The 132969-nt window shown below is 36.9% G+C and overlaps 1 protein-coding gene across 1 annotated transcript; it reads left to right on the plus strand.

Moving 5' to 3' along the window:
- The first annotated feature begins 9904 nt into the window (after positions 1-9904).
- LOC114355637 (uncharacterized) lies at positions 9905-107495 on the plus strand. The gene is made up of 8 exons (XM_028308581.1): positions 9905-10582; positions 63492-63703; positions 64658-64793; positions 77843-78051; positions 84423-84558; positions 85378-85511; positions 93972-94173; positions 107218-107495. The coding sequence occupies exons 1-8, from the start codon at positions 10504-10506 to the stop codon at positions 107301-107303; spliced, it is 1194 nt and encodes a 397-aa protein (XP_028164382.1). The 5' UTR covers positions 9905-10503; the 3' UTR covers positions 107304-107495.
- The last annotated feature ends 25474 nt before the right edge of the window (positions 107496-132969 follow it).

Below are 132969 nucleotides of genomic sequence, written 5' to 3' on the forward strand. Positions count from 1 at the left end.
AGTAAATTGCCTGCAAAATGGGCATTCTGTAGCGAAGTCGCTTAAGTAAGTGCTTTGAAACCTATTTGGGGTTTGGATTGCTGCGTTAAGGTTGTTATTTGAATGTAAATTGATTTAATTTGTGTTTACCTAATGATATAAATACATAAGTTGACGAGGGCGTAAAGATTCAAATGTAGAGTTTTTACCTACTTTGAGTGTTACAATGTCTCACAGCAAACTAGATTCAATTTAATCCGTACTAATGGCCTTTTGCAATATTACTAACCAATGCTACGGTCTACAATAATATTTACTTGCATAGGTATACATTGTTGGTAGCAAAGTGAGTTTGTTGGCGAGCAATACCTACTGATCCTCTATTCTACATGAATAGAGGAGCCTTTTCATAGTGTATTAAACCATCGTTTTACAGAAGAAAATCTGCTTATGACATCTCATAAGAAGATTTTATCCTTAATTGATTATATTTCATGTACCTAAGCGCATCAAGAGATATTTTTTCAAGTTCCATGACAACCATTTATGCTATAGACATACAATTAGTTTTCTATAACGAAATCTTCCATCTAACAAACATTCTCAAGCACAGAGGCGAAGTAACTTAACCTAACCCAAGTCTTAGATGCAATTATACGCAAGGTAACCGCTCTGCATAACTAAATTTAGGGTAAACTGTGCCAAAACGCCGCTCTACCGATTAACTAAACAATGTAACTAAGTCAAACCACAAATACTGGCTTTTGGTTTAAACCAGGGATGTTATGGATATCCGTAACCGTAATCGAAACTATCGGATCTCCGAAAAAAAAATATCCGTAACCGAAACCGATTCAAAAGTTTCGAATAGTTTCTGATAAAGGCGGAGTCTAAATCTTAATATTTTTTTGTTACTTGTCTGGCATCCCCTGGCACCATTCTGATATACCCGCCTATTTTAACTTTATAATAGGTACCGTCAAAGTACTGTAGTAGCTAATGTGGGTCGCGCAGCATCTTGCTATTTGAATTTAAGTATTCACCTGGCATTAAGTCCGCCACTGTACAGTTGTATGTGCAAAAGTGTAAATAAATAAATAAATAAAATTTTACCTTTTTAAAATTATAGAATATACGTAACCGAAATTATCCGAAACTTTCGGATAATCCGAAATGATTTACTATCCGTAACCGTAACCGAAACCGGTATAATATTATTCTAATATCCGTAACCGTATCCATAACCGAAACTTCATATCCATAACATCCCTGGTTTAAACCGCCCAAAATTATAGTAGTCTATTACCATTCATTATTTCGGAAAGCGTTAGTTAGCGCTACCCAATTTTAGGGTTAAATTGAAACATCAATTGTGGAGATTTTAGCGTTTGTGTTATTATGGCGAGGATTTAAGATGGTTAATAGAGAAGAAATGTGACTCTCGTAGTCTGTTTCTCCCTTTAATAATAATTGGAACAGTCGATAGCTTATCAGACAATAATATTTTTGTTGCAAATTATCACGAATTACCAAAACATAAGATAGTTATTGCAGTGTTAAGGTCGATGTGTCTTTGTCAGACATCATACGTATGTTACAGCTAAATGACATCCACTGCTAGAAAAAGGCTGGTTCCACAATGACTAGTCTTGCGCTACCCGTATCCAGATACTTTCCGCGACGATCTGGTGACGGCACTAGATCGTCGGTCCACCTTGTGATGGTAGTGCAAGACAAATTATGCAAATATTTTAAGGCACGTCAACACCACCTTGAATAGGATTTGTGATCTCAATCAAGAACAAAGTCACAAAATGTTAGAAAGAAAGAAAGAAAGAAGTTCTTTCCGGAATATGATACAAGCTGAGTAGGAGCCATTTTGGTTCAACAATTTATTTATAATTATTATCCAAATTGTGTAAAATTGCTATGTTTGAACGAAATAAAAAAATGTTCTTTCTTTCTTTCTATTACGATGAACATCACTTAGTTAAGGACAGAGAACGTATACAGAAAAAAGACAGAAATAGCACATAAATATAACAAGGAAATAAAAAGTGAACTGAGCAGTGCTATCCTGTCGCAACAGCGATGCCCATCGCAATGGGACTCCACTCAGCATATTATGCCGTGGGTGGCCCACGGTGGGGAAGGCCACGACCCCGGTTTTCAGTGGGCCCATTAGAACATGTACCCAGCTCCATCCAAATACATTAGGAATGTACTAAAATAGATACGTATGAATATTATATGCGCAAACGTCCATATCTCCAGGCTTAATGCTCATCCCAGTAACATTTGCCGCCGGCAATTTGTATTTATAATAAACTAGCGGCCGCCCGCGACTTCGTACGCGTGGACCCCGTTTTACTCTTAGGGGTGAAGTTTCGAGTTTTTTAGGGTTTACCCAGAAATTATTCAAACTTTTCTCGCTGTAAAAACCATCCTTGGACTTCAACAAACATTTTAAAAAAAGAATTGGTAAAATTGGTCCAGGCGTTGTTGAGTTATGCCCTTACCAACACATTTTGCGATTCATTTTTATATTATAGATGTGTGAGACGAATGGATGACTCCCTGGAGATTGTTTGACACTTGTAATTTTTTTATTAACATTCCTTATTTCAGCCCTTTTCGGTGAACTTAAATACCTTCGAGTAATTTTGTTTGCCGCCACTTGACGTATTCCACTTTCTGCACCGGCCCAAATAGCACCTGCACGAATTATTAGAACCTGCCCTATTCCACTTAGATCCTCTATCAATATTTTGGGCAGGTGCTCTAAATCTTCGAGTCTTTCGTCATCGTAGTGCGCACTCGCTAAAATAATATTTTGTATGCCTATGTTTCTGAAAGTGTTCTGAATGCTTATACTAAAACGTTTATTTTTATTTGTATAGAGAACAACAGTGTCTAGACAAACCTCAAGAGGATTTAAGACACTATTTAAATCAAAGATAAATAATGTAATAATAATTAAATAAATAAATAAATGGAATTAAATTTACTTAGAGCACCTACTACAACAGCATAGTGCTGGCTGTATTTGATAGGGAGGACTTAGTGGTATTCCACTATCCAATAGTGGTCCTCCCTATCAAATATTAGCTATTGGCTAGGTGCTATTTCAACTGGTGCTCAAAGTAGAATACGTTCACCACATAAGGATAGAATAATATCAGCTGTATATTGTTTTAAACTTTCATGGTCACTAACATTACATTAATTATTTTGAACGGGATTTAACAGGATGGCAGTAATCCCGTTAAAATTAATTATTGTAATATTAGCTTTCGATGACAGTATCTTTTATATTTTACTAGCTGACCCGGCGAAATTTGTTCCGCCTTAATGGCAATAAATAACGGGATAAAAAGTATCCTATGTCCTTCTCCTGGCTCTAAACTACCTCCCTGACAATTTTCAGCTAAATCAGTTCAGCCGTTCTTGAGTTATAAGTGGAGTAACTAACACGACTTTCTTTTATATAATAGATAGAAAGATAGATATGAATATTAAAAGTAAGCCACAATTAATGCAAACAAAATATGCTAATTTAACAGTGATAAATACGTTTATCAATTTGTACGAGTGCATAATAATACATATTATAACCCAGACCAAAGTCTTCTTGAAGGTCAGTTAAATAGACTCAACATTGATAAAACATTACCAAAACATATGACATATTAAACAAACTTGTTTATACATGATTTATGCAGATCACAATCAGAATAAATTATATTTCAGAGCTTTGGACCCTGAATCAATATTATTAAAGATGACCCGCTGGCTATCTGTATAAATATTTAGGTTTAATTTTAAGAGGATCTTCGTACAAAGGTAATACATAATTAATTTTATGCAAAAATCTAAAATGGAAGGGTCAAGCGGTTATATTGTGAACCCTATCTTTGAACCGTGGTCAGGGCACTTCTGATTAAAACACGGGCTTAATTATGGTAAAAGTAACTTCCATTTGAATTTAACCACTCACTGGACCGTTTGTCAGGAGTTCAGAAAAGACAAGTATTTTGAATGAATTTGGCAATTTACTAATGATAACTAAAGACACGATTACGAAATTTCAACTGTATCCTGAACACAAATAACTATTACTATAGTAATCGTTTATTAATCGTATTCCTTAGACTACTTTGTTATTCAAACACAAAAAAAAAATAATAATCATACCATAATGAGAACGGTATTTATTCGTGCTCTGGATACTTAAAATAATGTTAAGATCATACTACCCCTCCGTATGTATTGAATGAATCAGATTTTTTTAACTTTATGCCTGTATAAACTCTACAAAGTGAAATTTAAATCATTGAAATCCTCTTAAAATAAGATTACTCATGATACATAAATGTAGTACATTCCCCAAATATGGGACAGATCCAATAAGTTAAAATGGCAAAAAATAAAACCATGTATCATGAGTAGAGTTCTATTTTAAAAGGATGCCCCATTGCCCCTGCCTTGTGATTCCCAAAGTATCCCCTGGGCGTTGCGCTTGAACCGTTGAGGCAGTTGAGGTGTAGGCCGCCGCTGGGACAGCGAAGGGCATGCGATAAGCGATCCTCGATTTCACTAAAAGAGGGACTTGTTGATGGTTAAAAGGTTTTTTGCTTGGGTTCAACGAATAGGAGATTCTAGTATATTTGAAGGGAAAGAAAGAATGAATGAACAGTAGAAACTGTCCCGCGGAACAAAGTTTATCCGTAATTTGTCTTGGGACTGAAAATGTTTGTCAAAATGCCTTGTTTCTTTTTTCAATGAGAATGACGTTAATGGACCTCATGGAGTGTATTTTTGTCAATGAAAAAGGTTTGAAAATAAAAAAAGGGATGAACGTCTATTAATCCTTCAAGGCCCGCGAATCTAGACACAGTAGATAATCAATTGTTATGACATTAATGAATGCCGTCTGGGACTCAAGCCGTTAATGAACTGATAGAAAGTATCTTTTGGGGCATAGTGAAGCTCATCCTACTAATATCCTACTTCCTACTAATATTGCGAAAGTTTGGATGTCTGGATGTTTTTTACTCTATTTTGATGAAACTTTACAGTATTATTGTTTACTAGCTTTCCGCCCGCGGCTTCGCCCGCGTGGAATTTTGTCTGTCACAGAAAAACTTTATCGCGCGCGTCCCTGTTTCAAAAACCGGGATAAAAACTATCCTATGTTCTTTCCCGGGACTCAAACTATCTCTATGCCAAATTTCATCAAAATCGGTTGCGAGGTTTAAGCGGGAAAGCGTAACAGACAGACAGACAGACAGACAGACAGACAGACAGAGTTACTTTCGCATTTATAATATTAGTTGGGATAACCCAGAATAACATAATATCTTCTATATATCTATTATATAAAAGAAAGTCGTGTTAGTTACTCCACTTATAACTCAAGAACGGCTGAACTGATTTAGCTGAAAATTGTCAGGGAGGTAGTTTAGAGCCAGGAGAAGGACATAGGATACTTTTTATCCCGTTATTTATTGCCATTAAGGCGGAACAAAGTTCGCCGGGTCAGCTAGTAAGCTATAATTTATGACGATCTGTGACAAACTAAATTTCACGCGGGTGAATCCGCGGGCAAAAGCTAGTAGCTATAATAAAGTAAAAATACAAAACACCTTCGCACCACCCATCCCAATTCAGACCGCGGCGTCGGTTGCTCAACTACGATGATCACTGGGAAAGCTGCATCATCATCATCATCATTTCAGTCATAGGACGTTCACCGCTCCCTTCATAGATCTTTCACAAAGTAGAAAAGTTGCGTCAACGCTAAGCCAACCTTTAGCAGAACGCGCCAAAATTCCCACCTTTCCAAACGCTCAATTCACTCACTTCACCTAGACTTAACCCAATCGCGGCAGTTTATCAGAAAAGTAAAATCCCAACTATATATATTATATATAATATTATAAATGCGAAAGTAACTCTGTCTGTCTGTCTGTCTGTCTGTCTGTCTGTCTGTCTGTTACGCTTTCCCGCTTAAACCTCGCAACCGATTTTGATGAAATTTGGCATAGAGATAGTTTGAGTCCCGGGAAAGAACATAGGATAGTTTTTATCCCGGTTTTTGAAACAGGGACGCGCGCGATAAAGTTTTTCTGTGACAGACAAAATTCCACGCGGGCGAAGCCGCGGGCGGAAAGCTAGTAATAGAATAATCACAACACCCGGATTGTCAGCTTAGATTACCCGATTAGCCGGATCGGCGCCTTTGTCCCGCTTAATCCTGTTTCAAGCATCTCAATCGCTGGAAGGGTTGAGCTGATTGTGTCAAGAGTTGTGAATAATTCTGATCTGATACAAAAGTGTGACTGTTTTTTCCGGTAATAAACAACTTACAGTTACCGTTGTTGCAATTCAAGAGGCGAGTGAGCTTTACATGTCTGGTGGCTCGCCAGTGTTCGTTTTTAAAAGTTTTGATAGACCCTACACTATCGTTATGTGCATTTACATGTACACACACAAGTAAAGCTCAGTCGCCTTCGTGAGTTGCAAGAACTATACCTCATTTGAAGTAAAATTTTGTATTAATGGGTCTGCGTGAGATAAGTTCGGCATAAACGTGTGTTGGGGAAGTACCTGGATCGCTGCCCGTATCCACTGGTCGTTATGGGATTCCTTCGGGGAGGCCTTTTTACAGCAGTGGATGTCATTGGGCTTAAACGAACGAACGAACGAAAAGTGCACGACAAATCGCCGCACCGAACAATAAAGTATGAACACATAAAGTTATAAGTTCCCGGCGAGGGAACTCCCCCTATTCCTTAAGATAGTATTGATTTTCTTGTAGAATTAAGTATAATTATAAAAGTGTGGAAAAAACTACAATAGGTGCAATGTGCGTGCATCCAAGCCGTTATCTTCTTTATGACACGACATGATTTTTTTTTTTTTTTTATTTTTTTTTTATTTGCAATTAAACATGGTATAAAGATGTTAGGTACAGACAGTGAGAACTATACATGTTTAGCTAAAATTATTAGCATGCAAAAGTTAAATAAAAATTCACAGTACTTACTTACTAAAGTATTATAAATTGTGTGTGCTATTATTTGGTGCATTTACGTGGGGCTGAATAATAAAACATAATTCACGTGAATTTGAATGTTCATTCGTTTCAATTCACAGTAATACAGAATATAATACAATAATATAGAGGCGACTTAGGGTCTTCACATTCAACAAAGAACGGGCAGCAGCGCACTCTGATAAACACTAATCTTTTTAACTGCGATCTCCAACCCGTTTGCCAAGCGTGGAGATTATGGCAAAACACTTAGTGGAGGAGGCTCATAGTCCAGCAGTGGACTGTAAAAGGTTGTTGATGATGATGATGATGACAGAATATTTAATAACTATTAGATTCACAGTCACTGACAATGACACGCCCATTTTAAAAGGTTGGGCTTTTCAGTACGTTTGTCAATTGGCAGCTTAATAAAGTGCCCTTTCATTAAATAAAGGTCTTTGAAAAGGGACAACAAATACAGCCCTAAAAGTGACGCTTGACATACTCAGGGCCTTACTTTGCTAAGTTTGCCAATTACCAAGACAAGTAATTTGTAAATACGGGTCGGAGATTCTTTTGTTGTTAGGGTCCCGTAAAATTTTGATACATTTGAAGTATCAAATGAAAACTATTTCTTTGCAAATTTTTACAAAACCATTTTGGAAAATCCATACAAACGGTTCTGTTCTTTTAAGGAAACCGTGGGTAAACTAAAAAACATCGCAGAACAGAAATTCTCATAGTCTTGGGGAAGATTACAATTATACGCAACAAAAACAAGTTAAATAAGAATGTCAGGATTATTTACAGGTAAGATCACCACTAACTTTCAATTAACATAGGTAGGTACTTAAAAATGTATTTAATCAATTACCTACTCACAATACCCTAGAATTTATTTGCGCTATTTTATTATGAAAATGTACGAAACCTTTAGAACATGAGTCCAACGCACACCAGACTAGTCTTGGTTTTTGTTTCAGACTAAAGATATTGAAGGAGCTGCGGGCTAGGTTTTCATTTGATTATTTGTCTAATTTTAGAAGTTCTGCCTATTTATTAGGTGTACCTTATTATACGTCTACATACATAGTCTCAAAGTTACTTCAAGGTAGATGTCTAAATAACAGACATGTACAGTCACGGAATGAAAAGGTTCGTCAGTTTTCAAATTGATTCCTTCAACGAATCGCGAGCACATATTACCTTTTGAAACTATGTATGTTACAGAATAATCTCGAGTTAGAGAAAATAATCTTTAACTGTTCGTTAGTGAAGTTCAAAATTATTCAGATCAAAGTTGTTTGATTTATCTAGTCAAGAAGATTATTATGATTGATAAACTAAAACTTTCTTGTTGGTTCAACCTGCCATTATTATTTCTTAAGAAATAAAAAAAACTATTGTCAATTGGTCAATGTCATCATTGCATTGCACTGTGGGTCTAGACAAAGTGCAAATTATAATCGCAAACCAGTCGAAAAGTGGTCGAAAAGCCCCTTTTTTGTATGGAGTTTTGACGAATTCGATTTTCGATTCGATCAAAAAGTGCGTTTTGTCTAGGGGGGCTGATGGGATAGAAAACCTTATTCGTTAGCAAACGTCATATTTATTTAAATGTTAGCAGCACTGTTTCTTGCACTGTTATGTTGGCAGGTTTGACTCTTTACAGTACCTAGTGCAAGCGAAAACCGACACTAAGGTGACGAACCTTTTCATTCCGCGACTGTACATTTACCGTCTACTTATTAAATTCAATAAAGAAAAAACTCATAAAACTCATTTATTTATGCAAATAGGCTTTTAAAAAGCACTTTTACACGTCCCAGTATTAACCCTACCACTGCTTCAGGGCAATAAATGGGCCAGTGCTGAGAAGAAGCAGCGCAAGAAACTCAGTCACTATTGTAATGAAAGCAGTGAAATGTATGAGTTTTTACTTATCTTTTTATACCATCTCTCTACTGGGAAAATGTCACTCCCAAACTCTACCACCGATTTCTGTCTATTCATCGCCAATCACTTCCATTTTCATGTCAGTCAGTTTGGTTAAATTTGTCGCACCGTCTTTTCTCTGGCCTATCTCTACCAACTACCAATCGCAACTCTATATTTTTTTAAAGTTCTTACATTTTTTCAAAATTGATAATTTATTTATTTATTACCCCCTTACTACTAAAACTTACACGCTCGTTGAACAGTGTTTTAAAGTGACGTTTAGTATGGAAATGTCATTTTAAAACAGCGTTCAACAACTGTGTAACTTTTTATTAGTAAGGGGGTTTAAGTTTAATTCCATTATCATACCTACATAAGATTACTATTTACATTGGGTAAAGTCCATCTAAAAGGTAAATCTACTTAATGTCTGGTTTAAGTCATCTAAATCTAAGCTTAGTCAAATAAAAGTTCTAGTAGACATTTTTCAGTATTAAGCTCGGATAGCTCCATGAACTCTCGCTTTTCATAGGTCAATATACTCATAACGGCTCTATATCTACTCAGTTGTGTTATAATTTAATGACACGAGTGCTAAAGACAGGCAAAGGTAACTGGTTATTAACTCAAACGCGACATAAACGAGTACCGTAATTGCTAATCAAAATGGAACGCGCAATCTCCCACAATTAAGAGTGTTTATGCGTTTACGGCGGATTAAACACTTATTATCACAGGTGTATGCCCTTAAAGTATCTCTTTCGGATTTAATTGCTTCTTCACACAAGATTTCAGCACGATTCCAACGAATGCGAATCTCTTCCATCCCTCTCGGCTGGGTGCCGCACAACCTGCAACCCTTACGGGGATGTGTTCTGTCCTTGTCGCTCGCCACCCGGCTGGCAAAGGCGATCCCTTATGTAAGCCACGGCTCCAGTGCCGCGAGTCGTCTCCAGCCGAGCAGACGTGCGTGCCCCGGCTACGCTCCTCAACACGAAATGCCGAAAACTGACTACGACAGTGACAGAACGTGTCCAAAAAAACTATGAACCGACAAAGCTGTGTGTGTGTGCTAATCAAATGGGGTGCCAAAGGGAAATTTACCACCGGATTTATGCCAAAAAACAAAACATTTAACTTATTTTAACACCGTGCTCAATATGTTTCTCAAACTAATATTAAGGGTTGCGCTGAAAAAGATTGGGATTACACTTAATGAGACCCCTTAGAAAAGTAAAAATAGACGCGCTAACTAACTTTTAATATATGGGTGTCATTAATTTAAAAGACCAAACTCCGTTGGGTATTTGTCAGCGCGTTAATTACGAAGTAGAATAAATGTTGACAGATTTAGTGGTAACAGGTAGAGTTGTCAAAGTAGATAATTTGTGACAAGATGCTTCAAAGCTATTTAGTAATTAGGAGATAGTAGACTATTTTAGGCAAATAGGAAACGTAAATAAGTGGTGATATTTTAAGTGACGATGAAAAGAAGAAGAGTGTCAAATTAAACAGTAGTTTAATGGTGTTATAGAAGATTAGGAAAAATGGCTGGAAGTTTGAAAATTATGAAGAGGCGTTCTCATGTCTTGAACGCGATTCTGCTGATCGTCTCCATGATTTATGGTGAGTTTCATTTGTTTTTGCTCATTTTCAAATTCATGCAGACTTTTCCTCTGAATGTCAAACAAATGGAATAAATTACATTAATGACGCAAACTTTAAAATTTATCGCTCAAATTATAAAAATAGTCATTTTTCATACTTAATTTCATCCAGTTCATGGTATCAAGTTCTGCAGAGTTCCGTAAAATAATCAGGTACATAATCAGAAACAATAACAATAGCGTACTAAAGCCAAATAATTTAAGAAAGGACAATGTTCGTTCTCCATACATTGTTCGCCTAAAGAACCAACAATTTTGACATATTACTACCCGAAAGCGAAATAATACGATTCTGTGTGTAAGAACAATGATTCCTGATGGACACTTGCCATAAAATTAATGATTAAGAATATTAAATCACAGCGATTTTATAATATGTCGTTTATGACAACATGGCGTCTAATGTATTAAGTGAATGTATGAACACCGATTCGCTAAAAATGTTTTGTATTGTCGTCACGCCGAGTCGCAGCCAAATAGTATAAAATAATAGAACAAGTTTTAGGAATACAACTCGGCATTCCACTTTTATAATATGCCCACATATTGCACGTAAATAAACAACATGAATCGTAGGTTGTTTCCACCCTTGTCATCTGACACATGAAATAAACTCCTATTGTATTATAGATATCGAAGCCGAATCGTATATAATAATAGAATGGGTTTTGGAGATCACTCGGGGTTCCACTTTTATAAAATACCTACATATTATCTAGTCTTCAAAGCAGTTTAATCGATTTATTTTATTTTCAAAATCGATATTTTATTGTCTATGATGGCCGCAGGAACATCACTATACATGGACTCCCAGCAATAAAGTACGGTAATGCCTCGTACAGATTTTATCGGCAAAAATTATGGAACTTGATAGGTTTTAGACCATGCCACGCACCAAAACGTCCGGAAGTTGTAATAGTATTATAGAATAAACGTTAAAAGACTTATTTATTTAATTTTTCAATGCTTAAGTGTCCATTAGAATGAAAGGGTGCTTAATGTATTAAAAAAAATAGAAAATAATTATGATGGGTTAATGTTTTTGGGCGGTTTTTTAGGCGGTTTCTGACAATGTCCTTTGCGAGAATTCAAACTTCCCGGGAATTGCTGGGAATTACCTGTACAAACAATGTTTCGAAGTCCTTCTCAGTACTGGTATTGAAATCCTCAATGAATAGCAAAGTAGATTGTAGACGTTCATCTAACCAAATAACTTACCCAATCTTAGGATGTATGTGCAAAAATACAGGGTGTTTTTTATAATTGATCCATCTAAAAGTTGATTCTACTACTCAAATACAACTACATTATTCATAAAATATAAGATCAATATTTCATTCTCAAAATAATATCCACATAATAAATGACTGATTGTTGATTATAATTTGTATGGAGAGGTATTTTCTTTTTATATTTGAACTTCGGTCACTTATAAAAATGGTCGCATTTCAGTTGTGAAATAAACAATAAAATTTTCGTTTGATCAAGTATACAGACATATAAATAACACACTATATACATTGATACTGCTAAGGTATTATGAAAAGACGCTTGAACCTTATCAAAAAAATATTTAAGATTGATCTAAATATACAAGCTTATAAAATTTATTCTCTAATAAATAGAAAGTTTTAGTCAATTATGTAAGTAAATGATGAAATGGTTTCAAGCTTAAGTCTAAAATTAAATTTGAATCGAGCTTTGAAAGTTCATGTTAATGTGAAACACAGAATATTCCATTTTGCCTCCCATATAACTCAGCTTCCATCTAACTAGCTTCACCAAGTACATCCTAGCTAGTTTCATCCTTACATGTATACTCACCTAGTCTTAAACTAAGCACTGCGCCATCTAGTCTAAATTAGGCAAAACTTGTATCATCAATGGAATAATACTCAAATACTTTTCTATTATATACTTTTAGTTTACCCAGTTCATTAAAAAGTCAAAAAAAAGTCAAAAAAAGTCAAAAGTCAAAATTTCTTTATTTGTTTGGACTAATAAATAGTTCTTACAAATCGTCATTTTGCTCTTAAGGAGCCTCTACATGTCTCATAATCTTTTTACCCTACCAGCGCTTCGAGACCAACATTTGGCAAGTGCTGAGAAGAAGCGCCGCAACAAACTCAGTCACCACTGTCTGCCGGTTAATATAAATAAATAGAAATAGTAGTAGTAGGTACATTCGATTCAGGAGCAGTTCACTGAATTTACCATGCATTCTTGTATGGTGTATCTTATAAGAATGGGTATACAAGATTGCGTGGTATATTAAACAAGGTAGTGACGTGCTAATATCTAGACTTACATATTAAGATACTAGTAGAAATGACTCGCATACATAAATTTGAATAACTTGGATTGACCAGTCCCCGAAAGCAGCGCCTGTTCACAGACATGACGAGTGAACCAGCCATCGCTTCACTCGACCATATTAGAGGGAATGTAACGACCCGCCTCACTACGCCACCACCCCAGAGACATTTTAGTGAGAATGACAATTCCAAGTTATCTCTTTAAAAAAAAAAACTAATAATAAAGCTAAGTAACAGTCCAGATTGAGAAGCATGACACTATAACATTTGAGAAATTATTATTAGTTTATACATTACTTTTCATTTTAATTCTTTTTAGTGCGAGCATGAGAGGACCATAATCCTACTCCCAGGATGACTTATCATTAAGAAAATCTCGAGTTGTATAATAGGCTTTTTTAAGCATGTGATCTTTAACTATATCTTTAAATTTATTATACGGTAGCTCTTTATATTTATCAGGGACTTTGTTATAAAAATGGATACCTTGTCCCATAAAAGTGGCAAACACTTTATTAAGTCTAAAAGCGGGTATAGCCAATTTATTTTTATTTCTAGTGTTAATTTGGTGAATATCACTTTTCTTTTTGAATTCAGTAATATTTTTTTGAATAAATAGAATACAGTTTAAGATGTATTGTGAAGCGGCCGTGAGAATGCCAATTTCTTTAAACAATTCTCTAAGGGATGCTCTTGCTTTCATTTTATACAAGTATCTTATCGCACGTTTTTGCAAAATAAATATTGTTTCAAAATTAGACAGAAATGTACGCAAATGTATGTATCATTCGGGAATCAAACTATCGTATTCTAACATCATAGTCAGTTACGCGGCCGTATTTGTAATCTATAAATATAAAGAGGAAAGATTTGTTTGTTTGTTTGTTACGAAGGAATAGGCTCGATTTGAAGAAAAATTCGTTCACCGCACCGTTAGGTTCCAAATGTTTTTCTCACACATTTACACTCGACAGAAAATAAATCGCACCACCCGCGACGCGAACTTTAAAGATTTTCTTTTGACACAATAATGGTGCCCCAACAATATTGGTGTTATTTGAAAGCCCAAAAAATATCCTTAAAGAAAAACACATTTTATTTCTTAATAAATGATTAACATTACCATAAATGTGACTTGAAAAAAGACCTCACTTTGGGCTCACCTCTGGGATCAATTAGACCAAATTTTATGGTTATAAAACCAAATAATGATCACACGTGTCCTCTTTAACAGATGGATAGCGATTAATCCCAACTTAACAGTTTTATAGCCATAAAAGTTGGCTCAAGCGTAACTATCTATTTTTTGAAGAAGTGACTCTGGATCCTTCTAAAGAAACGTTTTTGGGTTAAAAACCTTTCCTTTAATGAAATTGTCAAATGCTATAGGTTTCAAACAGTATTACGTTCAGAAATTAATACTGCGATTTTATCGATAAATTAAGATATTTTTTTATTAACGGAACGAAGCTCGCCGGGACAGCTCGTAACATTAATTTACTTTCACAAATTTCATAACGCTCGTTCAAATAATGACCAGATTTTAATTATCTTCCATCATCAAGAACTTCTCAATGTCCCAAATAATCCGAACGGCAAGATTTGTTAGGATTGCAATAAAGATCCGGGACATTAATTCGTTCTGTCCAAGTTTATTAACTGTAACTTATATATTTCTGTGTCAGAACAGTTGTTGAAGTTGTGAATGAAATTGTCAAAGTTTCTGAGTACCTATTTCGTAGTTTAAGCTGTTACTAAAGGTGTAAAGCTTTTGTTGCCTTGATTTATGCAACAAATTTCGTTCCCTTTTCTAGGCATTTAGTTTCCGAGGTAAGCTATAAAGTAGTGTTTAGACTTATGTCTATACATTACGGAGATCAACGGAGCAAGGCGTGTAGAACACGAAAATGTTTGAAAAAAATTCCTGCAAGCGACTCAAGAAAAATTAATATCATAGAAACTTTGTATCAAAAAAACTATATTTCGTAGATTGAAGCTTAATCTAATACCTATTCATATTTCTTACTCGAGAAATGATGGATTTCCCAAATCAGAAATTTAGGTTTTGTGATAAAAAGGCTAGTCATAAGTATACGCCAAAATTACAATATTGGCTCGGCGAAAATCACAAAACGATTAGACTTATCGATATTTACCTATAACTTGTAAGTCGGTGGAGAAAAATATTATTTTCTCGTTAATCAATTACATCCCTTAGGTAACGTAGAGTCATGATTACTATAATCATGTATCATCATCATCAGCATTTCAGCCATAAGACGTCCACTGCTGAACATAATCAGCACTAATGGATATATAGAGATTCTTCTGAAGGTATAGGTATTATTGATATGTATATGACAACGTTAAATTGTGAACTCTGTCAGTTTATAATATAACGCGTTAGATTGTAAACTAACAGTGGGTTAGGATAGGTTAGATTGTAATTTAACTACGTCAGATTATAATCTGACGGAATTCACAATTTTACGGTGACAATAAGTGACCTGTAAAGGACCTACATAGGTACTTTTAATTATTCATACATTTTTACTGTGGGATCGTAAATCTTCAATATAGTATGACGGCATCAAGCGTGGCGTCTTGTAGTTATGTGTATGTGTTATTTTGTTTATTAAGTTTTATTATACTGGTGAAGCGGTATGTTACATAATACATTGTACAGTTATTTATAACCAAATACCCTCAGTTCCGCAAACAAAATTATATTAGAACTCCTAATTGCTCCAACTTGAATAGTCCTTACGTAACTCGCTCGTTATTAATTTTGAGTCCTTCCCTTCTGTGTAATGGCTTGTGACGTGTCCGAGAAATATCTGACTTCGAGTCGATTAATCTACATATTTGAGAGATTTTCTATGTTAATCCAAGAGGTTATTGAGAATCCAAGAGGACGTCAAGAGTTTAAAATATAGAACTAGGTAGCTTTTTACCATGAGTTTCTATTGAACGTACTTGTTAGCGAGTGCGTAAAAAATCTATGAAGATTTTAGTTCTTAAAAGTAACCGGCACTGCTCTAGAAGCTCTTAGCTCATACTCTTACGCCCGTATTCACAAACGATGCTTGCATAAGTGAAGCAGCAAATCGAATGCACAGCGTTGAATAGAGCTCTGTGAATGGTTCGTGTCTCACCCTGTGCGTCCACGCACACTATGAGACCTCATAGTAATGTTTGTGAATACGGGCGGTAGATATTGAGATGTGTTCTGAATTTCAAACATTTAACGATGGAAGCTTGGCTGGATGTGCTGACAAAATTTTTGGCAATAGCTCCTAATCAATGCTGGACGTACGCTGACATTTATACACGGCTTCAATAGGAATTTGAAATTCAATGCTCGATACCAAGTTACATTAAGGAAAAGTTATGAATGTAAATAACTAGATTTCCGCCCGCGGCTTCGCCCGCGTGGAATTTTGTCTGTCACAGAAAAACTTTATCGCGCGCGTCCCTGTTTCAAATAAACTATCCTATGACCTTTCCCGGGACTCAAACTATCTCTATGCCAAATTTCATCAAAATCGATTTAGTGGTTTAGGCGTGAAAGCAAGACAGACAGACAGACAGAGTTACTTTCGCATTTATAATATTAGTATAGATTTAAAACCTGCCAAGTGCGGATCGGGCACGTGTAGTGTAGAGTTCACAAAATCTCGTTATAATGACTATTACACGTTTTCACGTCTATTTTTAATGTTTTTACGAAGTTCATGGATTTTTCCTCATTATTTTTTCAAATACGTAGAAAATCACGAAGTAAGCGTAATAGTACCGAGAATTCTCATTAAATCTGTAGGTAAGTAGATTAACTAGACTAAAAAGTAAACATAGTATGTTTCTGTGTTAGTAGAGGAATAATCTAGAAATTATTCGTTTAATTCCGAAAACTCCTTTGGCTTTAGAAAGCTGAAAATACAGCGTAGCCCAATATTATATACCTAATTTATATTAGTAGGTAAAAGGGAGTTATTTTGACATACCTATTTAGAGCTTTATTGGTAGGTACTTGATGCTAGTAGAATATCCTTCAAGTTTAGTTTAATAGAACACAATTAAGTCCAAAGTGAAAGGATTTGAAACAGACTTTTTTCGGCTTCTAATTTGTGAGGAATTGGCCGATACCTACCTACCAAATCGGTGTAATGTGCGTACTTTTATACTAGTTCATACTGACAGAGTAAATAAGAATGAGTAGGTCATCTTCATAGAAACGCACGGGTTTGTATGTGAGGGCGCCAATACGTATGCGGCGCGCACGCACACACTGAAAAAATTTAGCGGGGATTAGCGGGGAGCATACGTATATTGGCGCGCTCACATACAAACCGCGCTCGGTGCGTTTCTATGAAGATGACCTACTCATTTGTATTTACTCTGATACTGATTAATAGTGCGACCAAACTATCAGCCGACTAAAGTTTGTAGTCTGCGGGGAATATAAGATACCGTCAAACTATAGGTCGCTAGCGAGTACATAAAAAAAATATATGAAGGTTTTATTTCTTGAAAGTAGGCGTTAGGGGCGCTGCACTATATGTCATATATTTTAATGTCATTTTTTTTACGCAGTCGCTAGCGAGCACACCGAACGTAAACTCATGGTAAGCACACAGATCTTCTTCAGATTTATATGTACTCCCATGCTATTATGTACGGGTAGTACTCGTACCCAACGATTTTCAGTTGACTCATACGTTTTGGCGCGCTTTTAGCAGCTGACCGAATATCACACGTTGCAATAAAATATGTCAATGTCACTCACCCCTCCCGTGCCTCTCCCTTACCTCAGGCACTGACTAAATAAAGGGATAGATCTTTATATGATAGGTCGGATACTTTTCGGACAGATCAATGCGGGACCATTAATAAGCCAAGCAAAATTAACGCTAAGTACATTTCAGAGTACGTACGTGAAATTGTGATTGATATGGAATACTAATGGCGCCCGATAACGAAGATAACTTAGTCAATCAACTGTTTCCCTAGAGCAGTGGTTCCCAAACTTATTTAGTCTACTGCCCACTTTGAGAATAAATTATTAGCGCCCCCCATTTTTGTAGTCAAGAGTCGAGCTCAGTCGATGTCTAAGAGTCCTCCTAGTAGATGACGCCTCCCAAGCCTCTACACAAAGTCACGATTTTTTTTCTGGGTCTCTTACCGCCCCCCTTTAAGCCTGCAGCGCCCACAAGGGGGCGTTATCGCCCACTTTGGGAAAGACTGCCCTAGAGCGAGAAACACTCAGAGTGTATCCGATGCCACTAATTACTGCTTCTATTGAACTAATTATAAGTAGATATGACTAAATTTGCTCGAGCAGAAAATTATTTGGGAAGTAAATGGTTTCATACGTCTTAAACATCATCATCATTTGTAAAATTATTGTCTCGTGTCATTGGTTTTTTCATTTTGCTCGTAGTAAATTGCGAAAACCCATTCTATTGTTTCAAAACTCAGTAAAAGAAACTTAATAATAACTCAACGTCCAATTAAAAAACATTTATTCTTGTAGGAAAATAGCAGTAAAAAATACGTCTTAAAACTTTTCAAGACTTCCTGAGCTTTGTATGTTGATTACCTAGTACCTACATATTTTCAACTAAGCAGATGGTTTTACCTTTCTTTCGAAAACACTTTTACTAATAATTAAATTAATAAACACACTTAATATTATAACGTCGAAAGTTGGTGAGCATGTGAGTGTGTATGTTTGTTACTTCTTCGTCACGTCTAAACGGCTGGAGCGATTTTAATAAAATGTGGTATGGAGCTAGCTGACACCCTGGATTAACACAATGACTACGTTTTACCGCGGGTAACACCGCGGGGCACAGCTAGTTTGATATATTTTCTCTAAAAAACTGAAAGCTACACAATCAAACTAAAATAAATATCAAACAAAAGAACTCATACTTAGGTCGATTGAACATATTTTTGAAACTGATAATATTATTATGTTTAAACAGATTGAGAGGTACTTATTAATCTTTTAAAAAAAATTCTTGGGATTAATTAAGTTACAGGGCAACACAGAGTTTTCGCGCACTTTTTATGTAATCAAATTACATGCACCAATATGATAAAACTTTTAACATTGTCACAAATACTACGATCAGTCTGAGCATCAAAAAACCTTTCTAGTTCATCATAATAATAAATTAAGCAATCCATTTTGATAGTTAATTACAATTCCGCCAATCACACAGAGGAACTACAATTTCAGCCACGTCAAACACTTCCATTAAATCCATTAAGTGTTGCGCCACGTATTTCCTGGCTAAATGAGCGTCGACATAACCACAAACTCGTCTATGCTGTTACTAGTGACAGTGGATTGTTAATGAAACAAATTAAGACCGAATTCTTTTGACGAAAAATAATTTTGAATTTCAAAATTTGAAAATGCATTCCAACTATTTAGAATGTTTGCGATTTTGTTTTGTTTCTGTGGAAGTTTTTGACAGAGTTTTAAAGCAACAGTGGGTCTAGAAAAAGTGCAAATTATAATCGCAAACCAGTCGAAAAGTGGTCGAAAAGCCCCTTTTTTGTATGGAGTTTTGACGGATTCGATTTTCGATTCGATCAAAAAGTGCGTTTTGTCTAAGGGGGCATGGATTCAAAGTTCTCATTCTATTGATATCGTTGAAGTTACTATGACGTCACTATCTCTGCCTTTCCAGTGTACCGTAATTATAATGTCACTCACACAAATACCTTCTGCCCAGTGACCCTAGTCTAGTGCATCTCCATCAGAATTAGACAGACAGACATTAAACTGATATGATAGAGTGAATAAAAGGTCTTTTCATACAAATTTCGAAGCATTAAAAAGGCGACACAATGCCGAAAATATCTTAAATGTACTTATAGTGGTAATTTCTTTTATCGCTTTTTAGCTGGTATAAAAACTATAGGATTCAACTCGTTTTACGTATTTATCCACATCTGTATTAAATATTTCTTCTACCAGAATTTTTAATTCAGAATGCCACTCCAAAAAATGTACTCACCTACAAACCCAATCCATTCCTGATGAAAAATTCACAAAGACTTTTCGGTAACTGGCTGTCAATAAAGCACTCTGGCGCGAACTAGTTTTCTTGGTAATTTTTTGTATTGCTCGGCGTAAAGCATTGGCTTGACAGATTCCTTTGCGTGGAAAATTAGGCAGCGTTGTTTGGAAACCTTTGCCTGTCATTTGCGTAAATAATTTATAATGCCAAGCTAAGAAAGGCACTTGTAGTTATTTGAGTATTAATATATTTTCTCGATTGAATGGCTTTTTTTGATGTTTGATATTTTTAAGGCAATTAAACTTTGTTTCATTTCATTTCATTTCATATTCATTTTATTCACTTCACAATGTACAAATATTAAAGACAGATGTTAAAAAAATGTTACATTGCTACCTCCCAGAGGTATATGTGATTTGTAAATTACAGACGTCATCCAGATCTATCTCAAAGATTATTATTGTCGCGATAACTAAAAAATTCATCAAGTGAGTAGAAGCAGTTTGAGATCAAATAATCTTGAAGTTTATTACTAAACGGTCTTAATTTATTTTCCAATTTTATGTGTTTCGGTATTTTATTAAAAATTTTTACTGCCATATAAAAAGGACTACAATTGAGCATTTTGATTCTGGAAGGTGGTAAGTATAGCCTATCTTTATGTCTGGTATTAACGTTATGCGTTTCTTTTATTTGTGAGAAAAGATGCTTGTTATTGAATACAAAAATACATATGTCCCTAATATAAATTGAAACTAATGTTAATAATTTAAATTTTACAAAATAAGGTCGGCAGCTTTGTCTATTGTCAATTCGGGCTAGAATTCTAACACATTTTTTTTGTAACATAAATATATCGTTTGCATTTACACTGTTACCCCAGAGAATAACTCCATATTTTAGCCAAGAGTAGGCGTAGGCGTAATAAGTTGAGAGCGCGGTTTTTAAGTTTGTACTTTGGTAGATTTTGTAAAGTGCATAGGTGAATTTTGAAAGTTTGGATTTTATATATTCTATGTGGGATTTCCAATTCAGATGCGTATCTACATTAAGTCCAAGCAATTTATATGATTCTACTGTTTCTATTTGGGTGTTTTTAAAGTGGATATTTGTATCTATGGGTGGTTTGTTGTATGATCGAAATTGTACAAGTTTTGATTTTCCTAAGTTAATTTCCAAATTATGATGTTCCAGCCAATTCGTGATATTTTGGAGTGTATTATGGATAAGAGTTTTTGGATCAGTGTCGCTGTCGCATTTGATTAGTATGGACAGGTCATCGGCAAATAAAATAGGTGTAATTGAATCTCCACGTAAATGCTTCGGAAGCTCATTAATATAAATGAGAAAAAGTGCTAGAGTCTTTTAATATTTAGGCTGAGTTTTAAGAAATTTGTAGTGGCAATAATATTCACCAAACCGAACCTAATTAACGACCCTGAATCCCTTGAGATTGGCACTATTACAGTAGTTATTATAATATCGTAATTGTTAACTGCATACGAGATAAAAATAAATTGTGTCAATTGAGAGGGAGCTGTTTTATTTACATTTTCTAATTTCACACAAGGAACGGTAACTTATATAAATTTCTGCAAGCCGGACAACCTCCTTTTCACGTGCAGACAATTCACCATCTTCACCGTCTGCACCGGTGGCGGTTCAATTCCAGTCACCAAGCCGCCAGGAAAAAATCCTTTCTTGCAAAGGTAACGCCCATATATCAATAGTCCAGGCCCGTATTTACATATGATATACTGTCTTTGATAAATATTTCATGTTTTATTCAAATTTTTGGGGAATTCCAATTCAGTGTCGGGCATGTTGTACATCAAAGTGTTTTATTTACTTGTTTACAAGCTTGCCTTGAATGCTTCTTTCGAATATTCAAAAGTTACATCGACCTTTAGTATTTTATGCTATAAAACATGTTATCCACTTAGGGAGATTACACTCTGAAATTAATTAATTAATTAATGTATCGTTTCAGTTGTTGAATATTACAAACGTACAATGGCACATGAAGCTTATCACTGTGGAATCCCATTCAGTTGTTATAGGTATGATTTTGTAGCCCAAATAGAGCGAAGCTTGTAGTATAAATATCGGACAACGGATAAAAAAATACTTATAAAACTTTTTGTAAATGTATAACTGGAATAAGCTCATGGAATAAACCAAACCAATATTAACATACCTTTATTTTTTGCGAACAAAAAACGTGGCGAAAATTCTCGAAATAAATGATTGTAATCTCACTAATACCCATCAGAAACATTTTTTTCATAGTTTCTGATGGCAAAAAATCCTCACTCACTCAACCTCGTCGATTTTTACAATTATTTTGTTGCAAGAGAAAATATGGCGGGAAACCGCTCGTCGATGATTGATTGGTATGTTAAATTAATGGGAGCACCACCATTTGTTATGTCGTGAGGGCTGCGTTTCATTACGCGGAATGATCGCGTCTAATAGTTGGAATGTTCGAGAAATAATTGTACGAGATCTGGACGGAAATAGAGCATTCACGGAGAATATTTGAGCGAATTTGATCTGCATTTGGTGCGCGAGCATTTGTTGACACAGACATTCTTCCGAACTATCATTCGGAACTATTAGTTTTGCGCACATAAGTAAATATAGTTTTTTAGTCTGTCCATAAAGAGTTGTACCTATTCGCGTGCTTAAAATATTCGATTCGCGACAGAATGTGCTCGCGTAACAAACGCTCATGTGATAAAAGACTACGCCCGTATTCACAAACATTACTAAGAGGTCTCACAGTGCGCGTGGACGCACGGTGTGACACACGAACCAATCACAGAGCTCTATTCAACGCTGTGTATTCGATTTGCTGCTTCACTTAAGCAAGCAACGTTTGTAAATATGGTCGTAACAAAATTTCATAAAAACGAAACTCGTGTGATACGGAAAGGGACACGGAAAAAATAAAGGCTTGAATAATTTGTTTCACTAAAATACAAATATTTGAGAAAATCTTTATCCTGGACTTAAGAAACCACGCAATTTAACGCTGTGAAGGATCATACACCGAGCGTATTGTATTATTAATCAATTTCGAACAACCCAATTAATTACGCATGAGTTTCGTGTTTACCCAGAATTTCAATGAAACAGGATACAAATAATGTCATCTCAAGTCACACAAGAAACGACGGTATGATCTTGAGTAGGTATAGATTTATTATTTTAGATGTAACTCTCATGATAAAGAAAAAACCAGCCAATTATTATTTTTAAGGTACTAAGGGTGGATTCGACAAAACAAGAGTAAATATTAATCTCAGCATAAATCGTCAGTTTGGTGGTGACATAATCCCATACTGAAACTGTCAATGTGTTATACCAGAAGTTAAAGTTATTCTCGGCTAAAAGTTTAAGAGTGGATTCGACCAAACGAGTTAATATTAATCTCAGAATAAATCGTCAGTTTTGACATAATCCCATACTGAAACTGTCAATGTGTTATACCAGAAGTTATTATCGGATGAAAGTTTGGTCAAATCGGGCCTAAAGCACATTTTTGTTGTAGTTCTAAAAAACCCATCTCAAAAGATAAATGAATCTGCTGTCGACTGCACAGAATTGCGTCTTAGTTCGTAAATATGCAAAGTCTTGCTGAAAGTCTTTCACTATACATGATTTCACTCGACAAGTAAGTGAGATTTGCACTAAAGACGCCGAGTCACTATGATACAATTTTCTCTTCCACCTGCCCCGATTATTTGCACGTTGTATAGCATTACTGAGGGTAGGCACGTATTAACACGTCGCTGTAGACAGTATAAGCCGTCTCATGCGAGAACCGCGGAAAGCTCTCTAATTACTGAAAACTAGATCGTTCCTTAGTTTCAGTTGAATTTCAGTTTGTTTCACTATTTTCAAGAGGCGTTTGAAGGAACTCGGTAATGGTTTGTGGTACGATTTTCAATTAATGTAGGTATCATTTTTGCAAAAGGTAAATCTACCAAAAAATCGTATTGTTAGAAAACTGTACTTATGCATAAAACTGTGCTTGTACTGACACAGTCATATCTCTTGAGCATGAAGTGATGTCTAATTTAAATTGTAATATTAAGGCCNTTAAAATTACTTTGAACTTATTAGATACTAGCTTTCCGCCCGCGGCTTTGCCCGCGTGAAAAAAGGGCTATTTTTTAAGCTTTCCCGGAAATTATTCAAATTTTTCTCGCTGTAAAAACCATCCTTGGACTTCAAGGAACATCAAAAAAGAGAATTGGTAAAATTGGTTCAGGCGTTGTTGTTGTACCAACACATTTTGCGATTCATTTTTGTATTATACATTAACATACAAGCTCTATAGAGAAAAATCGCTTCAATATCTTACAAAAATGCCTCAAAAACTAGTCGTTTTATGTAGAGAACCATAAACCCATTCTCACCTAAGCTCTAAAAATTCAAGACAATGCATTAAGTGGGAACTTCCCACTTTAAAATAATTAACAGACCATAGGATTTGCATGCGGAACCCACTAATTGTTATATCTAATGAAACTGCAGGGTTAGTTTCCGACCGACTTCCGGCACCATTGTTCTTCCATCTCATTCCCACATATCGATAACTATCCTCCATCCTTTTCACTCGTGGCACAATTTTCGTACGTAATTTATTTATTTCCGCAAAGGATCCAGTTCGCTGAAAACGTGGGTTTTTGGATTGCTCTTTTAGAATTTATTGCCAGTAAAGCTTGGGTCGAATGAAATTAACTAAAGAATAAGTCTTAGTTTCTTCTACTTAGCAAAACTATAAGGCTGAGTTGCACCATCTTATTTTCAACCGACTTAAAAAAAAGGAGGAGGTTCTTAATTCGACCCGTATGTTTTTTTTTCTATGTTTGTTACGCGATAACTCCGCCAATTATGAACCGATTTGAACAAATCTTTTTTCGGCGTATAGGTAATACCTCAAGGGTGGTCCCATTTAAATTTAATAATAAAAAAAAACAACCCCCAAGGGTGGAAAATTGGGGATGAACTTTTTTATACGCAATATCTCCGCCTATTATAAACCAATATGAACGATTATTTTTTTGTTGAATAGGTATTATCAAAACTTTTGAATGAAACCACCCTTTTGATTCAAAAGGGTGGTTTCATGCGAATTTGAAGAAAATATTTCACCCCCACGGGTGGGAAATTGGGGATGAACTTTTTTATACGCAATATCTCCGCCGATTATGAACCAATTTGAACGATTATTTTTATGTTAAATAGGTATTATTTGTGTTCACGCATTTGAAGACGGTTTTATTTTATTATTAAGTAAAAAATAACCGGTGTTTTTTGTATGGAGTGACAGATTTTTCGCGTTTGTTAAAGTTGAAGTAAGATGGTGCAACTCAGTGTAAGGGTTATTATTTTCATCACCCAGTTTATTATTTACTTACTTTACCAGTTAGTACCTAATCGTACTAAACATTGCGCTAATTTTTTTGTTAAAGTTTTGATTCTTCCCACAAAACTAGTAATAAATTAGTATTTAGTCAATAACCATTTTAATGATAACTTTGTTGTTGTCTACACTAATATTATAAAGAGGAGAACTTTGTTTGTTTGTTTGGTTGTAATGAATAGGCTCAAAAACTACTACACCGTTTTTAAAAATTCTTTCACCATTCGAAAGCTACATTATCCACGAGTAACATAGGCTACATTTTATTTTAGAAAAAAATATGGTTCCGTAAAATATGTAGATAATGTAGTCCACGCGCGCAAAGCCGCACGCAGGCGGAAAGCTAGTTAGAAATAAAAGCATTTCAACTTCAACAAAGTAAGTCGTTATTAATTATTTTATTTATTTCATGAAATATTAATTGATCTAAGATTCCTAACGATGTTAAGCATTTCTCAGAAACTTTGTCTCTATCGTCTTTCCCAGAAAAAGCTTTCTTAGTTTGGCTTAAGAAGACTTAATTAACTGAATCCTTTTAAGACTTTCAGAGCATGTTTCTTTGAAGAACTAGAAATTGGTCTTGTCAGTACTAGGAAGTTTCACTTTAAATAACGATATTAAGTACTTACAGAGTTAGTTTCATAATTAACGACAGTTTTCTATTAAGAATATTGAACTGGATAATGACGTGTCAAAATGATATTTAGGACCCATACACACCACGTATTTTTTTATGGCAAGCCGTCCGATACACATTTTACAATCGCGCGTCTGTTTGTTGTTAAATTGCTTTGCTGTATAGTTACACAACGTGAAAAAATGCGGTGTGCATGAGCTCTTATATGTTTAAAAAAAAAATTAAATAGTTTTTTTAAATTATATTCGTGGCCAATAAGTATTGCCAAACTAAAAGTCCAGAAAACGAAAGCTACGAAAAGTTTCTCCTAGAAATAAATACCTACACGGAAAAAATACCTCGTAGTGATTACTAGAACTCTGGTAAAACCATTTGCTTTGTAACAAATATTAATTCTCGTTTTTCTGAATTGACAAATTGTAATGATAATATGAATGTTTAATACACACTACTAGTTTCTAGTTCGTGGGAATTTTTAGTAAATTACTAAACGTTCTAGTAGTCGCGTAGCTCAAAATTTATTTCAGTGTACATAATCGAACAAGCATTATTGTATCTGCTAGGTACAAAAGCAATACAATATGCTTGCTCGATGATATTTCAAAGCGGTGCACATCGACATATTGTTCGAAATAAATTGCTAGTGGAATCGCCAAAACTAACAGATCGGGCTTGATCAGCGCTACACTCCAGGTGTCTTGGATTTTTGGAAGTTTTCCAATGCTACCGACAAAAGGACAGGAGATTAACAATTTTCCTGTTCAAGAAAGCGGGCAATTGTACAAAACGGACGGGACACTCATTAAGTTGAGAATGCTCTCTTTGGAACACCTGTATGTTTCTAATATTTTATTGGAAATGTTCGGTTGGAATCGGAATAGCTGTTAGGTTTTTGTATTCTGTATCATTAGGATTTAGGGATGTTCTGTAAATTATAATGCTCTTAGGGTGGATTCGACCAAACAAGAGTAAATATTAATCTCAGAATAAATCGTCAGTTATCGACATTTTGACATATTTCCATACTAAAACAGTCAATGTGCCAGTTATACCAGGAGTTATTCTCGGATAAAACTTTGGTAGAATCTGGCTTTAGTGTTATTGCTTCATTATTTTGATTTAAAAAAGCGGAAGTTTGTGTACTTAAATAACGTATGTAATATTCTTAACTCATAAATGATTGCTTGATAGATTAGCGATGTTTTTTTACAGATTCTAGTATCCCTCAAGATGTGTAGGAGATAAAACATAATATAAGCATCACTGAAGAAGTTTATGAAGCTCAACGTATATCCATCACTTGATATTTTTTATTTTTCCATAAAAACGGCACGGTACTTCGTAGACGAAGCAAGTTTCGGGTGTTCCCCGAAGAAACCGCTACGGGCGTCCATGGCCCGCCCGCGATATCATACACTACTACATCGTTTCAAAATAATAATTTCTTTTACTGATTCTAGCATCACTTGCAAAAGCTTCGGTTATTTAGGAGTGAATAGCACCTTAATAATTTGCGTCTATGTTGTGAAATCAAAAATATAACTCAAGATAAATATTCGGACGTTCCCTAAACTATCAATAAAAAGCCTAGTGTCCATAAGACGGCCAGTAGTCAGTATCTCATTCTCATTAAGTACTGTTACGACTTTTCTATCGAGCGGAGGCTGAGTAATATTCCCAGTAGAATTAATGACGTCGTTTCCTTTAGCCTTAACTACTGGTCCACAGACAATTTAGTCGTATAGATGTCACATAAAATGGCTATCGTTCTATCTGAATATCCCATAGTTAGCATCTACGGGATAAGTGGGCATCTTTTGCTACTGTGCCAATTTCCTGCAGACTGCTGGCTGTTCTGTTGATACTCTTTTGTTTTTAGTTAGTCTTCTATTGTTTTTGGGACTACCTCATTGATAAGTAGTTTTTCTACCACCATCCTCAGACGATGCGGTGTGACAGTACGTACGAAAAGGAAACGTGGTACCTTACTATGAGTTTTATATGAAGGATCAACGTCAACCAAATAGCAAATTAATTGCAGTTTAAAAAATTACATTTAATTGACAATAATGAGTTTAAAAAAGACAAAATCAAATCAAATAAAAAATATCTTTATTTGTTTAGACTGATTTAATTTTGTTCTTAAAAATCTAATGCTCTGAAGGAGCCATTACATTTATCTCATTATTTTTATTGCCCCTGTGGTGGACTGCAGTGGACTGTATGCGTTTGTGTGTGTTCGAGAGCGCTGACCGGACGATGATGACTGCCGTTGAGAGCTTGCCCTTACTATGTCAGGCGTAGTAGGTGCTACTTGCAGGAATAAAACCACTATTTCACTTGCTGAGACTTCTCGCGTTTATTATTCGCTTCCTTTTCTCAGTTCTTGCTTCTTCAGATCACTTGTTGCTTGGAGCACTTGTTCTCTGAACTGAACAAAACAATACAATACATGCCAGCTGGAGCGGTCCATTCCGTATTTATGGGGAGCGGCTATCTCCGTCCCGCTTTCACACGCTATTGCTATCCCTGTCTTCGGGAAATCCACAGATTTTGCTAATTTTCTCCAACTGGCAGGTAGGTTTACAATGGTTTCTTATTTTCTACAGATGCGTAATTAAATTATCTACATTATACAAAAAGTTTCATCACAAAATTCCCAAAATTGGCGAAGTTATTGACAAAAAACCTAAAACGGCTCTCTTTACGGTATTGCCTCGCGCAACGGACCATCCGTGCAAGACAAGGACAAAACATATTGCTATCTCACGTTCTAGAATGTTCGAAGCGAGAGGTCCGATATTTCCGTCTCGTTTCTTCTCTATTTTTTCCTGAACATTCTAGATTTTCCAGAAAAGTGTGAAAGAGAAGCTATTTTGTGGAAGTGAGAGATCAGACAATGCAAGAAAGAGGCCTACCGAGTGAGTAAGCGAGAGAGCCTGATGGTTTTCGCTACGGTATTGCCTTTTTGGCGAAAATTTCATGTTCATTTTCTTAACTACGAAACAGATTAATTACTTAATTTCAACTAATTGACATGAAGTTGCTAACATTAATTCTGACTATTCTTTGACGTCGCTAACAGCCCCACAAGCGGTACGTATACAAAAATTATATTTCCCAAAATGGTCTCTACAGCGGGCAGTTATCTATGATCTCTACTTATACTGCAGCGTCATAAAATTGCGTGTGTTGTATATAATTTTATTTTTGCGCTGTTCAGTAATGGACAATAAATTATAGCACTTTTTGCTAAACTAAGCAATTAACTGCATCATCATCATCTCAGCCATAGGACGTCAACTGCTGAACATAGGCCCCCAATGCCCTCCGTGTTGCCTGGTTGTTAGCGGCCTGCGTCCAGCGCCTTCCTGCTACCTTTATGATGTCGCCGGTCCACCTTGTGGGCTTATTTGCTTATTATTAATTGCTTAGGCTGAGTTGCACCACCTAACTTTAACGGTAACTATAACGATAACCGATGCTTTTTGTATGGGGTTTGACAGATTTTTGACGTTTGTCAAAGTTAAAGTAAGATGGTGCAACCCAGCCTTAGTTTAGCAAAAACTAAAAATTAATTGACTCAAAAGTCCATTAAACTTAGTTCCAGATTTAAACTTAAAATAAATCATTAGAAAACATTCCTAAACAAGTCGGCTTGTTATCTATAATAATCCAAAAAACTTTTAGCCGTAAATATTTTTGTTTACGCGACACAAGTTCAAGTTTACTAGACTATAAACACTTTTGATTGTTTATTTATATCAAAACAAAACAAAACAAACACCGAAAGCAAATGAAACTGGTGTTGTAACTGTTTATTTTTATTGGAATCCCAATGAATAACTGATTATGCCCCGCCTTTGAGGTTTCCATCGGGGTTGAAAAGGAAAGCTTTGGGACGAATACCGACGTACGTACACACAGTATCTATGATTCTGTTACAAAATCATCCCTATTGCAAGGACATACAATTTATTGAAAGTTACTTTGATATCCCACTGCCGTTATCCGTACAAGTTAAGTGATCTTATTTTTCTTTGGTCACCAATAAAATAATATATCTGTTACTGTAAAAGCTCGAATTGCAGTAAATCCTAAGATATTCCAGTAAAACCTAAGATCTACCAATGTCTAATGGTAAATGTCCCAAAAGGTTTGCGATTCGAACTCTTACCACCATTTCGTTGGTAAATCTTAGGATTTACATTAATGGCACGGTAAACGTTGAAAAACAAAACATGTCATAACGTGCTCAGCGCATCTCATCATCATCATCATCATCAAAAATTACTTCAATTGGAAAAAAACGAATCTATCTTAACATTGAAGTTGCCCTCTTTGTATTTCTAGTCGCTCACTTAGTAATCGCACGGACAAAATTTTAATATTTAAAATGGATTAAACATAACCCACTTTTTGTAAGCTCGTTCTGCATTTGATTATATTAACCTTTAAAGTCCCAGACGGCATACATTAATGCCATAACAATTGATTATCTATTGTGTCTAGATTCGCGGGCCTTGAAGGATTAATCAATATTCGTCGTTAGTTAAGTTAATTTTTCGCTTACTCAAATTCATACCGTTCAAGTTATTAAAACAGTAAGTATGCCATCATCAGTCGCTAAGTTATTTTTAAGTCGATCGTGTTATAATTTCCCATTAAGAATTACTCGATGTTTTATTCCTAAAACCAATATCTACCAGCCCAGCTGACAGAGGTAAAACCTAGCATCTGAATTTGAATGGTAAAAGCTCGAAAAAATCGTCGTATTTTCAGAAATACTTACATTTACCAACACATGTAGGTAAATCCTAAGACTTACACTTAAATCTTAAGATTAACCGTAGTTCGAGCTTTGACAGTAACATATCCAACAAGAAGATAATTTTTGCCATTAGTATTTTCCGAACAGTTTTTGTAATATAAAGTAAAATGATATCCTAAGAAAAATGTAACCGTTTTTCGTGAATATTTTTATGCGTTTAGTTCTTATTGTTCCTTTTTCGGAAATTAATTTACATGGAAAAAAATCTTCTCTTTTTTGAGCTCTAGATAAAAATCTAATCTTTTTTTTAATTTTTTTAATTGTGTCTGAAAAAATACTAGTGTATCCCCAGCTTTTCATTTTGCAGTAAAAACAACAGATAAGCAACACTCTGGAAAACCAGAACCTTAAGCTTAAGCAGGATTTTATTTTTCGTTCTTTTCCAACACAGCGTTGTAAATCTACTGCATACAAGATGTTTCATTTTTTCTCACAAAGGCTTGCATTAAAATTGTAATAAAAGAACACTGGATAATGAATTACTGTGTTCTAAGGTGTTCTTTTGTGTTTTGAGCGTTGGCCTTAATTTAAGCTTTTATTATCGCCTTCAAATTATAACAGCATCTAGTAATTTTAAAGTGGAATGCAATCCGAAAAGTAGATAAGTATTATGGTAACAAGAGTTGGTATTTTTTCAACAAACAAAATTTTATTTTATTGCAATGATAGTACCTGTCGACTTACATCTACGAACAATTTATTACAAAATAGTAATCAATTCGTGTTCCAAGAATCGAATAGACCTTAAAATAAAAGTAAAATTCTACTGCGAAAATGCATAAGTATTTAAATATTTCAATTTTGTGAATGTTTTCACTTCTTGGAACAATAAAATTTAATTCAGGCCTGTATTATCGTAAATAGGCAATAAAAAATTCGAAGAGTTTCCCTGACAAAAAAATACCGTGTCGTGACAATAGGTCACTAAAACCTACTCGTTGTTATCCAAATCAACTCAGCAGCACGGAAAAAATATTTCGCCACAAGAATTTTCATTCTAGCTCTTATATTTAGTGGGATTCTATACAGGGTGATTTTGAAAACAGTTGCTATTTTTTTAATAAGCTCTAAAGAACAATCGTAATTATTTTTAATCGAGGTATTTTTCGAAAAAACAAAATTGAAGTTGCAATTCGCGGATGGCCATTCTTAAGTTTTAAAGGCTATTATTTTCGCGCACCGTATTATTATTGTCCATTAAGCTTTGCAGTAATTGCAGTTAACTGTGTGTACGTATTTTTCTATGAAGGAATTAAAATATTCACGTGTGCCAATTTTGAAACCGCGCACAGCGGATAAAAAGAATTAAATACTTTTTTTTTTATTTTCTTTATGTAATACGATTATGTTACTGATTCTGAATCGCTCCTAAAAATTTGGCAATTGTTTGCAAAATCACCCTATATTTTTACGCTGGCTCATCCATGAATGCCTGCTCTATTTGCCTTCAGTTGTAAGGAAAGATATTTCGTAATATCGAGGCTTACCCTTTCACGATTCTCACCTATGAGTTGAACTTGGACCCGTTTTTCCCACGTTAGATTCGTATGAATAAATCTACGGATAGTTCCTTTCTTCTTAACTGGGGCAACGTAGATATCGAAGTGAGAGGTAAAAATACAAGCAACTCTTTCAATGTATTTATTCGTCTCTTATAACTGAGTTATTTCCAGTTAAATGTTGAAGAAATATGATAAATATTAATATTGCAGTTCTATGATATGCACAAACAACCAATTAAGATCGTCTTTGGAAGTCTTATGCTCGTTTTTACCATCAATTCCTAATTTTTAAGTGACCCCTGGTAACACATAGCAGGTTTTTTTTTCATAGGGGTCACTTAAAAATTAGGGATTGATGGTGAAAACGGGCATCAGCTGCTGTTTTGTAGGGATGGTATACCTTCAACTGGATTAAAGGTTATTTTGATCTTCATCTTCTTCAGTTCTGCTACTTTTTAATCATTGGTCGAGAGATTTTATACTCCACCACATTCGCTTCCAAAAAGACATACACCCGTATTCACAAACGATGCTTGCTCAAGTGAAGCAGGAACGCTATGCGAAGTCGAACGCACGGCGTTGAATAGACCTCTTTGATTTATTCTTGTGTGGTACTCCGCCTCTTAAGTATTGTCTTTGAATAGGTTTTTGGGACCCTGTGCGTCCATGCGCACTGTGAGACCTCAGTAATGTTTGTGAATACCTCACTCCTTTTCCTACGTCTTCACTTACATTGTCAGTAAACGTTTTTAGCTTCCAGCCTATGTAAGTATATTTATTTAACGCTGGTGTCAAAAGGCGAAACCCGGCCGCTTCGTCGCAACACGTGTCATCTCAAAAAGGTGCTTTAATGAATCTGCTTCGAAAAAATACTGATGTAATTAAGCCCAGATATTCTGCCCGGGCGAGTCCCTAATTTGCTCCCGTTGCCTCTCATTAACGATTTCGCTTATGTTGATTTACTTCTCTCCGCTTTGGCACTTTGATTAATATTACGAGCATTTCAAGGTAAAACTTGGGAAAAAACTGCCAGCGGAGGATTTTTGGAATTTGCATATTTTTATCTAAACGGAACGCGGAATTAAAGTATTTTAGTTCCCTTTTTGGATTCGAAATGAGTTAGAGAGCAGACTTTTTGAGATATATGCAGTGTAGGCTGTATTTTTTGCAACTAAGAATCTGCTTTTTCAGTGAATAGGATTTGTATTAAATATTAGGATGAAACCTTTTTACTGGGTTCAACTAATCAGATTCAGTTTAGTATGGCCCTAGGTGAAACTACTGCTCAGTAAGGTAAACAGATTTCGAAACAATTTCTTGGTACAATTTAAAAAAGGCACGACTTCAAAACTATACTTAATTGCATCTTTTGTCGTTTCTTTGTGAGTACCAAATTCAATCTTGTCTAATAGCAGCCTCTTAAGGATTAAATAAGTTATATTTTGATGGCTACGAATGAAACAAAAATAAGTAAAATGACTTACAGCTAAATTTGTTTTCCAGCCAACTAAAGTATTTCAAAACAGCCTTGCAACGATTTGTACGATCACGGTGACTATTAACAACTCCGTCCGTTAAGAGGGTTTCTCTAAACTTCTTACTCGGTTTCTGCTTCACCGTTACTTGGGTAAAACTTCCCTTAATTGCATTCAGAGAGAGTGAAACTAGTGTTAAGAAACGCCCGTGCGTCGCGGTCGAAGAGTTACAAGTTGTAACACAAATATAGGATGTTTAAAATGATGGCGATCTTTGATTCCCGGCTTATCAGTGTTTCATTAGATGTCAATTAACTTTATTTATTTATTAATTTGATCACCAACAAGGTTACATTGAGGCTTCGCAAAAGTATAAAAATGACACTTGTTAAATGCAAACTTAATTATAGGTGAAAACATCATGCGTTAGAGACGAAAGCAACAGCAATTAGGGGTTAAAAACTGAAAATATTTAATATGGTGTAAAAAAGTCCCTACACTTTAATAAATAAATAAATAATCTTAAAGTATTAGCAAAAACAATCTGGAATTTTATTTAAAAAATACCTAATTGTAACTCTTGAATTTGATGTAAGCGGATATTTCCTAGGACATTATCCGTATTTTTAATAAGGAACAGATGTTTTGCCACCCTCTCCCTCACTCAAAGCGAAATGTCAGCTCTATAGGTACTAGCATCCGTATATTGATTGCCATTACAGCGGAAGCACTTAAAACATAGTCACTCTGCTATTAATCATTAAGGTCTAAAGCACAGCTTCAAAGTTCACTAGAGCTCAAGCTCTACGCTGATATTGCTACGATACGTAGTAGTATGTGGCACTTGCCTTCTACGCCTTTAAAAAAATGTTTATTTAATAAGAAGTCCAAATCAAACATGTCTTTGTGTGTGCTCATATTAAATAAGTATTTACAAATTTTCTCTAAGGAGCCCTTACAATACAAGTATTATGTCTTATGATATTATTATTTGCCCTACCAGCGCTTCCAGTGTAACTTTTGGCTGAGGAGAAGCGCTGCAACAAAGTCAGTCACTATTGTCTGTCGATTTAAAAATAGAAACAGAAATGGCTACAACATTTCAGAAGAAAGTTTCCGTACCGTACCATGCATTCTCCTTGATAGAAAGTAATCACTATTATACCTATCTGTGTTACGAGACCGCGTAGCGATTTTGATTATCTCTTTAGCCATACTAGATTAATTTACAAGAATACAACATTTTGTGTTTTAATTATATAACTATACCTACAAATATAAATACCCGCGACCTTTACCAGATCGTCGGTCCACCTAGTAGGAATGCCCACGCTACGTTTTCCAGCCCTAGGTCGCCACTCGAGAACTTTTCTGCCCCAAAGGCCATCGTCTCTACGAGCTATGTGCCCCGCCCACTTCCATTTAATTTTAGCAATCTTGATGCGGGCAGCGCAGGACCGTGCATTGTGGAAAACCTTGGAGGTCTTTGTCCAGCAGTGGACATCATTTGGGTGAAACGAACGAACGAACGAACAAATATAAATAGAAAGGAAAAATATGTGTGTGTATAAATAGGGCTTTACACCAAACTCGAGGCAGTGATTTAAAACTGCAAGAGACGTACAACCGCAACCAATCGCCGCCGACCACAAGCGCGGGAATTTGATCAGTTATTTACGATTTGGTCGGCGGGTTTATTACGATTGATGCGAAATGAAGCGGGATTCGTGTTCGCGATTGTTCTTTTAATGGGGTTGGTAAATGTAGACAAGCTGATTGAATAATTATAATCTATAATATTATTGTCTTTGGTGCATCATACAAACGTAAAGGTTTTTTTTTATGCTATACAAGGCAGGTATTTGACCGCAATCGCACCTGGTGTTAAGTGATACAGTCTAGGATGGTAAATATCTGCCCTGTAAGTGCCTATTCACTCTCGCCTTGATTGGTCCGGATTATAGTGTTCCTAGTTCAGTTTCAGGTGTAAACTGATAACTTTTTATAATATCGCTAAAAAGTTCACATCAATCCCTAATTTTTAAGTGAACCCTATGTAAACAATATTCCTGTTATTTTTTACCATAGGGGTCACCTAAAATTAGGGATCGACAGTGAAAACGGGCATGAATGTCTTAAGCTCACAAAGTAACTCTAGAGGAGATTAATAACCTCAAATCATGCTCTAGCAAGTCATTAGCAATGTTTATTAAGTACATCTCTCTTCATTAGTAACCACATCGATTCGGCTTACCTTGTAACGCGATGCTCTCTAATCGAGTTCATCATACGTCGATGGATACCAGGAGCTCGATTACTGGATAATCGATTGGACTTGACGTATACTGTCCTAATAAAATTAAGTGCTTCAGACAGTGCAAGCTAAAACTTATTTGATAGCGTTAAATACTCCTCCAAGACAATGTGACATTTTTAGCAGATTCGATTTCGAAATCGAGTGAAGCGATTTCGGAATAAGAACTGTTCTGTCTAAGGCCTCTGATTCATACTTTTTTTTATAAAGAAGTAACTAAAATATACTATTAAAACACATTGAAAATCAGGGCACTCGTGGTAACGAATCGTTACCTACCTAGGTACTCGTGACTCACATTCCGTTACTTCAGAAACCGAACCTCTTAATATTGGACGAAAATTGGTTTTCAGAAAAACATTTTACAAAAAAAATTATAACAATGTCACTCACCCTTGACTTGGGTTCGTTGCAAAATATAAAATCAAAAAGTCTAGTTATTTAAAAACCGAACAAAAATAGCAGCGACCACGTCAAGATATTTCAGTCAACGGAACTACGTGCTTGAAATCTGGAAAGTATTTGTTAGAGTTTATTGAAGTTTATAGTAAAGTCGTATAGACAAGTTTTCCCGAGCGTAGCAGCGGTAAGGTGGCTCAACTTGTTGTGGCTTTAGAGGTTCTATTCTGCGCAGAAGTTCCAATATTTCACTTTTATCCGTCTCTTTCAGTCACATAGAGATTGTGGCTTGAGAGAAAGAGACGGGATAAAGGTTGTAGAAATAGTTTTGTGGAATAAACCCCCAGTCTGGAAGTTGTGGCGATCCCAGTAATCCTATTGACGTGTTTGCGCGGTGGCTTCCATTGAAACTAATAATTCTGGCTCCACATTCATGGATTAATTTAAATTCAAACTCGATTGTGAACTCGACCATAATCAAATAGTGTTGAACTAAACGTACAACTTAATAGAGGAAATACTAAGTAAATACTTTGAATAGTATAAAATTATGTAACTTAATAAGCTGGCAAATGGATAGGTATATTTATTTTATTTTATTTATAGGTATGGAAAAATGCAGCCCAAGAATATTAGTTTTTTTACAAGATAACGCGCTTTAGAGGCTCTTTTTAAATTCTCTTCTCTGCGGTTTTCTGTCTATTAATTGCTTGCCAAAAACATTATTTTGTTAAATTAGACTTACTAACATTGCAAACAATAATCTAACGGTCTACAGAAGTTAGGTATGTTTTTGTTTTGCCAAATTCTAACAATAACAACTATGTAATAACAGCGGTACCCAGGGATATTTCATCATATTACGCTCATAGAGGAAGGTCAAAATATTTCGTACAATTGTTATTTTCCTCCTAGATCTAAAAATAGCTGCACAAATATTAGCTTTGTAGCTGTCAGACAATTTTTGCGGCCGCTATGATATGAGAAGATAAAAAAAATACAGAAATAAACGTAGACGGAGAAAAGCCTGACCTCTACTTTTCAGTCTCAATGGCATATTGGTAGTTCAAGAGGCAATAAGCATAGTCCTGAGTCGGATTATTAAGTTTTCAGTTTTTACTTGTATTGTGTAAGTACCTACTGCATTTTATGGCCGATAGCTTATTATTACTTACTTTTGGTAGTAGTGATAAGGTAGAAAATGGTTGAGCCATATAATTGATGACTGGAGTACTTACCTAAAACAAAAATAATAGTGTGTTAAGACATAAGTACTTTTAAAAATAGTAAAAGGTTTCAAAATTAAATATGCAAAAATATTTTACATCCTGTATTAATAAGGTTTCAATTCAATGTCATAAACAAATTCGGTCGCTTTGTCACTTTCCCCGAAATGTAATCTAATAATCTAATACTCGAACGTTACATGTTGTAAAGAATAAATTACCATGCAGAATATTCCAATATCCGAGGCTTATTCGCGTTGACAGCTCACTTTGGGCAAAGAAACCTAATATTTGGCGAATTTCCAGGTTGGGGAAAAAATATATTCCATCCTAGGCGACTGTCAGCCCGCAAATGCGTCATATTGTCACGCCGATAGAAAAAATATTTGATAAAGCGATACAAAACTCGAAGGTCGGACTACGTTGGTACTTCATAAAATCGAATGAATCGACCAGTGACGGTTGAGCGGTTCACCGTAGTTGACCTTAAAGTCAACTAGGTGCCAAAATAGGTTGACGTTCGCTTCGAAATTTGAATGAATTTACAGGGAGACAACAGAATTCAGTTTATCGAAAAATGCTTTTTGCGAACCCCGTGAGAGGGCACCGAATAAAATAATGGACACGGGCGCTGATGGCCCACCGCGGTTGACTGGTACTCCGAATTGAATTTCGACTCGGTAAATGGTGTGCAGAGCAATCTTGCGTGAAATCCTTACAAAGAGACTAAATGCTACATTTCACCGGCATAAAATCAGGGTGACTTTTATTCGATTGCGCCTATAAATTGGTTAAAATCATCCCTCTGAGTTTTAATGCTGTTATCATTATATTGCAGCGTTGAGGGATTTCGGAACGTTCTTTGTCTCTGAATACGCAAAAATAACCAAAAGGTGAATCAGCTTGAAACTCATTTATGAATACCGTGTGGAATCTGACTTAAAAAAAGTAATGGATATATCGTTATTAAATTAAATTTAGTAATGGAATTATACATTGTATTTCTTTCAGCTTTCAAAATTAATATTATGGTGGCCACTGACACTGACACTGCTACTGCGTATAGTCAGGCCTGGCTCACTCCGCGCGGTACATCCGATAATTACCTACAGCGAAGCGCCCCGCCGGCGGGTATTATATCAGTCGAGTGTCACGCGCGCGCTCGTCAGGACGCTGGCGTGCGTTGTAGTATGATTATAATTCTATGATCGAAGTATTATTTAAAAATGGACATAAAGAGAAAGAAATATTGTGCGGCGTAGTAATCTACCGGATTTATCTTTTTTTGCTGAAAGGTATGTTGGCCATGTAGGTAATCAATAATTCTTAGGATAGTATAGGAACCTAACCTACTATGACTACTGCTCAGAATGCGTTCGTTCGTTTCAGCCAAATGACGTCCACTGCTGGACAAAGGCCTCTCCCAAGGTTTACCATAATGAATGCATATCTACTTACCTACATACGTAGGTCATTACAAATAAGTAGATTAATTATTTTTTCACTAGACAGCAACCCTAACAGCGTAAGAAGATTTCAGAGGCACGCGATAGAAAGAGACAAAACTTGTAGGTGAATAAAATTGTAGGTACGTAGTGCTGTGCGAGCTGAATTCCACTGTATCGCGTCGTAGCAAGACTCGCATTTATTTAAATCGTCTTGCGGAGTAATCCTTCTGTACCTGTACTATTACTTATTCTGTGGTATAGTTTAGATTTATTAATTTAAAAATTACTATTTAACAAACTCAATAGGTAAGTAAGTTAGTTCGTTCGTTCGTTTCAACCGAAAGACGTCCACTGCTGGACAAAGGAGTAAGTAAGTAGGCTTATATCAATAAAATTCAAATATCCTACTAATGTGCTGAATATAGCATACTGTATAACAGTACTTTTAGTAACTCCACTAAACCAGTTCCACGTATGTAATGAACTTAAGTTTGTAGCTGTATATCCAAAACACATTTAAGTTTGCGAAATAAATCACAATCCCTGACAATCCCACCTGCTCCAGAAAGTTCTACATATTTGGGCAGAGAGCGATACTGTGTATCTCCAAGCATGCCTATATTAAATTCCAGAGATTCCAAGCAGACAGGAGGTCTTACTTGGTATTAAGTGAATTCCTTTAGCGAATGATTTGCATGGAAATAAAATCCTTTATTTTAATGCTATATCTGTGGCTGGGGGTCTAAGTGCGTCTTCAAGATTAAGCTTTATAGCTATGGAAAAAGGTTTAACCCGTTTTCCCAAAATATCAACCAAATGATAGTTCGCAAGATTGTTTGTTACGTGGTGAACCCACTCTTAATACAAGCATAATATTTAGCTAACTTGAAGGAGTTAGAGTGGAAATACCCTCGGTTGCACCATCTTACTTTAACTGAAACAAACTTCAAAATACTGTCAAACTCCATACAAAATCACCGGTTATTTTATAGTTACGGTTAAAGTTAATGCAACTCAGCCTTACTAGGTAATTGGTGCAGTGATACTCTTAAATAAAGCAAAGTTCGAATAATAACATCAAAAGTATGAATAATTTTAAGTAAATAATATCGTATTATTTAATAAAATTTGTAGCATGCACGTATAACTGTAGTTATGGCGTGTATTACCGCACTCGCCACCACCATTTTTTGTTTAAAAGACTTTACAGGCTATTTCCATCAAGCTAATTTTGCTCGTCGTTGCCAAATTAATTTTACTATCGTGATAAAATTCAATTTGTGAGGAAATTCAACCAAAAGTTTTTGTTCACAAGCGCTAAATCCTTGCACTAATAAAACTGAATTTCTGGCATTTTGAGTGGTTTCTATGAAATAATTTGTAAAGTAGAACATGGGTGTTTTAATTCCATTGCTTTTCGTGGAGGCATAGGTACTTACCCGCAGCAGTTTTCAAGACGCCATCGGGTTCAAAGCGGGTTGTTCATATGACAACCCATTCGACACTCGATGCGCGCTCAAATTTGAAGTGTTTCAATGTTTTTTTTTTTATATTTTATCACTTCACTGCACTTTAAAACACAAAATAACACCGTGTTTGTACACTTATGTCCATTAAATAATACCTAAATGAAAACTATTAAAGCAGATCGACCATGCTTTCCGTTCAACTACCCTCCACGAATTACGAATATCTGAAACGTAAGGCGTGACTGTAGTGACGTTCTGCTTAGATTGACATCTGTCGTTCTTAAGTTGACAGCCTTGAGCCGAGGCACATTGGCCGCAAATCACTACTAGGTATATTCTTTTTTTTTACTTATTGGTCGTTGCGCTTCTTTTTCCTTTTACAAAATCCACGTGAGTCCAAGCATGTTTTGACGTCTCACAAAAAGTACTTTTTGTTTTACCGATAACAGCAGTTACCTAATATTTTATGTATATTGTAAGAAAAACTTGTTTATCGGATTTTATTACAAAGATCTTCAAAACTTTACTTCCCAGAGTTTTCCCAGTATCGAACCATTTACATCTCATACACATAACAAGTACTTTCTCGATCCATAATTTCTTTATGTTTACATAAATCGTTAGTGAAGATATTTACGTAAACTCCTTTGGTAAACATAATAACCGTATGTAAACAGATTTCCGTATTGAAAATATATTTTCTTATTCGTAATAAATAAAATTTATATACGCTGGGGTTCTGTGAAGAGTTAAAGGATTTGTAATATCTAAGGGTAAACACCTTAACCTTCAAGCGGGCGCGCGGCGTCGAATCGACCGCGCCTAACACATTTTCGTTCATAACTTTTTTTTTACATGTTACACATATTTCTCATTTTTAGTAGCCTGTCGCTTGCTCATTGTGAGCGAAATAAAGAGCTTATCTCAGCTCTCCGCGCTTTTCTCACCCCATGGCTTGCTATTGTTTTAGTCGCGGCGCCGGCGTCGAAAGCACGCCACGCGCCTGTCGTCGAAAAGGTTACGCGCGACTCTCTATGCGATATAACATTTCTTCGGCTATCACCCAATATTATTGAATTAAGCTTGCAATACTGTTTTTTCTTATTAAATAAGTCGTAGACTGCTAGTACAAAGTGAAATAACAGAGGCATTATTACGAAAAGATGAAAAAGAGAGTGAATCGGAGCTCAGAGACCAAGCTGAACTGAGCCAAAATTATAAAATTATGTTTTATCATTATTTTGCCATTTTTATCGTTTTTACCAGGTCTATGAACTATTCTGAGGTATTTTAAAACATTTTGTGTTTAAAAAATAGTTTTTGATCCAAATAATATTTTCGTCATGTTAATTGATTAAATAATTGTTTCTTTAACTTAATTCAAATTACTTAAGACTTAAATACAATCAAAATATATCTGCGTACAAAATAATAAATGATTATTGGAAAATAAGTGCTTTATTTATTTACTAGACCCCATAGGTCTTTTCGTTTACGCGCGACCGCTGCCGTTACAAAAGACCGCGCGCCCGCTTGAAGGTTAAAGGGAAGGAGATCAACAGAGTTTTTATCCTATCCTACTAATATTATATCCTACTAATATTATAAATGCGAAAGTTTGTTACTCTTTCACGCAAAAACTACTGAACGGATTCTGATGAAACTTTACAATATTATTGTTTGTAATCCAGAATAACATATAGGCTATAATTTATGATGATATGTGTCAAACTTAATTTCACGCGGACGAAGCCGCGGGCAAAATCTAGTGTAGGGTAATCTTACTGTAAATCTGACATCTTCTATACTTATAATAAATCTGTAGAGAGGTCAATTCTGTACATGAAATATACAGGGTGGAAACGATAAGTGATCTCACTCGATAATTTGTAAACTATACAAGATATCCAAAAATTGGTTACTGATCCTGAAAGTGCTTCACGAGCTCTATCCAACGGTATCAATGATAGGTTACAAAATAAACTGGATCTATCCGAAAATTCAATGTTTCCAGCCTCCATACATTTAGTACTGCAATAGTCATGGCACTCATGTCTTGATAATATTATAGCAAGTAAAGCCTAAAACCAATGTTTTCCATGAATAATTTTAAATGAGAATGCAATTTACGAGTTCAATTTAAGTGTTTATTATTTAAGAAAAAAAACACTTCTAATATTGTGTGGCTGGCATACATTTAGTATGGAGGCTGAAAGCATTGAATTTTCTGATAGATCCAGTTAATTCTGTAACCTATTACTTATACCGTTGGAAAGAGCTCGTGAAGCACTTTCAGGATCAGTAACCAGTTTTTCGATGTCTTGTACAGTTTAGAAATAATCGCGTGAGATCACTTATCGTTTCCACCCTGTATACTCAACATNGAACTTAAAGCTTAGTTACAACAGGATATTGCAAAATTCCCACGGGAACTGGAATTAGCGGGAAATTCCTTTTGTATGACTGACTCACTGACATACCCACGCACAGCCTAAACGGCTAAACGTAGGCACTTGAAATTTATAAGGGACGTAGCTTAGGAACCGCAGAGGTGCACTAAGAAAGGAATTCCCGAAATTCCCACAGGAGCAGGAATTACCGGGAAAATCCTTTTGTATGAAAAATCTAAACCGCTTAAGTTAGACGCTTTAAATTTGGCATGCAGGTCGCTTAGTAAACTTAAAGCTTAGTTACAACAGGATATTGCGAAATTCCAACGGGAACGGGAGTTAGCGGGAAAAAACATTTGTATGAAAAAATCTAAACCGCGTAAGATAGATGAAGGGGGTAAAACGGGATCCACGCGTACGAAGTCGCGGGCGGCCGCTAGTGACATAATAAAACAATCAAATACTGGTTTTGAATAAAAAATAATAATATCTTTACTAAAATCTGAAAATATTTGAACATTATTATATTTCAGTATTCTCTTTATTTGATTCCCATACATTACACGCATAAATTTATCCTGTGGTCTCATCTACTGAGAATTGGGATTTATGCTCCATAACTATAAATTGATTCCCGTGACGTCATTCGGTTACAAGAGTGGATTCACATTTGTACAATTCCATTTGGGTTTTCAATAGTCTCTTATCTCGAATATAATATTATTAAGACCGGCCATTCCAGTCTGCCATTATGTGTGCTATCTCATTTGTGACAGGAATGAAAAGCTGAATGTTAGTTTTGCCGAAATAGAACGAAATTGCTTGATTTAAGATTTTAATTCAATTTGGAGATATCCCGTTTTTTGCAGGATCCCGTTCAGTAGTGCGATACGCGTTTCAATATTAACAATATCCCGTTTGCAGTGTCCCGCAAAGAACAGAGCCGCTCGAATTTTGAATTCGAATTTGAAACACACACCAGTACGTTCACATAACAATCCAGTTTTACGGGTCCTGCATCACAGGATTTTCTCCTTAGTGTGTGGAAAATAATATACTGAAACGCATCTGCACTCTTGCGTTGTCGTATAATTAAGGTACTCACACATTTCCGTCCTGTAATAGTATGTACTGGAAAATTGAAACCGGAGGCCGAGCTTTTCTTTAACTTACTACATTTTTATTTTTACATAAACATTACTTTGTACAATTAGGCATCTAAAGTATTTATAAGGAAAATCTTATCTTTTTAGTCTTCAATCGTTAATTCCCACTTTATAAGCGAAACGATGGTCTTCAAACTCAAAGTGCCTTAGTTCGCATATTGGGTCGCTCCGAAATAGTTTCGTCAAATTATTCGGGCCCGGTTAACAGCCAAGCGTTTATACTGTAAATCAAATGACTTCAAACCATTCAAAGCGAAATATCTTTTGGCTCTGAATCGAGAATGGCTCTTAGAAAAGTTACTATACAGGAAAATTCAGCCCTAACACAAGTGTTTAAGGTCGGTTTTGGACTGAGGACCGTAAGTACGACAAGGTAATGCTGATCAGTATAAAATGTGGGTCCTAACTATATTCTAGGGGCTAGGTGGAATTCCTTTGTCGGTATTTTAGAGGTTGTTATGAAAAAAGTTTTATGTAGTCCATTACCTCGACGGGTAGAATAAAACTTGTGCTTTATTTACCTCGTATAAGGGTGATATTTCGATGTAGAATGTTTTACACCATTGATTGTAGAAGTTATGCTGCAAATTCATATTGCATAAAAAAAAACTTTTTGTGGGTTTTCCAAATTGACAAGAAAGTTCGATACATTACTATTTAGATAGGTACCTATTACAAAAAATCGAATTAACTCAGTGATGTTTATTAACTAGATGTTTAATTTTCTAACCCCTTAAAATACATAGATCAATATATTTACATTAGGTACTAATTAAGATACATAAATTATGATGAGTCAGTCAATTTCAGTTATTCAACTTATTAAATTGTAGGCTGACTGACCAACGCCATTGTAATCATGAAAGCATAGCTATGGCCATCCACAAAGCAATTCTCCATTTAATTCTACGCTGACATCAATACCATTCAATACTAAAAAGCATCCATGTTCGGGGCTTTCCAGTCAGCAATTCAGGAACGCATGAAAACCCTGCTAATAATCCTGCGGACGCAGGTTATTTGGTCAAAGCATCGTTTGACCGTGCCGTGCGGCCCTCCGATGCGATTCAATGACACTTAGCACGAATTCTGACCCGTGAAATGCCTAAGCGTGGCCCTGTTCACAGAACTGATGCATGTTCAATGCAACTGCATTAGTAAGTAAGTAAGTGTGAATTAAATACTTGCGGAATCCGCATAAATTTCTGCCAGCCTTCATTTGTTTTCAAATGAAGGCGCAAAATAAAGCATTTTACTTTTCAGTCGCACCACAATTAGTATTAACTAGCTTTTGCCCGCGGCTTCACCCGCGTGAAATTTAGTTTGTCACATATCGTCATAAATATTATAGCCTATATGTCATTCTGGGTTATAAACAATATGTGTGAAGTTTCATCAAAATCCGTTCAGTAGTTTTTGCGTGAAAGAGTAACAAACATCCAGACATCCACACAAACTTTCGCATTTATAATATTATTAGTAGGAAGTAGGATTTTAAAAAGGAATGTTTTATGTTCAGAAAATTTAATCACTGAAGGTAATTTACCAGGATCCACGTGGATACATCGAGCGGTGGATTTTCCTGGAATTCGGTTCGGAAATTTAATTTCAAACTTTAATTCCATTTATTAACAGATAATAACATCCTTTGGTGATATCAGCTCTAAATTAAGCCATAGCAATCCGTCATCTTATCCCATTCATGTTACGTGCAGGAAATTAACTATCTCGTACTCGATGGCTCCTACGTATACTGGCGTAAGTGAAAAAAGTAAATTTTACAGGAGAGCCATTTTAGTGGCCAGAACCATATTTTTGGGTCATATCTTCTGACCTAATAAAACGAATTTAATGAAATTTCACATTTAGCCTTAACATGTAATGCTTTTGCTACTGCTGTTATCAATTTTTATATTTTTCTTATATATTTTGAGATTTTACGCATTGCCCTTTTACGTCGGCATATTTCTATAATTTCATGTATATTGTTCAACGTAAAGAGACTTAAATGACAACGTAAATATAATATTTTAAGCGATTACTCTCTTTATTTATGCATGTAATTATTTTAATTGTTATCATGTGCTATATCAATAATAAATCAGTTAGAAAAAGTCGTTTAATGTACCGTTTTACGTTTTATCGCAAATACGCCCATATACTGTGCTCGAGATTTAGTTAGGTCTTTTAACATAATGTGTCATATTTTAAAAAAATATAAATAACTTGAAAAAATCGAATTGCCTAAGGCGGGAATTGAACCCACGATGCCTTAGGCAGTTCGATTTTTTCAAGTTAATTATAATTTTCAAATTAATTTGAGATGCGACTCTTAACGCTAAAAATTAAATAACTATATAATGTGTCATAATTTATAAATAAAACAATTTGCTAAATATTTTCATGGCTTTATTTAAGATTTGGATTATAAAAAATATATGTTTATGTAAGCAACTACTCGTATAGATTGACGAATCGTATGATTGGGCTTTTTACGTGGCGTAGTTTTGCACATACGCCTATTTGCCTAAAATTTTATTTTGTATCTAATGGAAAAAAAAATTTTTTTTCTTACTGATGTTATAGATTAGAGCAAAGTGAAATCATTGCTTAAATAATTGGAAAAAGGCGTAAGCGGCAGTTTCGCCCTTATACGTAGGAGCCATCGCAATACACTGCAACGATACACCGTCCGAGCTGGAACTAATCTCGACACTTGAATTAGCGCACATCACTAGACTTCAAGGCGCCATTGTGCTACCCGGCCAAATTAATTTAGCGGCCGATGAACGAGTAACTCAAGCAAACAAGGCACGTAGGCCTTTGGCATATGGGCCATGGGAAATTGCCGCGAGATGACAATTTAATCCGAGCGGGTTCTCTTCATTGCTCAGATGGAGCTCAAGCATTCCACTATTACGTAACAAGGTGCTGCGACATGCGTGTAATATATTTGAAATTGTAACGGTTGATACTATCAGTAATTTAATGAACAAAGTTAGATAGAATTTGACTATTTTTTCAATAGAGATAAAAGAAAATAACACTGTCGTCATCATCATCAAAATTAAATCTAGGTACAACAGTATATCCAAAAATTTTGCGGGGTCTTAGTAACGGACCATTAGATATCATGATAACCGTAACACCGCCCTCAGTTTTCACGGGATATAATCGAATTTACGCTGTAGTGTATTCTTAATAATGGCAAAAATGAAGCTTAAATACTTTGTGGTCATCGAAACTCACAGTAACTTACAAGTAAATACGCGGAAGCTTAGGCTGAAGGTTTGGCTCTGAAACCGTGGACTATAGTTTTTCACGCAAAAAGACGTTATTTATTTGAAGTCTAACATATACGGTATTAAAATAAGGGTTCCTTGTCAGGACTATGGAACCCTAAAAAGGGACAAAGATCAGCAAAACTTCCTGCTTTATGAAAAGCTTTATATGACATTCATTCATTTAGTTTTATGCTAGTCAACTTACCTACTTCATGGACTCATGTTCATAATGTGTAATTAAGCTGACCAAGCCTTCCGCTAATAATGTTCAAGTTAATATTTGAATTATAGAATCGTTTCGTTTTCAAAGCGAGTTTAAATTGGATACTAAAAATTCTGCACGTGTATTGCCAGCTCGTTACAGTATTCGTTGTTTTCCCAAGCCTTTTCGGTCTCAAACGCGTCTGTTGAAGCAGATTCCATCTTTTCTCTATCGACAGAAGCATAGTTTGAAGTAAAAACTTCTGGTATGCCGGATAAAAAATGTGAAAAACTTTTTACATTTTTAAAAGTTTTGATTAAAGGAAAAACTGCTTGTTTATTGAGTCTTTTAAGTTGCCTTCGATTAATAAAATTAGTTTTACTCTTAGTTCGAAAATATTCTTATCTTAACAAATGTTTTTAGTTTGAGGATAAAAATATAAATTGTTAAAATATTGTTACTTTAATCACTCTATTATTTGCTAATTGGACTAAATAACAACTCTTGTAAATTATTACGAAATCTCCTTCATTGATAGCAAAAATCTTGGTTTTGCTGAAAAAGTGGCATAACTCACTTTATTGTAAAGAGTCGGACGTAATCGTGAAATACCCCGGACGGTGCAAAACCCATTTATCAAGAAGTTAGAGACCGACTTAAGTCTTTCAATTCGAGCAAGATCGTCGACAACAAAAAAACTGTTTAACTTTGACTCGCTGCAGGATCGTGTCCACTGCAAAAAACTGTTTTAGTTTGAGTGGGTGACTTCGCTCTTTCTCAGATGGCTCTTAAAAGTGAGTTTCAGGATTATCGGTGCAAGATGTTGTTGAAGGAAATGATTTAGTGCTAGCTGAGAGTTGGTAAAGTTTTTGTTCGGATTATCGAGAATATGTTTGTTATTCGGAGTAGTATCTAGATCATTGCATCTAGAAGTTTTTCTTCTTCACTACTTTACTTTCTAGTGAAGTCGTTAATAATTATTACTAGACAGTTGTATTAATATTTACGCACAAAATTACGTTTCCAATAAATGTTACCAAAAAATACAATTATGCTTCCAATTCTTCCGTCAAATCTGGAGCTTCACAAGGACGTCCTCCTTGACCACTTTTGTTCGTCCTTAATTAAAACGATGGCATTCCCAATATCTGTCTGCAAAAATCACCTTAAGAAATTTCCCACTGAAATTGGGCTATAAATATTTTCTTTGGCAGACATTCTGAGTACCTATAGTTTATAAATATGGAGTATAATGAAGTGGGTTTATTTTCGAAGATGCCTTTGAGGGTATCACTCAGTTTGTGTTTGTTTATTTCATTCCTTGAAGGGTGCCACCTTTACCATTAGCTGTTCTAATGTGTTTATGTTTATTTTAGGATACTGAGTATTTGGAGCATTGTAGTGCATGAGGAAATGATATTGTGTTTGATTTAAGCGATAAAATGTTTGGTACCGTAATAGAATTTTGATTTACAATCTTGATTTTGTTTGTAAAAGTTCATACAAAGAGACGTACGCGTAAGCATGTAAGAATACTGCCTAATTTGTACTTCTCGTATTTTAAAGTACATCTAGTTTACCATCACAATTGATATTATTATCATTATTTCACAATCTAAAGGAAAGTCAACGGCACACTAGATTTATTGCAAAATCGCACCTACCTATCACAACTACCTTAGGTGCCAAAATGCCTAAGTTCTATTTGTACATAAAACATGTTTTATGTATATTTCCCATTGGACTGATGCTTCTTTACGTGGATCACCAAAAATAGATTGAAGTCGTTCCCCGCTCTCTCAGTGTATTCGAAATATTCGCGCCCACAAATCATATGCCATCTTTTTAAAACCACAAAAGCATTCTGAAAACAAGAAGAAAAAAGTTAGTGAAACGCTAAAAGCATCATCAATGTGAAAGCTGAAGCGGATTGTGCATTGAATGAAGTATTGTGTATTGAATAAGTATTAAAATTACTACACTATATTTTGCTAGCTTGATAAAGACAATAAGACAGTGTTAAATTACAACTGCAAAAAATATAAGATCCTGTAAAGATTGTACAGGAAAAAATGTGAATGACGAGAAAAGAAAGTGGCCTTTTGCAAAAGTGACCTAAATTATTGGCAATTACATTTTGCGAAATGACGTTAAATATGCGTCAAAATCATGTAGTTTCAACAAATTATAGTAGTTTGCTGAGTGTTACTACAATCTCCAAAATGAGGAGATCCGTAGGAGAACCAGAGTGACTGACATAGCCCGCAGAATCGCTAAAATCAAGTGGCAGTGGGCGGGGCACATAGCTCGAAGAGCTGATGGCCGCTGGGGCAGGAAAGTTCTTGAGTGGCGACCACGAGCTGGAAGACGTAGCGTGGGCAGGCCTCCCACTAGGTGGACCGACGATCTGGTGAAGGTCGCGGGAGGTACCTGGATGCAAGCGGCGCAGGACCGGTCTTTGTGGAAATCCTTGGGGGAGGCCTTTGTCCAGCAGTGGACGTCTTTCGGCTGAAACGAACGAACGAACGAACTACAATCTCCGTTCCTAACCGCGTCTTATTTGGACCACACGATAAAAAGGACGCGTTTGAAATACGCCCGTGAATCACAGTAGGAAGCGGGAATGCGTTAATAAGTCCCTAAGGCATTCCTGGATTCTGTGATTGTATGCGCGCATAAAGTTTGAGGAGGCCGCCAGATGAACTCATGCATATTCAGGGGCCTTTTAAATAAATTGGAATTGCTTTAGAGTTGTTATTCGGATTAGATTTGAGCTGACATTTATTTGCGTTAGTAATAAACCTAATGTAAATGATCAATTTGGCAAAATGATATTGTTTGCTGCTCCTTAACTCAATGACGACATAGACAACCAATTGCAAGAGTACAATTGCGAAGATATTGAAATTATTTTAAATTACGACATAGCGTGTCAGTGTTGGAGTCATGTTATTACAGTTGGTAGGCCCACTTTCGGTCTCCATTAAATTTCATTTTCTTTCTGTAAATATAATCAAAGAACTTAAATACCTACATTTTACTTCAATGTTAGCAGGAATGTTCTCTGACTTTGTACAAATCCCCCTCCCCAAATGATGCCATATAATTTACACATAAAATATTTTCAAAATAAATAAATAATCTTTTCGTATAAAACCAAATTGAAAGTACATTGAAGTGGGATCCAATTCCAATAAAATTACATCAATAAAAGAAGATATTCGATATTAATTTAATTGATTTTGCGTTGAAATCCAAACTTTATCTAAGCCCTTAACGTACCAAGCAGTATTGAAGAAAAGTTTATTAAATAACTTAAGAGCCCCAAGTTAGATCTTGAAGAAAATTTCATTTCGTTAAAATTATGAGCCTACTTTAGAAATTCTATATCAACATGATTATAATACTTGAAGGTTTCTACACACCATATTCTTAATAAAATTATTTTTGAATTTACAAGTAAAATAATTTTTGGGGATACGCTCAGTGATCGTTTGATGGATGGGTGACCGTTTCGTCCATATTATTCAGATGATTTCATCGCGTATTTTTTCTTCTTCTCTAGTTTGTGTAAAGTGTGTTATTAGCACCCAATATGAGCTACATATACGGGGATAATGCGTATGCCCAATGGAAGAAAGTGGAGGGCTAACTTTGCTTTTTGACTCAATCAAGACACAGTCATTTTCTGTAAGACAATTGAAGAACATAACTTTCTCTAAATAAGGTATGATAATTACGATGAAAAATGAAAAAAAAAAGAACATGATATTTTAGAACAAATGAACAAAGAAGTAAAAAATAAATCATTTCTGTATACATGGTGTTTGGTAAATGGGTATATGAGCCGACACTAGCCGATGTTAACATGGGCATATAAATGGTATGGTGAAGTCAGAAAATTGATATCTTCATTTTAATTATTTTAATTTTCATACAAATCGGATTTTATAAAATTTATTTTGTATGAAAATTTAAAAAAATATAATGATGATATCAAATTTCTGACTTCACCATACCATTTATATGCCCATGTTCATATGGGCTAGTGTCGGCTCATATACCCATTTACCAATCACCCTGTATAGCATGAACACAAAACGAAAGACAAAATGCGTACTAAATTGTGCGAGCACCGATTTTCACAGTTTTTTACTCAGAGATTTTTCAAGAGGGATTCTTTGCTCCAGCAAATGCCTAATTACGTCTTGTTTGGAGCGCCCCCTATATATCCCGTGTGCCTAATTGCTTCGCACTTTTGAGGGCTCTCCAGAATTGTAAGGTAATGAGAATTGGGCTTGCAAACTTGGAAGTTTATTTAAGTACACTTAGACAAGATTTCTTAGGGCATTCTTACTGAATACCCGTGTTAGGTTTCTGGTTAGGCTAATTGAGTGAATAAGTTTAGTAACTCGAGTTCTGATTTTCTTTTGAATACTTTATTTTTTGCTGACTTCTTTATTATTAAAGCTTGTTTTATTTTCTTGCTGTCTTAATCAAAAATTTCAAGAATGTATTTTTTTCCAAGGCTTTTATTTAGATCGAAAGGTGCATGGTCATTTAAATAATTTTATATTCTCTAATTGTTGAAAATCACGTCGGTTCGTTAGGCGAGGCTCTGGCGACGCGAAACCGACAGCTGAATTTGAATAATTAGATGTAGCGCAACTTTAGCTCTTGTGGTACAGCGGAGCCTCTGGAAATTTCACTCCAATATGAAAATTATAAATAACTTGAAAAAATCGAACTGCCTAAGGCGGAATTGAACCCACTCCAATAATTTGCAGCACGACAAATAAAATGAAGGAAAATAAAGGAATGGAATTCCTTTCAAAATGTTTGGACTGAACGGACCAACGCTTTGCTAACGTTTGTACGTATAATTTACTTTGAGGATCCTGTCTAGGTATATCTTGCGGTTCAGTTGCGAGTTTCTCCGCTTCATCATTGCAATAAATGATTAACATTTACAGAGTTGACTTATAGATGGAGAGACCATTAGAAAAATACGGCACTCAAATATTGTACTTCAAGACTCCAGTACCTACTTAAGTTTGATCAAGTTTACCATTTATAAATCTTTTGTTATGCATTGTAACGAAAAGTTATGACACAAATTGAATAACACCTTGTTGAATTGTATGTAGATATTCTAACAAAATAAAGTGAGCTGATTTTGTCATAATCTTATGCTAGCAGTCTATAGCAGGACTTCTGCTGGACATTGGCTACGCCTAATCATGTGTGAGTAGTTTAATAAATATAGTTTTAATGATAAAAGCGTGGAAAAAAACACTTGCTTTAACCTTAGCCTAACCTTAGAATTAAAACGATGCGTGGCGAGATAATGAAACGGAGAAAACCAATCTAACAAAACCAATCCCGGACATTCCCAAACGTATCCAGCCTAAAACAGGCATCTGTACTTAAATGAAATTACAGCCGGCATTATATTACCGGAGAGGTAAAATCGTAACTCCAAATTGAATTCGGGGAAAGAATGCCGCATTTATCATCCAATTTATAAAATAGACCGAAATGGGGAAGCGCTCGAAATTAATCTGGAATCACTTGGCAACAAGATAGAGACGAACATGATAGGATTACGGACGCTGACGGCAGTAAGCCTGTAGATTTGTGTCTCCCTTTGTTCACAACAATAAATGTGCCTTGTACATGTACCGTTGACAGACAGAGACTAGTGTGCCTACCATGAGTTTACGTTAGGTGAGCTCGCTAGCGAATACGTCAAAAAATTCTATGAAGATTTTATTTCTTGAAAGTAGCCGCTAGGGGCGCTGCACAATATGTCATACATTTAAATGTCATTTTTTTACGCAGTCGCTAGCGAGCACACCTAACGTAAACTCATGGTAGGCACACTGGATGAAATATAGGAAAAGTGGACGTGTTGACAAGTATTACAATTAGTTAATTTTCTGAACGTGGGCAGATTTAAGCACGCGTTTTCAGAAAGAACTTCTTCCAATTTAATTAAATATTTATGTTTAGATGCTCTAAACATTATCTTAACACTACAATTCATTTATTTATTTATTAAACACGCAAAACAGATTGCAATTAAGGTTTCACAAATTGTACATCACGTAAGCTTATGGACTAAATTGTAACCTAACAACATGCATCCTATTGGCTCTGTGCACGATTACAGCGCCAACTAGCGTCCACAACTTTGTGGGCTCTGTCACATTGACATTTAGGTCGTTTATTTGTGAAAAAATATCGAAATGAAAAAATAACATAATAATATATTTTCGACTAATAAATTGTTGTGATACCATGATTTGGGTGGAAAAAAGGTTTTGAAATCATTTTGGTCATTCAATTCAAATGAGGTTAGTCCGAAAAGTGTGTTTAATTTTGATTGTGTCAGGGTTTGTTTACTTCATTTATAGTTGTAGTTTTACAGTAAAACAAAAAGAAAAAGCTACTTTAACGGTTTGATTATATAACAGTAAATATATTTAAATGTTCCTGTATCGCTAGTAATAAATTAAATATCGTTTTCAGATCAAAATGAGTATTGTTTTGAAGACCGGGTTTATGAGTGTTACAATATCAAATTCCAACCACAAACCGTATTTAAAGGAAAGTTGTTGATATTGGCTGGACAAGTCCGAGATGTAGAAGAATTAAGAACGAAACAAGGGCAGAGTTCAATAATTCACGCTCTCATCATAAGGCAAACATCTGTGCACAACAACTACTGTGACTCATTTTTGTACTACCACGTTGTATAGTCTAGTTATTTCCAAATTTTAAACGGCTATTAAACCAGCCCTATCGAAATACAATCACTCTTTTATTTAAGTTCCCAGTAGGACCCTTTTCATGCGATTAATTAATGATATTAAAATGTATTATGTAGAATCGCTTTGCCATTGACAGATACATCTGATGACAGAGCTTACATTATTTCTACTTTTGACCACCATGAGCGCTGCGATAGATTATGTTACCCCCACCTAGTACTTCGCACCCAGCGAATAAACTATAAGTTAATGATGAATGTTACAACAAAACTTCAAAAACTCAGTTAACATTTTATTAATATATTTATTAATATGATGTTTATTAATATAATATTTATGTGTATAATTAAAACCGATGCTCTTGTATCTTGCCAATAATTCGTTCACATTTATTAGTGATCTCCCTTGATTATTTCTAAACTCATACAAAATATCGAAAAACTGGTTACTGATCCTAAAAGTGCTTCATGAGTTCCCATTTCCTAAGGACAGGGAATGTCTCAGTCTGATATTGAATCACACATTTTTCGAGTTGTTTCACTATTACACTTTGAAAATCTTTGACTGACAATGAAAAATGATGGGAAAATAAATTATGAATAAGGATTCTGTTCAATATAAAACTCTCAGGGAAAATAACAGCAGAATGAAAATCGTCAAAGGGTGTTTTCCTCCTACATAAAATGAAAGTGATCATCATATTATACAACTCTTAGCTTTATAATGTATCATTATAAGAACAGGGTAATTTGTCATTGTCAAAAGTTGTACAGCTTGAAAAATATTTCTGCCTCAGTTTATAAATGATACTGGGACGGTTTCGATATTGGCTTCATTGTTTATTTCATTTCTGTTCATATTTTAGAAGTCATGCCTTATAGAAGGTCACATTTTAGAGACAAAGCGTTTAAATTTTGTTTAATAATACCGTTAGAGTCAAGGTGCTTTAAATCTGTATGTTTATTACACTTCATGAATCCTGCTCAAGCAAATGAAATATTTCGAGCAATAATGTACCTTGTTGACAGCAGCAAAACGAACAGAACAATCACACCATATTAATACCAAACGTTGAAGACTGTACGCTACAAAATTTAAGAGCGGGCTGCCTGTAAGTCGCAACAGATACTATGAATATTTAGGAAATCGATGTAATATAACAATTATTATTGATGAAACTGAACATTTTGTATTTCCCACTCATTCAAGAATAACAACCACTTTATTATTGTTCTTTCCAAAAATACCCTTAGATAAAATTCGTGATCTAGGTCTGTATTATTTACTTTACAAATGAAAAACGTATTATCAAGATAGGAAGTTTTTTTGATTTGGTCAGGAACTTCTTTCTGGTTTGATATTATTCGCGGAAAGCTAAATGAAAAATGTAGCAAAAACGGAAAATTATTTAAACAATTGTCACGCGAACGAAGTCGCGGGAACATCTAGTCTTATATTAGGCGTGCCTAGTTCCAAAATCCTACAAACATTTCTAGATAAATAGGCAAAAGCCGTCAATTCCAATTAGAAATTTCTGGAGTGGAAATTTCCAAGTAGGACACATCCCAATATATTGAAACCATAAGAAACAATTAGCACACTTAACAAAGGTATTCCTTTAAGGCAATGTAGTGTAGCATCAATCGAATGTTCTATTAGTTAAAACAAGTATACCTATTGCCAGTCTATGTACATTCCAAACCTAATTTTAGGTTAATCGAGCTACCTAATATACTTAGTTTAGACGATGTATACAATTTACATGTGATTAGGCGGGTGATCTCGGATATTATGTTAACTGACTTGTGTCTGTGAAGCTTGTTCTATTGTAGGTCTCAATACGTGTTCGTGTTTAATACTATACTAATTAGCTCACGTGATAGTTAATAGTAATGCTTCTGTCCATGGGCCCGCTTATGAACAAAAGAAGTATCCATCTCGGGCGACACATCAAGCACCCGGATGAGATAGCAGATATCACGCTCCAAAGAATCTGGAAATTTATAGACTCAACGGGACTAAGCAATGAACTCTAAAGACAAGGGCTGCCACAATAGATCAAACCTGGTCGAGCTGGCGCAAATGAAGGCCCAAAAACCAATAATAATAATAATACTGTTCATGGTTTTTACCTTTTCTTAAAGGCTAACTAAACTTTTGTTTGTCACCTGTCATCCGCCTTGCACTAGCGAGAAGATGATACTTAAATTTGAAATCCTCCTATGTTCTAATTAATTTCGTTGCGGGTCCAATAACTTAACATTCTCCCCGGAACAAACTTGGCCTTCATTGTTCGGGTTTTTATTGGCGGTCAAGCTGTAAATCCTGACTACACAGGAGTTGCAGCGGTAAGAACCAGAGGTGAGAATAGTCTCATGTAGGTACTATTCGTTCGTTAGTTCGTTTCAGCAAAATGAAGTCCACTGCTGGACAAATGCCTCCGCACACTACATTTTCTTGCTCATGGTCGCCACTAGATAACTTTTTTTCCCCGTATACAATAAAATTAGTATTGTCGAAAGCTAAATGGATGGCCTCTGATCCTAAAATGTCCTCGTACCAATTTTGAAAACAACGTTCCAAAAATTACTGTAGATTCGTGGATTACTTTGCCGTGGAGATATAAATAGCAGTACACCAAAGTACACCCAGCCCTGATCCCCAAGAGTCAACAGTTGCCTCAATCAACAAAATTGTGTACAAAATAATTCCTTAATCCTATACACGTGCGCGCCTTCTTTGTGTAAAATAATTTCTGCTTTACATACTTATATGTTAGAGAGTTTTCTGACGTAATTGACAGTCTTAAAAGCGACTTCCTGATTAAGCTTTAAGAGTCGACTTGGCTCAAAGTTTCTGATTTCGTTTCTCAGGTACACTTAGGCAGAGTAGCACCACCCAACTTTAAGAGTAACTTTAACGAAACCTGTGGTTTTTCTATGGAGTTTGACAGATTTTTTAAGTATGTCAAAGTTAAAGTAAGATGGTGCAACCTAGCCTTAGTTTATTGAGAACTAGTTTTCCGCCCTTGGTTTCGCCCGCGTGGAATTTTGTCTGTCACAGAAAAACTTTATCGCGCGCGTCCCTGTTCCAAAAACCGGGATAAAAACTATCATATGTCCTTTCCCGGGACGCAAACTATCTTTATACCAAATTTCATCAAAATCGGTTCATTGGTTTAGGCATGAAAGCAAGACAGACAGACAGAGTTACTTTCGCATTTATATTGTATAGATAGTGCTTTGGAGCCTATTATGATCAGGAAACGTATATAGCGATTCATAAAGTTACTAATGAGTTTATTGTAAGTTCAGTTGTTACAACTCTCGCGCTAGAAAAAGGAGATTGCTTGTCAGTCTTAGAGAAATGTCCATCCAAAGACATCCTTTAATAAGCCTTTAAAATAGCTCCTTTCCTCACTTTGTGATTAGCGTTAAAACAAGAAGACATCGCTAAGATACATGGAGCAGGTGGACGCAGGGCAAATAAGACACGATCGCTCTATATCGGTACGGACTTAGCACGACTCGGATATTTATGGCCATACAAAAGTAAACTGCATTTTGTGATATAATTGGGTACAAAAGGAATGTTGTGAAACTTTCAGATTTGTCTTTGGCTATGTAACTGCCATTTTCAATTCTAGTTTTTCAAAAGAACAAGTTATTTAGGCTAACAATTTGCAGCTACATTATGTTCACTTCGAAATAAAACTAATATCCCATCCTATCAGTTCATATCATATCTGCGACAGTTAAACCTAAACCTAGAAGTATATCGACTGAGTCAAATAATATTTGTGACACAGAACAGTTTTGTTTATTTTACAAAAAATCAAAAAATCAAAACAAATGCTCCCGGGTACAATCTCATATCCTATTCCTATTACGCGTAATCAATATGTCATAACGTCAAATTATTTCCATTGAATAACGACTCCTTTTTCTTCACTTTCATCTCAATTTCATTGCGCCTTCACTTTGATAACTCGAGTTTCCAATCTCTTGAAAGGTGCTTACAGCAGCGATTGAAGCCATTCTACATCAACTGGAGTATATTCGATGGGAGGCCTCGATTCTAAACAAATTCTGTATTTATTGCTATATCTGTCTTCGTCACACACCTTTAGGTGTGATGAGAGAGAGCGACAGACGGACGAAAATATGGAAATATTATTCGGAATACAACCTCTGTCGTAATATACCCAGCTTCGGGGATCCAAAACACCGCAATGTGGCTTAGAAATGTGAATTAAATGATAGGCTTTAGCTTAACAATGGAATATTAATTTTAGCTCCAGCTGATGCTAAATATCTTTGTTACAGTACATGAATTAATATTTAGATATCCCTTTGTTCCTTACTCGTATGCTGCAACTACGTTTTCTCTTAAGGAGGAATTAAGAGAAAACTTAGTTGCAACATTTGTCTGTCAACTTGTCAGTCAATTCTTTGTATTTTTTTCTATAGTGTTGGTTTTAAAAACGAAGATTGGATTTACCTCTTTTTACATGGCTCAATTGGGCCGCACGACGGCTTTGTGAAATCGTCTTTTTACGGACAATAAAATTGATTTTAACTCTCCAATGCTAGGACACTAAAAGGATCAAATATTTACGTAAAACATTGAGCAGAATTGTGTCTATTTACTCTGAGTAGAAAACAATAGATTTACAATGTTAGTAAAATTTGAGTCTAACCAATCTTGACGAAATACACAAAGGAAGTTCTACAAGGCCTTAGAGTTATTCGAGTTGTGCAAACCGCATAACTGGCAAACTGGCAATCGCCTAACGTCTAAAGTGGATATCAATTTTACCGGTCCAAGAAACACTGCTGTCCAAATATTTTGGCACATTCAGTATGTGTTGTCTTAACTCTGGCTACGGACTATTGACATACGTAGATCTAGATGGCGAGAATATGGATCTTAATGGTAGTTATTATTTTTTGGGTTACTCATTTTATGTCTACAATCCATCTTTCAAGAAGAGAGCGTATTTATATATTACTAGCTGTGCCCGCGACTTCGTACGCGTGAAAACCCGTTTTCGCAAAAATTTTTATTGTTGCTCTGCTCCTATTGATTGTAGCGTGATGTTGTATAGCTTATAGCCTTCCTCGATAAATAACACTGAAAGAATTTCTCAAATCGGACCAGCAGTTCCGGAGATTAGTGCGTTCAAGTAAACAAACAAACAAACTCTTCAGCTTTATATTATAGTATAGATAGATCGGCAACGCATTCGTAATGCGGCATGAAAAACTAAAAAAAGTAAATGGAAACGCAGGCATTACTAATGCCTGCATTTCCATTTACCATCAGGTGATCTCTCTATTTGTTTGTCCCATAAAAAATATGTAACTCTATGTTAAGTATAACATTGTTCTAATTTACGCACCGCCTTAATTTATCTGTCTGACCAAAGTTAAACGAAAGCACAGCGTTGAATAGAGCTCTGTAATTGGCTCGTGTGTCACCCTGTGCGTCCACGTGCACTGTGAGACCTCATAGTAATGTTTGTGAATATGTGCGTTAGTGTCGATGTAGTGGATTTACCTTTTTAGGGTTCCGTAGTCCTGACAAGGAATTTTAGATGAAGTAATTGCTTGCTTCTGATATATATTGTGTGAACGACGGACAACTACAGAACCCTACACTGCGCGTGGCACGACACGCACTTGGCCATTTTTTTTATAAAAAGTTGTCCCCTCTAAGTGTTCAATGTCAGAGATCTTTTATTGTATGAATGATTCTAAAAATAACCCACTTCAGAAACTCATTTACAAGATAGAAGTAGCCGAAACGGTCTCAAATACATTTTATAGCGGATTATTCTTAAGGCAGATTACTGTGGGGCGATTCGCTAATGATAGCCCGCTCCAAGTGGCTTTGTTGCCGGGTTTTTGGCGGCGACGTTATTTATTAGCAAGGATTAATACGTTTTTCAGGCCGTCGTCTGCCAAGATAACCGGTTTGATTCCCAAGATATATGTTATTTGCTAGTGGATTTATTCGCGCACTCAATTATTTGCTGTTCATTTTCTTGGTTCTTTCCTTTGGACGATCTATTATTTTTTGGTGATTCCATAATTGATATATTATGATGTATTCGAAGGAATGAGATAAATAATAATTGTAACTATGTCGTGGTTTTACGTAATATATTTTTTGTTTGTGCAAATAAAATTAATGATCATCATAATGTGTTCATTTTGGATAAGGTTTTGATGCCATCATAATATTACTTATTTGAATTTTAGGGGAACTTAAATGTACTAATAGGTATATGGAATTTGAAATAACTTGCTAAAATAATAATAAATAATAATAATAATAAATATCCTTAGACATTTACACTGCGCCGCTAGCTTCAAACTAAGAAAAGCTTGTACCTACTATGGGTGTACTACAACGGATATTAACATACTTACTTAAATATATTTTTTTGTAAATACATACTTAATATACATCTAGAAAACACCTAGTAGTCCAGTAGAATTAGCTTTTAAATCGGAAATAATTCCTACAAAAGATTTTATTGCTTTAATGGCTTCATTGTTTGCCCATTAGGAGAGTCTTTCCTATGTTTTCGACTTCGACGGAGTTGTGCTTAAGTGGTGGGGGCCCCCGAAAGGGGCGCTTTTTCTGTTTTCCAGTTATACCGCGTACAGGACTTACCCTATCGAAAAGTGGTCTTCCTGATGGTTGAAGGGCATTTAATTCTGCATTAAATAAGACCAAATTCATATGTTTTGAACAAACCGTTCTCGTGCAAATGTTTGGCAAAGTAGAAAATATGTGTATAATTAATGACCCTCTCCACGTCCAATGGCTCGTTACCCGCAGGATTCCAAGTCTTGAAAAGGAGCGCCTCAACCAGTGTAACCCTATCAAGGCATACGAGCTGGATTCGCCGATCCTTGTTCGTCCCAGCCGTTCCTTAACTGCGGTTGCTGCACCTCTTCCTGGCACTCACCTGAACGACTCTGTGTTACCTACTGTGGCTGCCCCTTTTCCTTGTATCCTCCTGCACGACTACGTTGCCTAGCCGTATGCCTGGTCTAAGGTTTGACGCCAAAAATCAACAACAACAAGTTCATATTAAAACGCTGAAGAGTTTTTTGATTGTTTGTTTGAACGCGCTAATCTCAAGAGATAGTTTGATTGAAATAATATTTTTTGTGTTGAATAGCTCATAAATTGAGGAAAGCTCTAGGATATATACAATCACTCTACGACTAATAGAGCCGAAGCAGTAAAGAAAAATATTGCAAGCACGGAAAATTGTATTTAAACTATTTTCACGCGTGCGAAGTTGATTTTGTGGCGTCGAACCTTGGACCAGGCATACGGCTAGGCAACGTAGTCGTGCAGGAGGCTGCAAGGAAGAGGAACAACCACAGTATGTAACACAGGGTCATTCAGGAGAGTGTAAGGAAGAGGTGCACCGACCGCAGTTAAGGAACGGCTGGGACGCACAAGGATAGGCGCATCAAGCTCGTAAGCCTTGATAGGGTTACACTGGTTGAGGTGGCCCTTTTCAAGACTTGGAAGCCTGTGGGTAACAAGCCATTGGACGTGGAGAGGGTCTTTAATTATACGTATATTTTCTACTTTTCCGAACTTTAGCGCGGGAACGGTTTGTCCAAAACATTTGAATTTGGTCTTATTCAATGCAGGATTAAGTGCCCTTCAACCGTCATGAAGACCACTTTTCGATAGGGTAAGTCCTTTACGCGGTATAACCGGAAAACCGAAAAGACGCCCCTTTCGGGTCCCCCACCACTTAAGCACAACTCCGTCGAAGTCGAAAACTTAGGAGATTCTTAATGGGCAACCAATGAAGCCATTAAAGCAAAAAAATCTTTTGTAGGAATTATTTCCGATTTAATCAATTTTTGTGTTTAATTCTACTGGCCTATAGACCCGTCACAGAAATTAAAATCCATCATTTCAATTTCTGCCCGACCGGGAAACGAACCCGGGACCTCTCGACATAGAGTCCGTTCTGAACCACTATACCAAAAGGCCGACAAATGATTCTAACCTGATTCCTAGGACACAAAGATTTTCACTTGTATCTAATTAAACCCGTATGCCATTGCAAAAATGAATTGTAACATAATTTTCAATATTTACTTTTATTACCTACCAGTTCAAAATATTTCGATATCAAACAAGCTTACTCAATAATGTTTTTTTCATCTGGGCTACCGTTTGATGCATTCATTTCGCTTCTCGTTAAGGTTCCATATGTGCCCACTTTCATTTTACCCAGTTTTAGTGCAATACAATTTTGGTTTTGCAATTTTGATCGAGTGATATTAACTTCTCTGCTAGCTGAAAATGCTGGATTCTGGAAATTGATGAACAGCTTGTTTGAGTTTTCGATATTGAAAAATAACGGTACGCTTGTGTGGTGAGCTTAGAAGGGAAATAGCTGTGGTAATTTAGTGTTGATATTTTGATTAACTTTCATATTTTTTCGCAAAAGGTAAATTAAAGACAGTAATGTAGGTATTACAATCTGAAATTGCTATCGTAAACTTGTTTTCTTTTATAACCTCCATGATTTGTGTTGGAGAGCTTTCGATCCGCGAGCTTTGGTTAGGTCATGTTATAGAGAAAAAAGCTTATGTAATCAGATCTAGACCCCTCCTCAGTCTTAGGATCTCGAAAAGCACGTTAAGCTATACTCGTAGCAGCATTGATTCCATTTAGCTATGTCTGACGCTAATATAATCTGGCACTAGTTTTCTGTTAAAAGAAAAATACTTTTCTCTGATTCCGAAAACATCTTTTACGAAATAACAAACAGACTGAAGCCTCTAAAAACCGCGTCCAAAATTAACTCACCCAAAATATGCCTTAAAATCAAGATAACCTAATAACCCTTATCAAATAAAGAAATGAACAAAACATTTTTTAAGCGTAACCAAATTAAGCTTCTTCTCATTTGTTCGCAGAAGCGGGCGGCCTCCGTACTGAGCAACTGCAGATCACGCCGCGTGTCGTTCAGAAAGGGAGGAACGTGACTATGGACTGTATATACCAGAACCACCACGATTACGGTGTCTATTCGGTTAAGTGGTACAAGGGCGCGCAGGAGTTCTACAGATACTCGCCGCTGGAATCGCCGTCGACTAGAGTATTTCCTGTTAGTGGAATTAAGATTGATGTAAGTAAACCATTTTATCGTGGTGTTACCCACAAGGTGGACCGACCGCCTGATAAAGGTAGCAGGAAGGCGCTGGATGCAGGCCTCCAACAACCGTGCGATGTGGAAGTCATTGGGGGAGGCCTATGTTCAGCAGTGGACTTCTTGTGAGATAATGATGATGAGATGAGATATCAGTCACAGGACGTCCACTGCTGAACATAGGCCCCGTTAATGCTTTCCATGTCACCCGTTTGGTAGCGGCTAGCGTCCAGCGCCTTCCTGCTACCTTTACGATGTCGTCTGTTCACCTCTCCGCCTTTTATCAGTCAATCGAACCTTAACTTCGAACTCCTCTTATGTTCTATTGATTAATTTCTTTGCGGGTCCAATGACAGTTTAACTTAGTAACTTTCGTAATATACCTACCTACTGAATTACTTGATCGCTTCGCTAGATTGTTTAACGTATTTAATTTGCTCCGTGAAGCGATTGCGAAACTGAATTTGTCACGATTGTCACTTTGTCACTTTGTCTGGCGGTTCGAGCCAAAATCTAAGTAAGCTTAGGTGCAGACCAACGACTTTTAGTTGGCCGATAGTTTAGTTGAACAGTTAATCAGTATGGACATATATGGACGTGCGCACATTACACCGATTTCGATGTCATACAAATTAGATTCGGGCCCAACCATAGGCCGACAAAAAGTCGGTGGTCTGCGCTTAAGCTAATAAAGATTTTTGATTGTCTGTAGCGATAGCGGAGATTGATTGAAGTTTATTAAGTTCCGCTTTTATCATAAAATAATGTTTGTGAAAACAAATTTTACCTTCCTGAAGTATTTAATAGTTGTAAATACTTGGAATAACATTGTTTAAGACAGGCAATCTATTTTTTTTAGGAAAATCGAAGTTGAACGCTTGAGGAAAATCTTGAATTTCTCGAACATCTTACATCATGCCGTCTCTTTCACAGAGGTTAAGATCGAACGAGACGCACGTAATCCTCGTCAGGGTGGGGACCAGTTTGAGTGGGAACTACAGCTGCGAGGTGATACTCAATGCGCCGTCCTACCCTCACTCAATATCTACAGCACGACTAGATGTTGTAGGTAAGTAAATACAAAACTTGTCTATATTATAAGATAAGATTTTAAACTTTCGCGTTCCATTTCAATTAAAATATTAAGACCACGTAAATAAGTTGTGACCACGACAGTAGAAGTTGTAGCAGCCGAAATGTTAAGCCGTGAGTACATAATGTAACTCATTATTACACGTCGCGTTAAGACCCGTGTCTTACTATTTTAGATATTATTTAAGACGCTGACAAAAGTGACTAAATGAAAGTGAAAACAAAATTCCTGTCATTTGTACCATAGGGGTCACTTAAAAATTAGGGATTGATGGTGAAAACGGACATGAGTCTCTTCTAAGAACCAGCCCTTAAGTTATTCCAAAATGGTGGTAAAGCAAGTTATACATACTACATACTAATAAATAATTAGAATTTGATAGGGAAGTATAGAGACTTTATGTCGTTTATGAATTTTGGCACAGAGATACTAAATACAGTTGAGAAAGTATCTGTTTGTCAAAAAACTTACAAGAATGAAATAAGAAAATTTAGTTAGTGCTTTTGGTAAGAAACGTGTTTTTAATAAAGAATGTACGACAAATACTTTTTAGGAATAAACTTGAATCCATACTGCCGAAGCTACGGACTTATTTTGGAGTTGCTATTTTCTCAAAAAATATTAGCATAGTTCATCATTTTATCACAACCTAAACAAAGCACTGCTCTAACTTTATCTCTGTCCCTTTCTCTCCTAAGAACGAAGGGCCCGTAATTAGCGACCACATCAATTAGTACAATGCTGCTTAAGCGTTTTTTATCTTCGCAATTCCGCAGTTTTCTTTGAAATAATAAAGGGGCTGGTGTAATAGATTTGGTTATGTATGTACCAAAGGGTAGGGGTTAACTTTAAGTACGCTTGGCCTTTTTATTAATTTAATTAAGTGATAGACGGTAAGTGATCCCTTTACGCATAAGTCCAGTAATAATAACAATTCCAAGAAGCCCTCGAGCTCGGTTCCCTTCCAGCCTTCATGACTACCGGTGTCACCACCTTGCTCTACAAATCTGGTAGTACCATGGACCCAAAAAACTACAGACCGATTACATGCTTGCCTACCATCTACAAGCTCCTTACATCTATTCTGACCACAAAAATTAATACGCATATTGTCGCGAACAATATCTTGGCCCCTGCTCAGAATGGATGTAAGGTTGGGTCTCGTGGTACTAAAGAGCTCCTCCTCATAGACATGACCATTAGCCAACAAGTTCGACGGAGCAGGAAAGCTCTCTCTGCTGCCTGGATTGACTATAAGAAGGCCTATGATTCGGTGCCTCATTCATGGCTAGAGAGGATTTTAGAGTTGTATAAGGTAAATGCAACTCTGAGATCCTTTTTAAGCTCATGCATGGGGCAGTGGACTACAGTCCTTCGGCAGCCAGGTGGTAGTGAGAGGTCTCCTGATCCATTGAACTTCATAAGGATTGAGCGAGGCATTTTCCAGGGTGACAGTTTGAGTCCCTTATGGTTCTGCCTAGCACTGAATCCTCTTAGCACTCTGTTAAAGGATTCAGGGCTTGGTTATCGGCTTCGAAGAGGGGGTGAGGTCATTAGTCACCTGCTCTACATGGATGATCTCAAGTTGTTCGCACCAAAACGCAGCAACTTGCTCTTCAGTACGGCCTTCTTGAATCTGAGTCGCCATATTACCAGTACCAGCCGGTGCCAGTTCTTGAAAATGGTCATGCATTGCTCTATTGGGATCGGTCTATCATCACAGACAGGACTATTGTCTGTAATAAACCTGATATTGTGGTGGTTGATCGATCCCAACGTCGGGCAGTGCTCGTTGACATCACCATCCCGCATGACGAAAACCTCGTGAAGGCCGAGAAGGAAAAACAAAGCAAATACCTTGACTTGGCCCACGAGGTGACCGCCATGTGGGATGTTGACTCGACGATCATTGTCCCGATAGTTGTCTCGGCGAACGGGCTAATAGCGAAGAGCTTCGACCAACATCTAAAGAAGCTCTCGCTAGATGGTTGGCTCAAGGGTCAGATTCAAAAAGCGGTGATCCTCAGCACGGCACGCATTGTCCGGAGGTTCCTCAGCCTGTGACCCTGACCACCGGTAGCTTGGGCCCTGCTCCGCTACCAGCGGATTGACTATTTTTAAGAATTTTTTTTATAATGTATTTTTAGTTTTTTTATAATTTACATTGTAAAAAAAATATTAAAAATAAGAAGGAAATTGAATAAAGAGATAATAATAATAAAATGTTTTATTTGACAAAAAGGGCGACATCACATTAAAATTTACACAAATTACAAAATTAAAAACATTGTGCCCTGCTGTCAAATAGGAGCCCGCTCAGCATTAATCGGGGCACGCCGTGGGAATGCCTCGACACTGATTTTCAGCGGGTCCCTTGACGTTGCTGCGCCCAACCGCCGAAGGAGAAGCACTCCGTAAAGTGCCTGTCCGTCGGCGGGAACACGCAAATAGGAGGGCAGCAGGGGGGGGGGGGGTGCAGTTCAGTGATAGGTACTTACTATTAATTTTAATTCAATTTTAAAACATTATAATTATGTGTCCTAATGAATGATAAGGCTTTTTTTATTTAAGTACCTAGCTAATATCAAGATTTCGCTCTCTTTCTAAGACAAAGTCATTGTTTAGACTAATTATGATAGGTAACGGAAGAAATGAAACAAAATTAATTATCTTTCTATAATCAACACTTGCTAAATATGCTTACTTCAAAACAATTCATAAAAATTAGCTCTTAAGATGCTATTTAAATGTTTTCTTATCTTTTGGGAAAATTAAGTTAAAATAATGTTTTTATTTATCTTTATTATATTTGCTTTTAGCTAGCCAAAAACCAGGCAAACTGACTAGCTATTGATTACAGTTCCACACAACCAAACGGCCATCCAAAGCAGTTAAACTAAACTAGGTCAATGTTCCTTATAAGGAACTTTCGGGATAGAGTCGAAAGAAATCCAATTAGACATAAATTATTAATGAATCTTGTCCTGTTCTAGTTTGCCTTAATAGAATACGGGACAGGACAGTCAACGGCACAAACTAATTCGAAATAAAGAAAAAGATAAGCGATTTTGAACGTTAATTCATAGTGAAAGGTGAAAAAATCGCTTGCTGCGCCGTCGCCTGTACTTTGGCCGGCTATTTCAAATAAACCCACTGGATTATACGATATTTTCCTAAGAAAATTCTTTAGCAACTTTCTAAGCTAGCAAAGTTGGGTTATTATCGTGAACATGGTTCTGAGATACGATCTATAACTGCAATATTGAGGGAAAAGTCTGCGATAAAATACCAGTTGAAAGTCAGGAACATTATCGAAGTTTACGTCAATCTAGGTGCTTTCTTTGCTGGATAAAAGTAAAGCAAAATAATCTTTGTGATTCTAAAAACAATGTTGAATATCACGATTTTTTCTGATAGAATTACTCTTAATATAGGTACAATCTACTGTACCAAAACAGAAATAGTGCTGTCTGGAGATCAGGCTATTTTTTTGTTGCAATAGAGCACCTTTTAAAACAAAGGCTGGGTTGCCCCATCTTACTTTATCTTTGACAAACGTCAAAAATCTGTGAAACTCCATACAAAAAACACCGGTTATCAAAGTTAGGTGGTGTAACTCAGACTTAGACCGGTGTTTTTTGTATGGAGTTTGACAGATTTTTGAGATTTGTCAAAGTTGAAGTAAGATGGTGCCACCCAGCCTTAATAATATCATGCCACAGTTTTATTTTGATGTGTAGCTGGCGTCCTAGGTAGGCTAGGTGCGTAATTTGTGATATGCTATGTTAGAAGTGGGTCCACCACAATAGTGTACGACTTAGCAAGCGATTTCAGTCACGTGTCAAGTTTCAGTCACGTGTCAAGTGAAGAGTGTCAGTCCGTCAGTCGCTGGCGTCACTCGGTAGAGACACGTCCATCACTATGAATGTGTTCGTTCGTTCGTTCGTTCGTTCGTTTCAGCCGAAAGACGTCCACTGCTGGACAAAGGCCTCCCCCAAGGATTTCCACAAAGACCGGTCCTGCGCCGCTTGCATCCAGGTACTTCCCGCGACCTTCACCAGATCGTCGGTCCACCTAGTGGGAGGCCTGCCCATGAATGTGTTCACGTTGTGGTTAATTGACTCAGGTATTTTGAACAGGCAACTTACTATAAACTAGCGACGCACCCCTGCTTCGCACAGGTACAATGTTACTTAAAAACCTTCCTCTTGAATCACTCTATCTATTAAAAAAATCAAATTCCGTTACGTATTTCTGATCTAAGCATACATGGAAAGACAGACATGAAAGCGACTTTGCTTTATAATAATAACTAGCGGCCGCTCGCGACTTCGTACGCGTGGATCCCGTTTTACCCCCTTAGGGGTGGAGTTCCGTAAAATCCTTTCTTAGCGGATGTCTACGTCATAACATCTACCTGCATGCCTTTCAGCCCGATCCGTCCAGTGGTCTGAGCTGTGCGTTGATATCACTATGTCAGTCAGTCAGTCACCGTTGAGTTATATAATTTAGATTATATAGTAAAGTATTGAATAACACAAATGTTAAAAAAAAACAGTTCATTAAGAAACAAAATATGTTAGGAACCTAAATTGTTTTGTAACTTTTTCCTTTAAATAACTTCGTCTGATGAAGTTACGACGATATCGTTATTCTATCCATTTTATTTTGCCTTTGACATTACTAACTTAGTTAAGAAAACAAAAAGTTTACTAAGTAATGCTTTAGCTAACTTTGACGTATCTATGTATTTGTGTCATTGGGTATTTTTATATAGAACTAGCTGTGCCCGCGACTTTGCTAACATGAAAATAGTTTGAATATTTTCCCCGCTCCTTTGGTCGTAGCATGGTGTTATAAAGCCTAGTTATTAAAAAAATATGTTACTTAAGGCCGGGTAGCAGAGAAAATGGCGAAAATGAGGTTTTCATTAAATTTACCTTACCTAATGTGAGGCAGGTTCCCACACANAGTGTCGGAAAATAGACACGGTGAAGTAAAGTTAATGTTTTTATTAGCTAAAATACTTTTTTTGCTAAAGTTTTTTGTCATAAGTATTTCAAAATAATTTATTATTTAAAAAGTGTAGTTTTTTTTTATTATTTAAATCACTACAGTTAATTATTATTCCTAAATATTACAATTTTTCATTAAAGAAGAATAACAGTGCTGTTGGAACAATAAACCTTGATTGCGACGATGATCGACCGAGCGTGTATAGAAATACGCGTGTGCAAACAGGCGCGTGGCGGCCCGGACTGATTTGCAACTTGAAGTTGTCGCGCGCTGTAGGTAATTATCTCGGCCGGCATAGGCGAGTGACGGAGGCCTGCTAATAGCCCCACTGATCGCGTTCGAAGCACCTTTGCGGCGCTAAACTCGTCACGACATGTCACGGCCTAGCAGCTGGCCGGATATCCGGTATCCGGTATCCGGCCAAACAACTATCCGTTCCATCTCTAGACTTATATTCTATATTTATTCGATTCTAAAATATATTCCCAAAAATTTTGAAAGTTGTTTTAATTTGTATCACTTGGATATGATTTGTATTAGAAAGTGCTGTGAGTGTGACGCTTGAACGGAAGGAAGTCAACCTAACCTAACCAACTGCGTATTTCTAAACTGCGTATTTCTATACTATGTAGCCGCGAGAGCTCTTTGGCGTGCTGTCTTCGGCGAAGTATTGCGCGCGCAGATTTTGACAGCGCGAAATACCTACTTTAGCAGAAATACCAAGCCTTAAATAGCCATCCATAATAAATGAAGTATCAATCCCAAATGGTCTAGTGGTTCCTGAGATTAGCGCATTAAAAACCAAACAAACATAAATAAATTCTTCAGTTTCTCTTCTTTCTAAGTAAATCAAATACCCTCTGAATCAATGTCACACTACTTAGACCTTCTTCAAACATTCAGATAGCATCCATTTATCGCAATGAGGTTCAACATAAAATCGAAGTAACAAAAAACGCCTTAAAGTGAATGATTTTGTTCTCAAAAGAAAATATGGCCGAAGAATTCCATTAAAAGAAGCTCATCCCTAGTAGGGTGACCATTTTATCGGATAATATAAGAATCCAAAATACCTATGACGTTAAAAATTGCTACCATAAACAGGGACTAGCCTTTTAAACGGTAAAACTAATGGTAATTAATACTGTAAAAACATCCTTCGAGATCCTAACTCAGAGGATGTTTTTACAGTATTCATTCTTTTTTTATACTCGGCCCTATGGCGTACCTATTTGAAACGGGCAAACGATGCGCGCTTTTTTCCTACAAAAGTTTTTTCCACAGATTGATTCCAACTTTCGCGTGTAGTGTAGGTATCGCTACAAACGCGCGTCGACGGCGTGCTTAAAAAAACGCCGTGTGCATAGGCTCTTACATATTATTATCGGATCGACGATTCCCACAGTGAGCATACTTTATGTAAAACCACTATGATGCTTCGAAAGGCTTACAGCAATATACTCATATTTTAGATCCATGCTAAACTAGTTGATAAAATTAAGTTAAGTTATCTGCGCTAGAGGCAGGTAAATAAAAATGTCCAAACTCGTGTCCTATAATACCCGGACAGGTGGTAACCCTCGTCCCTAGGGCACAGGTGGCTTCGGATTCACTCCGCTGAAGTATAACGATTTGTTTGTATTTTCAGATGTTAGCTTTGTTTAATTTGCAAAGGTTTTAACGTGAGGCTATAGCGTGGGGACTGTTATTCAACGATTCTTGGAAAAAGAAGTGTGTAGAATATCAATAAGGGACGTCCTACACAGTTTTTGATTCGGAGAATAGTGAAAAAATGTTTGGTTTGTAGCGATTGTACAATCCGACAGCACACTGACTATTATTATTTGTCGCAAAATAGCACTTTTAGCCTAGGTGTAGACCACCGACTTTTAGTTGGCCAATAGTTGGGTCGGCTGTTAAATGGCCATGTACAAGTGCAGATTACACCGATTTGATATCGGCCGATTCTTCAAACAAATTAGAATCGGCCCAACTATCGGCCAACTAAAAGTAGGTGGTCTGCGCCTTGACTAAATAATATTCTTCAGAAATGCTCTCGACAATGCACTTAAATTATTTATTGTCAAAGGTATAATATTCACAATAAATTGTATCTACCTACGTAGTTTGTAATGAGCAAAATTCGATATCGAGTATAACATAAATGAAGCTTACGTAACTATGTTAATAATTAATAACTTTATGTACCTACAAAGTTCATAATTATTATTATATTGATTTTGAATAAAGTTATTTGTTTCTTCCTCATTATACCTATCTAACGTGTACATTTTATATTTTGAAATGATTTCAAATACCTGCGCTGTATAAAATGTAAACCTTTTTTAAAACGTCCGAAATGAACAAAGTTTCAACATTCATTTAAATAACTCCAAACATACATAAATATTCCGACTAGCCTTTGTAACAATTCGTTGAAATTATGAAACAGTTTGTGTACCCGAAAGTTTTTAGTATGTAAATTAAAAGCTCGTACTATTACGGAAAACGTAATCCGACTATGTGATAATCCTTATTGTGTTTTTAATACAAAATGCTTTGGAAGTCATATTAAAATGTGGTTATGCTTATTTGATTCGGAATTCGACAGTGGTTTTTTTCGATTTGACTTAAGGTCCTATGTCCCCTAGATGGAACAAAGGGCGTCCAAAACAGTCCTCCATGGCGTTCGGTCTTGAGCTTCGCGTTTGGTCTCGCTCCAAGTCTTGACAATTTTCTTTGCCTCGTCTGCTACAATGCATCGCCAAGTTTGCTTGGCATCCAACGTGTTCCTGCTACCTTTATCAGGTCGTCGGTTCACCTTGTGGGTGGATGTCCTTAGCTGTGCTGTACGGTATGTGCACATACCGATGCACATGCACACATTGGCTCAATATCTGTTCAAGAATATTAAATGTTAATTAAATTAACTTGAACATTCCCGATGTCTATAATTTTCTTTATTAGCTCTTTACATTAAGGTCACTTACAAAGTGCTTCGTATCACTCTACCTTTTTTATGAATAAAGGTGTAGGTAAGTAAGTGTTCAATGTAGTTCTTGTGAAACAAAAAGTTTAAAATGTCTTTATGATAGAAGTACACTATAATGTGTACTCACCTAAGACCTTCGCTTATTTTCTCCACTCCATTAGGCGCTACCTAAGCGTAATAGGAAACCGGAGGCTATAATATCCTTGGTTACCCTTAGACATTTTACTCCCAATCTAGTCCCAAACTAATCAATTGTGCTATGAGCACTAGATAACTAACTTAAACATATTAAATGCAAAGAGTGCTTTTACACGTCCTTATGTGAAATATTTTGGGACAACAATGTGGGCCAGTTATGAGATTAAGCAGCGCAAGAAATTCAGTCACTATAAGTTTAGCACATAAGTAAAACTGAGTCATTGCTTGAGGTATGAGGGCGGTACGGGATTGTGATTTTCTGACATCAAACGTCAGCGAGACTTCAAATGTGCTTCAGCCCCCCTAGACAAAACGCACTTTTTGATCGAATCGAAAATCGAATCCGTCAAAACTCCATACAAAAAAGGGGCTTTTCGACCACTTTGCGACTGGTTTACGATTATAATTTGCACTTTGTCTAGACCCACAGATTGGTATGTTCTGTCACTTCATAAAATGTCAATACCACATTTCCTGTACCACCCTCATACCTCAAGCAATGATTCAGTTAAGCGCTTGACCTACAGTACAAATACGTTACATAGAAACACATAAATATGGTCATGGATTATACCTATTCTAATCTAATAATAAAAAATGTATCTGAGGTTGCGCAGCCCCTAAGTAGCTACGTAGCTGCTAACGAAAGAAACTCAAACAAAGGGAGTCTTGCCCTTGATAATTCCGTACAAAGTTTCCCCCGGGGATTATTGTTAATATTTTTTATCATTCGGGTTTTGTATATTATGTATAAATGGAGATTTGTGCTTGTGTAAAAGATGAGACCGCTTTATGTGATGACCTTGATATTGTTTGAGGACACTCCAGTTGTCTACAAAAATACTCGTACTTAGTCATTGGGAAGTTCTGCGAACTGTTATGTCATCATCGTGATCATCAATGGACTCTCTGTTTGCTTAGCCTTGGCGCAGACAAAAGTCCGCTTTTAGATGGCCGATAGTTGGGTCGGGCTGTTAATCAGTATGGAGATGTATGAAAGTGCGTACATTACACCGATTGAAAGTTGGTGATCTGCGCCTAGGCTTAATCGATAAGCCAACCACCGAAAATCGCTGTTCTGATACGTCACGACGCCACACGTCAGAAAACACAACCGATTTTAATAATGACCTTAAAAATTGAACTTAACAATTTGTAAAACTATTACTACCTACTTCTAACGTCAGACAAAAAATATAAATACAGCTTTAGTACCGTAATCGGCAAGGCAAAAGTCTTTGCGGACCCAATTTGCTTGTGAAGTTAGCAGCAAGAGGTCACTGCACTTAATCACGGCATCATCCATTTGCGCCCAAACAGTGTCGACCCCGAAACAAAGGCCAGTCCACTGGAATGTAAAAAAATAAGCCGCGCCCGTTTTACAATTAATCCTTATTACAAGGGACAAACGACGTTTCTTTTCCGTTAGGATGGCCATGAAGTCTGTTTAGAGGGAACATTTAGCGCCTTTTTTCTGGTGTTGCGGATTGCGGCACGCGTGCGGATCTGTGACATAATTTACGTATCAAAACTTCAACGATATGCAAGCGATTTGTCACTTTTCGTATTCACGTACCTATTAATCGCCCGATTTTGTTTCGATTTCGTTTTTATCCATAATCGACAGTGCCTCCGCGGTATTCACCTATTACTTATTTTGAAGTTTGGTGCCAGTGATTAAACGTCAAGTGACAAATCGCTGAGTTGCGATCCTATAGAGTAATCGTTCTATCGAAATAACACGTCAATTCAATACGGATGGACTGTTTTTCAATAGGACGACTTCTAAACGTCAACGATATTTTGACTGTTTCAAAATACGTGAATTAGGCCACTGGTCTCTCTAATATGTAGCGTGTATACCTACAAGGTGACTATTAAATCGTCGTTGGCATCTTTTTAAACTAAGACTACTCATGGTATACAGGGTGTTAGGTAAATGGGTATATGAGCCGACACTAGCCCATGTTAACATGGGCATATAAATGGTATGGTGAAGTCTTGATATCATCATTTATTTTTTTTTAATTTTCATACAAAATAAATTTCATAAAATCCCATTTGTTTGAAAATTAAAATAATTAAAATGAAGATATCAATTTTCTGACTTCAACATACCATTTATATGCCCATGTTAACATGGGCTAGTGTCGGCTCATATACCCNATGGTGAAGTCTTGATATCATCATTTATTTTTTTTTAATTTTCATACAAAATAAATTTCATAAAATCCCATTTGTTTGAAAATTAAAATAATTAAAATGAAGATATCAATTTTCTGACTTCAACATACCATTTATATGCCCATGTTAACATGGGCTAGTGTCGGCTCATATACCCATTTACCTAACACCCTGTATAGTAAATTCCATGAACATGTATCATGAGTAGTCTTAGTTTAAAAGGATGCCAACGATTTCAAAGGCTAGTTGCGTGTATGTAGCTGGCGCAATAGATAAAACATGACTTATGAAATAATGAAATCCGGGCAGCCCGCATGCGGACGAAATCCGCATCCCGAGAATCCGAAATCCGCATTGTAAGAAAAAGGCATTTATTAAGACAAAAATGTGCCAGAAACCTCAGCAATTTCAGACAATATGCCTGATTTGCAGGTGAGTGGGGTAAAGCGACAATTTGTGACGCACTGCGAAGTGATGGGATGTGGCTTTCGTGACACAAAAATTAATTGTGACATGTTTGTGTCTCAGACTGACTTGATAATGTAATAACAAAGCATTAAGAAATCAGCCATAAACATGAGATAAACAAATCAACGACGTTCTCTGAACGCGATTCCTGTATTTGTCAACGATCTTCTTGGTCGGGCACTCTTGTCAGAGTGGTCATGGTTGCGCTAACGAGGTACACGGTGGGGTGTCATCTCCGAGGGTAGCTCTCCTGGCGATGTGCTTCCATTTCTGTCAGTTAGAGGCGTCGCGAGTACACTGGACCAATGTGGACTCAGTAGGTAGCTTTTGTGACGGTGATAAGGTTAATTTATTTGTCAACGATAGGTAGCATCCTAACGTGTGGAATATTTTCAGTTGAGTTTCAGCTGATATTTTCGTTGCGTTGCATTTCGCACTACGTTGCATTACGTAAAACAATACCAAAAAACCTTTTCTAAATGTATACTTTGTAATCTCAAGCTTTTTCTTTATTCCCTTATCGTGTGCTATGATGACTAAACAACTCATGGGTCTTATGTCCAATCGTAGAATTCTATGACTCCACGGTCAGACAACGTTTTTATAGCCTTTACTGTGCGGAAGTTTTAACCTTAAAATATGCGAAATATTTCTGCAAATTTCTTCTTCTATATTTATTGTGGGTGAAAAATAATCTCAAAAACTCCTGAAAGAACAAGGCTCGAGCCCAATATTATATTTTATTGAAGGAAAATTTCGATACATAAGTAATTGGATGGTGTATTTTATTATTTTTTTATTTTTAGGCCTAACAATGCCCCAAATACAAAAATGAATATTTCATAATATCTCCCACATTGTGAGCAATTTAATCATTACAACGTACCAAACAAGCAGCGGGAAACGTTTAGGTGTGCGAATAATTTAATTAAACTTTCGAAATCTTGTAAGGCGTCCGAAATTTAGGGCACAATCCTCAAATTTCAGGTCAAGAGGTTTGTTAACTTAGGGTAAGAACTCACGGCAAGATTTTCACCCGCGCCCGCGGCGGTTGCGGGCCCGCAGCTTCTGTAGAATGCAGATACTTAAGTAAAAATTAATGCACAACTCATGAAGCGGTTTGCGCCCGCAGTGTGCGCGGTTGTATGCGGGTCCCGCTGCACAGCATTTGCGGTTTTCGCCCGCGCACTCTGCGATCGGTTGGCGGGCGACCATTTTGTGCCAGTGACTTAACTGTCCGTCTTGCAACCGCAAGTCTTGCAATTATCGCCCGCCACGTTTGCGGGCGATGATCGGCGGCTGCGTAACCGCGCAAATAACCGGTCCCGTGAGTTTTGAAATAAAACCGCAATTCCACAACCGCCGCGGGCGCGGGTGAATATCGCGCCATGAGTTCTTAGCCTTACATCTGCTTCGCGGTCGATGGTTGGGAGGCCACAGAGTTGCGGTTTACAAAGCATTTGCCACATTCTAAAGTGATAACTAGAGTCTGTATTAGACCAAGTAAACACTGTATTAAGAATAAACGTTTAAAATGAAATTCTGGCAATCACAGGTTTGACTTATGTTTGAGTTTGAATCTGGTTACGAGCTTCGTTTTAGGATTAGTGTGAAAAACTGAATTGCATAAAACATAAATTGCATATTACAAAACTGAGGTAAATTTGATTGCAAAATTGATGTTTAAGAGGTATTTTTAAAGAGAGTTAGATAATCCTGAAATGGTCGTACATAATAGCCTTTAAATTAAAGTGGCGTTGTAGTTCGCTTGCAGCACCACTACTAGTTTTTAAATATTTTAAAGAAGCGCAGTTGCAGCGCCATGCACTATCATAAGCGTTTGTTACCGTAGTACGCCTCTAATTTGAAGGCGCCCTAATGCAGAATTCTAAAAAAGTAGAGCTCTACGTTAGCCCATAAATGCACGAAACTATTTAAATCTCTGATTTTTATGTAATTTGGCATATTTAAAGTTTCTTTTATGGGCATCTCAAGAGAACTTGTACCTTTTGGTCGTTTTCGTACCTCTGGGCATATATGGGTTAGAACATCGTTATCAACTTATCATTGATCTTATTTTTGTATTTGCAGCCACGTTCTAAGTCTTAAGATTGTATATTTTTTCCTTATCACTTACTTCCAGATCTCATTCAACCTTCCCTTCCAGGTGTAGGCGGTCTCCGCGCCATAGAGTTGCGGATATCCCCGCCAGTCGTCCAGCGGGGGTCGGACGCAACTCTGGCGTGTCTGTACGAGCTGACGGACGCGCCTCTGTACTCCGTCAAATGGTACAGAGGGCGCCACGAGTTCTACAGATATTCGCCCACTGAGACGCCGGCGACTAAAATATTTCCCTTCGCCGGGATCAATGTTGATGTAAGTGAAACAGTAGTGAAATACTTTATACCAGCTAATTAAGTAAATAGTTTTAGAAAAATTTGGTAATCATAATATCACAAAAAATAGCTGCCACAGTACCAGTTGATAATACGACTAACGTGAACTAAGCAACCATTATCACATGTTCCACGCCCCATATACAAATTAACATTTGATTTCGCCCTGTCTACATCATTTCCTTTAAAGAATAGCTTCTGACTAATTAGGTAATCCGTGCGGACCACGTTGTACTATTATACAGGATACAAAGCCTTTAATAAGGGCTTATACAAATACTACTACTTAGGTATACAAAAATGAAATTGTGACCAAACCAAGCAAGGCCATTTTCTCCGAAAAATCCATTTTCCTAAATCAAAACCTTGCAAACTGCATCCGTAATAAAACTTATCTCCTTCCACTTCCAATTCACCGTTTCTCATTTGTAAAACACGAAACACTCATATTTCAAACGGCCCGAAGATGGATGTACGCACTTTGACAACTCCAATGAATTCCTACGTTCAACGAAACTCCGCATACAGAATGATTTGTCCCCGTTGAAATGTCGTAAACGACTGCTCGCGTCATGTAAATGCATAAAAGGGCGCTGCACACTGAAGGTAGCGGGAAAAGCTATATTTTTTAAGGGCTGGAACGACCAGACCAAAATTACTAGCTGTACCTACATACAGGATGTGGTTTTGTTAAACAACACCCATCTCAGAAGTGGTAGTATACACGACACTGATGCCAAAAAAAATATAAAAAAATACCTTATCATTGAAAAATCCATGACATCAGGAAAATTTTATTATTACGCGGACGAGCTATCGGTCAGTCCCCCCGCTCTCACGGGGCGGCGGCCGAATGTGCTCGGTGGTGTAGCGGGGTATGCGGGGGTGGTGCGAGCGGTGACAAGCACCGTCTCGAAAGTTTTAGGAGACGTTTGAACAAGGTTTCTTACTAATAAAGTAATAGTTAACATTTTATTTATATTTTTCTTGTAATTACTTTCATGTGTATCACCACCCCTGAGATGGGTGTTGTTTAACAAAACCACAACCTGTATGTAGGTACTTGTACTGTAGAGCTTAACTGAGTCAGTGCCTCAGTTATGGGAGTGGCAAGGGAGTGTTTTTGTGACGGTCAAACGTCAGCGAGACTTTAGATCGCCTTCAGATTTGTATGCTCTGTGACGTCATGATATGTCATTGTCTCCCTCTCGTACCGCTCCTACTCAAGCACTGATTGAGTTAAACGCTGTACCTATAATAAACTATTCACTCGCTCAACCTTATGTAAACGCTTCGAATTGCCAAACTGACACACATAGGGGACTACTTTCATTTGAAGACTTTCGCAAAACTTATCGCGTCTTCAGGTAGAGATGTCCAAAGTCATTTGGGAGTGTTAGCGAGAAACACTTATCGCACGGGAGTAATAGTTTCGAGAATCGTTTCCACGTTTATCGATATCTTTATATACCTTCGTGGTATCGATTTAATAGAGCCCCTATTTCATATAATCTACTACTTTGCTATATTGCATTAACTTAGGATTTTGTCTACACAAACTTAGGCTGGCTTGCACCATCTTACTTTAACTTTGACAAACGTCAAAAATCTGTGAATCTCCATACAAAAAAAAACAACGGTTATCGTTATAGTTACGGTCAAAGTAAGATGGTAAAACTCAGCCTTATTTTCACTTGAGGCCTGATTCATATTTTTCATAACTTCCATGTAGTATAAAAGTACCCTTTTGTCAAACATTTTAGCTGAAACTCAACACAGATTTATGTCATCGCATTCGCTTAGCTCCAGCTGCGTTTCATCCGCTGATTCGCTCCACACAATTTATTACAACTGATGTAAAATTCCTTGTTGCGGAAAATATTTTCAGCTAAAATAGAAAAAGAAAAATCCCCGGAGACCGAGCGAATGCTCCACGCTCGTCCGAATTGCTGAAACATGCCGTTATTTTTACCTGTTGATTTCGAGACAATGAACATTATGGGGACGAAATTTGAATAATGAACTGTGAAATTTAGTAGAACGCCCGTAATATGCCAGTCCTGATTTCATGACTGAGGACTTATGAAACTCTTGGAGATTTCTGAAGACGTTCCTATTTCTGTACGAGACTGTTGTTTTGAATTTCCCTTTATTGTTAATTTACTTCGAGTTGTTAGCTTTTAATTAAGTTCTCAGTTCGTGATAAATATTTACGACAAGTTTGCTCTTAAATTAAACAAGTCAAAGTGAAAGACAAACTATATGTATATTATACTATACCTGTATATTTTGTTTATTTTCTTAATTATTTCTAAGTTAATTAAGAATTATATGAGCATTCTTTAAAGCAAAATTTGTATATTTATACTTTGTTGTATGTTTATAAATATCAATACGAAGTCCTAAGTAATTTCAAAGTTATATGAAAGACGTCATGTATACTCGTAGACTGTTTTCACTCTTACAAATAAATTTTCTCCACCCGAATAATAATCAATGAACCGTCTGATATTTTTACATGATTTAGGTATATATGGACCTTTTGTTTTTGGGCCTTTTTTTCAAACCTATGTAGCCTATAAATAATTTAAGCCGCAATATAGCCACAGAATAATAATAAGTACTACGTACAGAAGTTTTACTTCGCGAAGGTATTTAAAAAAATCTATGCTCAATGTCATTAACAATATGGCGTAATTTAGCCTGTCAAGCACCATTTTGTTGACAAACGTCAGTGATCGGCACTACGCCGAAGCTATAGGGCCGACTTCGGTAAAATGATGTGACGTGAGGTGCCAAACTGCGGAAAATGGCGGAGGAAATAGATGATTTAGCATGAATTATCATGAATAATATTAACTACTTATTTACCTCTCAGTGTCTTGAGGCAACTTAAAAAAGTACATTCTGTGTTTTTATTATTATTTAGGCAGTTAAATACCGCACAGTATTTAGTACACCATTTTCTTTATTTTCTTCCATCATACACAAGAATACGCGTGCGTGAGTCAATGTTCGCTCGTATGTGAGGCCTTGTCGAATAGTATCCTGTAGGTGGGCCATCGTACGTGTTTTGTTTTCGATGTAAACTCGCGGAGATGAACAGGCCTGATATAGCTAAGAACGACACAATTCCCAACTAAAATCCGTGACCTTCCCAAAGGACGTTTATTGTCCGAAACTTAGCATCAACTGCCTCAAATTCACTCCCGGGTGCTATAGCAGTAAAAAGGCACAAAATGTGCCATAGTGTTATTATCACGGTAGTGTAAAGCAGTGGTTCCCAACCTGGTACGTGAAACACTGGTGGTCCACAGGGGTCTAAATATCTGGAAGGAATTTAAACTTCGCAAGCAAAGCACGTTCGAGTGTCAGGAGATGGTCTTAGTTCTAGATTTACCGAAATAGTATAGAAAAATGTTAGCTCAAAATCACATTCATTCATTGGTAATTATGTAATTGATTTGGTATTTAACAGTTTCGCTAGCTCTTTTATAATGCAAACAGCTAGGGACTGGAATTCACAGTCTGCTGCTGTCTTTCCCTTTATAAAACAGCATCTTCAAGACGAGAGTGAATAGGCACTAGAGGATGCACATCGTCAGGTTTGATTGAGGTCTAATACCTGCTTTGTGTTGCACAAAAAATAAGTTGCCTTCCATTGAAATAATATTTGAGAGGTTTTGTAATAAGTTTATTTTCGGAATCATTTAATAATATTTTTATATGACATGGTCCTTGCTAACAATGAAGAAATCAAAGTGGTCCATGGTCCAGAAAATGTTGGGAACCCCCGTGTGAGGGAGATAAAGAGTTGTATTTATGGACATATGGCGCTATGGTGACGGGGGGATCGTTGTTCTAAGGAAACGCGGCAACGTGAGGTGTTAGGTAACCATTTCTTAGCTTATCTTGTAATATCAAATAACATATTGAAGAAAAGCATTTATGTGGGATGCCATAAGATGAACAAGGTTTAAAATAAAATTAGTTTAGACTCAATTGATGTAGCTCCATACCTACCTCTACATAGAGCAAGTAAGTAGGTACTAATCTAAAAATTTAATAACAGAATACGTAGGCTGAGTTGCACCACCTTAATGTAACCGTAACAATGACCGGTGCTCTTTGTATGAAGTTTGACAGATTTTTGACGTTTGTCAAAGCTAAAGTAAAATGACGTGTGCAACTCGGTCTTAGTAAATAAAAATCTGTCGCATAATAATAATGTGAGAAAAACTTGAGAACGGTTGAAATAATGACTTTTTTCGAGTAGCTATCACGGTACCTAAGTTCTTATAAACAAATATTGGAAAAGTTTCCGAATACCATTTCATATTCGAGAATAATGGACCGTTCTTGTTCTACGAGGTGTGGATTTCTATATACAATGTGAGTCACGTTAAAGTGTACATATGAAAATAGATGAAACTAGACCTATTTTTATCGACAAAAAAGAGGTCAAAAAATTTTTGAGATTTTTTTTTAATTTTTTATAGAATTTTTTTTCTTCAAATTACTTATTGTAAAGAAAACGTAATAACTTTTAAACNAAAGAAAATGACACTCCTCGTTCCCGGGAGGATCAGCTAGCGCTGCATATAATGAAGCGCACGACGCGACTGCTTCATAAGTAGGTAATCATGAGGGCCGGTAGGAGACGAGNATTTTTCGTTTTACGAAGGTAATATGATAGAGAATAATAAAAAGTAATAAAAACTACCGGTTATAGGGGCATTTTTTGGAGAAATTTATCAAATAACCAAAAAAACACGAATTTTTAAGCGGATTTTTTTCAAAAAGTATATTTTTTTATTATTTGTTGGCCTTTTTTGTATATTTTATGTATTTTTTTAGTATTGCCTGTTATTTAGCATTATTACTGTTTTTATTTTATCAGGATATACCGCTTAGTTTAAAAGTTATTACGTTTTCTTTACAATAAGTAATTTGAAGAAAAAAAATTCTATAAAAAATTAAAAAAAAATCTCAAAAATTTTTTGACCTCTTTTTTGTCGATAAAACTAGGTCTAGTTTCATCTATTTTCATATGTACACTTTAACGTGACTCACACTGTATTTTTAAGGACAAGACGATAGGGTCGGCTAGTTACTCAGTCTTGAGATATATTATCTTTATTCCATCTCCAATAAATACAGGGTGATTTTGTAAGCGATGTCAAAATTTTTAGGAGCGACTCAGAATCAGTAACTTAATCGATTTATGTAAAACAACCAATTTTTTTTTCTTATTATTCTTATCCGCAGCACGCGGTTTCAAAATGGGCACACGAGGATAATTTACTTTGTTCATAGAAAAATACGTACACACAGTTAACTGCAAAGCTTAATAAACATAATAATGCGCGAAAATAAGCCTTAACCTTTAAAAATTAAGATATGGACGCCGCGAAATAGATTTTCAATAATTTTTTTCGCGAAAAATACCACGAATAGAAATAATTAAGATAAAGTTGTATTGTTAAAGTCCTAAGAGCTTATTAAATTGGATACTGATTGCAAAGTCACCCTATATAAATAAAATAATATCTACAGGGCTTAGTACCAGGGCAGATATTAAAGGCTGTTAGCACAGCTGGGTACTTACGTAAGTACACCCTCTTATAAAATGATGCGAAAATAAAACTGGAGCATCGGTTATTATTGCGGGTTGTGTGAAAGCAAAAGATAAAGAGTTGTATTTATGGACAGCCACCGCAGAGGTGACGGGGAAGGATCGCTTGTTCCAGTAAAAAGGGGGGAACTCGGAAAAACTCCGGAAAACTCGGGAAAAATTAAACTAGCGCACCGTCCTTTGAAACGTGGGAATTTCGCAATAATTCTTGTAACATGGGTACAGGCTTTAGTCAGTTCCTGTGTTTGATGTTTGTACTTTACTGGAACACTTTGTAGCTCATGAATCTGGGATTTTGATTTAGTAGGTCAAAAAAAAAAAAAAAAAAAAAAAAAAAAAAAAAGTATGTTAACTAATTAGGTTATGGCAGTGGTTTCGATCGCGTGAGTTTTAGTCTATAACGGAAAGTTTTTGCCAAACGCTACAATGCAGTATTATGTGGCGACTACATTATACTTAGCATCCGTGACGCATTATGCTTCATGTAATGTAAAAATATTAAAATACTGTCAAAACTGTATAATACAGTTCCTTATTCCGGGTCCACATCAGTCTTCCCTGTTCAACCTTCTTCTATAACCACCATTGAATTCAATCTTCGTCTATTCTTTACTCAGCTACCTCACCTATTGACGGTCTACGTATTGAAATACTTAGTCTTTGGTTTTATCTTAGCTCGTATAGGTATCTACTAACTTAGTTTCTCTTGTTCACAGTTGGCGCGGTCGAATCAAAGCCAAGTGGTGCTGACGAGGGTCAGTTTCGGGCTGTCGGGCAACTTCAGCTGCGAGGTCACGGCTGATGCACCCTCCTTCGCCACTTCCATCGTCTCCAATACGATGGAGGTTGTTGGTAAGGCCTAGTTTTGTTCATCATCATCATTTCAGCCATAGGACGTCCACTGCTGAACATAGGCCTCCCCTAATAGTTTTGTTCTAGCTCTACATATTTTAATTAAGCTGACGTCATGAGCATAATTATGGCTTAGGTTACCTTTAGATTAACTTTAGCTATAAAGAACAGCATGTATCCAATGGCCATCAAACAACATCTATTGCGTAAAAATAATGATCAAGATGCTCGGATGGCCAAAGACTGGAGTAAATACTGTGGGTAGGTAGTAAAAATGTTGCAAGATGTCACTTGTTCGCTGAAACATGAAGCATTTTATAGGAGTGACCTATGTCCAGCAGTGGCCCATAGATAATGATGAAATTCAACGATTTCAAACATTTCTTAATCCTTTGAAAGGTTTTATGGGAGAGAAGGTAATAATAATGAGATTCAAGGATCATAATTTAGTAGGTATTCTAAATTAGCAACATAATTTGTAGAGGCTGATATTAATTATAGCAATGAATAATTTACAGTTCTCTTGTGAAATGTTGGGGGAAGTCGGGAGATGTAATACTTTTCCTCTATCAAAGGAAGCCAGATCACTATACAAATAATTGGTCTGAATGGGTTTGAAGCGGAAGTCTCTGTTCAAACTCATTCATTTTACTAAAATGTGGCTGTACGATGCAACATGGTCGCCCAATGTTGATCAAGCTCCTTAAATAAAGATTAAAAAAAATATAGCAATGAAAAACGGCTGTAAACCTTCCAAAAACACGATAAATAAGTCAATACCAATCAGAATAAGTAACATAATTACCTGTCCCTCTCTAGTTCTGCCGCCGTCGTCGCCATCCATCCACACCAGCCAGCACCACTACACGCCGGGTGACGTCATGCGAGCCAACTGCTCGGCCGGACCCAGCCGGCCGCCGGCAGAGCTCGCGATATTCATCAATGACTTGCCTGTAAGTAGAAATGTTACAGTCAGTTATGGAAAAATCAGTCAAAAGTGATATTGACCAAGGGCATCAGTCAAAACCACTTTTGACTGATTTTTTGTTTTGATGTCATGTGTTCATGTCTTCTCATTGTATACATTCAACCTCACGGGTGGGACCTGGAGTCCTGAAATACAGGGCTGCCCTACATTAGGCTCCAGTCACACCATTCTATGTTCCTTCATATTCTAATTGTAACTTTAGATGTAATGTATAAACCCTATAAGGTGTGAAAATAAACAATTTATTTATTTATTTTCCAGTCAAAAGTGGTTTTGACTGATTATGAGTTTTGACTGCAACAGATGCATGGTTTTATTACTATTTCCAAAGTGAGGTTGGTGGCCCATGCGTGTTTATAGCGGGGGCGGGTGGGCCGCGAACACCTGAGAATGGTACCCCATATCATGGCATGTCAGGGGCCAGGACCCCCTCCCAGAAAAATGACCCTAGTGCGCCAATACTGTGGCCTAATTCTATGTGAGATAAACACGTCGTGATTTAAGTAAGGCAATGGTGGCCGGGCAGTAAGCAAATGGGTGACCGGAGATGTTTTCGAATATTTGCAAATTATGTAAGACCTAAGAGCTCCGTTTTTTGCAGGAACTGTTTTTGCACTTGCATTACATTTATGACTATGACTATGACTATGAAAGGCCACTAAATTTACTTACTTATTTAGAAGTCTCATAGCCTACAAATTACTAAAAAACATACTCGTACTTGCTGTTCTTAGGAACTGTTCCTCATTTTTTGACAAACCCAATAGTATGACTAAAATCGTAATAATAATATCAAACCAAGATAGACTGCTTTAAATGTTTACAGCTTCCACGTACGAGAAATGTTCGAGATACACGTACATTGGAAGCATTCCAAGCATCCCTGTAGATGCAATCTCGAGCCAGAATGCTATGCGATGTAGATAGTACGATGTATAATATCAACCAGCTCTGATAGTTTTGTAGAATAGTTCCGATAAACTTGAAATATGTATGTCGATAGAGGCATATTCCTGTCAAAAAATGATTATAATCGTTCAGTTTTCAGCTCGTGGATTTCCTTGGAGATCATATCTAAAGAAAAGCAATACCATGCGTCTCAAAAATCATCTATATTATAAAACTCAAAGGTGACTGACTGACTGACTGACATAGTGATCTATCAGCGCACAGCCCAAACCACTAGACCAGGGGTCGGCAACGTGCGGCTCGCGAGCCACATGCGGCTCTTTGGATGTGAGGCTGCGGCTCTTTAGTTCCATTCGCAAATATTATTTATTTTATAAAAAAAAAAATGTTCTGAAACGATTAACGAGGTTTAGGCATTCTCTCAGCTACTTATACTCGCTTTTCACCGCAGTAGTTTGCTCAATTGTTTGTTGTTGAAGTTCCTACAAGTTAGTGTTGTAAGTAAGTAAATGTTTAATTGTTTTCATTTTTATCTTATTAAGATAAGATAAGATAAGATAAGATAAGATAAGATAAGATAAGAAGCGTTTATTTGTCAGACAGAATACAGGTTATAAAGTTCTTACAAAATTTTTTTAGTTTAAGTTTTCAACCTGCATGCAGGTGTGCAAATACATTTTGTCAAGAATAAATAGATATTTTTCTTATGAATAAATAGATTACTTTTTTTATCAACAAACTTTATGAAAGTATAGAGGCTATTTATTGTTGGCAAGAAAAAATTTTGTGGCTCTTTAAAAACTTGAAATTTTGTAAATAGTAATTTTTGGCTCTTCCGACTCAAAAGGTTGCCGACCCCTGCACTAGACGGATCGGGTTGAAATTTGGCTTGCAGGTAGATGTAATGACGTAGGCATCCGCTAAGAAAGGATATTACGAAACTCCACTCCTAACGGGGTAAAACGAGGTCCACGCGTACGAAGTCGCGGGCGGCCGCTAGTTTTTATACAGGGTGTTAGGTAAATGGGTATATGAGCCGACACTAGCCCATGTTAATATTTACCTAACACCCTGTATAAACTTAACTAATCGTTTTCACTTTACCTAAACTTTTTTTGTATCTTTACAAATCAGCCGAAATCTTGTCCCGAAGTGGTAGTAGAGAACGCTACACTCAGCTCGTCACTTCATAAATCCACAGCTCCATTTTAAGTGTTCATAAATACCGTTATTTAGGTAAAGTCCTTCTCAAAAATCTTAACAAATTCAATGGAACTTGTTCATCACTAGAAGAGATAACATCAAAGCCATAAATATTTTTGATCCGTAAATAAAACCATCCCACTATTTTTTCCCGTTATTTTCATTAAATTAAACGTTGGGAAACTTACTTCATTGTTTGCATTATATTAATAAATAATGTCTTAAATTCTAAAGCAAAGAAGTCACATATTATACAGATAGTATTCGCGTTGGCTTGGCAAACTCGGTCTAACGTAAGCCTTACATGTAGGCTAGTTCACTCCACTGAGCTGGTATATTTGATTTACTGTCTCGGCTTCTAGATTGCCCCAAATCTATCCAACTTAAGACTGTGTTATGAAAAGTATTCTAATTTTCACGAAAATTCTAGATATTTTGATTCTGTAAATTGACGAGAAAAAGTTAATGATATCTGATTCTAAAAATAGCTAAACTTGAATGGAAATTTCTTTTATGAAGTAAAATTAATGAATACCAATTCATTCAGCTGGCATTCATTCATATTTTGTGCTGGTGATTTATGAAACTTTTTCTTAGTACATATTTAGAGTAAGATAGGTAGTAGGCGTAAGATCTTTCGGAGATCTTGGGTTCGATTTCGATGGGAAACAAGAATAGAAAAATCACACTGTAATTACCTAGGCCTTGTATTATTACCAGTTCAGTTAGGTAAGTCATTACACATTAATAGAATCAACATATTATGTCTGCTTTTTAAGAAGGAAGAAGAAATAGATCATAATACTATGAATAGGCACTTACAGGGCAGATATGTACCATCCTAGACTGCATCCCACTTAACACTAAGATGCGCGCTTCGATAAGCGGTTATCACGCCATTTTATCGATTTTGCCCATACATTTTGACGTCGATAAACGTTATCACGGCGCGCATCCTAGGCCTACTGGTGTAATTATGGTAAAATACCTTGGTAAAATCTTGAAATAATAACTTCAATATTATCTATCTTTACTACGATTTTTAATTTACTGACTGTAGTGTAAACCAAAAAAATATTCTCATTAATAGCGTGTGGTTTCGTAAAGTGAGTTTTGCAGCATTTCATCCACTTCAAGTCTATTAAGTTGTTCTTAGAACTAATAAGTTGCCAGCAACTTCATTAAAACTTCACGAGAAACCTTTAATAATCTTAGAGGCGGTGAGCAAAAATGCATTTAGAAATAGCAAAATTATGAAGCCATAAATTGAGTGTGCTCCGCGAAAATACAATTTTACTGATTTTGTGTTAATTTTTTAGGTTTCATACCTCAAGAAGTGTCCGTCTGTAAAAAAAAATTGGAGGAATACTGTGAGATATTTATTTGATGCAAATAGGGCTAGTTTTACTGATTCTTAAAAGTTTCAGATATAGTTATCCGATAAATTACCTACAACAAAACGTTATTTAGAAGTCAATTTTTTTTTATTGAAATGTGGTCTTGATTACTGTAAACAAAACATAAAACGATCAAATACTTTCCCAAATACCGTTATTTTTGTAGCTTTTTAATAATTACTTCATCCCCTAACAAACTATTATTTGCTTCAAAACTCTACCTAACTCTACCATAATTTTCTATTCTCAATCACAACAAGGAAGTACGTCAAAGCCCCAGATGTTAACACGTTTGATGCGGTAACTAAATGTTCGATCGATTTGCCATACTCAGTTTCAGATTTCGCATGATTGCTTTAAGATGAAAGTGAATTTACGCACACAGAGCTATAGGTTAATATTTGTGCGTATAGAAATTACACCATGTATTTTAGAAGCGTTCGAAAACGTCTGAGATTCGTGCAAGCAATAATGCGTAATCGAATTCGTTGATTGATTGTTGAATTGGTGATATTAGAATCACTCCAAAGACAAACTTTGTCCGTAGAGTTCAATACCAACACCAATACGAGTATCAGTTTTATAGCCAAAATAAGAAGTTCTATCTTTTTCTTTTTTGCCCTTTCTTTGGGGACGACTCTTCTCGTTCTGAGGCGCTAAGATAATAATATCGTACCTACCCACATTTTTTAAAGATTATTAGTAATTTGTTATTACACAAAATTACTAATAGTCCCGTTAGCCCCTCGTACTAAGCTAAATATGCTTGTATCACGAGTGAACTCACCACAACAGTCGAGCGGCGGAGGCGCGTTCCCCGGATCACGAGTCGGCCAGTCCGACCCCTTCACCGTTAGGATATCGTGGCTTCATTTTACCCTAGTTGAGACAGATACCTATTTGATAAAGCTTATTTAAACTACGTAAGATGCCACAGTGTTTACGTTGACGTGCTGTCGACTGTACATCGTATATTATTACCTGTACTCTTTTTAAGGCGTTATACATTTTGTCAAGTCCTTATTTCTTGTAGGCTGATTCCCTTTACTCAGGATAATTTAGGCCTTTAAAGAGCAGACGTGTCCTAACTCAGAACGGATCCAAATTATTTCTTTTACAGAACTATTCAAGCGAAGTGATTTTCCGCTATATGTGCCAGATATCTAAAAGGTTCATCCTTATATACGAGTAGATATGTCACTCACTGCCCTACCCAGTTTCAGTTGGGAGCTCAATTCTCCAGATTGTCGTTCTCAATTCTCAATTCTCCAGATTCTCCAGATTGTAGGTCCAATTTCGAGAAGGAGGTCAATCGTCGAATCCAACTCGGCTGGGCAGCGTTCGGGAAACTACGCAACATCTTTTCGTCCAAAATACCTCAATGCCTGAAGACTAGAGTGTATAACCAATGTGTGTTACCAGTGATAACTTATGGCTCGGAAACGTGGCCTCTCACTATAGGCCTTATACAGAAGCTCAAAGTTGCACAGCGTGCTATGGAGAGGGCTATGCTTGGTGTTTCTTTGCGAGATCGAATCAGAAATGAGGAGATCCGTAAACGAACCAAAGTCGCTGACATAGCCCGACGGATTAGCAAGCTGAAGTGGCAATGGGCAGGGCACATAGTACGCAGAACTGACGGCCGATGGGGCAGAAAGGTTCTGGAATGGAGGCCGCGTACCGGAAAACGCAGCGTGGGACGTCCACCTACAAGGTGGACCGACGACATCGTAAAGGTAGCAGGGAAGCGCTGGACGCAGGCCGCTACCAATCGATCAACATGGAAAGCATTGGGGGAGGCCTATGTTCAGCAGTGGACGTCCTGGGCGATTCCACTGCAGCGAGGCGTTAGGCAGGGAGATGTTATATCTCCGAAACTGTTCACCGCTGCATTGGAAGACGCTTTCAAACTCCTGGAATGGAAAGGATTCGGCATAAACATTAATGGCGAGTACATCACTCACCTTCGGTTTGCCGACGATATTGTGGTCATGGCAGAATCGTTGGAAGATCTTGGCACAATGCTCGAAGACCTTAATCGAGTTTCCCAACAGGTAGGCCTGAGGATGAACATGGACAAAACGAAGCTTATGTCGAATGTCCATGTTACGCCCTACCCAGTTTCAGTTGGGAGCTCAATTCTCGAGATTGTCGACAAGTATGTCTACCTCGGACAAACGATCCAGCTAGGTAGGTCCAATTTCGAGAAGGAGGTCAATCGTCGAATCCAACTCGGCTGGGCAGCGTTCGGGAAACTACGCAACATCTTTTCGTCCAAAATACCTCAATGCCTGAAGACTAGAGTGTATAACCAATGTGTGTTACCAGTGATAACTTATGGCTCGGAAACGTGGCCTCTCACTATAGGCCTTATACAGAAGCTCAAAGTTGCACAGCGTGCTATGGAGAGGGCTATGCTTGGTGTTTCTTTGCGAGATCGAATCAGAAATGAGGAGATCCGTAAACGAACCAAAGTCGCTGACATAGCCCGACGGATTAGCAAGCTGAAGTGGCAATGGGCAGGGCACATAGTACGCAGAACTGACGGCCGATGGGGCAGAAAGGTTCTGGAATGGAGGCCGCGTACCGGAAAACGCAGCGTGGGACGTCCACCTACAAGGTGGACCGACGACATCGTAAAGGTAGCAGGGAAGCGCTGGACGCAGACCGCTGCCAATCGATCAACATGGAAAGCATTGGGGGAGGCCTATGTTCAGCAGTGGACGTCTTATGGCTGAAATGATGAAAAAAAATGATGATGTCACTCATAGCCGCCAACTTATACCTTTTAAAATATCGACTTGTAGTTAAAATTATATAAATAGGTATAACAGATTTATTATTTATAGTGTGGAAATAACTCGACTTTCATAACAAAAACACCTGCAGCGAAACATTCATTTTGCTTTTGAACAATACAAACTCAAACCATCTCAAAACTCGGTAATGCAATTAATTTCGTCTGCAAACTCAGTGATACTGAATTTAAATTAATTAACACATCAGGATTTACCTGTGCAAATTAGTTTAACTTAATTTATTTCTATCAACAGACTTGTTCGGCTAACTTACAGCTAACTTTAGATTTAAATACTTTATTAACATGCGAGAAAGCAAACTCCAGTTGGGAATTGGAATAAACCTAGTTCCAACTGGAATTCTATAGTGGCAAGTTTTAATGCCTCCAAAGCCTTCCTTTCTGTGGATATTGCTATGCTTTAGTTTTGTTTGGAACTCGGTCTTAGTATTGTACTAGTTGGATTTTAAATAAACTGTCCCCGGTTTATGTGGCTGCAAAACTATTAAATCTGACTTGTTTGAGAATGCAAAGACTGCCAGTTTTGTAAACTACACCGCTGTAGACTATACTCGTAGTTGCTGTTGTTCGCTGTCATTTGGTTTCTTTTTCTTCTTCTCTTTTTATGGTGTAGGTCACAATCTTATTGTCCAGCTAATGTGCCACTAATGACGTTTGAATAACTTAGTATTTTGTGCATTCCATAACAACGTAAAGACCGTTTGCACCGTTTTGATCACTAATTGACTTACTAACTAAGCAAATTATATTTGTATTGTTTACCATAAATCACACCAACCGTTTTCATTTCATCTTATTTCAAGCTGGTTCTCTCACGTTACGGCCATTTTTACTACCTACATCTTTACCCTTGGACATAAAGTACCTATCATACTCCTTTTGCCCAAAGAGACTTAATCCATAATATGTACATACTTACAAAATATATTTTTTTTTTTTTTTATTTATTTAATAACAATCTTAGCTCTAACATTACAGGTTACCCCAATGCGATAGAGTAGATTAATTAGTACATATTTAACAATTAAGATTGCCGCTATGGCTATAACATAAAATAAATAATGTAACCTTTGTGAATTCAGTCAAAGAACAGCTGAATATGTCAACGGTTCTAGCTACTACATTAAGTGTACGCAACGTTCTGGTAATTGGCGCCTCTTTTAGCATATTGGTTCTTGCATTCGGAATTGCGAATAGAGGAGGCTGCCGGCGCCGCCATACGTACCGGTCCGGCACACAAAGCGTCATCGACTGCAGTACGACCTGGTTGCATACCCGCCCCCGTACTAATTTGAACATATACGTAGCCAGGCTTAGATCCCGTCTAACTTCTAGTTTGTTGTACCCCACCATCCCGAGTACAAATAAAGTTGGATACATGAGTGGATAGAACGGATATACGCCATACAATTTCAGATATAAAAATCTGGTAAACTTGTTTTGAATCCGTTCTATCATAGTCTTATATTTAGCCTCATGGGGTGACCAGACGAATGCATTGCATTCCAGGTGGCTCTTTACTAGTGCTTCGTACAAAGTTCTCACTGCATTCAGATTAGGAAGAGGTGCAGCAACCGCAGTTAAGGAACGGCTGGGATGAACAAGGATAAGCGAATCAAACTCGTGAGCCTTGTTAGGGTTACACTGATTAAGGCGACCCTTTACAAGGCTTGGAAGCATGTGGGTAACAAGCCATTGGACGTGGAGAGGGTCATTAATTATACGTATATTTTCTACTTTGCCGAACTTTAGCGCGAGAACGGTTTGTCCAAAACATATGAATTTGGTCTTATTCAATGCAGGATTAAGTGCCCTTTAACCGTCATGAAGACCACTTTTCGATAGGGTAAGTCCTTTACGCGGTATAACCGGAAAACCGAAAAAACGCCGCTTTCGGGGGCCCCCACCACTTAAGCACAACTCCGTCGAAGTCGAAAACTTAGGAGAGTCTTAATGGGCAACCAATGAAGCCACTAAAGCAAAAAAATCTTTTGTAGGAATTATTTCCGATTTAATCAATTTTTGTGTTTAATTCTACTGGCCTACAAAGAAGATTGAGGAATCAGCCTTATGAAACTAACCCAAAGTTTTCCCACAGGTAACCCCAGGCATGTACCAGGTGCATCCAGCATCTGAAGGGCTATTCAGGTCCGAACTGTACGTGCAAGTGCAGCTATGGCCAGCCCACTACGAGCGGGGCGCGCCTATACTCCGGTGCGAGGCCAAAGTCACGGACTTGTATAGAGACGACTCGGCCGTCGCGCTGTATTCGGCCAACAGTGATCCGAAGATTGAGAGAGGTTGGTATCGTTGTTTTCTATACATTTTCTTTCCACTAGTGTACAATAAATTGAAGAATAAAAGGCTGCAGTGCGGGAGAAATGGCGACGGATTGTGAAGCTTTTTTTTAAATATTAGTCATAAGTCTAGTTTAATCTATGCTAGTTTGCTTGCCACCAAACCAGAGGGGACGACCACGACCACTCTGCCAAGAGTGTAGCGATGACGAAGAGAAGAGTGTATCTCACATACATTTTTTCACATCACAAACCAAANGCAAGTGCTGGAAGTTTCTCGCTAATGTCTACGAGAAAACTTGTAGTCTCCATAATTAATTATAGACATTTATGTACAAGGTTTTAAATATATACCTAAAAAAGAAAAAATAAAGAGTGGTTAGCCCGTTAACCCTTTCACGCATATGGGACACATTTGTCCCCGCATAGTTTTTACGATTTACAGTAATACTAGTTAAGTTAAACCCTTTGTAGTTTAATATTCTTAAATTTTATTATTATCTTTTATGATTATACGCTATAAATAATGAAAAACGCGATTCCTTGTGTAAAAAAATACTGGCACAAAATGTGAAAAAAAAATTCGTTAGACGTCAAAATTAAAAAATATTTTAATATTACTTAGCGGCTGTTTGGCCATTATTTTTCTTCCGATTTGCATTCACTAATAAGTATAATTATCGTTTTATTACATATTTTCCATTTTCTTCGTATTTATAATGAATATTATGTAAAAATCTGTATTGGGACACGGGTGTCCCTATGTGCGTCAAAGGCAACTTGGTTCTTACTAAGGATATTGTTTGCCTCGTTATAATTTGTATGTTTATATTGATGTTTTATTTATAATTCATACATATTTTTTGTAAATAATTTGTCTTCAAATCGACTTGAAGAAATTTCGCTCAGGAAAGACGAATTTTAGAAGTCATGATGACTGAAAATAGTGATAACGAGGATGGTTTCCTCCCTGATGAAAGGGTGTCTACTGCTGGACAGAGGCTTCCCTGAGGATTTTCACAACAATCGTTCCTGTGCTGCTCGTATACATGAATGTACATGAGCAGCACAGGAACATGAGGCCTGCCACACTGCGTCTTCCTATACGTGGGCGCCACTCGAGAAATGTTCTGCCCAAACGGCCATCACTTCTGCGAGCTATGTGCCCTGCCCATTGCCGCGAAAGTTTGGTAATTATGCGAGCTATGTCTGTTACTTTGAGTCTCCTGCGGACTTCCTCATCACCCTTTGGGTGACATTGAGCCTTTTCATAAGGCCCATAGAAAAGGAACACGTCTCCGTTCCGTGCGTCATCGCTGCCAAGCCAACACACATTGGTCAAACACTTTCAGTCAAAGGTCTTGAGACACTGCGGTATTTTGGGTAAAAAGATGTCGCGAAGCCTCTCGGATGTTGTCCCCCCAAGTAAGATTCAACGATTGTAGTCACGGCATGGCTGAGACCTTGGAAGACCTAGAATCAATGCTCTATGGCCTCAGTAAAGGCTTTCAATAAATGGGATTCAAAATAAACATGGACAACACGAAATAATTATGTCAAATATCCGTGTTACACGCACTCCTCTGCACGCTGGAGACTCTACACTCAAAGTTGTTCTTGAAACAAACAGTTTAGTTAGGTAGGTCTAACTTCAAGAAAGAGGTCTATGATGAGATGAGGATCAAATATAAAAATACGTAAGATATGATGCTATCTATTTTAAATTTCTTATTATAAATATTAAAAATAAGCTTATTGATTAATTTTGATGTGCATTTTTAGTGTGATTTGTATTTATTTTGCAATAAAAGCGTCGAAGTATTTTATTTTCAATATATGAGGGAATGTATACCTTAACGCATATAGGGACATATGTGTCCCCGACTGAAAAACACTGAAATACATAGCACTTATATTTTCTGTACTACTTTTATGTTAAATTAGACTAAAATAAATAGATATAACTAAAGAAAAAAGAATTTTATGGTTTGGAATAGTTATAAGCGTGTAAGGGTTAATTTGAAAGCTGACATAATAATTATTCCTAAGACTATCTTTGAATATACTAGAAGGATACAATCTTTAAGTTGCTGGATAATTGATAACCACTACGATTGGTGCGCTAACAGACATCAAAACGAATTATGATCAATAAATTCGAAGAACTAATAACTCGTGGATACTATTCCCCACCAAAAGCTCCTGACCGACCTTCTTCTTCTTCTTGTCGTGTCGACAACAAAACTACACAGTAACAGCCCAAAACTCCGCTACAAGAGTGGCGTTGTCAGTAGCCTTCATTAAACTTCCCGTATGCACCTGAACAGATTGTCCTTACTATGGCCTACCTGCGTCCGAAAAACTTCCAGGTCAGCCAGGGGAGCTCATGTCCAGGTGGAAGACTCTCAGACATATGGACAAAAGGGCAGGGAGGATCAGCTCCCTGGCGGCATAACCTACATCTTTCTTTTGACCGATCGTCATGAAGGAGAGGGGACACACTTTTTACAAAATTGCTTCGGCTTTTCAGCCTTTTATTTAAACCTTTTAAAAAGCTCACTACAAATTTGACCATTGTTCAAACATGAATTCACTCAGAATTTCATAACGCTTCTATGATTTTACCCACCCATCCCATACCCGTAGTTTAAAGGAAAATTTCGCTAACCCACTTTCATTGTGGGCAGCATATTGTCTATTAACTATGATAACCAGCGAAAAGCTTCCGAAATTGAAATTTCCTGCATTTTAAAAGCTAATGTGGTTTCTGAAGTCAACTCGGCGTTCCGATGAACTTTACGGACAGAGACGAGAACCTAAACAACTTTATTAACGTTCTATAACATAAAATGTGTTTACTCGAAATATTTGCTTGTCCTTTTACGGGTCCACAAATTTGGAAACATACGGAATCTTGTTTTATGAAAAGCGTCTTAGGAAACGCGAGTTAAGCTGCAGATGACAACATGGTTGAATGGGAAATTATTTCCCATTCAACTGCTTTCATTGAGACTGAAACAGAATGCCTTTATGTCTCTTAAAGTTGCAATAACATGGGACGCTTGTGTTGACCATTAGGCTCTCTATATTACTTTTATTATTTAGCTTTTGTACGTTGGATAAACTATGTTGGCAATAAATTTTAATCGCAACAAATGAATAGGTACCAAACAAGTTATTTTACGGTGATTTCTGTCAAAAAAGAGTCTGTGTGTTTCCAATGAAGCCAGCGGATAAAATTTTGGGGCAGAAATGTTTGTATTCTACTGTTTATATTTCTAATTTTCTCAAAGAGCGTGGGCGAATCCAAAGGTCCAAATAGTACACTAAATGTACATACAGTAAGCTCAGTACATACGAGATCCTATAGGCTTTGTCAACCAGTAGGGAAACTATTGAATATTGATCGGTTACTCAATACTCAATAGTTTATTGCGTTTGTGGCGATGCATTCGAACTCCACGCTACGCTATGGTGTAGAAGTAGATTATCCAGAAAATGTCTATAATTACACTAAAAGTATCTTATCTATACTATATAAGTTATATTATAAATGCGAAAGTAACTCTGTCTGTCTGTCTGTCTCTCTTTCACGCCTAAACTGAACCGATTTTAATGAAATTTGGCATAGAGATAGTTTGAGTCCCGGAAAAGGACATAGTATAGTTTTTATCCCAGTTTTTGAAACCGGGACGCGCGCGATTAAGTTTTTCTGTGACAGATAAAATTCAACGCGGACGAAGCCGCGGGCGAAAAGCTAGTATATCATATAACTAACGATACCAACGACGACACTCTATTTACGGACGACAGCATATGTGTGACTACATTGTTGCAAAATTGCATCTACTACAATCAGATCAAGAATCCACAGTATTTCTTGAATCTTGGCGTAGGTACTGTCATCTTCCGTCCTGCCACGTGTGTCGCGGCGGTGCGGAGGACACGGCGCACCATACCCTTGCGGTATGTGCGGCGTGGGCTCCGCAGCGCAATACGCTTATCGCGGCGGTAGGCCGGGACCTTGTACTGCCCAGTATATTCAAAGCTATGCTGGACAGCAACGAGGCCTGGGTAGCAATGGCCTCCTTCTGTGAAGACGTGATGTCTCAGTAGGAAGCCGCGGAGCGAGAGCGCGAGGATGATCCAAAGCGGAGGACAATATGATCGCCTCCAGTTTCCTCTCCTCGGTAATGGCCAGCGGGCCGGAGGCGTGAGGGCGCCCCCGCCTGCATTGCACAGGCCACCACCACCGTCGGACGGGAACAGCTGTGTGCTTCCAGCTGCTCCTGTCGCCCCCCGTCCTAGGGTTGTGGTAGAGAAGTCTTTGTCCGGAAACCCACATTTTCCCCCACTTAAGGCGAGTGACGGAGCACCGGGGTCTTTTAGTGGGTATAGAATAGAATACCTTTATTCAGTATTAACATTTATATGCATACATGTACAGAGGTTAAATTAATGACCATGCTGAAAAGGCGCCCGCTCAGCGAAAATCGTGACATGACACAAGTGGTCAAGTCACGAAGCTGGTTTTCAGCGGGTACCAACATGGGGGTTACTATTCGGTATACCTCGTTCTTCTGACTTGGTGAGCCCCACATAATCTACCCTGCCCCGCAGGGTAGGTATGCGATTCAACGCATTTTTTCTCCTTAAAAAAAGGTACTGTAATCTTATCTGTACCATCACAATATTAATAATATCAACCCAGTTGACAGCTACGTTCATTGATCTTTCTCTATAAGCGTTTTTCCATCCAAAAACTGTTTCAATGAAAATCAAAGTAAAATAAAACGGGCAGATACCTATACAACCAGCTTCTTTAGTATTAACGAAGGTATTCCAGTAGACACTTCATAAATAATATTCGGGAATCAAACCTTCATTTAACAAAGCAAGACTCTCGGTATTGTTTCTGAGAACCGCCCACGTTTTCTTTGATTGCTACCTCCGTTGTTTAGTAAGGTATTTTCTTAGAAAAAATTGCTGGAATAACAAGCGTTCAACTACAGTTAACAACTTGTAGCTACAATCATTACATTGTGGTGCCTTGTAAAATGAAAACTTTAACAGTAATACGGATTGAAATTCTTGGGTGTTTTGCATTCAATGTGTTAAATAGTCCACTTGGATAAAAAGGTTTATGTTATTTCCACTTACGTTATCGTAATATCGAATTTCGTATTCTTAAAATTTTTGCAACACCTATTTTCATAATCGAACCATAAAATAACCTATACAATAGTTTTATATCCATAAGACTATAAGATACTACATAAATGATTGTATTTTGCAAAAAAGTTAAGAACTAAGTTTAAGATACTTCTCTAGAAAAGTTGTTATACATATTTAGAACAGCAAAAGCTAGCAAATAATTGACCTCGGACCAGAAACTAAATACATCCCTATATTTATGCGCTGACTTCTCATGTGGTCCAAGATTTGTTCCAATAGTCCAGTAGAATTAGCTTTTAAATCGGAAATAATTCCTACAAAAGATTTTATTGTTTTAATGGCTTCATTGGTTGCCCATTAAGACTCTCCTAAGTTTTCGACTTCGACGGAGTTGTGCTTAAGTGGTGGGGGCCCCTGAAAGAGGCNATTTTTTTTCTAAATTCGTATTAATTCTATACCGCCTACTTTATTCTCAGTTTGGCCCTAAGGTTGACTGGCAGAAAATGCCGAAAGGCATTAAGTCCGCCTTATGTACACCGTTCTATGTGCATATAAGTTTTAAATAAATAAATAAATTTTTAAAAGTAATTTAGACCAGTTAACCCCTGCTAAGTTAATATGATTGTACACGAGTAATTTTACCATAATAGTGAAGTTCGAAACAGCGTTCCTCGGATCTCGGGTCGGTCAGTTAGACACCTTTGACCTTTCACCGTTCGGCTTTCGTCGCTTTTAAAATATCGCCTTATAAATTAGTATTACAGACATCGGTAAACAAACTACATGATCACTTCCTACTACTACTAATAAATGGGTTGTCTCTAGATCCAATCTATGATAGAACGAGTGCTCATAACATAATTATTGTATTCGTGCTTAATATGTTGGGGCTGTGAATGCCTTTCAGACGCAGAGACTATCAAAGATACAGGCATAATTAGTCGCCTAGGTTGATGACGAAGAGATCTCGCTCCTGCTTAATAACTGGGGTCTACAACTTAACCAGTGAAGTTTTAAGTGGATAGTTAGCAAACTCTAACTTAGCCTAGATCATTAACATCAGTCATTACAAACTTTTTATTTATATTGTTCTGAAACAAAATTACCATTAAACTTTATTTTAGACATCTGAAATGCGACACTGATCATACAAAGTTTAAGGAATCTTCTGAGAATAGCACGAAAACAATGTACGTAATGAAATGTGACTATGACGAGCAATATTGCTATCCCATTTTCCAGAGAAACCTATTATTCGGAGTTATGAAAGATTCCGCAGACATCTTGTTAATAATACGTTTTAAGTTTCTCGGCAAGCCACAACATGACTAAAAGCTAGAGAGAAAAAACTAATATAAGTTGTTATGTTGACATGGGTACAATGTGGCATCCGTCAACTTACACCACGAGTATAAGGCAGGGTACTCACCTGCCATGTAGCACGTAACGTAGTATTTAACGTAATCAACCTTCAAGTGAATGCGGCTCGTCTACGGTCATCGCGTATCTGGCTGCGAGCTCCGAATCCTACTGCGAGCCGCCTTTGTGCTCGCAGTGATACCGCCAGTCGGCCGGTCGCTGCGATCTCCCTGCGCACCACGCGCGAGCAGCTCGTAGCGGGCTCGTGCCTATGTACTCCCTTGATACAGTATCTGATACATTACATGCTACACGGCTAGATGAGTACCCTGCTTAACTGTGGCAACTTGCTTGAAGTGATTTATTTACATATGTGTATTCATATTTTGTGGTTATTTTTTGTATGTACATATACGAAATTACACATACAATACGGAATACGGAACGGAAAAGTTGAAATGGTACAATGTAGGCAGTTATTCGTTAGAATAAACAGACCTGAATGTATTAGGTACATACATTATACCAGTAAATGTATACGAAATAATTACTGAATAGGCTTAGGATGGATATCCATTTCGTTTTATAAAGTTTTCACATAGTCAAATCGGATGCAATTGCTCATACGAGTAATATTCGGGCCATTATTTTTTTAATTCGGATCAGAGCAGTGCGTGATCATTCTAAAAGCTTACTCATTCAAACTTTCATCTCCTATTTCTTCTTACAAGATTATTTTTCAAGAAAACACTACAATTTATATTACAGTAGATATCTATACATAATTGCAATGTGTTAATTGTAAGTTTTTGCTTACCCTCTGTAAGCAAAAGCTCTTGTTGGAGGTAAGCTACGAGCGCGGCCCGCAGTCGCTTTGTATTTCGCTCGCAGCACGCTGCGGGTTTCAATTTGTATGTTTGTATTTAAGACTGAAACGCAAACTATGAAATGTTTTTGAAAGGAATGCGTAGTGATGATACAGTTTTGAATTTACGCAAATTCTTAGTTCATAATTTTTCAAGTGATGTGATGGTTCTTGTAAATTATCGTAAAGTACTATGTAAAGGCTTAGTATGAGCAAAACGTAAGATGATACAATATCTATTGGTTTAGCTTCTCAGCATTAGCATCTGCCGTCATCTTCACTACTAGGTCTAGTTAATAAAAGGTACCAAAAAGTTAGGCTGAGTTGCACCACCTAACTTTGACCGTAACTTTAACAATAACCGGTGCCTTTTGTATGGAGTTTGACAGATTTTTGACGTTTGTCAAAGTTGAAGTAAGACCCAGCCTTAATGTTTTAGTGAAAATGAGTGACTGATTTACTGTCAATGAGATGTTAAACACTTGGATGTTTTGGTAAAATGGGGCGTATCGCCCTCTTGTTTTAAAAATAGGAATTTAGGATGTTTGTTACACTAAAGCTATTGCCTTTAATAGATAGGTATTCAATTAATATTACAATCCTAGTTCAGTTGTTATATCGTAGCAATTTCAACATTTTAACCGTTCCTATTTCTATTATAAAACATTCAAGAATGCAGCAATAAAAAATGAAATTGAAATTATTCAGGAATAGCATATAAAAAGTTATCGCCCCGAGCTGCATCACAATAGTGACGTCACGCCATTTGTAGTTAATGACGTAGATTATGATAATTTTACAGCCGAGTGACGGCGAGCCGGTCGGGACTGGAATCAATTTGAATCGGGAATGGTCGTTTAAGGCTAGTCTTTCCGAATGTTCTGATTCTGAAAGAATTGATGTACGAGTATGGTTGTCATTAGAAAAACTTTTCTCGAAAACTTCAGGAGCTTCGGCAGCTTTCTGGGCGGGCGGTGTCAATCGTGCTTTCAGGTTACTCACCCCAATATTTATAAAACATAACACAATGCTATCGTGACACGTTTTGTAACTTTGAGGAGTGATTTATAAACAACAATGATACAATTTTTAACTAATTAATTTTTAACTAAAAATGTTTATTTACCGGTTCGTTCGTTTCAGTTAAATGACGCCTACTGCTGGACAGCCTTTACTGGTATTTCTGTTTAACTTTTAAACCAGCGAGTTACTTTTTTAACAAGTTCAATATAGCAAAAAATATATAAACTTTCTAGAAACGAAAATCACAGCCCAAATCGTGTCACCTCCGTCCGCCGACCTCAAGCCAATATCGCAAATAAATTTCGTTACAAGACATCCCGATCATATCCCGCCATTCCATTTACATTTCAGCCGCTTCCAACTAATAAGATTAGCACCAAAGAGGGCATTGAGGGCGATGAGTTATTACTTCCCGCGTCATTTGCGAAGACAATTTCCTCCGAGGATAACAGAGGCGCTGTACGAGAGTAATAAATTTTGCTTCGGCGCTACAAACAACGGACAGTGAGCCACGTAACCGCGCATCCGTCTTGGTTTCCGCGAACTGTTAGCTTGAAGTATTTTAAACTAAGCTATAAGGAAATTGTAGAAAATTAATTTTTTTTTTATTTTTTTTTTTATTNAATTAGAAGATTTTAGACTTTCGCGTTCCATTTCAACTAAAATAGAAAGACATGGGTCGGCTTGTGACCACGGCTGCAGCATAGTAGCCAAAACGTCAAGCCGTGAATCTTTAAAGGTAGCCTTTCAAACTAAGCGTCACAGACGCAGCGTCTATAACTTTGGTCTTGTGCCACCAACGCCACGTCACTAACTCGCTTCGAAAGGCTACCTTTAAGACCAAAGCTAAAGACGCTGCGTCTGTGACGCTTAGTTCGAAAGGCTACCTTAAGATTCTATGTAAAGATAGCCTTTCGAAGCGAGTGTCTATAGCGTCAGTGGCGCCGCGACTGTGACGCCGCGACAGAGCGACAAATAGATGTTATATGCAAAATGTATGTAATTCTAGGGAACGTCATTCGAACGCAGTGACACTGTAGCGGCGTTAGTGACGTGGCGTTGGTGGCACTAAAGACCAAAGCTAAAGACGCTGCGTCTGTGACGCTTAGTTCGAAAGGCTACCTTATTGTAACTCATTCATAAAAATGTCGCGATAAGACCCGTGTCTTTATTTTAGAAAATTGAAAGGACAACTGAAAGGAAATTCAATCACTCGGTGATTTTGTCAGCTGAAAAACAGTCATTTTGTGCGAAGTATTATTATAATGCGAATTATTTGAAGCGATAATTGCCGACAGTGAACTGATTGACTCAAGATTCGAGTAACACTAGTTCGAACCTCGCCGCCGCTGGACTATTGTGGTAATCCCACTCATAACACAAGCATAATTATTTAGATTACATGAGGGGTTACCGGGACTGTGTGTATTTACACAACAACACGGCAACAACTAATATTCTCTGTATGAACTAATCGCAAAATGTAATTGTCAATCATTGTTTTGTCGGCCGTTTGGTGTAGTGGTTCAGAACGGACTACAATGCCGAGAGGTCCCGGGTTCGATTCCCGGCCGGGCAGAAATTGAAATGATGAATTTTAATTTCTGTGACGGGTCTGGGTGTGACTATATATAATATTTATGTATTTAAAAAAAAGTATATAAGTAGTATATCCGTTAAGCTAGCACCCATAACACAAGCATTAAGTTGCTTACTTTGGGGCTAGCTGGCGCTGTGTGAAATTGTCCAAAGATTTATTTATTTATTTATTATTGTATCTTATTTTTTAAGAAGATAGAATCTCTTTATTCATCTAAAATAGTAAGACACGGGTCCTAACGCGACGTTAAGACCCGTGTCTTACTATTTTATTAGAAATGGAACGCGAAAGTTTAAAATCTTATCTTAATTCATGTCGATATTGCTCACTTGTGCTCATGTGATTACTAACAAAATCAATTTCCTTCAAATAACGAAGCTCTGTTAAAGTTGATTTTCTCCATGCGTAAAATAGCAACGGGTACTGAAGACTACAAGGATTTTGCCGATAGCAAATTCTAACTGAAAATAGCTTTACTTTAGATTAAAATCGACAACTCGTCTTCAGAGAGATTAATTAATTTATTGATCACCTTAAATTAGGTTGAGCATTCGCTTTTCTATTTTGTCGGCTTTATCCTAGTACTCTATCATAATAAATTATTTAACAAGTCAAATATAAATAATTATCTCACTCCATTCAAGTCCCAAGTGATTTCATAGAATTACACGATCCCAAAAACCGTTTAAAATCGTTATTTGGAAGATCTTTTATCAGATAATATTTTTTTATTTCAAGTATCACAGAAAATATTACATTTATTGCCAGCGGAATTTGAACCCACAACTTGTAAGCATTTGGTCCGGTACGCAATTCAATCCAGACGCTCACTGAGCTAGCTTTTTGTAAATTAGGTACGAGTATATGTACTTTCCTCAATTAAAACTAAAGAGAACAAAACTAAATTGAATTGGTTGAGATTATACAGGGAATCGTTTTATCTCCGAGATAAAGAGCTGTAGGTGTAATACATTTGCCGTATCTCGTCGGTGACTTAGATGGGGCCGCCAGATTGGCTCTTAATTATGCTGTATTTGCATAATTCTGATTCTGTTTGATGTTAGGTAGAGTTGTGAGTAAATACGTATATATCGATACAATCGGTAGCGGATAAAAGGGACTATGAAAACACGATAACGATTTTCAAGATGAGCCCCCTTATTAATAAAAAGTTACACCTATGATGAACTCTGGATTAAAATGACATTTCCATACTAAATGACAATTTGAATCAGAGTTTAACTACGGTGTCTTTTATTAAGAAGGGGTAAAGAGTTTATTTACTTCTAAACTTACTCTATCCTGAAGAATTTGTCACACTGGATGGTTAGGTCAATGTGAATGCAGCGCGCATAATGTACTCGTACGATTAAGTACTTTGACATGATATGACTGCAGTGCAAATCCTTTAAAGTAGACATAACTAAAACGATAGCATAACAATAAAGTCAAAGTCAAAGTCAAAATTTCTTTATTTGTTTAGACTAATAAATAGTTCTTACAAATCGTCATTTTGCTCTTAAGGAGCCTCTACATGTCTCATAATCTTTTTACCCTACCAGCGCTTCGAGACCAACATTTGGCAAGTGCTGAGAAGAAGCGCCGCAACAAACTCAGTCACCACTGTCTGCCGGTTAATATAAATAAATAGAAATAGCAGTAGTAGGTACATTCGATTCAGGAGCAGTTCACTGAATTTACCATGCATTCTTGTATAGTGTATCTTATAAGAATGGGTATACAAAATTGCGTGGCATATTAAACAAGGTAGTGACGTGCTAATATCTAGACTTACAGATTACATACTCAAATACTAGTAGAAATGACTCGCATACCTACATAAGTTGGAATAACTTGGATTGACCAGTCCCCGAAAGCAGCGCCTGTTCACAGACATGACGAGTGAACCAGCCATCGCTTCACTCGACCATATTAGAGGGAATGTAACGACCCGCCTCACTATACACACTCAATAAACAACATCATTGGTGTCTATTGCATAGTAGCCGATTTATAGTGTAAAATTAATTAACCAATTAGAAATGAGACTGTTTTATTCTAGTTGTTACGTTAAACTTAAGATTATGTTTAAAACTTATTCCTGAAAAGCCAAACACAAAACCATTATAAGTTCTTTTATACGCAATTTACGCGAGGAATAGCGCCGTTTTGCGAGGAACATCACTCATCGTGATTCACAATGACCACGACCACTCTGACAAGAGTGTACCGACTGAGAAGAAGATACGCATTTTACGATAACGTTATTTCGATAACGATACTTCATGACCGTGTTCCCATTTTGCCAGTTTATCGATAGATCGATTAATCCACGCACGCTTCCACCACTAATCCCGCGTTAATACAGCGTTAGCGCGCCCTTGTGTGCGCTGAGCTTATAAAGCAAATTAAATTACAAAGGCTTTCAAAAGCAGTGAAGACATGACAATGTTAACTGGAAGGAGAGCTTTCATTAATAGTTGCTAATTTCAAGGAACGCTGGAATTAAAGATAGGAAAAATATCTTCTTGTAACGGTGATTAATTGTAAAATACCCATCTTCTTCGAATTTGAATCGGTTATTTTGAATGTTCTCATCGATTCAGTTCAGTAATAATAAAAGGTTTAAATAAAATGTTAGCCAAAATAAATACAATTATGTAAGTTTGTAAGTCGTTCATATGCATTTTCCAAAGAAAAAGGTTTCCTTGAATGAGGGGTCTCAGTCTAGTTTGTTGTGAAAATGTATTTGCATTCCAAATTATTGTCAATGTACTTAAATAGCTATACATCGTCATTATAGAGCAATCGATTCTATTAATAGCTGTTGAGTGTAATTTTTATTATGGTCTTGTACGATACAGCGATGGTACGAATCCCTTCGTGTGCGAATCGAACCGGAAATCGAATCCGGTTTCTTAGATCAAAATCATTTTCACCGTTCTTTAAGTGCTCTGAAAACGGCCCACATAACCAATACATATTTTTAGTTTTTGTGTATGTAATTTGTACTTTTCTTTCACAGTAACCTCCCCCGGGGCCGCGTCTCACCTCCACTTGTGCCAATTCCTGCTCACCGCCACAGTCCTAGTATGGGCCAACAACACCTAATTGTAACATAATGAGTTGTAATACTTGTAACATACGCGTTCTTGTAACATAGTTAAGCTAACTTTATAAATAGATAGATGTATTTGGCGCAATCGTGAATTTAAATATAGTTAACTGTACCTAAACGAGCTGATGATTATACCAAAGATTGTAAAGACTAAGAATATTGTTGATTTAATACAAATATATATGTCGAAGGATTTTATTGTTTTATTACAGTGTAGTCACCTTTTTCACACTTGAAACACAGCAAGTCATGGAATTTGTGATTTTTAATGCTTCAAAGATCTGAAATAATATTCACTTAAAAAGTTCATCATCATCATCATCATCATTTCAGCCATATGACGTTCACTGCTGAACATAGGCCTCCCCCTATGCTTTCCATGTTGATCGATTGGTAGCGGCCTGCGTCCAGCGCTTCCCTGCTACCTTTACAATGTCGTCGGTCCACCTTGTAGGTGGACGTCCCACGCTGCGTTTTCCGGTACGCGGCCTCCATTCCAGAACCTTTCTGCCCCATCGGCCGTCAGTTCTGCGTACTATGTGCCCTGCCCATTGCCACTTCAGCTTGCTAATCCGTCGGGCTATGTCAGCGACTTCGGTTCCTCATTTCTGATTCGATCTCGCAAAGAAACACCAAGCATAGCCCTCTCCATAGCACGCTGTGCAACTTTGAGCTTCTGTATAAGGCCCATAGTGAGAGGCCACGTTTCCGAGCCATAAGTTATCACTGTTAAGTCATAACTTAAAAAGTTATACATTTGTTTACATTAAGTAGAAATTTAATGTGAACTTCTATAAGGTGAAATGTGAAGTTTCGGCAACCCACTTGATAAGTGACCACAAGGAAAGCTACAAATTATATGAGTTCGAGCCTCACCAATCTCATCGAAAATTTAAAATTGATAAGACTGGTATTTTATTTCACACGGAGTAAGTACCTTTTCAGCAATTTCAAAAGTTACAATATACGAGTATTTTCCCCTTCCTTCCCATCAGTTACCTAGTAAATAGCTTCTGAAAAAATTACCTGTTACAGGACGGTCATACAGAAACTCACGCCAGTCTTCAAAGAACAGGTTTTTCAGTTGTCAGTTATCTGAAACAAACAAGAAAAACAGTAAGTATTGCTTTTAGAGAGCAATGAGCACTCACTGAAAAGTGCAATCAGCCCAAATTGAAATACGGCGAGCAACAGAATTAGAGTCTATGTGCTCGGATCCGACCGCATGCGAGTGGCAGCTCGCATTGATCTGGAAGTAATTCCACAAATAGCCAAATAGTGCGCAATCCGTTCATTAGTACAAGCCATTCTAACAGCAAATACGCAAACTGGACCGCAAAGAAAAATGATCGTTTAGAAAATCTAGTTCAGCTAAATTCATAACAGCTATTTGATCAGTCAAAGCATGAAAACCTGAAACACAAACATACTCCTAAAATATAAAGTTGGAATCGCTTAAAAAAGTCTTCAAAACAAAGCATTCTACTAACATCAAAATGTTGCCACACTTTGTCAAAAGCTCCACGATTTTCGTATTCAAACCACCGCGTAAACATTTCATATCTTAACCGCAAATAATGGTGCATGTCAACATTTTTCGCAAATGAGAAGTGTCAGAGCCGAGTCACAACTGGCGGTAAAATAAAAGGAGGAAATGTAATTAAAAAGTTCATTCGGTGTTGCCGCTTTTGAAATGAGTCTGCATCGAGTTTTGACGACTGGTTTAAGGGGTGGACTAAACTATGGCTACTCCTAACGCTGCTACTGTATTTTTGGAACTTTTGTCTCAGTTGATATGCCAAAATCTCGACGCGAGTAAGAGGAATGGAAACATGTGAAAATATGGAGACAAGGTCTGTTTCTTTTTTCAGAAAGGTTTACAGTACAGTTTATGTGTTTCCATTTTCACTCGATGGTGCCAGGTGGCTGGTGTTAAGGTGGACGCGGATCTTCGCAAGCTTGAAACGGGTAATCCAGTGTTTTGTCCACTACCCTTTCGTCCCATTATTGGGAGGAATCACAGAAGCAGGTGACTGACGTGAAACAACACTAGATAGAGATATGGTGACGTCTTCTATCATATGCCAAGATTTTAGTTCGCTGAGCCATCGAAATAAGTAAGTATATTATAAATACCTACCCAAAGTAGTCTACATCGCTACCCAGGCATCGATCTCCAAGGCGTCTCTATGCAAAGAGAAAAATAAAATTTTATCGTATCCGGGTCCACGTAGTGACTTGGATTTTTCCTTAATAATGATTGAATGACTTGCTAAAATAAGGCTGTATATTTTGGACCAAATCGTAAGTATAGGTATCTACTATTTAGTACCTATATAAGGAACAATTTGGTTTAGATATCAGAGTATCTAGGTTATTCTGCCATTGTCTGCAATGCAACTATATATTTTATGTAATAAGCAATTTATTAATGTGAATTATCTAAATAAATTATTTAAGATCGCTATTAGTAGGAACCTCATAAAGGTAGCAGGAAGGCGCTGGCCGCCACAAACCGGCCATTGGTGGAAATCATTGGGGGAGGCCTATGTTTAGCAGTGGACGTCCTGTGGCTGAAATGATGATGATGACAATGATGATTAGTTATTTTTTATTTTTATTCTCCAGCCGTAATTACCGGAGTTTGGTTTTTATAAGGTAATACAATTTAAATATGCAGACAAATTAATGTATATTTTAGAGAGTGCTGGTAGCTTCTCGCCAATGTATACGAGCAAACTTGTAAGCTCCATACTTTACACATATTTATGTACAAGGTTTAAAATTTACAAAATAATTAAGATAATATTTTTACAGTATTTTTTTTTCCTTTTTTGTATAAATATGATGATTAGTAGGAATCAAAATTAAAAATCTAAAATCCCCTCAAGGGAAGTGGGGATGGCTGGAAACCAGCGCCGTCTAAGAAAATATGTCATTGTAGTCCTTGGCAGCACAAGCTGAGCCACCTCCAGTCGCTTCCACCTTTTTAATATAAGTTTTCTTTTGTAATTCCTTTTTTGTAAAGCAATAAACGATTTTTTATTTATTTATTTTATTGTGGTATGTAGCGAAACGATGACGAAATTGAATCTATCACAAATGTTATTTTTATAATTATGTAGATGCTAAAAGTCCATTCTACAAACATTATGATGTTGCACATTATTTAATTAACTAGCTGAGTTTACCTCAGGTTTATTGCTGACTCTATCAAGCTACAGATAATCTAATTCTCGCAATACCTAATTGCAATTAGGTGTTGATTTTGAATCGGCAATAGAACTAATGATTTTGCTTTGCCTGAATACGTTAGATTAAGTCCTTATTAATATTGCACGATATTCTATGAGTGTCAAGTTTCATACTGGAAACAGATTTGGAAGGTATATACAGGGTATGAAATTAATGTCTACAGATATTAAACTATGTATGTATATAATCGTAGTGCAGTTTAGGATAATCATAATGTATTGTGGGCTAGTGCTGAGCACAAGAAAATCACTCACTATTGGCATCCTCTTTATTTCATACCCAAAGTGAGAAAATATGGGGGTTTTATATAAAAAAACGATTTTTTAGTTTTTATTTCTTTCAAATAATTATTATTATAGTAATAGAAGGTTCAAGTATTGTATGATGGTAATAAACCGTTCGTGTGTAAAACTCACATACTTAACTGGTGTTTAAAAAGTTAAATTAATAGTAATTTAATCATGTTGGCAAGCGAAAGGTTATTGGTTCGATTCCCACCTTAGGCAGTTGATGAAATAAAANGTTTTTATTTTTGTGACATACTAATTTCAAACAATTTTTTATTTTTTATTTTTGATTTTTTACGATAATTACATTTTGCAAATAAATATGGAAAACGTGACAATTCGTACCAGAATGCCCAGATCACGGTCAGAATTGGATCTTTCTCAAATGTCCCAAGATGTTTTGAACTCGACCATTATGGATTCGACGATGCTAAGTATACAAAGCGAACCACAACAAAATGATACGTCACGCAGTGAAGAGTATATAAGAGAGCTAGCAACACTACGTTTTTCACTAGAAAGAGCAGAACAAGAAATAAGCAACCTGAACTCCGAAAACTATGATTTGCAGAATAAAATTAAGAAGCAGGAAAAACAAATTGAATTACTAAAAGCAATCAGCAGTGACATTGTACATAAGAAGACAAACATGACTCCAATACGAAGAAAAATTTTACATATAAACACAAATATATCACGGACGTCTCCAATACACATGGACAAATCAGTTCTGTATAATACTTGTACATCGCCGAGTAACTCGAAACCCCACGTAGCAGAAGAAACCTGTACACCCTTCGATAGGAACACTGACATCTCGACGGATGGCAGCAGTTGTGTCAACAATAGCACCAAAAATGATACACAGAGTGAGAAAAAATCTCAGATCTTCATTCTGGGCGACGAACAAATCAAGGGCTTATCAAAAAAGCTGCATAGTAGCCGGAACTGCATCTTGAATAATCCCTATACGATTACTACGATGACGAAAACAGAGGCAACAAGTAAACAGGTACTGAATACCTGCGATAATCTAACAGAAACTCTCAAGAAAGACGACATCGTAGTACTGGCCATCGGAGCAAATGATAAAAATCCTTACGTCCTGCTATCTGAGTTAGGGATAGCATTGTATAAATTAAGAAATTTCAAAGTTTTTGTTGTAAACGTCCTGTTTAATACACACTTAAACGTAGACTTATTAAACTACAATATTAATTTACTTATAAAAAATTATGACAATTGCGAATTTATTCAAATTACACACAGTAAAATGTATTTAAGAGAATTATGCTTCAANGTAAAATAAGTATTTTGTGTTGTAAAAATATGTAAAATCTAAGACCAAATGTAGCAATAACAATTAACATAACTTTAAGAACAAAAACTTTTGCACGTCGCATGCGACAGAATATGCTGGAATTAACTAAATTAACACCAATCTAACCATGTTCTTGCAAATAAATGATTTTATTATTATTATTATTATTTATTTATTATTGATTTTTTCTAGATATTTTAAAATTTAGATTTGGTAACTAGTACGCACAAAAAAAACTTGTGCAATTCATCTTAATTCTTACCCTATTTCACCCGCCCTTTCTGAATGTATATCTATTACGATATCAGTCTGTCAATCAGGATTAAGGATAATACGACAAGTTAATTCAACGGCGTATGAGATATTGCGTCAGCGGTATACTAATGCACTAATGCCGGTGATGTATTGTGATTACATCCTGACAAGCAATATTCAGGACAAGAGACGCTGGATGACCATATGGGACCAGCTTAGGTAGGCCTATGGCCAGAGCTAATTCGTGTGGTAGTAGGACCTAAACTTTGATCGCCAATAAAAATCCAAAGAGTAGGTACGTACATGTTAGGATATTTGTTCCCTTCTATAAAAGGAAAAAAGAATCTTATTAAGATTACATGTCCTGCACAATATTCAGGGCTAGCTACCTTTAAGATGTTACATCTGTGCTTTTAATAAAAATGTGTTGTTAGTTGTTACATATCTATACCGACTCGGAGAACAAGTAAAAAAATGTGTGCTGTAGGATTTCGGTACAGCTTGATCGCCAATAAAATCCCAAACAGTACGTACATGTCTACTTTTTGCTCTCTTCTTAAAAAGGCAAAAATAATCTCATTAACAAGATCACGTAACTGCACAATATTCGGGGAAAAGATAATCTCAATGACCAATGACCATAATTATGCCATGGGATTTATTTCAGTTTAGGTAACTGGCATATTTCTACCACTGCAACTTGTGTTTAGTAAGATTAGACTGCAACAGCTTGACTGCCAATAAAACCCAACTAAATGGTTGTTTTTCTGTAAGTCAAGAAAATCTTTTTTCTCAATACTCGGACACAGAATATCTAATAATAGGTATAAGACTCAGGTAAAGAATTTGGAGCAGTAAAATTTTAAAAACTAAAGTTATGTTCGTTAATTATGCATACCTAATTCCCCATGCGAAATTATAGCGTAAAGGTGATGTCATATCACTGCCGATGTTTTTTGTATGGAGTTTGACAGATTTTTGACGTTTGTCAAAGTTAAAGTAAGATAGTGCAACTCAGCCTTATGATTTTCATCTCATCGCAAAGTTTTAGTACACAAAGAGCAAAGTAGTTATTTTTCTTAACCTTCAAACAAAATATCGAGAGCAAAATGTATTCATGAAAAGTAGACTTTAAACTTCAAGAATTTATGTTAAACCGCTTTATAGATTCGAACAATAACAAGTTTCTTTCGTGGTTGTTCCAAGATCAGAAAATAAGCTACGGGCATATTCAATCTAAACAAGATTTCAACCCCAATCGTCTGAAACAAACTCAATCCATTTGGTATTACATGCAGTGGAACAGTTATGTCTAGCTCAAACTAGTAAATTCGTTTAGGTACTGAACATAGACTACTTGAAACAATACAATCCTCTTTATCTTGTAATTAGGCTGACTTGCACCACCTAACTTTAACTGTAACTGTGACGATAGCCGGTGCTTTTTATATAAAGTTTGACAGATTTTTGACGTTTGTTAATGTTTAAGATGGTGCAACTCAGCCTTAGATTTTACTAAAGTTAGTTTACGGTAAAAAACATGAGAAAAGTAACGATGCATTGTAAGCGATTTCGATTTTTTTTTTCTCGCTTGTATCTTGAAAACGGTACGTCCTAGCACAAAACAATATGAAATTCACCCCTTTCGTTAGGCTCGGTTTCCACCAAAAAAAAAACATTTCCTTGTCTCTTCTCTTCTTCGCTTTGGAGACCAGGCTTTACTCTGTCTCGGAGAGGCAGTAATTCATTCTGCTCCCCGTAGTTTTTTTTTTTTTTTGAAGGGACGCGCGCTGGTAGCTTGAGGAGCTTTTCCAGCTTCACCGGGCAGAGTGGCGAGTACAGAAGGTACTCTAGCCATTGGGCGATCGTCGGTCGAAGACCGACGTTCGCGATCGGGCCGTATCGAGCGCATAAGGCGCCCGATCAGTGGCGAACCCAACTAGAGGGTTGCCCACCGCGGTGTTGGACCAAAGTCCAGCCTACGGCGGGCTCACTCTAGTGGGCCCGATCGAGGGGACTACGGACGCGGCCTGAGGGCGCCACGGTAGGCTCGGACCTCGGCTCAGGCCGTGTCCGGGGGACGGATAGGGGAGAACCGGCCCGGTACATGTCTGTACCGTCCGAAATGGAAAGCAGGGCCTCGTACTCGCCGGCGAGTACGGTGTAACGAGCTACTGTGTTGTGGAGTAGTTGGCGTGCTTAAGGCAGTGATGTCTGTGTTAAGAAATTCGGTAATAGGATCGTCCGGGTCGTCTAGGACATGCCTAGGTCGTCGGTATTGGGCAGCGACATCTTTCTGGGGTGTATACGTGGCGGCGCTAACGATAAGAGGGTTCTTGTGGTTGATCGCTTTATCAAAGTAGCGGCGAGAGGCTTCTTTCATAAAGTGATCAATCGATGGGATCTCGAAATCTCTATGGAGATTCGTATTACGCACGAACCACGGGGCATCCGCGGCTCGGCGTAAGAATTTGTTTTGGAGGGTCTGGAATTTCTTAAGGTCTGTGCAGGAAGTGTGAGCAAACACCGGACTGGCGTAAGTCAACACTGGACGGATGCAGGTTTTGTAAATTGTCAACTTATTTCTAAGTGACAATTTACTTTTCCTTCCAACTAGGTGGTAGAGTCGGTGGATGTAGTGGTTTGCACGGCTCAAGACGCGTCTGAGGTGCGGAGCGAACGTTAATCTCTGGTCGAGGGTGACACCTAAGTATTTGGCCTCACTTTTCCAAGGAATAGTTTGGTCAAATAAGGTGAGATGAGTGGGGACATTAGGACGAGTGCGAACCGGAGGACGTTTCGCAGACAAAGCCCTAGAAAAGTACACTGCTGCACTTTTTTCGGGATTTACCTCGATACGCCACTTCCTGAACCATTCGCCTAATTGTGTGACTGCGCGTTGGAGCGCCAAGATGACGTAATTCCGATTACGTCCGGACTTGTAGAGTGCGGTGTCGTCCGCAAAGAGGGCTAAATCCGTATTCGGATATTTGGGGATGTCATTGACGTACAATGAAAAGAGGATGGGCGAGAGCACGGAGCCCTGGGGGACTCCGGCTCTTATGGGGCGGGGGGAGGAGAGGGAGCCATCTACTCGGTAACGAAAGGTGCGATTCGATAAAAAGTCACGTAAGATGTGCACGAGACTGTCCGGCACACCGAGTTCGTAAAGCTTGTAAATCAAGCCATTGTGCCAGACTTTATCGAATGCCTTCGCTACGTCGAAGAATAACACTCCTGTCCCCGTAGTATCGTGCATGTTAGTAATGTAGTTTTAAAGACGTTTTCATTTAACCAAGTATTTCATAATCGTAATCATAATCATAATCATTTATTGCTTCATAAGTGTACATAGGTGGTGATCTTAAACTTAGTCTCAACAACTTTCTGAATGATTAATCGATTCCAACTTAATAGAGCTTTCCATTGCGGTGTCTACAGAACTAAGTTGGCTGTACTACGAAGTCAGCGGCAATAAATTGTTGGAACTAAAGCATGTCGCCGTCACATTTAACGATTCAGCTACTATTCTTTGGACTAGCTTGTTAAAACTCGAAGGACGATTGCTTAGCCTTTGACGTACCTACTAATTTTATAAAGCAAAAGAGTTTATTTGAAAGTAGTTTGAAACGCTTTTCTTTTTCTTTCTTTGTCTATTTCTTATACAGTTTTGGTTTCATTTTATTGTTATATTGCCGAGGGAATAGTGAGTCCGTGAACAAAAAAGCGAAATACCACTTAATATGTTACGAAATATCAGAAACTATAACACCTCAAAACTTGACATTTAACATGTTGGTTCCTTACAGAGTGTAGACATCCGCTAGGAACAGATTTTACGAAACTCCAACGCTCCAAGGGGTTAAAACGGGGTCCACGCGTACAAAGTCGCGGGCGGCCGCTAGTGGGTAAGTAATATAATTAAGTGGAAGGAGAAGAAGAAATTTGGTGGCTTCTAATTTTCTTTTGTAATTAATTAGCTCCAGGTTAGCTTTCATTCTATTATAGATTTTTGTAGACAACTTTTATTTAATCTCTACTTAGTAAAATTATTTTGTGAACTTGGTACCTACTTGAAGGTATCGTATCTCATGAGACAAGTAATTACAAGAAATACGATAAGTTTTAACGCGCACAAGAAAATTGAGCGTATCTTATTATTAGAAACATATGAATCCCAGATAACCCGGGAACAGTTGGATAAAAGAAAAGAGATGGCTGAAAATATTACACGTAATAAACTGTAAGAAATCGCCCTTAAAAAGGTTTAGTTACTTATAAAAACTGATATAAAATTGAAGCAAAATCTAGATTTTCTTTTGCTTTAAGAAAAGGATCCTAATATCCTGCATTTTCAGAGCAAAGTAAAATAGCTCCTATTACAAGCTATAATAATGTTGAACCTATTACCTAAGGTTCTATTAAGTTAAACAAAGACTTCTAAAGGACGTAGCACATTTATCAACCCCGAAAGAGACCGTAACCGTATCAACTCAAGGCGGTATGAAACTCCATACTGCAACGTACACTAAGGCTCAGAACAGACGGTGAAACACAACTGCAACGAAACTGCAACTTTGTGATGATTCTGATGATTGAAACTGAATCTGAAAGTTTCAAACTGGTCGCGTCATGTGTGGTCTCTCAACGGACGCTATGGCAGAAACTTAGATGCAACTCAAAAGTAACTAGCAGTTGCAGTTTCGTTGCATTTGCATTTCACCGTCTGTTCTGGGCCTTATCCGCACCGTAATGTAAACGCCTCGCCTCGCAACTGACAGCGCGCGAAAGGCGATGACAGCTCGCGAAAGGCAATACGATGTTGATCCCTTTCCGAGATGATAAGTCTGCTGTGAGCTTAACGTGGTCCGTAATACTTATTAAAGTCGGTAGAGGCGCTGCAGTCGCTTTGAAACTGTTAGAAAAGAGCGCAGTGTTTGAAAAAAGGCTAAAAAAAAGTGGAAAGTTTTGAGAGTAAGTTCTTTTAGTATTAATTGGTTTTTATGATGGCCCAGTAATTAGAAAATTGACTTTTTTGTCTCAGAGACTCCAACGTTTGATTTCCAAGAGTGAAGTGTAACATTTTTAATCAAATTTTGTACCAATCAGAGACGAATACAAAAAACAAAATTTAGTATTACTATAAATAGAATTTAATTAAAAAAAATGTTGCATGTGCAGTCAGACAAATACTTTAGTATTTAATTAATATCATGCGTTCATTCATTCGTTATATTTTTAGCTGCATTATTAGAACATTCTCAAATACTTCGAAATATCGTCTGCCATCCATGCACATCGATATTTAATTAAAAACCAAGAGACCGTTAATGGCCGTCTATGCATTTTGTCTTAATTCTGATACTTGAAATACCACTCGAGACAGTCATAAGAACCAGACAATAATGAGGACTGAGAAAGTCAAATGAACTCTGAAACGTTCAAGAAATATCTGACTTGAGTGTCGAATCAATAATTGGCAATGTTCTCTTCAAACTCAATGTTATCTAACACATAAAGATTGGTGATTATAGAACTTTCTCTTTATCAGTTGTCTTTTACTTCTACACTAAAAAGTGGTAAAACAAGCCTTCATGCGAGTATTATGTTTATAGGGACATGTTCACCACAAAACAAGTATTCAAGCGGACGACCACGATCTTAAGATTTTGATGGGTTTTATAACAAAAATAGAACAAAAATATTTATTCCAGTCTCGTCTCTCGTTTGAGTCAAATGACGTCCACTACTGGACAAAAGCCTCCCCCAAGGATCCCCACAACACCTGTCCTGCGCCGCCCGTATCCAGGCACCGCCCGTGACCTTCATCAGATCGCCAGTCCACCTCGTGGGGGACCTGCCCACACAACGTCTTCCGGCTGGTGGTCACCACTCGAGAACTTTTCTGCCCCATCGGCCATCAGCTCTACAAGCTATGTGCCCCTCCCACTGCCACTTGATTTCAGCAATCATAGTATTACTTTTTACGCCCTTAAAATCTTCAAAAGTGTAAAAACTTTCCATCCGCGGTTTAATTGCATTAAATGTAAACACACCGTCAAAAACACGGGTGGTCACGATCTTCAGAATACAAAGGATTTTCCTGCATGTGATGGAAAACATAATTTGCCCGCGGGTTCAAATGAAAATTTAAAATTTCAAGAATAACCTATATAACGCCTCACTGATCAAATACTCGTACATCGGAAATTCTGCTCTCGCGAAAGCTTTTATCTTATCTCTTAGGTAAAAACCACATCTAGATAAATACTATGGCATCTAAAGCAGTTGTTATAGGTGCGCTTTTACTACAAAAATTCTTAGTCTGATATTTTTGCTTTAAAAATGTATAATCTGAAGTGCTTTCACTGTATTCTAGAGACATTAGGGAGAACTATTAAGAGAAGTGTCCTATTTAAAATAAGGACCTTTCAGTTAACAATGAAAAATATATTAAAATGGACAAGTAAGTATAGAAAGTACTTAGAGGTATTGAAAATTCACCTATAGAAGAACTTTCCTCTAGGAGTTGATAGATATCAATAAAACTAACGTTTACAATTGTTGTACATAACTCTTTCGGTGAAGCTTGGGCGGTTAAATTCAGCGTAAAGTTCTGACCACGGCCTTACTCCATCTCTGTTATTTTGGTGTTACTTTCAACATTTGCCTATTTAACATTAGACGTTAAATATAATGACAGTTTTATTAACAGTTGTTAGCAACTACTTAATAATCTATACTTCTATACTAATATACATGCAATATATATATTATATTATAAATGCGAAAGTAACTCTGTCTGTGTGTCTGTCATGCTTTCACGTCGAAACCACTGAACCGATTTTGATGAAATTTGACATAGAGATAGTTTGAGTCCTGGGAAAGGACATAGGATAGTTTTTATCCCGGTTTTTGAAACAGGGACGCGTGCGATAAAGTTTTTCTGTGACAGAAAAAAACCACGCGGGCGAAGCCGCGGGCGGAAAGCTAGTCAATAATATCATAGCTAACTCAACACATAGCGTGGGTTTCACCATCTTACTTTAACTTTGACAAACATCAAAAAACTGTCAAACTCCATACAAAACACACCGGTGATCGTCATAGTTAGGTAGGTACTGTTATAGTTAAGTCGTGCAATTCAGCCTTATTCTACAACTTTAATGTTAACATAATATGTTTCAAGTTTATAATTCGGAATCACGTTTTTCTCACATCCATTAACTTTTGTGCCGTGTGGGGACGGCCGTAAAAGAATACTTTTCCCCACCGCCAACAGGAGGCGTGTCGTAAGAGGCGACAAACTCCTGTAGCACCGGACGGGCAGCAGCGTCTGCGTGCGAAACCAAGCGAAAAACTGCGATCGCCAACCCGCCTGCCAAGCGTGGTGATTAGGGCAAAACCCTCCTAGATGATAGTGCAACCAGGAAAACGGCCCCTAGTCCCCGGCGGCCCCATTATCCCGGACCACGGCAGCGGTCACGGTAACGGTGGGGCAAGGGGTGCGAAGAATCCCCGGGGGATGCCAAGCTACCAACACCGACGACGTAGCGTGGGCAGGCCTCCTACTAGGTGGACCGACGATCTGGTAAAGGTCGCGGGAAGAGCCTGGATGCGGGCAGCGCAGGACCGTTCATTGTGGAAAACCTTGGGGGAGGCCTTTGTCCAGCAGTGGACGTCATTTGGCTGAAACGAACGTAGACTTTAACATTCTCTTTCGATAAAACATTTAACACCGGGGTGCAATCGCGCCATAAAAAGCGAAAGTGCGGCCGCCATTATGGAAAATGACGTTTTAATTTTTCCGCCATCTTGCCCGAGACAATCTTTTAAAATATACTCTGGCACTAATTTAGCTTTTTACTTGCAGATGGAAATCGTAGGTTTCTTTTACAGCTAGACTTTGGACCTAGAAATTGGATTTCTGTCCGTTAAAAGATGAAATTTTACATAGTTACTGCGTAATGTAGGAATATTACTAGATACAGTTTTTTGTAATTATAATACACATTGCAATTTCAACAAGCTGACTCAAAGTACCTTTACGTTAAGTTTTCAGTCGTTAGTTTTAGTATCTGTTACATCGGACATGGCAAAAGGCAACTAACTACTGAAATATTAAGCTGGTGAGTCCATTGAAATTATCAAGTGTCAGCATTTTACTTTGTTAGCCGGCGCAAAAACATTTGACAATGACACTCATCGTGTGGTTTTAACCTCATATTTGGCGTTTTTCGATTAGTCTTGTCATTATACATCTGCGCCATTTCTCTCAACTGCAATCAAAACAAATAAATACACACACGCTCAGTCCAGTTAAACCGGTGTTTATGCCACTTACAGCGTTTTAAACTGTACCAGCGAGCATCGCGCCTGACCGCCCTCGAGCTCAATATTACCAGGATTACAAACGATGCTGTACACTTTTATACAGGGTGTTGATCTCAATAACTCGTCATATTTACGTGCTTGTACGTTGTAGAGACATTTTCGTTCTTCGGTCTCAATTTCGCTAATGGCTGATGCGTAAAAGTGGCACAGAAGAAATACATAACTCTTTTAGGTAGAGACTATCATACACCGTTAATAACTTATAATAATAATAAATAATAATAAATATTTATTTGCAAAAAACATGGTACAATTTTGTTATTACATATTGTGTAGTGTGAACAGGCTTAACCAACACTACTTCTCAGATAGGTAGCCGTAACATATGAAAAATGTTGTGTTGTTCAGCGAGCAGAATTATTATGTGAAGGACATACGAGTAAGACAACACTGGAACGTTATTTAATTTACTTTTTCCTCTAACATTTAATTAACTACAGAAAACTCTATTACCTACTACAAAGCTATGTAAATATTTTTTACAGTTGAATTTTAATATAAAAATCATCTCTTTCACCAAGGTAACAGTCTAGTTTACCCAATTACTTCGCCACTCTATTATACATATTAGTCACACAACAACAAAAACTCGCGATTCAGTCGCAATTTCATTATTCCGTGACACCGCAGCATCCTTTGAGGTGCCATTAGTGTGGGAAATCCAAACGAGATGAGAGCCTAATTACGGCCGAACGAGCGCAAGCACGCGAACTTTGCACGCGAGCGCGGGACGAATGATGTCCCTTCACTTAACTAATCTGCGCTCGCCCTTAATAATTCCAGAACTTTCTACGGGGTTGCTGGAATGATTCATAATTGCTACTTTGTTTCAAAAATAAAACGTCCTGGGTATTAACTAAGCCCTTTTAAACGTGTAGAATTGCTTGAATCATCACTTCAATTAGTTTTCTTGGAAGCATGTGATTTTACAAATAATAGAACAAAACCAATTCACATTTTCTTGCTCTCAGCTCAAGAAAATTAATTACTTACAATGACCATGATGTCGAATTCCAAGATCACATTATTTAATTAAATTTTGACTGTAGATTAAGTAAGGCTTGTCTTATCATGTAACAACATTGTTCTCGTAGAATTATGAACTCCGTCAGTTTATAATTTAACGCGTGGGATTTTAAACTACCTAACGGTGAATTTTGTTAGGTTAGATTGTAATCTAACTACGTCGGATTATAATTTGCCAAAATTCACAATTTTACGGTGACATAATATGTATTGTACATTAAACAATCGACAATACTATTCACCTATTACAACTGCATGACGCCTTAATGTATAGCTTGATGTGCAGTCATCTGTACATGAACATAACTGAATTCCGTGTGTAATTGGCCAGTGAAACGATGTCCGATAATATCTACTGTGTTGGAATGCCATTCCAAGACGCCACGGTACACCTGTTGATGATCATTGATATCTTGATATCAAGTTTGAAATGCTCGCTTAAACGAGTAAAATGCAAAAGTGTTCGAAGCAATCTTTTGCAGACAACAAAATTAAAGTCAAAATTAAAAATATTATTTGAGTTAAGAATATTAATTTGGTTTAAATTAATTTATTTACTGTTTAAGTAGTACTTAAATAAGTAATCATAAGTAGGCCTAAAGGTCGCGGATGAGATCCCTTCACAATACAGTCATGAGAACACTTAACTGATTGCATAAAATATTAATAATCATCATGCATGCATGTTTTTTCAGAATCTTTTGAATTTATAGAGTTGCGTTAGTAATAATGCACCATCAACCAGACCAATTATTTGGTGACTGTTTGGGAATAATTCTTATTATTTATGTTTGCCATTTAAAGATTACTAACCTCAGAGTAAATACAAATGAGTAGGTCATCTTCATAGAAACGCCCGAGCGCGGTTTGTATGTGCGCACCTCACCGCTAATCAACGTTAAATTTTGTCAGTGTGTGCGTGCGTGCCGCATACGTATTGGCGCGCGCTCATATATAAACCGCACTCGGTACGTTTCTATGAAGATGACCTACTCATTTGTATTTACTCTGCTAACATCGCGTCGCTTGGAATATTGTTAATTACATAAATAATATTATTTTAAAATCAACATAAACGAGCCAAAGCTTTTACCTGGTAAAATCCCGACAGAGCGGCGTGTCTATAAAGGTTGTTTACTAGAAGTAATTATTTACTTAAAGCAAATACCTTCCGGCTCTTCAAAAGGCACGATGAAACATTTAATGAACGAGGAATTTTATTTTCAATTAAAACTCCCTTTTACTCGAAACCAATCGATAGCAGGAATAAATCTACCCGAATTATGGGAGCGGAAAATAAAAGTGGGTATTATGCCCTGTCATCCAACCGCCTTTTGTTTTTTGGATAACAAACCCCTCAAGATAAAGAGGGTATGTCTCGATTTGACAGACAACTCTTTTGATGTTGTGATAAAGTAACATTCCGCGCATTATCAGCGTAAAACAATTTTTAGGTGTTACAAAAACACGATAAGAATTACGAATTTTTAGACAACATTAAAATTTAAAGATACTGGCTGCAGTGGTGAAACCGAGAGGTTGTAATAGTACCATTCACCCAACTTTCATCTGTCTCGTTTTTGACTTAAGGGCTTCATATTTGTAGAACTTCCATTTACGTTTACAGCAATGTTATTACGCATTATGACGTATAATAGTGAAAATGTAATTGACCCAATAACCCACATTTCCCAAGCTTACCATATTGTTTCGAATCTCAAAAAAATCTTTACAAAAGTGCCAAAATCTGATCAAACACGGATTCCTCGAAGGATAATCACAAGGGATGCTCGCATTTGAAAAATGGACGAATCCGTGCAAGATTCCCCAATGTGTTAATAAGACCCAGGAGGCAGGGAATCTGGCAGCGTTTTGTCGGCGCGTTTACAAGCCGTCGAGAAAAATGCTGGGTTTTGGCAGAAATAAACCCGGTATTTGTCGCTTTTTGCGACTTTTTCGAATTGTTTCAGAATTCCAGCGATCGGAATTAAAAACAATGCTTCCTTTGATGCCAAGTTCGGTGTTTTGTTAATGAAGACTAAATTAAAATGGGCGTTCCGCTTCAATTTTAAGGTGTAAAATGGGGATTTTTTTTCTTTTTAATTTCGTAATTTTATTTTGTGAAGTTAAGTTAAAAAGCTTATTGAAGGAAACAATATTATAGGTACTTTGTTTACATGTAATTGTTTAAAACAAGTGACATCGATGTATAAACAAACACCTCAACTTGGTCACTTATCATACGAATAACTAAATACTCTGAATAATGAGACTAGGAGGTAGAGTTTTAATAATTGCCTCTTACATAATTATAATACACCTACCACACCCTTATCTAAGTAGGTACTAAGTAAAGCAAGCGGGTTAAAAATGAAGGCCTCACTTGGCTTTAGTTTTAAATTCCGCGTGCTCATCACACATAGTCTTCGGCGTGATTAAAACACACAAATATAGTATGAATACTTTTCCTCTTTTAGTAATAACAATTTTCCTGCATGAAACCTTCTGATACAATGTAGCTATTCTGTCAAATCAGAATAAAACCAGAATAAGGTTCGCTCGTTTTCACTCATGTCATATTCACTCGTCACAGCCCTGGTTTCCGCATCTTTATAATGAATCACCCGCGGAGTTGGATTGCTGGGACGTAGGGATGTGCGGTTTTTGTGTTCGAATCGAATTTTGCGGCGATCGCAGAGACCGCGATGCGATACAAAATAGTATCGTTTAAATCGGAGTTAAGTACCTAAATGATGTGACAGCATTATGGTTTTCATGCAAGGTTTCAGCCAAATGAAGGCCTCCCCCAAGGATTGCCATAACGACCGGTCTTACGCTGCCCGCATCCAGGTACTTCCCGCAACCTTCACCAGATCATCGGTCCACCTAGTGGGGGACTAGCCTGCCCATGCAAAATAAAAACTTTATAAAGATACTTCGTTATAAAATAGATTCGATCCATTGCTGTTCGTTTATTAATTTCACTTTGAAATATTTGAAATAACTCTACCTGCCTCATGTTTTGTTACATTTTCACGACTAAACCACAAAACCATTTTTAAAACGTTTTATAAACGAACTTAGAAGCCTTTATTGCACTAAGCTCTATTGTAAGCACTATTTATACCATCATAAAGAAATTTTGACTTTGGCACTGTAAAAAAGTGAAATAGCATAGCAAGAATTCAGCATCTAAAAATCGAATGATTCATTCGATTCTAGAAAAGATTGATGTGGCTCAGCGCATCTCTACGTGGAGGTTTTATTCACGTCTTCACAATACATGGATATGTTATTAGGCTTTAAGGATCGCCGAATTTTTCCCGACTCTGTGACGAATTGTTCGCATTCAAGTTATTTATAATGATGCTTTTTATTAACATTAATACAGTTTGTTACTTGTTTGTACGTTTGATTTTGAAGGATGATATGTTTTTGTGAAGTCTCTCAAGTATTTTTGCTAAACAAGGTTTCTTATTGTGTTCTTTTTGTTCGGGAACAAACAACAAGTCACATTGCTTTTTACGGACAATAGTAATATTTGTCTCATGTTGTTTTGTTTCGAAGGTTGAGGGCAGGCAGCAACTGAATACTAATGTTGATAAAGGACCAACCACAGACATTTTTCTTTGTTTCAATCGAGCTGGTTTTCTTTAGTTTTTGTCATTTAATATGTCCAACTTTTATATCAATTCTACGTAGTTAAGGCTTTTCAAGTAAAAATAACACTAATTGATATCTATCACCCAAAAGTCTTCCAAAGCATTTCTTTTACCACGCCTGAAAACAAATCCACGTGGATGAAATTACAAACAAAACATTATAAATAACCATAACTATGGTTCTTATTTTTCTGACTGTCACAAAATTCCCCCTTGTAAAATGTACTACCATAAGTGGTGATAAGGAACAAAATTTTTTTATCCTTAGTTTTATTTTTCAAATCTCCACCATATTGACGTCATACTTGTGAGCCACGTGACACGCAATACCGCACACTTAGCCACTAGTGGCGACCATGGTGGCTGCCACAAATTGCGGACATTTTGCAATGGTGTCAACTTTCGTATTATAGGGCTGTGATTGGTATCATTTAGTGCTCGCATCTCTATAAATTAGGTACGCTTCAAGACAACTTGTTACTCGTTCGTTTGCTCGCTTTGCGTCGTAACATACAATAACTACTTAGTAATTTGTCCCTCTTACTTATGACTCAACCAAGTATAGCCAGTATAATTGCTGAATAACTAAAGTGACTCATAAAGGTATCAGGACGGTGCTAGGTGCAGACCGCTACTAATCAGTCATTATTCAAATCATTAAGGGAGGCATATGTTCTGCAGTGGACCTATGGTCCTATGGCTGAAATGATGATGATGAACTATAAATGATACGGGACTAGTCACAATAATTTAAATGTTATTAGTGGCTTAAGATGTGACAATATTAGGTAGTCTCTTCTGATCTGAAAAACATCAATCTTTTAAATTGCGATCTCCAACCCGCCTGCCAAGTGTGGAGATTATGGCAAAACCCTCCACTATATAGTGGAGGAGGCTCATAGTCCAGCGGTGGACTGTAAAGGGCTGTTGATGATGATGATGAGGTAGTGGTTTTTTCTTATTTTATCCCTTGTGTTTAAATGTTTACCGAAGTGTCATTTCAGCATACCCATTACACGGTACTGATTGAGCCTAGTGGTTCCGCTAAGCCACTTGTAGCAGTATAATAGCCCTCTGGCGGCGTAGTGTGCGGCTACACTTAATATCGGTTCACTTTAATTGAAACACGCGCTTCGCACGCCCTCTGCATTCGTAATATGAAACGATTAGGAGAGAAAGCTGCTGCTGAAATATGAAAAGGCCACGCTGTCAATGTATTCAATAGGCTGTTTTACTCGGATTTTCAGTTACGTCAAAATAATAATGCTATAATTCTCTCGAGGTGAACCGGTACTCGTGTAATATAACAATAGTGTTCGGTGNTGAGCCGCAATAAATAGCTAATTTTGAGCTTTAAACTTTATAGCTTAAGTATTTTACAGATATTTTAAGAGAATGTGCCTAGCGGCCAACATAGAAAGGTAAGTAATCATAATAATGTTAACTATAATAATATACTAAAGGTTCAGTGTACTTCTTTTTCTTCTTTTCGTGTCGACAACAAACCTACACAGTGTCAGCCCAAAACTCCGCCACAAGAGTGGTGTTGTCAGCAGCTTTAATCAAATCCTTCTGAATGCAGTTGCTCGAGCACTCAGGGCACGACATCAGGTGCTTCATCGACTGTGTACTGACAAGTAAGTAGATATTTCAGCTGAAACTATTACTACTACTGCAGATTAACTCGCATAATAAAGGTACGTAAAAAAATATCGTGACTCAAAAAATTAAAAATGTATTACCCAATCAAGTCTTAGTCATTTAGCTTAGAAAACCGCTTGAAGCAATAAAACTTCTAAAATTACTTAGCTGAAGATCTATTACTTAATATCTATACTAATATTATAAAGCTGAAGAGTTTGTTTGTTTGTTTACTTGAGCGCGCTAATCTCCGGAACTACTGGTCCGATTTGAAAAATTCTTTCAGTGTTAGATAGCCCATTTATTGAGGAAGGCTATAGGCTATACAACATCACGTTACGATCAATAGGAGCAGAGCAATAATGAAAAATGTTGCGAAAACGGGTTTTCACGCGTACGAAGTCGCGGGCACAGCTAGTTACTTATAATCGTATAGCGTTCTAACTTCACCGCCACAGACTTTAATAAGCCGGTACCAGAATGACTCATCACGCGACTTTTAATATCGGACCTTTTAATTGAAACGCACACGCCATCTGCATTCTAATACCGAAACCGTTCCGAATAAAACCATTTTAATGTAAAAACTTTCTGGGATTATTGTTCTGTATATTTTTTCCATTTTGTCGACGGCCAAAAAGTTTGTGACGTTTATGAATTTCTGATTCAATTCAGATTAAGGGCGAGCAAGGTAGATAGATGTGCGCAATGTCGGCATATTTTTTTCGTTAATCTTCAGAGGTATTCGCGGACATTCTGTATTCTTGTTTCTGTTTAAGGAGCGTTATATTTTGTATGATCCAATAATCTATAATATTATAATCTATACTAATATTATAATGCTGAAGAGGTTTTTTTGTTTGTTTGTTTGAATGCGCTAATCTCAGGAACTGCTGCTTCGATTTGAAAGAATATTTCTGTGTCGGATAGCCCATTTATCGAGGAAGACTTTAGGCTAAGTAACATCACCCTACAGTCAATAGGAGCGGAGTAGTGAAAAAAAAAAGTTGCAAAAACGGAACTACACTCGGCATCAAATAAATCGCACCTCCCGCGACAAGCACTTATGAAACGTATGCATCCCCACTTCCCACCAACATTGGTACCATTTGAAAGCCTAGTTCTAAACTTCATTTCATTAAAGGAAAGGTTTTTACCCCAAAAATGTGTCTTTACAACGATCCAGAGTTACTTCTTCAAAAAATAGGTCGTTACGCTATAGCCATTTTTTATGACTATAAAACTGTTAAGTTGGGATTAATCGCTATCCATCTGTTAAAGAGGACACGTGAGATCTTTATTTGGTTTTATAACCATAAAAATTGGTCTAATTGATCCCAGAGGTGAGCCCAAAGTTAGGTATATTTTCAAGTCACATTTTTGGTATATGTTAATCATTTATTTAGAAATTAAATGTATTTTTCTTTAAGGATATTTCGTTTCAGCCAAATGGCTGACATCATGGTGGTCAACAACAATATTGGTGTTATTTAAAAGCCCAATAAGGATATTTATTGGGCTTTTAAATAACACCAATATTGTTGTTGACCACCATGATTGTGTCAAAACAGACGCGTGCGAAGTCGCGGGAACAGCTATTTTAAAAACGTTGTTCGCAGATAACTTTTACAAACTTTAGTAAGAAATTGTGAACTGAAGCGTTATTTTAATAGGCATAGTTACAAACATAGTATACAAAGTCAAGATTTTCATTTTAAATTAATTTTACTAGACAATGTAGATGTGTGAATTTTCAGTTTATTTTTAGACGAATAAACACTACAAACTTAAGTTACTTAAAATTACGACACCCTTTTATTCTTACATGGCCTTCTTAACCTTCTACGAGTAGAGACACTAACTTTAAGTGGACTCCATGGACCTATAAAAAAAGGCGGACGGAACTCGCGCTACAACAAAACTGTGACGCAAAATTTTGGCGTTTGTCTATTGTGTGAGTGAATTTAGGGATGCCATGTTAGCCAAAACATTTTACCCATTTATTTTAAGAAAAACATAGATCGGCAGATATGTTACTTGGAAATATACCTAGACAAAATTATACCGTGCCATTTGAAAAGGATGGAAGGTGAATGCGTTGAGGTACCTAGGCGCGAAATATTAAATTTTCAAATTTTCTTTTTTTGTTTGCAAGTCAGTGTCAGGTTTTATGTTGATCAAAATATGATTCACATATGATTCACACAGTTACAAATTACGAATCTTGTGTAAATAATCATAATCTTATGTATCACTAATATACTTATTATTATTAACTCTGACAGATTTTAACATAAGACCTGAGCTGACACTGACTCAAGAAAATTTTAATTTCGCATTTTCACATCCTTGGGAAGGATCAAATCTGCCTATGAAAATAAAACACAGTTATTATGATAAATTATTTTATTTTTATAGTAAGTTTGTACAAACAATTAGTAGGTAGGTACACATAAATCATAATATTTTGACTAAGAAATCAAATTAAACTCAAATGGAAACAATATTTTTCTTTAAGTACCTATAGTTGGCATTCATATTAAGTGTTGTCATTCTGGAGAAAATATTGATATTGTCCAAACTGGCCAAGTGGGAATGATTTTCCCCGTATTTGATTAAGGGTTACACGGGTGTCTATGGGCGGCGGGTAATCACTTACCATCAGGTGATTCGTCTGCTCGTTTGCCTCCTTTCCCTTAAAAAAACCCAAAAACATAACCACACAGAGGTCCGTTCAGTTAGAAAGAAAGTTGCAGAAATCACCAGACCTGAAAAAGATTAACGAACACACAGATTTTTTTTTTATAAAACAAGGAACAAGAATGACAGTAATACTTACCTTATCATGCGGTTGTCTTGAATAATACGATGACAACTCGCGCACGATTGTATTTGATGCTTCGTGTTAAGGTTCGTGGTGTGGCGTGTAAATAGCCACACCAGGCGGGATCTTAATCGGAAGTCCAAATTACGTTTCCCAAATGATCTTGCCTGCAGAGGAGAAATAGTTGGTCCCACTAACCTCTGAGCCAATCTCGGGTCCCCTTCCGTCAGCTCGACCATCTTCATCCCGGAGTGTCCCGGTGCCAGCAGTGGTCGAGCTGACGGAAGGGGACCCGAGATTGGCTCAGAGGTTAGTGGGACCAACTATTTCTCCTCTGCAGGCAAGATCATTTGGGAAACGTAATTTGGACTTCCGATTAAGATCCCGCCTGGTGTGGCTATTTACACGCCACACCACGAACCTTAACACGAAGCATCAAATACAATCGTGCGCGAGTTGTCATCGTATTATTCAAGACAACCGCATGATAAGGTAAGTATTACTGTCATTCTTGTTCCTTGTTTTATAAAAAAAAAATCTGTGTGTTCGTTAATCTTTTTCAGGTCTGGTGATTTCTGCAACTTTCTTTCTAACTGAACGGACCTCTGTGTGGTTATGTTTTTGGGTTTTTTTAAGGGAAAGGAGGCAAACGAGCAGACGAATCACCTGATGGTAAGTGATTACCCGCCGCCCATAGACACCCGCTCCTCGGTGAGTTACAGGTGCGTTGACAGTCTCTAAGGTGTTAGTCTCCTCTTGAAAGATTGTAGATCGTATTGGTCCGCAAATACTGCAAACGGCAGTTCATTCCTCGGTTTGGTATCTGCAAATGGTGATTGTGGATTTTCTGTTTTAAATGGTAACTTTACAAAATATCTATCTACCGCTTCCGTAAAAAAAAATGTCCTGAAGCAGTGGTTGGGTTAATACTGGGGAGTGTTTAACTATAAAAGTGCTTTATAAAAGCCTACTTGCAAAAATAAAATGAGTTTTATGCCCGTTTTCACCATTAATCCCAAAATTTTAAGTGACCCCTATAAAAACAAAATTCCTGCTATGTATCACCATAGAGGTCACTTACAAATTAGGGATTGATGGTGAAAACGGGCATTAGTCCTTTTGATAGCTTGTCTCTCCCCAAAAATGCAATTTCCGAAAATTTTAATATAGTTATGGAAAAATATTGTAACTTTTTGATTTTGAATAAAGCTATAATTTTAAATACTACCATAAGTAATGTAATTTTTCACAAGGTATAAGTACGTTATCCTTTTTACGAATTTATATCAATACAAATAGTTCGAGGAAAAACTACGTAAANTCAGTTTTGCGGGATCGAATAAGTACCTAATACAGGATTCCGCAAAACTGGACTGTCGTGTGAACACGTGTTTTTGAAATTCGAATCCAATTCCAGAAACGAATCGGTTTTTATGGGACCCTGCAAACAGGATGATTATTTATTATGTGAATTTTAATATTAAAATACGGCTACTACCAAACGGTACCTATCCTAAAAAAAATTCCTACAAAAAACGGGAAGGCTCCGTGAGAAAGAACGCTAAGAAAAACTACCGAGGACTTTGACGTATTCCCAATTACTGCCTTTAAATACCGGGTCTCGGCAAAAACAACGAAAAACTTTCCAATTTAACTTTAACCGGAGATTTTCTCGAGAAAACAAACATGTTGTGAACAATTTTAGTTCCATTCGATAAGTTTTCTGCTGATTTTAAATCGATTACTTTGATTAATTCAGTATTACCGTGATTCAGTAATTTATAGTTTTTCTCTTTTGTTTAATTTTTTTTTTTCCTTTAATAATGACATTTCAAAACACGAAATTAGTGTAGGTAACTGAAAAAGCAGTATCTACGAGGGCTNCTATGTAGTTCGACTACACGGAAATGTTTACCTAAACTTTTAACTAAAGTAACGCTTTATAATACACAAAAAGGTCTACTCTACATAGAGTGTGAAAATGAATGTAAATAAAGTATTTTTTGCACACTAATCTAAAACACGCTTAAACATTAAATTACCCTAAAACAAATAAATAAAATAAAAACAGGATGATGTTTAAAGGGGGTTCGTAACCATCATAGACTTGCGAAATTGAATCGCACCGTCATTTGTTTCGAACGATTTAAGCAGACGTCATTTGCGTTTTGAATTTGGAATAACACGCCTAAAACGATCGAGAAACGACCGCGCTAAAACAAACGAATATCGCTTTCGAGCGATTCGCCGCGTAAATGCAACACCGATTAATTTAATTTCTCTGCCCAAAATGGGGGAATAATGGACGAAGTGACTGCGAACCTGTCCACTCATAAAACTCATTTTACGATCCATTTTGGTCCACAAATGGCCGTTTACATGGAACAATGTGTTGCCAGAATCACGCCCTTGATATTCGCTATTAAAAATAAACATTACAATTTTTTGGGCAAATTATTCGAACCGCAGGCGAATTTTAATAGCTTGTTTAGTGTTAGGTGATAAATGGACGGCACTGTTGCCTGGAATAATGTTGGATCTTCAATTAATATTAATAAAGTTTAGTACATACAATTATTGGACTAAATTACTAGTAGGTCCCTAATAATTTATAGATAACATAATGATGTGTACATAGGTCCCAGACGCCGAGACGTAAGGTGATTCCATACTTAAGTAAGGTTTCCCTTTATTTCATCAGTGGAGTCAGGTTTAGGTAAATACAGATCTAATTCAGACAGCCCAATTTTGTAAGATTAATTAATTACGAGCATTAGTAGGGACAAAATATAAATTGCTTATTAAGAAAGAAATAAATTAAGTCTCGATCTAGCGCTTAACTGGGCACCGATTGCGCTAAATATTTTCAACTGTAATGTGACCGAACAACAAACGAAAATCAGCTGTATGCACAAATTCGTATCGCGGTGTCACTTTGACAGATAGTTCACACGAAGTTGTAACGTAAACGGAACGCAACTGCGTCTTCGTATA

The sequence above is a fragment of the Ostrinia furnacalis genome, unplaced genomic scaffold (assembly GCF_004193835.3).
Source record: "Ostrinia furnacalis isolate ACB-3 unplaced genomic scaffold, ASM419383v2 OfSCF0207, whole genome shotgun sequence".
Lineage (NCBI taxonomy): Eukaryota > Metazoa > Arthropoda > Insecta > Lepidoptera > Crambidae > Ostrinia > Ostrinia furnacalis.

What these genes read in the sequence shown, in the direction of transcription:
- LOC114355637 (XM_028308581.1), top strand. Translation starts at nt 10,504, where the DNA reads ATGGCTGGAAGTTTGAAAATTATGAAGAGGCGTTCTCATGTCTTGAAC. An exon ending in TATTCATCAATGACTTGCCT is followed by an intron (nt 85,512 to 93,971) that starts GTAAGTAGAAAT and finishes GTTTTCCCACAG; the next exon opens with GTAACCCCAGGCATGTACCA. An exon ending in TGATCCGAAGATTGAGAGAG is followed by an intron (nt 94,174 to 107,217) that starts GTTGGTATCGTT and finishes TTTCTTTCACAG; the next exon opens with TAACCTCCCCCGGGGCCGCG.